A 121,896-nucleotide genomic window follows, 5' to 3' on the forward strand; every position below is an offset into this window, starting at 1 on the left:
CATTTATAGGTTGGATGCAGTGAGTAACACTGGGGAACAACACACCCTCGTTGTATTTAAAATATGTGGTGGTAAGGCAGAGGTCTAACTGTTGCTATGCTGCTACCAATGAGCCTGAGTGGGACTCCATCTTTGTGTATATATGGAAGTTCATATATACAGGGTGCAGCATCCACCGGGTAAAGGTGGTGGTATGCAGGGAGCTCAGTGGCTTTTTCAAGTTCTTGTTGCAGCTGATGACTTTCTTTTTGCTTCTGGGGTTTCACCTTGAAGCTTCATAGGTATTGTTGTCACTGAGTGTAGTAATGTTTATTTGCTCTGCTTCTTCTTGTCAGGGATAAAATACATATCTATACTTTTGTGTCCCAGCTGAGTAACAGGAGGAGAAGAGTCTGGTGGAGCAGCAGAGGAACAGTTTCAGCCATTTGGACTCAGCTCAGCCACTACAGAGGAAACAATGACTTCAACGCAGGAGGTGAGAAAAGTATCTCAGTTACACTGTTAATGAAACTGTGCACAGCTGGTTGTTAACAGCAGCTTTATCTTTTCCATCCTGGGCTCCTCCATAAATAGAAAATCTACATTCACAAACAAAAACCACAGAAGTTGCAAGAAAATACAACGATCATATTTTATCAGCACACATTAAAACAATATCATCAGTTGGACTGCCCATTTTTCATGAAGTAAAAGATTTTCTCCCGTGATCAGGGCTGGGCCATATCGCCAAAATTCATATCTCGATATTCTGTAGCTGGATGGCGATATACGATATACATCTCGATATTTGGTGATGGTCAGAGGGGCCGATGGTGCGATATGGCAGCCTCGCTTCTGTCAGCCTGCCCCAGGGCAGCTGTGGCTACAACTGTAGCTGCTTCCACCAGTGTGTGAATGTGAGAGTGAATGAATAGTGGCATTGTAAAGCGCTTTGGGCGCCTTGAAAAGCGCTATATAAATGCAATCCATTATTATTATTATTATTATTATTATTATTATTTATTTTAAGCCATAAAGTAAGAACAAAAAGAGTTCTTAGTAAAATCTGTGTCCCAGATTTCGCAGAGGCAGTTTTATTAACAGACAGCATAGATGTACATGAAAAAATTACTCAGAAATAAATTATCAGCATTTATTAAATAATAATGCTCAAGGTATAAAATAAAACAATGTTGTTTTTGCGCATAACAAAAAGCAACCGTGCAGTCAAAATGTAAACTAAAAGATGCTGAGCGTAATAACAAAGACAGATTTCGCAGCTGCTCTGTTCCCATGTTCTACTGTGTACCGTGTGACAGCCGTGTCTCTTAACACGTGCCATTTGTGGTCCTTATACACACAATAAGGTAATATTACGTTGAAGCATGGTACGTATTACTCCGCGACGCTTCTGATTACAGTAGCCGTAATGCCTAGACAAACCATGTGAGTGAAGTTGGCCCCTCACTAGGGGTGCAACGATACTCGTATCGATATTGAACCGTTCGGTAGAGTGCTTTCGGTTCGGTACGCATATGTATCGAACAATACACAATTTGTAATTTCTTTTATCAACTTTCCTTCTGACGATGCTGTCTGTGTTGAGCGCTCAGTGGATCTGCGCTCGGCAGTGCAGCCTAGGCGGAGCAGTCGAGTGCAGATTCACTGACCGCAGGGCAAGCTAGCAAGACAGAAGTTAAGCTCTCAGCAACATGGACCTCCCCCACCCTCATTCAGATCTGGCGTTTGGAATTATTTTGGTTTTCATGTGACGTATGACCCTGAAGGTAAGCGAGTCATGGACAAAAGTAAAACAGTATGTTGGATGTGCCACGCAATGCTCAATTACATGGGTGGGAACTAGTGTGTTAGCGCAGTTAGCTCGTTAACGTGTTGGCCGTCCAGCCCCACGCACGGACGATCCGCGGTAGCTCGTTAACGGAGATTTGCCGTGTTGTGGCGTTAACGTCATTTCAGATTAACGCTGACAGCACTAGTGGGAACACAACGAATATGACTGCACATTTACGCCGACATCATCCTCGTGCAAAGACAAATGGAAGCAGACAAAAACAACAAGCACGCATGCTACAAACTTTACCCGAGTCATTTAGACAGCCGTTAGCACAGGATTCTCCTTATGGGGACCTGATATGTTTAATATGCTGCTGAGAATATAGCCCAGAAGAAGCGTATAGTATAGCTTTTATTTTGGAAAGAGCCATTTCTCTGTAATAAACTCTCTTTTCCAAAGATTTCTCCATTAGATAGATTTATTTTTTTATCCCTTTGTTGTTTCAGCAACATTAAATTTAAAAACTGTACTTTTGAGTTAAAATATATATTTATAATTTTAATAAATGACAAATTAAAAAGGCATGAACATTGTTTTTGTATCGAAAAAATATCGAACCGTGAATTTTGTGTATCGCTACACCCCTACCACTCACCTTCTTCAAATCCAACAAAAGTGGTGTTAATCAACTGTGCTATGTTTGTGCTGCTTCTGTTTTAAAGATATTAATGAAAATGTAAGGGTCAAAATGTCAACCAGCGCCCCCACATTAACTAAATCAAACAAAATTGATGTCAAACATTTGTGTTATGTTTGTGTTGCAAATTTTTTTGTTTCTGCTGCTATCATTTTAAAAATATTAATAAAAATTTCTAGAGGTCAGAGGTCAACCAGCCACCCCACATTAATGGAATCAAACAAAACTGGTGTCAATCAATTGTGCTATGTTTGTGCTGCAAAATATTTTGTTTGTGCTGCTATCATTTTAAAAATGTTAACAAAATAAGGTCTTGATCCGTGCTTAATCATCCAGGTAAGTAAATCCCAAAAGGTTGATTCTGTTCACCTGGACGTAGCGGTTTTAGTGGGAGAAACGTTTCGTCACTCATCCAAGTGACTTCTTCAGTCTCAGCTGACTGCAGGTTTCCCCAATCATATACACTCTCCTTCAAGATGAAAACCAGATTTAAATTTTCTCCTCTTCTTTCCTCATGTACTCTGTATTTCCATTGTTTTGTTTTGTTTTTTCCGTACCTCTCTCACCTGACTTCCCAATGTTATGTTTGTGTATTCTATGTATGGTTGGAAGGGGTGCTCATGATGGTGCCGGATCGTCTGGCAGTCTTTAAAACATTTTTCCTCCGGATAAATAAAGTATTATCAGTTAATCAATCTTTGATTCCACTAATGGAGGGAGTTTCAGTTTGTTCCACGACTGCATTTCACTCACTGCCTCTGTTTGTATCTCTGTCACTGCAGGACCAACATGGAGCGAGAAGTCAGCGCTCTCAGGAGGCCGACAAACCTCACAGAAGAAAGGGGGAGAAGAAATACAGCTGTGACGATTGTGGGAAGGATTTTAATCGGACGTCTGACCTGATACGGCATCAACTCATCCACAGTGGAGTTAAAGCACACTACTGTGACTTGTGTGGAAAGTCTTTTACCCTGGCTGCGAACTTAAAAACACACCAACTCATCCACAGCGGACTTAAACCGTACAGCTGTGACTTGTGTGGAAAATCTTTCACCCAACTTGGACACTTAAAAAGACACCAACTCATCCACAGTGGACTTAAAGCACACAGCTGTGATCAGTGTGGTAAAGCTTTTGCTCGTAGTAGCAGCTTACGAAATCATCTAGTTACCCACTCTGAAAATAATCAGGCGTATAGCTGCGACATTTGTGGAAAAACATTCTGCTCGCTAGTCAAACGAAATATTCACCTGCGCATTCACACTGGACAGGATGTTTACTGGTGCGATCAGTGTGGGAAACTGTTTACAACAGCCACACACTTAAAAAACCACATGTTTATCCACACTGAGGAGAGACCTTATAAATGTGACTGGTGTGAAAAGGCTTTTAAAGAGCCACATTCCCTGAGAAAGCATCAACAGATTCACACCAGAAAAATACTCTACAAGTGCAGTTACTGTGAGGTATGTATTCATATTTTTTCAGTTGCAGTTATTTTGAAGTATTATGTGAATGAAGTTTAATTTCAAAGCTAAACGAGACGTTAAAACTAGCTAACCAGCGAGGAGTTAAAAGCGGCGAAAACAACACCCACAAACTTATCTCACTACAACATAGGGCCGAAAATATGACGTGATTCTAGTGTAATCAAACTCGGGGCTTGAGCTTTATTTCAGGCAATGTTCAGGATTAAAATGTTGAAGGAATTCCCTGACTCTCACTGTCTTTGTGTCTTTGTTTAGAAGCAGAGCGACACAGATGGATCCAGTTCTCAACCCTGTCGTCACTGTGGTGGTGGGAAAGAGTTTCTCTGTGACCTTTGTGGAAAAACTTTCAGTCATCAACAAAGCCTAAAAGTACATCAGCGTAGACACACTGGAGACAAAATGAACTTCTGCAAAGAATGTGGGAGAGGTTTCCCCAAACCAAGTGAATTAAAACGACATGAAGTCATTCACAGTGGGGTTAAAAAGCACGTGTGTGACCAGTGTGGGTCATCCTTCACCACTGCAGGTTACCTTAAAGTACATAAACGAGTCCACACAGGAGAGAAACCATACAACTGTAGACACTGTGACAGAAGTTTCTCATATTCAGGGACTCGTGATTGCCATGAACTTCGACATATTGAAGTGAACTTAATAACAGTGTGACAGGAGCTTTAAGAATCTCAGTTTATAATCCGAACATAAACAATCCCTCACTGTAAATAAACTGTTTCACTGTTACCAATGTGCAAAAACATTCACTTCATTATCTGCTCTGTGCAAACATCAGCGCGATCCTGCAGGACGGACTGCACTGGATCACAGTGAATCTGAAGAGACAGAAAGATCCTCTTCTGGTTTCAGGGTCAGACTTACAAACCAGATCAGGCTCCACAGAGTTCAGATGGAATCTCCTGTAAAGAGTGTCAGCTGATGTCACACTTGGATCTCATGAGGTAGCTCTGATGTTTGGACTTCAATTCAGGAAGAAATAACATTCGAAATGTTGTTGTTGGTTTTTTTTTTGTTGTTTTTTTTCCCATGACTGAGCTCGTAATGCCTATTAGTCGTATTAAACTAAATTGTTTTAATTTAAATTAATTCAAATTCTATTATTTCTTTTTGGACCCTCAGAAAACACCAAATTCTTTTTACATGTAGATAGATGCTGGATGCCGGTAGAGTTACGTATTCTGAATACTTTGGATTACTTAATATATTTTCATGCCTATTACAACTATATGAATGTACTATTGCTATGTGATTTATTACTATTATTGAAGGCCACTCGCCATACCAATACCAACTAATTTTTAAATCTTAATATAAAATGAGTAACAGTAGGGTGGACATTAGGTATGGATTTTTGCAGTGATCTTGCATAGAAAACAACTTCTGTATCAATAATATGTTTTCCTTTTGTCTACTTTGTGGCTCTGATTTCTGGACTTGCATCAATAATCCTGAATGTTACATTTGGGAAGCTGCAAGTCTTTTACTTTTTTATTTTATTTTTTTATTTATTTATTTTTTACGGATTTTGATTCTCCAAAATGTTATCGCTGTCACGTTTAAATGGTTTTCCCATTGGGACACCGTATTTAGTAGTAGTTGTTGTTATAGATATTGTTTTACCTTACAGTTAACTGATATTGTATAAATACTTGAACTTAACTATTGTTTTGATCTTCTGGCTGACTGGTGTTTTCACCCGTAATACGGTAGAGGTGGGGGGGGGGATCGATACAGCACAGCATCTTGATATTTTGCGTTGTGATGTTGTCTCAATACAGTGACACCAAACATCGATATTTATTAAAGAAAATAAAATACTCTGGGAATTACTCTGGGAATACAATGAATAAGGGAGCTCATCTTATAAGAGGCCAACTTTCTGCAAACAGTTGCGCTCTGACTTGAAGTGACTGCAATCACTTTGGGAGAGATTGTTGCAGGTTTTAAATAAATGCTGCCTTATTTATAAATGCAGACTAAATGCTGCCATGTTTTCATCAGTTTGGTGTTAGGCTTGGTCAGTGAGCACTGCTCGAGGGGACTCGACTCACCGGGTTGGTTAGTCAGTTGCCGTTAATAGACTTACATTAGTTTATGTTTGCTAACTAAAAGCAGAACTCACTGGAATATAAAGACACTAGAACTAGAAATCAGTCTAAGGGGGGGTCACTTTTATGCTGCCTCTGACTTCAATAATACCTTTAAAGTTAACCTGAGGGTATACAGTCTACTTTAACTCTCTATCTTTTAAGCAGTAAGTGGTTCTTCGTTGGGAAAATCTCCCGCTTACAGTGGCTTGCAAAATTATTCGGCCCCCTTGAACTTTTCCACATTTTGTCACATTACAGCCACAAACATGAATCAATTTTATTGAATGTATTAATGTACATTTATAATTCCACGTGAAAGACCAACACAAAGTGGTGCACACGTGAGAAGTGGAACAGAAATCCTACATGATTCCAAACATTTTTTACAAATAAATAACTGCAAAGTGGGCTGTGTGTAATTATTCAGCCCCCTGAGTCAATACTTTGTAGAACCAACTTTTGCTGCAATTCCAGCTGCCAGTCTTTTAGGGTCTGTCTCTACCAGCTTTGCACATCTAGAGACTGAAATCCTTGCCCATCCTTCTTTGCAAAACAGCTCCAGCTCAGTCAGAACCACTTCATAAAGTGGTTGTTCAGGTTTAAGCAGTGGGAGGCGAAAACCTAATATATCCATAAGTGATGGCTTAACATTCTGCATTCAAGTATAAGTTTGTCTAAGTCCGCCATTGTAGAAATTCATTGCACCGAAAGAAAAACGTGCACAGTGTGACGTCAAAATAGGCGCACACCTTTGACGCTGCGTTTTCTCAGTTTTCCTCATCCACACGTAAATGCAAAAACTTGAGTTTTCGAAAATATCCACCCTGGCAGGCGTTTTTTTAAATCTCCGTTTTCAGCGAACGAAAACGAGGTTTACGTGTGGACGAAAGGTGTAAACGCATAGAAAAATCTGCGTTTTCAAAAATACCCTGGTACGTGTGGACGTAGCCTTATTCATTATTCAAGGCACAAACGGAAAGTCATGTACGCGTGCAACGTAAAGGTGAGCGTGCAACGTAAAGGTGAGCGTGCAACGTAAAGTCACGTGGACATGCCGCGTGAGCATTCGAACTGAGTCTAAAGTTTTCGTGTGCGAATTGAAGCGGGTGCTCTCCAATCATCAAAAGTAACAAAGTCATTGAACACATTTATACAGTTACCTTTACATTTACCAATCATATATCACAGATTTACATTTTTTTTAGTACTATGCAAAAAGGCAAAGACAGAGCGACAGTCTGGGTCAATGGTGGCCGAGGCGACGGCAAGGCTAACAAAGGAACCCTCGAAGCGTTAGGCTAGCTTTGTAACAGAATATAACAGAAAAGTATGAAACTCCAGCTGAGTTGTAAGATGAAAAGTGGACACAATTTCGGGCTCCCACATTTTGTCAGAAACTGTACATTAACGAGTTTTTTACTGTTATTCAAATGCAACTGTGGAAATAACAAATAGAAGAAAATTCATTCATTCTTACCTTATACTAATCGTGGTGCAGGCCAGTGCAGTGCATGAACTGATGCCTTCTCCGGTCAATTCCGCTGAGAGTAAATCTAATGTCCCGCTCTACTGTACAAGACAATGGTTACCTGGAGGGATGTACCACTGTGAGAGGGGTGCTGCGGAATAGTCCAAGTGATCGCTGCTTTAATTTCCCGCTCAACTATACATAAATTGCAGGTCGACACGATTTTTCAAAGCTGGTGAACTAGACCAAAGTCATTGATAACAAAAGAACAATAAATCTACTTTCTCCGGTACTTTATACCCGCTCAGTTGCAATGCAATTTAATGCACTACTAGAAATCGATGGCTTTTTGATGGTGTCCGGCGCGGAGTGATGGTCAACTATAAATAGACGTTTTCTCGACGTTGTTGTTGTCACCTGGTCAACTACAAATAGATCAAATATCAATGACAAAAAAACAACGGTAAATCAACATCATTTCAACGTCCCTATAGTAAGACCATGGGTTTACCACAGTATTTCAATGTTGTTACAACAGTGACATTTCAACCCTGACCATAACGACGGATTGGATGAAAAATCAACATCGATTCAATGTCGTCTTGCTATCTGGAATCTTTTGATTGGTCGACATGGTACATTTTTTGACCATTAGGAAAGGGTGGGGTTTTTTGGTGTTGTCTTCGCTCACAGGTGGAAAGTGCTTTATGGCATTTTCCTTATGAAACACAGTTTTTACCGTTTCTTCCCGCAGTAAATATAAACAATGATAGTATTCAGGAAGAAAACCAAATATTTCATATATTTTTAACATAACTCTGGTTTTACGTGTAAACCCAGTGAAACAGAGTGCTAAAAGAGGAGCTAGCCTTAAACTAGCATGTTTTAAATGTTCTGCAGTGATGTGATCCAAACCAGAGGATTTATTATCAGACAACCTATGAATGGCTTCATATACTTCATGTGTCCTTACACTTATTGTGTCATTACTCATGTCAAGATTGTCCTCATATGGTTCACTTTTTATACAGTTAAACAACGCACTGTAATGCTGTCTCCATAATGCTGCAATGTTATCTGCCCCAGAAACACCTTCAACAGTTGATGGTAGAGATGGTTTACAGTTATTAAGAGCTTTCACCTCTTTCCAAAAATCTGCCATATTATTACACAGCATTTTCCTGGCCAAAGAATCTGCTCTCAGCATTTGCTCATTTTTAGTTATAAAGCGAACAGCGTACTTATATCTGGCATTCGCACATTTTTTCTGTTCAAATTCTGGGCCTTGTTTAGGTCTTCCAGCCATGGCCCAACATTTATAAGCTATGCGAGCTTCATCATGGTACATGGATACATGTTCTTTCCAGCCAGGTCTGATGTTAGGTTTCTTATGCTTATATTGTTTATCAAGCAGTGTACCACTTTCATGCAGAGCAGTCACTATATCATCATACATGGAGCAGAGTAAATGTTTATGCACAGCATTCTTACAGTTGACATCCTTGCACAAAATAGCTTCTTTCGGCAAAGAAATGTTGTTCAGATGTATATCGGTATTACTATGATAAGCTAAGAAATCATCTTCACTACAAGCTGACCAGTCTAATTTTACACTGGTAGCAATATTAGCAATATTGTTTCCAGTTGTTGCTGGCATTTGTTCCACATTCACAGTAAAACCAAAAGCCAAAAGAATTCTTAAACACCTATAAATTTCCAGCCACACCCAAAGAATATGCCATATTATTTGATGCAATACCTACGGGTATTATAATGCTGTTTAAAGGTATTCAACCTTGCATATCATCTGTTTCTCTCCCCAACCCTTTAGATTCACACATAGGAAGAATCTGTCTAACAAACCGTAGTAAAAGTAATAAGAATATCCGTGCTTTGTTCCAGACAGAATCTCTAACTATTCCACATGTGGTCTCTTATTGGAATTTCTTTGTCAGTGACATTAACTGGAAAAGAGTATGGACAATTCCTAACAAGTAACTGGTAACGAATAAAGTGAAGGAAGTCTCCTTTAAAATACTGCATAAATTTTATCCTGCTAATCATTAGGTGACAAAGTTCAAAAGGGACATAAATGTGAACTGTGGATTTTGTGGAAGCCATCCTGAGACTGTGCAACACCTTTTCTGGATCTGTTCATACGCTAGAACATTTTGGAAAGACTTCAGTAGATTCATTGCTGGACATCTCTATAATGACTTTACTGTGAAATGGGAAAATCTTGTATTTTGTTTCTTTCGAAGGCAAAAAAAAGAAGATGCTTACTTTATAATAAACTTGTTAGTTATCTTAGCTAAATTTTATTTTCACAAATGCAAATACAGTAACAAAAAACCTAATTTTAAACATTACTATAATGATGTTTTATGTTACATAAAATTGATTAGTGGATCACTCAACAAAAAGGCTATGAAAACTATTACTATTTGTAGTAATTACAAATTATTTGAATGTTTGTAATTCTTTGTATCACACCCTCTGGCATATATTAATTTTGTTCTGGTTGTATACATGTTCTGTATACTGTTTCTTAATAAAGTTTATTTAAAAAAAAAAAAAAGAGTGTGTGTGCCTACTGGGGTCAGCGGGGGAGCTGGCCCCAGGGAGGGGTCACTTGCCCCTCCCTTCCTTCCCTCCCCATCTCCAGCTGCCTCCCTCTTCCCGCTCCACCACAACCACCCACACATGCAGGACCTTGGAGTAGGGGTATGTCACCAGGGTGCAGAGGAGGCCCCCCCCCCCGGGTCCCCTTCTGGCTGCCTCTGCCTCAATTTTATCCCACAACTTAGACATTCACATTACTCACACTCTCATTACACATACATATAGGATCTTGGGGGTGGGCACGATACACGGAGTCCAAAGTACCATCAGGGTGTACACCCCACCCCTGGCGTCGTTGCCCACCTCTCAATTTTAAATACACGTAGACATTGAGGGCTAGCAGGAGGGACCATGCGCTTACCTGCTGCTCTCTGGCAGGTAGCTCCATGCCCTCCTGGGTTTTAAATGCACCTTAGAACACACATGCATCAACATTACAATGAGCGGGTGGAGGGAGGTTTGGAGTCTTCTCCCACCCCCGTTCTCTGCGACCTGCTGGAGTGGGGGGGCTAGGAGGAGGAGTTGGCCGTCCGACTGCGGTCTGGAGTGTGGGGCCTCCCTGCTGCTGCGGAGTCGGGGCGGTCTGCCTCCCCCCACCGCAGGGAAAAGGGTAACACCACCTGGGTCTGGGTGCAGTTCCCCCCCTCCAGGGGCAAGGGTACCTAGACCCGGGGCTTAGAGTACGCTTGGGGAGTGTGATTGTGTGTACAGCGTCTCTTTATGTCTGTCTCCACGTTGGTTGAGTGTGGAGTAAGTGCATATGAGAGCATGAGGGTGGGAATGGATGTTTGTATCTGTGTGTGCCTGTATTTCTGTGTCTATATGTCAGGTTGGGTGTCAGGCGCCACCCCTCTGGGGACATCTTAGGCCCTCCAAGGTATGGAGGCCTATCTCCCCCTACCACCACTTCCCCTGCCAGTGGCGGACTCCCTCAGACGTCGGTGCGTTGGTGGTTCTTTGTGTCCGGGGATGGGCGTCCAGGTACACACCGGCTCACTCCTTGGTGGCCGCTTATCGGGGCCTGGAGCCTGGGGCTTGCTCGGGCCACTTCGGAGGTGGGGTGCCCCCGGCCTCTCGGCCTGGGGCTCGGTCACTCAGGCGCAGCTGGCTGCCGGCGGAGCTCACGGGCGCGTCACTGCAACTCCCCCTGGCTTCTGCTCCGCGGCTGCTGAGTGAGCCCTCATCTGGGACTCTCCTCAGCTCTTACTGGGACAGTGGCGCAGCTGCCCCTCTGTTGGTCTTCCTTGGTGTCTTGTGTTCTGGGGGCCTCTGGATGTCTGGAGTTTTGATCTCCTCCATACCTGCTTCATGCCCTGGAGGACGGGGCTGTGGCCCCCCCACACCCTCTAGCAGATTATTACATGAAGGAACCTTTTAAAAAACAAAAAACAAGCGCGTCCATGCTCACAGGTGTACACCCACAAACTACACCCTTTTTGGCTCCTACCTCAAAGCACACTGTGTTCTGTTGATCTTATGTGCTGCACAATAATGTTTAATATTTAGTATTTACTGTCATATTCCCATATATCATTGTGATGTTGTTTATTCTATTACTCTTGTTCTCTTCTGCTTGTTTTCTTTTTTCTTTCTCAGCAGGTGACCCAGGTGATTGATATATGCATTTTTTTTCTTCTTTTTTTTCTTTTTCTGCTCATTCTGTTGGTTTTTGCCCTTCTCCCCCGTCCCTCTTCTCAGCTGTTTCCCTTTCCCTCTTTCTTTCTCCCCTTCTTTCCCCCAGTAAAGTCTGTCCCATATTCAGTAAGTGAAAATAAAATAAACAATAAAAGGTGAATCAAATGGACCATTACGGCAAGGCTGGGATGGTCAATTTGGTAAAGTAAATCCGTTGGGCATCTTTCTTTGCATTTAGACAACAATTCTGATGGCAAAAGAGCCAAACGGGACAGGCAAAAAAAAGAAAAAAAAAGAAAAAAAAAAGAGGACGCGGCTCATGAATTTGGACACCCCCCAAATGTAGCTTCTGAGTCACGTGACCGCACAGCAACGAATCACAGCAGAGCAGAAAATGGGGCGGAGCAAAGCACGTGTGCAAGAGAGGAGTCGAGCAGAGAGAGCTGCTTTTTCATGAAACGGGAGTAAAGTAGTGAACTTAGAGGAGAGAAACAAACTAAAGTATCGATCATAAACCACTACCAACGTCCTGATCGATATCTGCATCGATCTGCCCACCCTTGTCTCCTGGATCGTAGCTGAGATCAGCGTGAACCACGTGGGTCTCTGCTCCCTGATCTGTTTCCTGTGTTTGGAAAGAGTTGCAGCTTCATCGCGGAGTTTCTCTCGGTTTGTGGGCTCATCTAAAGGTAAGCACCGAGCTAACTTTACTGTGAGTTCAGTTCATGTTGAGTTTAGCTCCTGAATGAGGTCTTCTGCTGCTCTCCTCGGTGTCTGTTCACAGTTTATTGTGAACACGTTGAGAGAAGAGTGAGAGAGTGTTTGGAGAAAAACACCAACTAATCATTAGCTCAGCATGCTGGGAGAAGTTGGAGCAGAAAAGTCTTTTCATTGTCCCTGCAGCTGTTTTTCTGCCTGCACCAAACCTCTACAGCCTCATTTGTATTTACCGCGTTGACTACATCCACGATTAAAAGACCTTACGCCCCTACAGCGTTATGTACGGTTCAATGTGTGCTCGCTATTCATTGTGCCTTTAGGTGCAGCTGCCCGTACTCACAAAGAAAGTTTTGGTGTGATTCTCCTTTGCTGAGATCAACATGTCTGAAACAACTTTTTTTGTGTTTTTGATGCAGTGTTTTCTATAATTCCGTCATAATGGTTTGTATGAGCGGTGAAACGTGTTTTACCAAACTTAAAGAAGTCCAGCCGCTTTCTTGTAGAAATTGTTGAACAACATGACACTAACATTACATTTTCCATTTGTATTGTTGCGAGCCTTGTATACCGATAAGATAAACAGATAAGACGAGGCCAAAAAACTGTGATGCGCCCACATTTTGGGAGAGCTGCACGTGTTTTACTGAATCAGGAAACAGACACACACAGTGCAGTGCGGACTTAAATCCACATGTGGCAGCACTGAAAGTAAGAGAGACCTTTAACCTTTGAACCTGTCCCTTATAAAGAAGGAAAACAATCACAAAAGTACCCAGTAGGGCTGCACGATTAATCGTTAGAAAATCGCGATCTCGATTCATACTTATGTGCGATCTCATTTCTAAATGACAACGATTTAAAAAAAAAAAAAAAAAAGACAACGATGATTGTACCGCATTTTGATCCGGGACGTAATCTGCATGAAAACAAGCGCTCACTCTTCCTGCTCAACAAATGACAAGGGCGGAGCCTTATACCACGTGATACACAAGCTGTGCTGTGTGATGCTAAAATTAGCAGGAGAAAACAACGGAGAGCACGTCAGGGATGACGAGAAAGTGACAGGAGAAAATCCGTCCCGGTCAACCACCCAAACATCAATAACGGGAACCATATACAGCGCTTCCCTATACCCGTCGAACTCCCGCAGGCACAAAGAAATTACGGAGGCTATCACTTATCACCTGACCAAAGATATGGCTCCATCAACACTGTGCAAAACGAGGGATTTAGGAAAATGATCAACACCCTAGACAAACGCTACACAGTGCCGTCCCGCAACTATTTTTCTATTGTTGCACTACCTGCTCTGTACACGCAGTGTCGAGCAACGGTGGAGACGGAATTTCAAGCAGTACAACATTTTGTGGCAACAACAAAACGTGAGACATTTGTTGTTTTTATGTTTATTTATTGTTTTTATGTTCAGTCTCAACTGTTACGAAGTTGATGTGCAGTTAATAAGTGCAATAAATATTTATACTGGAAAAGAAAATCGTGAGAGAATCGTGATCTCAATTCTAAGCCAAAAAATTGTGATTCTCATTTTATGCAAAATCGTGCAGCCCAAGTACCCAGTGACTGTGCTGGTTGGGATTGTAAAAAAGTTAAATAAATAAAGACATAAAAATGTAAACATTTTAAAATGCCTGCCTCTACAAAAAGGAATGAGATGGTATTGTGATTTTGGGAGAAAATGTCACATTGTTAAAGCCATACAACTTGAAAATGATCACAAATGTACCTGAGAACACGTTTAATGTTTGCAGGTAACAAGGTGATTTTAATTATGTATTTTTGAATATCTGCTGATGCAGCCATGAATGTGGAAATTATGTGATTTCTGAATGTAATAATTTCCCATTTCTGAAGACTGCTTCAACAAAAATGCAGGTTTAAATTCAAATTCAAATTTTATTTGTCACGTACACAGTCATACACAGTACGATATGTAGTGAAATGCTTGGACAACTGCTCGTGACCTAAAGAAAACAAAAAAGGAAAAGGCTATGAATAAGATAGGAAATAAATATGAAAAATTAAAAAGGGTAAATTTAACTAGGAAGGAATAAAATATAAATTAAGGTTAAAAATGAAATAACTGTACAACACAAATTAGAATGAAGGGTAGGGCTGCTCGATTATGGCAAAAATGATAATCACGATTATTTTCACTGAAATTGAGATCACGATTATTTGACGATATTTATTTAACCCTTTAAGACCTACTATAGAACCAAGTCCACCAGAGCTTATATTATTATTATTTTTTTTTTTTTTACATGCTGTAGTGCCATTTGTCGGAGCATTTCAAGTTGCTATAAATCAATACAACTGTTATAGCCCATATTTTAATAATATGTATGCATTAAGTCCATAGTAATTACATAAATTGCAAAAAAGTGCAATAAACTACAAAAAAAATTGAAAATCGCTTTTGTTTTGTTTACATATATTTCTACTTGGAGAAGTTTAAGAGGTTTATCCCTCAAAACTTTAAATACAATAAAGTTGCAAAAAATAGTTTCCCACCACAGGAAATTTATTTTGAGTGTCTTCATAGTTTTATTTTGGAGATACAGCAATTTTTATATACTGCAGGAAAAACAAAAAACAATCCTATGATGCAAATTTGCAAAGAAAACAGCAGGTGCATCATTTCACTGTGGGAAGTGTTACGAACAGCTGATAGGAACGGCAAAGCGTGTTTCTGGAATATTATGTTTTTGTTCCTGCAAGCACTTTTTATGCAATTTTTGCAAAGCTATATGTGGAACGAAACCGTGACCGAGGACAAGCTGATGGCATAAGATGTAAGTACAACTCCTCCGGTTTCATATGCAAAACAAATTATTGCGCTAGCTTACGTGGTTTCAGTGCTACAGGGATTTAAAAATAGTTACGCAAAACGGAGCGTGCTGCTCTGGCCGGCTTTAAAGGGTTAACAATGACTTTAAAAAAATAATATAAAATAGTGTGCAACACCACTGAAGTTTTTTTTTTTTAAACTCTCTTTTCAACCAACAGCAGTCACTCTCCTCTCCAAATAACTTCTGCTTAGCTTTCCGAGCTTCCCTCGGGTCCTCTTAATCAGCGGTCTCCAACCTTTTTTGCGCCACGGACCGGTTTATGCCCGACAATATTTTCACAGACCGGCCTTTAAGGTGTCGCGGATAAATGAGGGAGGGGCTAATAATTGGCTCAGTCATTTTTAATGATCGTTGAAAGCCCAGATCGTAATCGTGATTAAAATTCGATTAATTGAGCAGCCCTAATGAAGGGTAAATTTAACTGGGAGAATAAGATAAAATATATAAATTAAAGTTGAAAATAAAATAACTGTACAACAAAATACACAATATAGAACTATATAAGAATGTATGAAGAAATATAAATAAATATATACACAATAACAGCAGCATATACACAATAACAGCAGCGTGATTTAAGTAATGAAGTGAAAACAATGTTCAGAATGTCCAGTGTGTGTGTAAGAACTGTATGTGTGGGTCAGTACTGTGTGGTGGTGTGATTGAGAGACCGTATCGCCTGCGGGAAGAAGCTCCTCCTCAGTCTCTCTGTGTTGGTCTTCAGGGAGCGGAATCGCTTTCCTGACCTCAACAGAGAGAACAGTCTGTTGTTGGGATGGCTGAGGTCCTTCACCATCTTCCTGGCCTTGGTCCAGCACCGCCTGCTGTAGATTGAGTGCAGGTCAGGGAGCTCGGAGCGGATGGTGCGCTCAGCTGATCGCACAACCCTCTGTAGAGCTCGTCTGTCCTGCATGGTGCTGTTCCCGAACCAGGTTAAGATGTTTCCCATCAGGATGCTCTCTATGGTGCAGGAGTAAAAGTTCCTGAGCACCTTGGAGGGCAGTTGGAAGTCTCTCAAGCGTCTGAGGTGGTAGAGACGCTGTCGGGCCTTTTTCACCACGGTGTTGATGTGACAGGACCATGACAGGTCCTGTGTGATGTGAACTCCGAGGTATTTGAAGCTGTCCACTCTCTCCACTGGGCACTCGTTGATGACGGGGGTCTGGTAGTTCCTCTCCTGCTTAGTGCTGAAGTCCACTATCAGCTCCTTTGTCTTACTGACGTTTAGAAGGAGGTTGTTCCTCTGGCACCAGTTCTCCAGATTCCTAATCTCCTTCAGGTAGGCCGTCTCGTTGTTATCAGAGATCAGGCCCACCACGACGGTGTCGTCAGCAAACTTGATGATGGTGGTGGAGCTGGTAGTGGCCACACAGTCATATGTGTACAAAGAGTACAGCAGGGGGCTCAGAACACACCCCTGGGGGGCTCCAGTGCTGAGAGTGGTGGAGGCTGAGACATGTCCGCCCATCCTTACTGCCTGTGGTCTGCCAGTTAGGAAGTTGGAGATCCACAGACACATAGATGAGCTGAGTCCCAGATGCTCCAGCTTGGTGGTGAGTGTGGAGGGAATTATGGTGTTAAATGCAGAGCTGTAGTCTATGAAGAGCATTTTAACATAATTCCCCCTTCTAGTGTCCAAGTGAGTGAGTGATGTGTGGAGGAGATGAGAGATGGCATCGTCTGTGGATCGATTTGGACGGTAAGCAAACTGTAGTGGGTCCAGTGTGTCTGGTAGTGAAGAAATGATGAAGTCTCTGACCAGGCGTTCAAAGCACTTCATCACTACTGAGGTGAGGGCTACAGGGCGATAGTCATTGAGAGAAGCAGGGTGGGGTTTCTTCGGGACAGGAACAATGATGGACTCTTTGAAGCATGTGGGGATCACCGACTGAGATAAAGAGATGTTGAATATCTCAGTGAACACAGGAGCTAGCTGGTATGCGCAGTCTCTTAAGATACGACCTGGGATGCCGTCTGGTCCTGCTGCTTTCCTGGTGTTCACTCTCTTGAAGGCTCTCCTTACTTCATGCTCGGAGATGACGAGCACGTTTCCAGTGCTGGCAGTATCTTCCTGTCTGCAGCCGTTAGCGCCGCTAACACTAGCATTGTTGGAGTCCTTAGCTGCAGCCTCGAAGCGAGCATAGAAAGTGTTCAGCTCGTCTGCCAGAGTCACGGCCGCGTTCGTCATACCGGTTGTTGGTGCTTTATAGTCCGTTATTGTCCTTAGTCCCCGCCACAGGCTCCTAGAGTCACTCTGTTGGAGTTGTGACTCTAGTTTCCTCCCGTAGCGCTGCTTCGCCTCTTTCACCGCCCTCCGCACGTTATATGACGCGGCTTTGTACGGGTCCATGTCCCCCGTCATGAGTCCCGTGTTGTAGGCAGCGGTGCGGGATCTCAGAGCGTCGCGGATGGTTTTATCCACCCACGGCTTCTGGTTGGGAAACGTTGTGATAGTCTTTGTCTCCACGGTATCATCCGCTAGTTTCCCGATGAATCCCACAACCGCTTCCGTAAACAATAGTTTAATAGTTAATGATGGTTGATAACAGCTTGGTTATTGTACACTATATTTAACTTATAAATTCGTATGTATGTAATATATCAGTGTGTATTTTCTGTATCCCTTTTAGTTGTTGTAAAACTTGAACGCTGTCACAGATGGTCTTGGTGATGTGTTAAATAAAGGAATTTTGTGTTATAATGGAGTACCACCTAATGTGTGTGGGATCGTTATAGGAATGTGGTCAATTGGGGTCCTTAGGGACTAGTAAAGCACTATACAAATACAGGCCATTTACCATTTTACCATTTTTATTACATTTTAATTACATTTGCAGATTGTTTCGGTGGAGTTTAATAAACTCAGCCGTCTACATCGGAGTATATTCTCGAGCATCTCACACTTCTGATAATCAGTTGTCTGCTTGACGTTTATTCAGCTGTGTAAAAACTATAACTTTAATCTCAGCCAAACCGATTTACTCAGGAACAAATAAAATACTAAAAAAAGCCAAACAATAACATTTCTAAGTTATCCAAGTGACTCATATATCATGTTTAACCTGAGTAGTGAAAGACAAAAAAGATGTTAAACGTTTATTTTGTGACCCAGAAAGAATGATAAGAGTAATATTAAAACTAACCGGCTGCCGCCATTGTAGGAAACTGAGCTTTTTTTTATTTTTTATTTTGAAATATATACAGGGTGTAGCATCCCCTGGGTAAAGGTGGTGGTATGCAGGGAGCTCAGTGGTAGGGGTGGGCGATATAAACGATATACGATAGAAACAATATAAATTTGACCAACGATAGAGATTTTGACTATATCGCTCTATCGCGATAGTGCATGTTGATGATGTCATCGAGCGGCGCCTGTTTTGGTCGAAAGCATCGCAGCGGCTAAAACCATTATCATCTGCAAATTATGGCGACAGTCATAGCAAAGAGATGAAGCACTTTTGAAATTTGGGGAAAGCCAAAAACTGCGCTTCCTCCACTTCCGTAACATTGATTCATTAATGTTGAATTCTCTCGCAGCTGCTCTATTCCCATGTTCAAGGTTCAAGGTTCTTTATTTGTCACATGCATAGTTATACAAGTATAACATACAGTGAAATGTAGCCTGACACGCTCCTCGACATGTGCAAAAATTGGGGGGGGTGTAGAGGAAGAACATTTTATTTATATATATATATATATATATATATATATATATATATATATATACACACACACACTGGGTGAATGTGCAGTAGTAGCAGCAGTAGTAGTTGTTGTCATATTAATGATAATAATTAAGATCTTTGCCCAATAAGATGGATGCGCTCACGTCGCTAACCTGGTCACAGAGGGAGTACCGGCAATGTAGCATCATGATGCTAACGGAGTCGTGGCTAACACCGCTAACTCCGGACACAAGCGTGACACTACCGGGATTTCAGATGCTGCGAGCGGACAGGACGAGAGAGAGCGGTAAGAGGAAAGGAGGGGGACTGGCAGTTTTTGTGAACGACAGATGGTGTAACCCTGGGCACATCACTGTGAAAGAACAACTCTGCAGCAGAGACATTGAGCTGTTAGCCGTTAGCATGCGTCCGTACTATCTGCCCCGGGAATTCTCGCATGTTATCGCAACAACAGCGTATGTCCCCCCCTCGGCCAACGCGGATGCAGCCTGTGACACTCTCCACTCAGTGGTCAGCAGACTGCAAACACAATCTCCGAGAGCCCTTCTCATAATATCAGGGGACTTCAATCATGCCTCTTTGGACTCCACACTGCCCACCTTCACCCAGTATGTGACCTGCTCAACCAGAGACAATAAAACACTGGACTTACTGTATGCCAATGCTGAAGAGGCATACAGTTCATCACCTCTCCCTCCACTGGGCAAATCTGACCACAACCTGGTGCACCTTGTCCCTGTGTATGAGCCCTTAGTGCGCAGGGTGCCACCAGCCACCCGCACAGTGCAGAGATGGTCAGAGGAGAGCGAGGAGGCTCTTAAGGACTGTTTTGAGTCGACTGTGTGGGAGGTGATCTGTGACGACCATGGAGAGGACATCGACAGCCTTACTACATGCATTACTGACTATATTAATTTCTGTGTGGATAACACCGTACCTACCAGGACTGTACGGTGTTTCTCCAACAACAAACCTTGGATTACCCCAGAAATTAAAGCTGTCCTCAAGCAGAAGAGGAGGGCCTTCAAATCCAAAGACAAAGAGGAGTTGAAAAGGGTGCAGAGAGAGTTGAGGGGACTGATAAGGAATGGGAAGGACAGCTACAGGCAGAAGATGGAGAACCAGCTTCAGCAAAACAACGTTGGTGAAGTCTGGAGAGGCCTCAGAACCATCTCAGGCCACAAACAGCAGAACTCTCTGCCTGGGAAGGATGTGAGATGGGCAAATGAACTGAATCATTTCTTCAACAGATTTGATTCAACCATGAGACAGTCTACAACATTGGCTGCAGACTCACCCACCCCCACTGCTGCTGTTCCACCTCAGACACTTCACACCTCCTCTATTCACCCTGCTCACTCCTCCCCACCCCCAACAACAGCATCCAATACACACTCAACACAAGGCTCCAGCCTGTCTCTCTCAACCACCCAGGTTAGGAGGGAACTGAGGAGGATTAATGGCAAGAAGGCAGCGGGCCCAGATGGCATCAGCTCGAGGGTCGTCAGGTCCTGCGCGGACCAACTGTGTGGGGTGATGGAGCACCTCTTCAACCTGAGCCTGAGGTTGGGAAGAGTCCCACAGCTCTGGAAAACCTCCTGTGTTGTACCAGTGCCAAAGACTTCACGCCCCAAGGACCTCAACAGCTACAGGCCGGTGGCTCTGACATCTCACCTGATGAAGACCCTGGAGCGGTTGGTCCTGGCTCAGCTTCGGCGCCTAACAAGCTCATCACTGGACCCACTTCAGTTTGCCTACCAGCCTGGCATTGGAGCGGATGATGCCGTCATTCACCTCCTACATCGTTCCCTCGCTCACCTGGAGACCGCTGGAAGCACTGTGAGAATCATGTTCTTTGATTTCTCCAGTGCCTTCAACACTATTCTTCCCTCGGTTCTGAAGGACAAGCTGGAGAACTCTGGAGTGGACCATCACCTCACTACCTGGATTTTGGACTACCTCACCGACCGACCACAGTATGTGAGGACTCAGGGCTGTGTGTCGGACATGGTCGTCTGCAGTACGGGGGCCCCACAGGGAACGGTTCTGGCTCCGTTCCTCTTCACCATCTACACTGCAGACTTCTCCCACAATTCCACCCAGTGCTTCCTGCAGAAGTTCTCTGATGACTCTGCAATAGTCGGCCTCATCACTGATGGGGACGACAAGGAGTACAGAGGACTGACTCAAGACTTTGTGGACTGGTGCCAGCTGAACTACCTCCAGATCAACGCCAGTAAAACCAAGGAGCTGGTGGTAGACTTCCGCAGGCACAAGCATTCTCCACTGCAACCACTGAACATCCAGGGTATGGACATTGAGGCTGTGGACAGCTACAGGTACCTTGGTGTTCATCTGAACAACAGACTGGACTGGACTCATAACTCAGACGCCCTCTACAGGAAAGGGCAGAGCAGGCTGTACCTGCTGCGGAGACTCAGGTCGTTTGGGGTGGAGGGCCCACTCCTGAAGACCTTCTATGACTCTGTGGTGGCTTCTGCTATCTTTTATGGTGTGGTCTGCTGGGGCGGCAGCATCTCTGCTGGGGACAGGAAGAGACTGAACAGGGTGATCCGAAGGGCCAGCTCTGTTCTAGGATGCCCTCTGGACCCAGTGGAGGTGGTGAGTGACAGGAGAATGGCGGCTAAGCTGTCATCCCTGTTAGACAACGTCTCCCACCCCATGCAGCAGACTGTGACAGCACTGAGCAGCTCCTTCAGTGGGAGACTGCGGCACCCACGGTGTGGGACGGAGAGATTTCGCAGGTCTTTCCTCCCCACTGCTGTCAGACTCCACAACAAAGACTTTTGCAGCTGATCAAACACACACATCCACACATATGCAATAATACTAAGTGCAATAATCTTTTCTGGCATCGTTGTATTTTTACTCAGTTGTATATAGCATTCGTATTCTATTTTTATCTTATTGTATATTTTTATTCTATTTTATTCTACTGTATATAGTATATTATTTTATTCTATTCTGTACAGCTGTGTACTGTATTTATTCTTATTGTATTCTAATTTTTGCGTCATAACTTTTGCACTGTCCACTTCCTGCTGTGACAAAACAAATTTCCCACGTGTGGGACTAATAAAGGTTATCTTATCTTATCTTATCTTATCTTATCTTATCTTATCTTAATAACTAACCTCGTATTGTGGATGAATGATCTCAGTTGTTCTCCTGACTGAAGTTTGCCCCGTGTACAGCATCCTGCTATACGATTGCATTTGTCCCTGACCACCAGAATCCCTCACGTTAACTTTTAATGAGTGGAAAAAAAGTTGGCGTTCATCCTCCAGCTTCATTGGGCTAATGTTATGCTAACATAGCTGTGTCGCTAGCAATCACGTAGCACAACATTATATATCAGGTAGTCAAACTTCAGTAACCCCTCAAAGGCCACTGCTGTTTAGTTTTCTGTCTTCATTTATGTTGGAAGTGATAGCAGAGCTGTACGTTTGAATTAGTTTCAAAAATCTCTTAGAACATGTCATGTTTAGGTGTAAACTAGCGAGCTAACTTCCTGTTAACTTCTATCTCTGTTAAATTTAATAAATTCTGTTTTCATGGATGCATCGATGTAAAACTTAATTGTTACACCCGATAAAGCAGCAACGCTGATGATTTAATTAAAGATGAAAGAATTTAGACCGTTTTTAACTCTTAGTATTCGTTTGACTTTGGGACCTGAAGTTGACGGAGTTTTGGACCCAGATTACTCCGCGAAGCTTTTCACTACGACAGCCATAATGCTCTGACAATCCATCAAGCTGTGCAGCTTACCAAAGTTGTACTAAAACATTTTTTAACAGATTTCTGCACGCAGAAATCGGTTCGAGGTCAGTAAGCACAACCAGAATTCATACATAAGGCACACTCTCGATTTTTGAGAAAATTAAAAGATTTTTAGTGTGGAAAATACGTTATACAGAAGAAAAGAATATATCACGATATATATCGTTACCGCACATGCTTCAAATTATATCACCTTATGAATTTTAGGCCATATCGCCCAGCCCTACTCAGTGGCCTTTTCCCTTTCAAGTTCTTGTAGGCAGCTGATGACTTTCTTTTTGTAGTTGCTCCTGGGATTTCACCTTGAAGCTTCATAGTAGAGATGTGCAAAGCAGCCAGTATCTGTATTTGTATTTATTGAGGGGGGAAAAGTATTTGTATTTGAGTAAAATTCAAGCTGGGCATAAAAATCAATTTTTTGTGTTACGCTTGTAATTAATGTTATAGTGTAAGTATTCTTTAATTGTATCCATTATAGCAACTATGGATAGGCAGTATTAGTTGATTTTTTCTTTCCATAAATCCAGCAATGAACATGTAACGTCACTGAAAAGAAAATAACATAACAGCCATTGCCTCAACCATGGTTAAACCAACAACTAAGGTTAACCTTAGCATAGGTTGAAATACCTAAGTAACCTAAATGTACTATATAGCTCGCACAAGTGCATACATTCGACACAATCATTGTTTTAACCTTTTTACCGAACTTTATCGTTACTCTGTCAACAGCCTGTTGTCTAAATTACCAAGCTAACAGAGCTACGTAAACAGAGTGAACATAAGAGCACCCGAATGCAGATGTCAATAGTGCAGCGTAATGAAATAATCTCCCGATCTTCGCGAAACCTATAAACTGCCTCCAGAACACAGTTAAGGTCCAAAAAATCTATTGAACAAAAATAGTGATGCAGTTCAGTGTTTTTTTTTTGCTCAGCCGAGCCGTCTCTGTCGCTGTGTGGAGCAGCCTGTGTCAGTCACCTCTTTCACACGTCACTCACTCATCCAGTACTGTTCTGCAGTCTCTCAAGGAAACTCAGCTGTTTCATATAAAGTTTTCCCTTGTTCCCAAATATAAATATTTTTTAAGTATTTGTTCGAAATAAATATTCGTAAAAAAATAATAATTATTATTTTTTGTTTGGTTTTTTTGTGTGCCTTTCCGAATACTGTATTCCGGTTCTGCTCCACCCCTCCTTCATAGGTATTGTTACTGATGAGTGTAGTAATGTTTATTTGCTCTGCTTCTTCTTGCCAGGGATAAAATACATATCTATACTTTTGTGTCCCAGCTGAGTAACAGGAGGAGAAGAGTCTGGTGGAGCAGCAGAGGAAAAGTTTCAGCCATTTGGACTCAGCTCAGCCACTAGAGAGGAAACAATGACTTCAACACAGGAGGTGAGAAAAGTATCTCAGTTACGCTGTTATTGAAACTGTGTGCACAGCTGGTTGTTAACAGCAGCTTTATCTTTTCCATCCTGGGCTCCTCCTCCACACATACAGAAGCTACATTCACAAACAAAAACCACAGAAGTTACAAGAAAATACAAAGATCATATTTTATCAGCACACATTGAAACAACATCATCATCAGTTGAACTCACAATATTTTTATGACATAAAAGATTTTCCCCTTTGACAAGTCTTATTGTAGCACATCATTGTAGTGTGAAACTATCACCAGAAGGTGGTGGTAACACACCTACAACGTGTTTCTTGACCTCTTTGATTCCACTAATGGAGGCAGTTTCAGTTTGTTCCACGACTGCATTTCACTCACTGCCTCTGTTTGTATCTCTGTCACTGCAGGACCAACATGGAGCGAGAAGTCAGCGCTCTCAGGAGGACGACAAACCTAAAAGAAGAAAGGGGGAGAAGAAATACAGCTGTGACGAGTGTGGGAAGGATTTTACCCGAGCTCAACACCTGAAAAGACACCAACTCATCCACAGTGGAATTAAACCGTACAGCTGTGACTTGTGTGGAAAATCTTTTATCCAGGCTCAACACCTGAAAACACACCAACTCATCCACAGTGGAATTAAAGCGTACAGCTGTGACTTGTGTGGAAAATCTTTTACCCTGGCTGGAACCTTAAAAAGACACCAACTCATCCACAGTGCAATTAAACCGTACAACTGTGATTTGTGTGGAAAATCTTTTGCTCAAAGTAAAAACTTAAAGCGTCATCAAGTTACCCACTCTGGAAGCAAAGCGTACCCCTGTTATTTTTGTGGAAAAACATTCCGCCGTATAGAGTCACGAAATATACACTTACGCAGTCACACTGGACATGATGTTTATTTCTGTGATCAGTGTGGAAAACTATTTACAAGGAATGTACATTTACAACAACACATGTTTACCCACAATGAGGAGAGACCTTATAAATGTGACCTGTGTGATAAGACTTTCAAATCTCCACATTCCCTGAGAAAACACCAAAAGATCCACACCAGAAAGTAACTCTACAAGTGCAGTACTGTGAGGTATGTATTTATATTATTATCTTCTTATTTTAGACTGAGTGTTTGGAACAAGTCAGATCAGTAAACTTATGGAGTTATATTGGATGAACTGATTGAAAAAATGTGTTATTTTCGTCCAGTAAGCTGAGTGTTATTAGTAGAAGCAAGTATCTTTTTTCTTTTTTTGCCTGTCCCGTTTGGCTCTTTTGCATCAGAATTGTTGTCTAAAGGCAAAGAAAGATGCCCAACGGATTTACTTTACCAAACTGACCATCCCAGCCTTGCCGTAATGGTCCATTTGATTCACCTTTTATTGTTTATTTTATTTTCACTTACTGAATACGGGACAGACTTGACTGGGGGAAAGAAGGGGAGAAAGAAAGAAGGAAAGAGAAACAGCTGAGAAGAGGGACGGGGGAGAAGGGCAAAAAACATAAACCAACAGAACAGGCAGAGAAAAAAAAATGCATCTATCAATCACCTGGATCACCTGTTGAGAAAGAAAAAAGAAAACAAGCAGAAGAGAACAAGAGTAATAGAATAAACAACATCACAATGATATATGGGAATATGACAGTAAATACTAAATGTTAAACATTATTGTGCAGCACATAAGATCAACAGAACACAGTGTGCTTTGAGGTAGGAGCCAAAAAGGGTGTAGTTTGTGGGTGTGATCACCCGTGTGTACACCTGTGAGCATGGACGCGCTTGTTTTTTGTTTTTTAAAAGGTTCCTTCATGTAATGATCTGCTAGAGGGTGTGGGGGGGCCACAGCCCCGTCCTCCAGGGCATGAAGCAGGTATGGAGGAGATCAAAACTCCAGACATCCAGAGGCCCCCAGAACACAAGAGACCAAGGAAGACCAACAGAGGGGCAGCTGCGCCACTGTCCCAGAAAGAGCTGAGGAGAGTCCCAGATGAGGGCTCACTCAGCAGCCGCGGAGCAGAAGCCAGGGGGAGTTGCAGTGACGCGCCCGTGAGCTCCGCCGGCAGCCAGCTGCGCCTGAGTGACCGAGCCCCAGGACGAGAGGCCGGGGGCACCCCACCTCCGAAGTGGCCCGAGCGAGCCCCAGGCTCCAGGCCCCGATAAGCGGCCGCCAAGGAGTGAGCCGGTGTGTACCTGGACGCCCATCCCCAGACACAAAGAACCACCAACGCACCGATGTCTGAGGGGGTCCGCCACTGGCAGGGGAAGTGGTGGTGGGTGGAGATAGGCCTCCAAACCTTGGAGGGCCTGAGATGTCCCCAGAGAGGTGGCGCCTGACACCCAACCTGACATATAGACACAGACATACAGGCACACACAGACACAAACATCCATTCCCACCCTCATGCTCTCATATGCACTTACTCCACACTCAACCAATGTGGAGACAGACATAAAGAGACGTTGTACACACGATCACACTCCCCAAGCGTACTCTACAAACCGGGTCTAGGTGCCCCCGCCCCTGGAGGGGGGAACTGCACCCAGACCCAGGTGGTGTTTCCCTTTTCCCTGCGGTGGGGGGAGGCAGACCGCCCCGACTCCGCAGCAGCAGGAAGGCTCCACACTCCAGACCGCAGTCGGACGGCCAACTCCTCCTCCTAGCCCCCCTGCTCCAGCAGGTCGCAGAGAATGGGGGTGAGAGAAGACTCCAAACCTCCCTCCACCCGCTCATTGTAGTGTTGATGCATGTGTGTTCTAAGGTGAGAGAGAAGTGATATTGATTCATCTGTTTTAGAAAGCATTCTGTATATTTTGGATAGTAATTTGGGGGGTTTAAGAGTAAGAAATTGAACCACACTTGGTGGTGTTTGTAGTTCAACTTGACCCGGTTTAAATTTCTTTTTTACTATGGATTTAATTTGTTGATATTCTAAAAATCTTTTCTTGTTGATCCCATATTTTGTAACTAGTCCGTCAAATGAAATAAATTCTGTTCCTTCTAGTATATGTTCTAAATATTTGATTCCTTTATCACTCCAATCTGAAAAGTTTATCATATTATTGTTTTGTAATATGTCAGGGTTCTTCCAGATAGGTGTACGTTTGCATGGGATTAATGAAGACGCCGTCAATTTTAGAAACTCCCACCATGCTGTCAGAGAAGAGCTGATGTTGATGCTTTTAAAGCATTCATGTCGTTGGATGTTTGAGCTGATAAATGGTAGGTCTGAGATCTCTAGATTATTGCAGAGTGCTTGTTCTACATCTAGCCAAGGTTCATCTAAGAGGGTATGTTTTAGCCATCCTGAGATAAACTGAAGCCTGTTGGCTAAGAAGTAGTGCTGAAAGTTAGGCAGTTCTAGTCCTCCTTTATCCTTGGTCTTTTGTAGTGTTTTTAAGCTTATACGTGGGGGTTTATTTTTCCAAAGGAATTTGGACATACATGAATCTAGAGATCTGAACCAATCTTGTGGCGGTTTAGTTGGGATCATTGAGAATAAATCATTTATTTTTGGTAAGACCATCATTTTTATAGCGGCAGCCCTTCCCATGAGTGATATGGGTAGACATTTCCATCTAGCCAGATCATCTTCTACCTTCTTTAAAAGTGGGATATGGTTTAATTTAGTTAGATCTGCAAGCTTGGGAGAAACATTAATACCTAAATATTTTATATTTCCCGATTGCAGTGGTGTAGAAGAGGAATTATGGAAGGAGCAATTAATCGGTAGGACTGTAGATTTTGACCAGTTAATTGAGTAATCTGATATTCTTGCAAAAGAGTTTATCAATTCAATCACCCCAGAGATATTGGTTTGTGAATTTTGGAGAAAGAGTAACACATCATCCGCATAAAGGCTGATTTTATGTTCCACGTTCTTGCATTTTATGCCCTTAATTACTGAATTCTGTCTAATTGCTGCTGCTAGTGGTTCAATAAAAATTGCAAATAGTGAAGGGGAGAGTGGGCATCCCTGCCTGGTGCCCCTCAAGAGACAGAAGCTTTAGGATGTCTGGTCATTTGTTCTAACACAAGCTGTTGGGGAATTATATAATATTTTTAACCAGTTTATGAAAGAGGATCCAAAACCAAATTTGTGTAAAGTTGCAAATAGAAATTTCCAGTTAACTCTGTCAAATGCTTTTTCTGCGTCTAAAGAGAATATTGTAGTTTCTAGGTTTTTACTGTATGAGTAGTCTATCAAATTAAGTAATCTACGTGTATTTGTTGATGAGTGCCTACCTTTTATGAAACCAGTTTGGTCAGGATGAATTAAGAGGGGGGTTATTTTCTCCAGTCTCTTTGAGAGAGCTTTGCAGATTATTTTAAGGTCTACATTTATAAGGGATATTGGACGATAGCTTGAGGGATATACAGGGTCTTTGCCTGGTTTTAGCAGGAGATTAATGTTTGCAGAATTCATATTTGATGGAAGTCTGCCCTTTTCTTTAATTTCCAACAACGTTCTGTAGAAAACTGGTGCTAGAATCGACCAGAATTCTTTGTAGAATTCTGCAGGAAAGCCATCTGGACTTGGAGCCTTATTATTGTGCATACTTATCAGGGCTTCCTGGAGTTCACCTGGTGTCAGTGGTGAATCCAGTGCCATTGCTTGAGTGTCCAATAATTTTGGAAGAGTTATGTTGTCCAAAAACTGATCAATTTCTTTTTTAGATGGGTTTATTTGTGGTGAATACAACGTTTTATAGAAATCCCTGAAAATGTTGTTTATTTGTATCGGTTCATATAATGTGTTCCCAGATGAATCTTGAACAGCACATATAGTTGTTTTTTCTTTATTTATTTTTAGCTGGTTTGCTAGAAATTGACCTGATTTATTACCATGTTCATAATTTTGTAGGCGTAGTCTTTGTACTAAGAATTTTGTTTTTTTATCAATTATCTCATTTAATTCTAGTTTTGTTTTGCGTATTTTGTTCAATGTTTCCTGATCTTGGTGGGACGCGTAGGCTTCTTCTAGTGATTTGATGTTTTTTTCTAATTCCTGAATATTTGTGTTTTCTTTTTTCTTTTTATGTGATGAGAAAGAAATTATTTTACCTCTCATCACAGCTTTCCCTGCTTCCCATAGAACAGAAGCTGATGTTTCGGGAGTGTCATTATAGTTCAAATATGAAGTCCACTCTTTTTTAAAATATTTAATAAAGTCTTCATCTTTAAGTAGTGATATATTAAATCTCCAGTTTTTTCTTGGCGTAGTATTATTCTTGTGCATTAGTGTTAAAGATACAGGACCATGATCGCTGACAGCTATAGGGTGAATCTCAGTATCTGAAATGTCGTTCAGCAGTGAGCTGCTGACCAAAAAATAATCCAGACTAGAGTAAGAGTGATGGACATGTGAGAAAAAAGTATATTCCTTACTGGTGGGGTGAAGGGAGCGCCATGCATCGCAAAGACCAAAGTCGCTCATATACTGTTTGATTATATTTGTGGACTGCCAATTACGCTGAGTTCCCGCTGTATTGAGCCTATCCATGTCTTCATTTAGTCCAAGGTTGAGGTCACCTCCAAGAACAAGTGTGCCATCTAAGTGTTCAGAGAGTGCACTGAAAAAACCGTGAAAGAATGAGGGATCATCAACATTTGGACCATATACACTTGCAATACATAGCTTTTTATCAAGTATAGATAGTTTAATGATTAAGAATCTGCCCTCTGGATCTATAACTGTATCGAGTACTGTGAAATTAATATTTTTATGTATTAAAATTGCTGCTCCCCTTTGTCTAGAATTATAACAAGCTGAGAACACATTAGGAAACTCAGGTGTTTTAAGTTCATTCGAACCTCTAAGAGGTCTGTGGGTCTCTTGTAATAGGACAACATCCGCCTGTAGTTTTTTGAGTTGGTTAAATATTTTTAACCTCTTTTCTCTGGAGCCAGCTCCATTTATATTCCATGTAATGAACCTCAGTGTACCCATAGATGTTTGTGTATAACTAGGGATGTATGCTGTGTGCGTCGCTTAGACAGGTGGAGAGAATACGTCACTTGTTCATAAATAAAGAGAAGGAGAGAGAGAAAAAATGTGTGGCGAGATGCTCCCTGAGTCGGACTTTGTGTATGCATAGTTACTAATATGAGTAGGCTTGGCTTAAGTGTGTGTGTATCCTAAACGACTGTGTGCGCTGTCTGACTGATGTAAATGTGCTGCCGTTGAGCGCATGGTGCGTATGTGTCGAAATAAAGGATGTTTGTGGATGAGTGTCGAAGCAGGTGATCGAGGCAGTGAAAGGAATAAAGAAAGAAACCAAGGACAGGGGTGAGCAGCATAAAACCAAGAGGGGGAAAAGAGAGGGGAAAAAAAAAAAAAAAAAAACGAGAAGAAAAAAAAAAACAGAAACAAAGCGTAAACATTCCAATTAAATCACTGACGGAGAGTGACGGTGTTAATTCTGCTATGAAATCACACTTTAAGATGCGATTTGATGCTGGTAAGTTAAACAGATGTTAATGCAAGTTAGTGTGAGTGGATAGGGAAATGGTGCAGCTGATTCTTATCTGGTGTGAGGTTAATACAGCCACGGAGTGATGTTGGGGTCGCGGTGGAGCTGTCCGTCCACGTACAGCCGGTCCACAGCGATGACAGCGCGGGAGCCCTTCTGGATGAAGCCGCGTCGGATTGGGAAGAGGACCCTGCGTCGTTCCAAGATCTCTTTGGGGAACTGGTCGTTCACGCTGAAGTCTGTTCCTTTTAATTCCCTGCCGCGGCTTTTCACATGTTGCTTTTGTTTGAAGTGGCCGAATTTGGCCACGATAGGACGTGGTCTCCCGGCCGTAGCCCGAATGGGGCCGAGGCGATGTACCCGATCGAAGACGATGTTCTTCACAGTGTCCTCCGGCAGCTTCAGGTGGGTTTTGATGAAGCTTTTTACCGTGGTCTCCGCGTCCTCTCCAGCGGCTTCTGGAATACCAGAAAATACCAGATTATCACGCATGCTACGAGCTTGTAGATCGATAACTGTTTCTTTTATTTTTTTATTTTCTCTATTGAGCTGGGTAACATTATCTGTGAGACATTTCACCGACTCCCTTAGCGTGGCATTTTCAGCAGCAAGCGTTTCCACCTGCTGCTGGCTGTACTCCAGGGATTCTCGCAAGCATTTAAATTCTCGGTGAAGAATCTCCACCAAGGACAGCCTTGCGTCGAAACTGGACAATCGCTTGTCGATTGACTCCAATATGTCGGCAATATCTTTGCCGGCTGGCGATGTTGAGCCAGGGGAATCTGCCGGGCGTTGTCTTTTCGACGGCGTCTCAGCTGCACACGGGGTCTTCTTCATCACGAGATCCTGAAAGCACTGATCAATATAATCTTGGAGAGTCTCTAAACTCTCCTCATTGTTCTCCAGGGTGTTGGAGATTATTTAGACAAATAGTGTTAGTTATAAGACAATTGATAAGTGTATTTGGTAATGCTGAAGCTTAAATGAATTTGTTCAAATCTAAACTACCATTTGCTTTAATTTTCCGCCAAAATCTCCGGTGTCTGACGTCAGTTACAACATGAGTCGCTTACCTTGTCCGTCACTTACTCACTTCTAAAAAAAAAAAAAAAAAAGTAGAAGCAAGTATCACAGTTGTTATAGGTTAAAAAGACTTAGGCTCACCTTTTCTCTAATCAAAATAAAAAAGTAAACAGAAAACAAAGACACAAAAACATAAGAAGAAGAACTTTATTTATGAAGCGCTTTCAGACAAAGTTCTGTACAGCTATTTAAAAATAAAGAAATAAATGAAAGTGATGCATAGCAATAAAAGTTAAAAACAATAATTAAGATGTGTAGGATAGGGTGAACTAGTGGGTCTTCAACTTAGCTGTAAAAACCTGCACAGAGGCTCCACTAATATCTTGAGGGAGGTTGTTCCACAAAAACGGGGCAGGAAAAGAAAAAGCACGCTCCCCCAATAGTTATTTTTCTGGCTCTAGGAACTTTTGAATGACCAGAATCCTGGGATCGGAGAGCATGGGATGGAACATAAGGGTTCAAAAGATCAGAGAGGTATGAAGGTGCCAAACCATTTAAAGCCTTGTAGGTGAGCAGCAGGACCTTAAAATCTGTCGAACCTCACAAGGTAGCCAATGAAGTGATTTCAATGCAGGGGTATTGTGCTCAAATGTTCCAGTTTTAGTTCAAATGTGAGCAGCTGCATTTTTCACCATCTGTAAACCTCTAAAACCTTTCTTTGGTAGCCCAGAAAGGAGAGATTTACCATAATCGATACGTGAAGACACAAATGCGTGGAGAAGAACCTCTGCAGTGTAGTTTGATAAAACTTGTCTGATTTTAGCTATGTTCCTCAAATGACAAAAGGCGGTCTTTGTTGTCTCTTTTACATGAGACTCGAAGGAGAGCGCCATGTTGAACCACACGCCCAAGTTTTTAACCTTGTCCCTGCAATTTATGACATAGTCATGAATTTTCAAGATTCAATTCAATCTTATTTATATAACACCAAATCACAACAACAGTCGCGTCAAGGTGTTTTATATTGTACAGTAGATTCTACAATAATAGATACAGAGAAAATCCCAACAATCATATGACCCCCTATGAGCAAGCACTTTGGTGACAGTGGGAAGCAAAAACTGGTACTGTAGAAAACTTATACAGTACCAGTGCTTGTTGCTGTTCCTCTACATTAAATTGGGAGATGCTCTTTGTTTCAGGCGATGTTCAGGATTAAAATGTTGAAGGAATTCCCTGACTTACTGTGTTTGTGTCTTTGTTTAGAAGCAGAGCGACACAGATGGATCCAATTCTCAACCCTGTCGTCACTGTGGTGGTGGGAAAGAGTTTCACTGTGACCTTTGTGGAAAAACTTTCAATTACCAGAAAGCCTGAAAATACATCAGCGTAGACACACTGGAGACAAAATGAACTTCTGCAAAGAATGTGGGAGAGGCTTCTCCAAACCAAGTGAATTAAAACGACATGAAGTCATTCACAGTGGGGTTAAAAAGCACGTGTGTGTGACCAGTGTGGGTCATCCTTCACCACTGCAGGTTACCTGCATAATGAGTCCACACAGGAGAGAAACCATACAACTGTAGACACTGTGACAGACGTTTCTCATATTCAGGGACTCGTGATTGCCATGAACTTCGACATATTGAAGTGAACTTAATAACAGTGTGGCAAGAGCTTTAAGAATCTCAGTTTATAATCCGAACATAAACAATCCCTCACTGTAAATAAACTGTTTCACTGTTACCAATGTGCAAAAACATTCACTTCATTATCTGCTCTGTGCAAACATCAGCGCGATCCTGCAGGATGGACTGCACTGGATCACAGTGAATCTGAAGAGACAGAAAGATCCTCTTCTGGTTTCAGGGTCAGACTTACAAACCAGATCAGGCTCCACAGAGTTCAGATGGAATCTCCTGTAAAGAGTGTCAGCTGATGTCACACTTGGATCTCACGAGGTAGCTCTGATGTTTGGATTTCAATTCAGGAAGAAATAACATTCGAAATGTTGTTGTTGGTTTTTTTTGTTGTTTTTTTTCCCATGACTGAGCTCGTAATGCCTATTAGTCGTATTAAACTAAATTGTTTTAATTTAAATTAATTCAAATTCTATTATTTCTTTTTGGACCCTCAGAAAACACCAAATTCTTTTTACATGTAGATAGATGCTGGATGCCGGTAGAGTTACGTATTCTGAATACTTTGGATTACTTAATATATTTTCATGCCTATTACAACTATATGAATGTACTATTGCTATGTGATTTATTACTATTATTGAAGGCCACTCGCCATACCAATACCAACTAATTTTTAAATCTTAATATAAAATGAGTAACAGTAGGGTGGACATTAGGTATGGCTTTTTGCAGTGATCTTGCATAGAAAACAACTTCTGTATCAATAATATGTTTTCCTTTTGTCTACTTTGTGGCTCTGATTTCTGGACTTGCATCAATAATCCTGAATGTTACATTTGGGAAGCTGCAAGTCTTTTACTTTTTTATTTTATTTTTTTATTTATTTATTTTTTACGGATTTTGATTCTCCAAAATGTTATCGCTGTTACGTTTAAATGGTTTTCCCATTGGGACACCGTATTTAGTAGTAGTTGTTGTTATAGATATTGTTTTACCTTACAGTTAACTGATATTGTATAAATACTTGAACTTAACTATTGTTTTGATCTTCTGGCTGACTGGTGTTTTCACCCGTAATACGGTAGAGGTGGGGGGGGGATCGATACAGCACAGCATCTTGATATTTTGCGTTGTGATGTTGTCTCAATACAGTGACACCAAACATCGATATTTATTAAAGAAAATAAAATACTCTGGGAATACAATGAATAAGGGAGCTCATCTTATAAGAGGCCAACTTTCTGCAAACAGTTGCGCTCTGACTTGAAGTGACTGCAATCACTTTGGGAGAGATTGTTGCAGGTTTTAAATAAATGCTGCCTTATTTATAAATGCAGACTAAATGCTGCCATGTTTTCATCAGTTTGGTGTTAGGCTTGGTCAGTGAGCACTGCTCGAGGGGACTCGACTCACCAGGTTGGTTAGTCAGTTGCCGTTAATAGACTTACATTAGTTTATGTTTGCTAACTAAAAGCAGAACTCACTGGAATATAAAGACACTAGAACTAGAAATCAGTCTAAGGGGGGGTCACTTTTATGCTGCCTCTGACTTCAACAATACCTTTAAAGTTAACCTGAGGGTATACAGTCTACTTTAACTCTCTATCTTTTAAGCAGTAAGTGGTTCTTCGTTGGGAAAATCTCCCGCTTACAGTGGCTTGCAAAATTATTCGGCCCCCTTGAACTTTCCCACATTTTGTCACATTACAGCCACAAACATGAATCAATTTTATTGAATGTATTAATGTACATTTATAATTCCAGGTGAAAGACCAACACAAAGTGGTGCACACGTGAGAAGTGGAACAGAAATCCTACATGATTCCAAACATTTTTTACAAATAACTGCAAAGTGGGCTGTGTGTAATTATTCAGCCCCCTGAGTCAATACTTTGTAGAACCAGCTTTTGCTGCAATTCCAGCTGCCAGTCTTTTAGGGTCTGTCTCTACCAGCTTTGCACATCTAGAGACTGAAATCCTTGCCCATCCTTCTTTGCAAAACAGCTCCAGCTCAGTCAGAACCACTTCATAAAGTGGTTGTTCAGGTTTAAGCAGTGGGAGGCGAAAACCTAATATATCCATAAGTGATGGCTTAACATTCTGCATTCAAGTATAAGTTTGTCTAAGTCCGCCATTGTAGAAATTCATTGCACCGAACGAAAAACGTGCACAGTGTGACGTCAAAATAGGCGCACACCTTTGACGCTGCGTTTTCTCAGTTTTCCTCATCCACACGTAAATGCAAAAACTTGAGTTTTCGAAAATATCCACCCTGGCAGGCGTTTTTTAAAATCTCCGTTTTCAGCGAACGAAAACGAGGTTTACGTGTGGACGAAAGGTGTAAACGCATAGAAAAATCTGCATTTTCAAAAATACCCTGGTACGTGTGGACGTAGCCTTATTCATTATTCAAGGCACAAACGGAAAGTCATGTACGCGTGCAACGTAAAGTTAGGTGAGTGTGCAACGTAAAGGTGAGCGTGCAACGTAAAGGTGAGCGTGCAACGTAAAGTCACGTGGACATGCCGCGTGAGCATTCGAACTGAGTCTAAAGTTTTCGTGTGCGAATTGAAGCGGGTGCTCTCCAATCATCAAAAGTAACAAAGTCATTGAACACATTTATACAGTTACCTTTACATTTACCAATCATATATCACAGATTTACACTATTTTTTTTTTAGTACTATGCAAAAAGGCAAAGACAGAGCGACAGTCTGGGTCAATGGTGGCCGAGGCGACGGCAAGGCTAACAAAGGAACCCTCGAAGCGTTAGGCTAGCTTTGTAACAGAATATAACAGAAAAGTATGAAACTCCAGCTGAGTTTTAAGATGAAAAGTGGACACAATTTCGGGCTCCCACATTTTGTCAGAAACTGTACATTAACGAGTTTTTTACTGTTATTCAAATGCAACTGTGGAAATAACAAATAGAAGAAAATTCATTCATTCTTACCTTATACTAATCGTGGTGCAGGCCAGTGCAGTGCATGAACTGCTGCCTTCTCCGGTCAATTCCGCTGAGAGTAAATCTAATGTCCCGCTCTACTGTACAAGACAATGGTTACCTGGAGGGATGTACCACTGTGAGAGGGGTGCTGCGGAATAGTCCAAGTGATCGCTGCTTTAATTTCCCGCTCAACTATACATAAATTGCAGGTCGACACGATTTTTCAACGCTGGTGAACTAGACCAAAGTCATTGATAACAAAAGAACAATAAATAGATCAAATATCAATGACAAAAAAACAACGGTAAATCAACATCATTTCAACGTCCCTATAGTAAGACCATGGGTTTACCACAGTATTTCAATGTTGTTACAACAGTGACATTTCAACCCTGACCATAACGACGGATTGGATGAAAAATCAACATCGATTCAATGTCGTCTTGCTATCTGGAATCTTTTGATTGGTCGACATGGTACATTTTTTGACCATTAGGAAAGGGTGGGGTTTTTTGGTTTTGTCTTCGCTCACAGGTGGAAAGTGCTTTATGGCATTTTCCTTATGAAACACAGTTTTTACCGTTTCTTCCCGCAGTAAATATAAACAATGATAGTATTCAGGAAGAAAACCAAATATTTCATATATTTTTAACATAACTCTGGTTTTACGTGGCCGATCAACACAATTTAAAAACTCCATCAACGCTGTCATAGCCTGATACCACAATTTTTCTTAAAAATGCCAGCCAAGTGCCAATTGCTTTACACGTAATAGAGGATTTCTCAAAAGGGTCTGGATTGGTCCTAAACTTAAATAAATGTCAATTATTGCCTGTCAAAGAGTGTAGTGTTCAGAGTATTTGTAATATAACAGTTAAAAATGAAGCAACATATTTAGATCTGATTATCTGCAAAGATCCAAAAGACAGAATTTTACTAAATTGTCCCCCAATTATTAAAAAATCTCAAACCAAATTAAATCAATGGTTGCAGAGAGATTTAAGTTTAAGAGGAAGGGTATTGCTCTCAAAAGCAGAAGGTCTGTGTCGAGTGACTTATGCAGCAATTTCTCCGCATGTGGACGGCAAAACTTGTAAGGATATCGACCGAATGCTCTTCAACTTCCTCTGGAAAAACAGGACACATTACATTACATCAGAAAAAGTGTATTGATGAATGACTATGAACACAGTGGTCTCAATGTTTTGGATTTTACTACTCTAAACAATACATTTAAGATTAATTGGGCTAAACATTTTCTTAAAAATCCGGTATCCATTTGGAAGTTTGGTGGTCTAAGTTATCTTAGGTTGTGATTATAATATAGATAAGCTTCCAGAAAACCTTTCGATGCTTCACAAACAAGTTCTATTAGCTTGGTCCCTTATATATAAAGACAACTTTACACCCCATACGTATTCAATTTGGAATAATAGGAACATAGTGTATGAAAATAAATCATTATTTTTTTCTAGGTGGGTTGAGAAACGGATTGTTTTAGTGAATCAGCTGTTTAATCCTGATTGGCAGCTTATGTCCTATTCAGAATTCTTAAACACCTATAAATTTCCAGCCACACCCAAAGAATATGCCATATTATTTGATGCAATACCTACGGGTATTATAATGCTTTTTAAAGGTATTCAACCTTGCATATCATCTGTTTCTCTCCCCAACCCTTTAGATTCACACATAGGAAGAATCTGTCTAACAAACCGTAGTAAAAGTAATAAGAATATCCGTGCTTTGTTCCAGACAGAATCTCTAACTATTCCACATGTGGTCTCTTATTGGAATTTCTTTGTCAGTGACATTAACTGGAAAAGAGTATGGACAATTCCTAACAAGTAACTGGTAACAAATAAAGTGAAGGAAGTCTCATTTAAAATACTGCATAAATTTTATCCTGCTAATCATTAGGTGACAAAGTTCAAAAGGGACATAAATGTGAACTGTGGATTTTGTGGAAGCCATCCTGAGACTGTGCAACACCTTTTCTGGATCTGTTCATACGCTAGAACATTTTGGAAAGACTTCAGTAGATTCATTGTTGGACATCTCTATAATGACTTTACTGTGAAATGGGAAAATCTTGTATTTTGTTTCTTTCGAAGGCAAAAATAGAAGATGCTTACTTTATAATAAACTTGTTAGTTATCTTAGCTAAATTTTATTTTCACAAATGCAAATACAGTAACAAAAAACCTAATTTTAAACATTACTATAATGATGTTTTATGTTACATAAAATTGATTAGTGGATCACTCAACAAAAAGGCTATGAAAACTATTACTATTTGTAGTAATTACAAATTATTTGAATGTTTGTAATTCTTTGTATCACACCCTCTGGCATATATTAATTTTGTTCTGGTTGTATACATGTTCAGTATACTGTTTCTTAATAAAGTTTATTTAAAAAAAAAAAATGAGGACGTGGCTCATGAATTTGGACACCCCCCAAATGTAGCTTCTGAGTCACGTGACCGCACAGCAACGAATCACAGCAGAGCAGAAAATGGGGCGGAGCAAAGCATGTGTGCAAGAGAGGAGTCGAGCAGAGAGAGCTGCTTTTTCATGAAACGGGAGTAAAGTAGTGAACTTAGAGGAGAGAAACAAACTAAAGTATCGATCATAAACCACTACCAACGTCCTGATCGATATCTGCATCGATCTGCCCACCCTTGTCTCCTGGATCGTAGCTGAGATCAGCGTGAGCCACGTGGGTCTCTGCTCCCTGATCTGTTTCCTGTGTTTGGAAAGAGTTGCAGCTTCATCGCGGAGTTTCTCTCGGTTTGTGGGCTCATCTAAAGGTAAGCACCGAGCTAACTTTACTGTGAGTTCAGTTCATGTTGAGTTTAGCTCCTGAATGAGGTCTTCTGCTGCTCTCCTCGGTGTCTGTTCACAGTTTATTGTGAACACGTTGAGAGAAGAGTGAGAGAGTGTTTGGAGAAAAACACCAACTAATCATTAGCTCAGCATGCTGGGAGAAGTTGGAGCAGAAAAGTCTTTTCATTGTCCCTGCAGCTGTTTTTCTGCCTGCACCAAACCTCTACAGCCTCATTTGTATTTACCGCGTTGACTACATCCACGATTAAAAGACCTTACGCCCCTACAGCGTTATGTACGGTTCAATGTGTGCTCGCTATTCATTGTGCCTTTAGGTGCAGCTGCCCGTACTCACAAAGAAAGTTTTGGTGTGATTCTCCTTTGCTGAGATCAACATGTCTGAAACAACTTTTTTTGTGTTTTTGATGCAGTGTTTTCTATAATTCCGTCATAATGGTTTGTATGAAACGTGTTTTACCAAACTTAAAGAAGTCCAGCCGCTTTCTTGTAGAAATTGTTGAACAACATGACACTAACATTACATTTTCCATTTGTATTGTTGCGAGCCTTGTATACCGATAAGATAAACAGATAAGACGAGGCCAAAAAACTGTGGTGCGCACACATTTTGGGAGAGCTGCACGTGTTTTACTGAATCAGGGAACAGACACACACAGTGCAGTGCGGACTTAAATCCACATGTGGCAGCACTGAAAGTAAGAGAGACCTTTAACCTTTGAACCTGTCCCTTATAGAGAAGGAAAACAATCACAAAAGTACCCAGTGACTGTGCTGGTTTGGATTGTAAAAAAGTTAAATAAATAAAGACCTAAAAATGTAAACATTTTAAAATGCCTGCCTCTACAAAAAGGAATGAGATGGTATTGTGATTTTGGGAGAAAATGTCACATTGTTAAAGCCATACAACTTGAAAATGATCACAAATGTACCTGAGAACACGTTTAATGTTTGCAGGTAACAAGGTGATTTTAATTATGTATTTTTGAATATCTGCTGATGCAGCCATGAATGTGGAAATTATGTGATTTCTGAATGTAATAATTTCCCATTTCTGAAGACTGCTTCAACAAAAATGCAGGTTCAATAGTTAATGATGGTTGATAACAGCTTGGTTATTGTACTGTATATTTAACTTATAAATTCGTAAGTATGTAATATATCAGTGTGTATTTTCTGTTTCCCTTTTAGTTGTTGTAAAACTTGAACGCTGTCACAGATGGTCTTGGTGATGTGTTAAATACAGGAATTTTGTGTTATAATGGAGTACCACCTAATGTGTGTGGGATCGTTATAGGAATGTGGTCAATTGGGGTCCTTAGGGACTAGTAAAGCACTATACAAATACAGGCCATTTACCATTTTACCATTTTTATTACATTTTAATTACATTTGCAGATTGTTTCGGTGGAGTTTAATAAACTCAGCCGTCTACATCGGAGTATATTCTCGAGCATCTCACACTTCTGATAATCAGCTGTCTGCTTGACGTTTATTCAGCTGTGTAAAAACTATAACTTTAATCTCAGCCAAACCGATTTACTCAGGAACAAATAAAATACTAAAAAAAGCCAAACAATAACATTTCTAAGTTATCCAAGTGACTCATATATCATGTTTAACCTGAGTAGTGAAAGACAAAAAAGATGTTAAACGTTTATTTTGTGACCCAGAAAGAATAATAAGAGTAATATTAAAACTAACTGGCTGCCGCCATTGTTGGAAACTGAGCTATTTTTTATTTTGAAATATATACAGGGTGTAGCATCCCCTGGGTAAAGGTGGTGGTATGCAGGGAGCTCAGTGGTAGGGGTGGGCGATATAAACGATATACGATAGAAACAATATAAATTTGACCAACGATAGAGATTTTGACTATATCGCTCTATCGCGATAGCGCATGTTGATGATGTCATCAAGCTGCGCCTGTTTTGGTCGAAAGCATCGCAGCGGCTAAAACCATTATCATCTGCAAATTATGCCAAGCGACAGTCACAGCAAAGAGATGAAGCACTTTTGAAATTTGGGGAAAGCCAAAAACTGCGCTTCCTCCACTTCCGTAACATTGATTCATTAATGTTGAATTCTCTCGCAGCTGCTCTATTCCCATGTTGTTGCAGTATATTAATAACTAACCTCGTATTGTGGATGAATAATCTCAGTTGTTCTCCTGACTGAAGTTTGGCCCGTGTACAGCATCCTGCTATACGATTGCATTTGTCCCTGACCACCAGAATCCCTCACGTTAACTTTTAATGAGTGGAAAAAAAGTTGGCGTTCATCCTCCGGCTTCATTGTGCTAATGTTATGCTAACATAGCTGTGTCGCTAGCAATCACGTAGCACAACATTATATATCAGGTAGTCAAACTTCAGTAACCCCTCAAAGGCCACTGCTGTTTAGTTTTCTGTCTTCATTTATGTTGGAAGTGATAGCAGAGCTGTACGTTTGAATTAGTTTCAAAAATCTCTTAGAACATGTCATGTTTAGGTGTAAACTAGCAAGCTAACTTCCTGTTAACTTCTATCTCTGTTAAATTTAATAAATTCTGTTTTCATGGATGCATCGATGTAAAACTTAATTGTTACACCCGATAAAGCAGCAACGCTGATGATTTAATTAAAGATGAAAGAATTTAGACCATTTTTAACTCTTAGTATTCGTTTGACTTTGGGACCTGAAGTTGACGGAGTTTTGGATCCAGATTACTCCGCGAAGCTTTTCACTATGGCAGCCATAATGCTCTGACAATCCATCAAGCTGTGCGGCTTACCAAAGTTGTACTAAAACATTTTTTTTTTTGTCATCAACAATTTTTATTTATTTCATTTTAAACTTCAATAACAGAACTTAAGAATAACTACATAAATAAATAGTTTAAAAAACAAACAAACAAAAACAAACAACAACAAAACACAACAACAGAAACAAAAAAAAAAACAACCAAAGGAAAGTTATCCTATTCTTTCTTCGCACACCAATCCCCACACCACCACTCTATCATTACTCTTCTGTTCTTCAAGTTACAGAAAGCCAGCTTGTAAAGGGGGACCAAATACAATCATATTGATGCAATTTATCTAATAAACCATAAGTCACTTTTTCACAAGACGCCAACTTAGCCATTGTCTTTAGCCACTCTTCATAGGGAGGGGGGTTCTTTTTCCGCCAATGTCTTAGTAGGACCCGTTTGGCCGTAGTAAGAGCCAGAATAATCCATCTTTTTGTATAACTAGAAAAATCTCCATCAGAAAGTTCTGTGGTTATACCAAGTATGGACAGTTTTGGTGAGATACCAAATCTCCTTTTTAAAACACTGAAAATTACCTCCATTATATTTTCCCACCAATCTCGAAGTGCCGAACAGCTCCATAAGATATGTAAAATCGAGGCATTTTGACCATCACATCTCCAACATTCGTCCGTAGAGGCCAGGTTCCATTTATACAATTGTTGCGGTGTTCGATGCCACCTATGGATTATCTTAAGTTGAATAAATCTACTGCCTGTTTCTTTATACATAGTATTAACACTTTGAAAACATGAATCCCATTCAACTGAAGATATGTCCAATGCCATGTCCTGGGCCCAGTAGCCCTTAACTTTAAGGAGAGGGTCAGCTGACCGTTCTTGCAATAAGTGATAAATCTTAGAGGTAATGCCTTTACCCAAGGGTGATCTTGAGAGCAGGACTTCCACAGGGCTGCCCACAGGACAACTCAAGGGGGTTCCCAGCCACTTCGATAATGAACTGTATTTGGACATATCTCCAGAATTGATTACGCTTCAACTTATATAACTCCACAATTTTATCAAAGCTTAAAAAACATTTAGTCCCACAGTCAAATAAATCTGATACATTAAGGATGCCTGCTTTACGCCACTGTAGCCAGTCAACCGATGTCCCTCCAATTAAAATTCTTTTATTCCCCCATAAGGTTGCCGAAGGTGATTTAATAAAGTCCCAGCGACCCACCCTATGTAATTTACACCACAATGTCTTCGCGTTTGCAATTATAGGATGGGTAGTTTTATGACTGGTATCAAACAGCTCCCTCCAAGGAGAAATACCGCCATTAACTTCCGTCTCTATATGGGACCAGATGGGTTTAACTGGTGCAGTAGGTAACCAAGCTCTAAGTTGTTTCACGTTCATCACCCAATAATACCATTGGAAATTAGGCAATGAAAAACCTCCTTGTTTTACACTCGCTTGAAGTTTCCTAATACTTAAACGATGTGGTGAACTACCCCAAAGAAACTGCCGGATCAAAAAGTCTAGATCTTTGAAATACTTATCTGGAATGTGTAATGGAATATTAGATAAAATATAAAAGATCATGGGTGCAGTCATCATCTTAATACAACTAATTTTACCCCATATTGTGAGACGCACTCTGGACCATCTACCAAATTCCATTTTTATTCTTTCAATCATTGGCTCCATATTTGCTTGAACCATCTTAGTGTAATCCGAGGTAATTTGTATCCCCAAATACCTCAAACCATTCACGGACCACCGAAACTCCCACTGTTTAAATAAAGTATGGGGGCAGTGTCCTGACATAGGCATTGCCTCTGATTTATCCCAGTTGACACGATACCCTGAAAGCAGCGTAAAGCTTTCTATATGTTCTAATAGGGCTTGAATTGACTTCCCAGGCTGGGTCATAAGTAACAACATATCATCTGCATATAATAGAAGCTTATGTTGACTATTACCCATCGAAATTCCAAATATATTTACATTATTTCTCAGTTTTTGTGCCAGAGGCTCTATAGCAATTACAAAGAGACCGGGGCTAAGGGGACAACCCTGTCTTGTGGATCTCTGTAAAAGGAATAGGTCTGATATGAGCCCATTCGTCAATACTCGCGCTGAAGGCGAATCTTATAATATCTTTATCCACCTAATAAAATTATCACCAAAACCGAACTTTTCTAATGTCTTAAACAGATAATCCCACTCAACACAATCAAAAGCTTTTGCAGCATCCAGCGATAGGGCCACTGTTGGATATACTGAATCATATACATAATTTTGCAAATTAACCAACCGTCTAATATTATCTGAACCATAGCGGTTTGGAACAAAACCAGATTGGTCTGCATGAATTATTTTTGCCATTACTGCTTTTAATCGGCCCGCTAAGACCTTTGCCAAGATTTTTTGGTCAGAATTCAGCAAAGATATAGGGCGGTAACCACTTGGGTCTAAAGGGTCTTTCCCAGTTTTAAGAATAAATGTTATAAGTCCAGAGTGCATTGACTGAGGTAATGAGCCTACTTTGAACGCCTCATTATAAACATCGAGCAACAGGGGACTTAACATATCTTCAAATGCTCTATAGAAATCCAATGGTAACCCATCTAATCCTGGAGCTTTATTAAGTGGCATACTGTTAATTGCATGGGTAATCTCCTCCACTGTAATTGGAGCATCTATAATCAGCTGGTCAGTAGTAGAAAGCTGTGGCAGGTTTAAATCAGTAAAAAATGCTTCGAATTTCTGTTCATCTAAACTACCTTGTGTAGAATAAAGATTATTGTAAAAGGCCCTGAATCCATCATTTATATGTCTAATAGAAGTTGAAATAACCCCATCTGATTGTCGTATGCCTGGGATATGGTTCATACTGTCTTTCTGTTTAAGACGGTATACTAATAAACGACTCGGCTTTTCTCCCATTTCCCAATATGCTTGATTAATGCGAAATAAAGCGTATTCTGCCTTTCTGTTGTACAGTACATTCAACTCATATTTAACTTTAACGATTTTATTCAACGTAACTCTGTCTTTTGTATGGGAATGTACTGCCTCAAGTGCCTTTAATTTGGCTTCTAACGTAATGATATTCTTGTTAGCTGCCTTCTTTTTAAAGGAAGCGTAAGAAATTATTCTCCCCCTTAAGTATGCCTTCATAGCATCCCACCAAGTAGCCAATGTAGTGTCCTCTCGATTATTTGTCTGTTTGTAAAATTGTATTTCATCTCTTATCAATTTAATAAAACCAGAGTCTTTAATTAAGGACACATTTAAACGCCATCTGCGGCTTGGAGGAATCTGTAAAATATTTCCAAGACATAGAAAAATTGGCGCATGGTCCGAAATTACTATATTACCAATACTTGAATCTATAGAATTATTCACTAAGGCTTCAGAAATAAGAAAGTAGTGAGGCGGAGAGTAAAATGAATATTCCCTGCCTTCTGGATGCATTGTCCGCCAAATATCATTCAGACCCAAATCTGAGGTCATCTGCCTTATGGCAACTACAGATTTACTCTCTGTGCCTCTCCTAGGAAGTGATCTATCTAGGTCTTGATCCAGTATTTGATTAAAATCTCCTCCTACCACTATTTGTGCACCTTCTAATTCCAAAAGATACTGTGACAGGTTATGAAAAAAGGCGGGTATGTCCGCATTAGGTGCATAGATATTACATAAAAACATAAAATTATTGGTGTGTCCAGTAATTGTCCATAAACCAATATAAATCTACCTTCCTTATCTGGTATTACTTTTGTTTCAGTAAAGCTAACTGCTTTATGAATCAGAACCGACACTCCCCTGCTTTTACCAGTTCCAGGACTGGAAAAGACTTTACCTACCCAGGAACATTTAAGTTTTAAAGTTTCTGACTTACACATGTGTGTTTCTTGAATAAAGGCTATATCAACTCTTGATAACTTTAAATATGTTAATATTTTCTTCCTCTTAATCCCGTTATTCAACCCCTTAACATTCCAGCTGGCTATTTTGAAATCTGTCTGTCTATCCATGTTACAATGTGGAATTCCATATAATACTCCAATTCATAAATATATCCATTATAGAGGGTGGTTTTATGTGAAGATAAACCAATTTATAAATACAAGGACTCAAAATAAATAGAAACAAACTGAAAACAGCTCCAGCAAAACTCCAGCCAGAAAAAAGGAAAAAACAAAAGGCAAGACTAATTCTTGCTAACACTGGAAAACCCAGGGTTGGTGGTCACCGGTGCCCGGCTAGCAACCCAGCACATAACTAGTAGTTTATAGGGATATTTAAATTAATCGAGTAAAAGGGAAAAAAAAAAAAGAAAATCCCTGCACCAAACCCATCTAACAACACGTTAAACGCACTTACATATGGTAAAGTACTTCACCATCCCCGATCACAAAACAAAACAAAAAAAAGGCAGAAAGTGTCACTTATCTTAAGGGAACATATTCTTAATAAATTTTGCAGCCTCCTCCGGTGAAGAAAATCTGTGCCTTGCTCCATTGCGTTTTATTTCTAGAGTAGCGGGGAAAAGCAGCGAGTATTCCACTCCTTTTTCTCTCAACTCCAACTTAATTTGTTTGAAAGACATGCGCCGGTCCATGGTTCGTCGGGAGTAATCCGGAAAAAACATTATCTTCGCCCCACGCCATAGAATCTGGCCTTTCTCTCTGGCCGCCCGAAGGATGTCTTCCTTATCCCGATAACGGAGTAAGTTAACCATAACAGGCCGCGGTCGTTCTCCCTCTCTCCTACTCCGTTTCGGTGGACCCATAGGAACACGATGCGCTCGCTGTATATCTAGCGTACGGGGCTCCAAAGTTAAATCCAACATTATGGGGATCTCCCGCTGTAAGAACTTGATCATATCCTCTCCTTCTATAAACTCAGGTATACCAATTATCCTGATATTACAGCGCCGTCCTCTGTTGTCCAGATCTTCAATATGGTTCCGTAAGTTCTTAATTTCTTCTTGAATAGTGGGTAATTGTTGCTCTGACGCATGGGTTGCCTCCTCAAGAGTTGCAACCCGACTTTCCACTTCTTCCATGCGGGCACTCAACGCATTGATTTTACCTTCGATCTCCTGAACAGTCGTTTTTATCTGTTTCGTGTCCTTTTCAATATTATTTGTCGATGTCCGAATGATTCTTAACTCCGCAACCAACTCGTTTAGTGTTAATTCTCCTCCCGAGGCTACACACGTCGCAGCGGCTGGGTCTTCCTGAGGCCTGCTGACGTAGGCATCCATTTTCTTAGTAGTTTTAGCTTGTTGTTCAGTCGGAGGGTCTTTAGCACGCTGCGCCCTTCTGGTTTGCCGTTTCCGCATTAGTTCACAAAGGCTAGTTATTTAAGGGCATTTCACATACATGTGCCAATACACAATGTTCCAAAAAAGACGGTGCATGCTATTACTGTATCTATTTTCAGTGTGCAAGTTGCAGAGCAACTCTTTTCAGACTGCCATCTTGTCGGGAACCACCGTACTAAAACATTTTTTTAACAGATTTCTGCACGCAGAAATCGGTTCGAGGTCAGTAAGCACAACCAGAATTCATACATAAGGCACACTCTCGATTTTTGAGAAAATTAAAGGATTTTTAGTGTGGAAAATACGTTATACAGAAGAAAAGAATATATCACGATATATATCGTTACCGCACATGCTTCAAATTATATCACCTTATGAATTTTAGGCCATATCGCCCAGCCCTACTCAGTGGCCTTTTCCCTTTCAAGTTCTTGTAGGCAGCTGATGACTTTCTTTTTGTAGTTGCTCCTGGGATTTCACCTTGAAGCTTCATAGTAGAGATGTGCAAAGCAGCCAGTATCTGTATTTGTATTTATTGAGGGGGGAAAAGTATTTGTATTTGAGTAAAATTCAAGCTGGGCATAAAAATCAATTTTTTGTGTTACGCTTGTAATTAATGTTATAGTGTAAGTATTCTTTAATTGTATCCATTATAGCAACTATGGATAGGCAGTATTAGTTGATTTTTTCTTTCCATAAATCCAGCAATGAACATGTAACGTCACTGAAAAGAAAATAACATAACAGCCATTGCCTCAACCATGGTTAAACCAACAACTAAGGTTAACCTTAGCATAGGTTAAAATACCTAAGTAACCTAAATGTACTATATAGCTCGCACAAGTGCATACATTCGACACAATCATTGTTTTAACCTTTTTACCGAACTTTATCGTTACTCTGTCAACAGCCTGTTGTCTAAATTACCAAGCTAACAGAGCTACGTAAACAGAGTGAACATAAGAGCACCCGAATGCAGATGTCAATAGTGCAGCGTAATGAAATAATCTCCCGATCTTCGCGAAACCTATAAACTGCCTCCAGAACACAGTTAAGGTCCAAAAAATCTATTGAACAAAAATAGTGATGCAGTTCAGTGTTTTTTTCGCTCAGCCGAGCCGTCTCTGTCGCTGTGTGGAGCAGCCTGTGTCAGTCACCTCTTTCACACGTCACTCACTCATCCAGTACTGTTCTGCAGTCTCTCAAGGAAACTCAGCTGTTTCATATAAAGTTTTCCCTTGTTCCCAAATAAAAATATTTTTTAAGTATTTGTTCGAAATAAATATTCGTAAAGAAATTAATTGTTTTGTTTTTTTGTTTGTTTTTTTTGTGTGCCTTTCCGAATACTGTATTCCGGTCCTGCTCCACTCCTCCTTCATAGGTATTGTTACTGATGAGTGTCGTAATGTTTATTTGCTCTGCTTCTTCTTGCCAGGGATAAAATACATATCTATACTTTTGTGTCCCAGCTGAGTAACAGGAGGAGAAGAGTCTGGTGGAGCAGCAGAGGAAAAGTTTCAGCCATTTGGACTCAGCTCAGCCACTACAGAGGAAACAATGACTTCAACACAGGAGGTGAGAAAAGTATCTCAGTTACACTGTTATTGAAACTGTGTGCACAGCTGGTTGTTAACAGCAGCTTTATCTTTTCCATCCTGGGCTCCTCCTCCATACATACAGAAGCTACATTCACAAACAAAAACCACAGAAGTTACAAGAAAATACAAAGATCATATTTTATCAGCACACATTGAAACAACATCATCATCAGTTGAACTCACAATATTTTTATGACATAAAAGATTTTCCCCTTTGACAAGTCTTATTGTAGCACATCATTGTAGTGGGAAACTATCACCAGAAGGTGGTGGTAACACACCTACAACGTGTTTCTTGACCTCTTTGATTCCACTAATGGAGGCAGTTTCAGTTTGTTCCACGACTGCATTTCACTCACTGCCTCTGTTTGTATCTCTGTCACTGCAGGACCAACATGGAGCGAGAAGTCAGCCCTCTCAGGAGGCCGACAAACCTCACAGAAGAAAGGGAGAGAAAAAATACAGTTGTGACGAGTGTGGGAAGAATTTTACCCGAGCTCAACACCTGAAAACACACCAACTCATCCACAGTGGAATTAAAGCGTACAGCTGTGACTTGTGTGGAAAATCTTTTTCCCGGGCTCCATACCTGAAAGCACACCAACTTATCCACAGTGGAGTTAAACCCTACAACTGTGATTTGTGTGGAAAATCTTTTACCCGGCCTCAACACCTGAAAACACACCAACTCCTCCACAGAGGAATTAAAGCGTACCCCTGTGACTTGTGTGGAAAATCTTTTTCCCGGGCTCAATACCTGAAAGCACACCAACTTATCCACAGTGCAGTTAAACCCTACAACTGTGAATTGTGTGGAAAATTTTTTACCCAGCCTGGAAGCTTAAAAACACACCAACTCATCCACAGTGGAATTAAACCGTACAGCTGTGACTTGTGTGGAAAATCTTTTACCTGGGCTAAAACCTTAAAAACACACCAACTCATCCACAGTGGAATTACAGCGTACAGCTGTGACTTGTGTGGAAAATCTTTTATCCAGGCTGAACACCTGAAAACACACCAACTCATCCACAGTGGAATTAAACCGTACAGCTGTGAGTTGTGTGGAAAATCTTTTACCCAGCCTGGAGGCTTAAAAAGACACCAACTCGTCCACATTGGAGTTAAAGCGTACAGCTGTGATCAGTGTGGTAAAGCTTTTGCTCACAGTACGTACTTACAGCGTCATCAAGTTACCCACTCTGGAAGCAAAGCGTACCCATGTGATTTTTGTGGAAAAACATTCCGCCGTATAGAGTCACGAAATCTACACTTACGCAGTCACACTGGACATAATGTTTATTTCTGTGATCAGTGTGGAAAACTATTTACAACAGCTGGAGAGTTAAAACAACACATGTTTACCCACAATGAGGAGAGACCTTATAAATGTGACCTGTGTGATAAGACTTTCAAATCTCCAAAGTCCCTGAGAAGACACCAAAAGATCCACACCAGAAAGTAACTCTACAAGTGCAGTTACTGTGAGGTATGTATTTATATTATTATCTTCTTATATTAGACTGAGTGTTTGGAACAAGTCAGATCAGTAAACTTATGGAGTTATATTGGATGAACTGATTGAAAAAATGTGTTATTTTCGTCCAGTAAGCTGAGTGTTATTAGTAGAAGCAAGTATCACAGTTGTTATAGGTTAAAAAGACTTAGGCTCACCTTTTCTCTAATCAAAATAAAAAAGTAAACAGAAAACAAAGAAACAAAAACATAAGAAGAAGAACTTTATTTATGAAGCGCTTTCAGACAAAGTTCTGTACAGCTATTTAAAAATAAAGAAATAAATGAAAGTGATGCATAGCAATAAAAGTTAAAAACAATAATTAAGATGTGTAGGATAGGGTGAACTAGTGGGTCTTCAACTTAGCTGTAAAAACCTCCACAGAGGCTCCACTAATATCTTGAGGGAGGTTGTTCCACAAAAACGGGGCAGGAAAAGGAAAAAGCACGCTCCCCCAATAGTTATTTTTCTGGCTCTAGGAACTTTTGAATGACCAGAATCCTGGGATCGGAGAGCATGGGATGGAACATAAGGGTTCAAAAGATCAGAGAGGTATGAAGGTGCCAAACCATTTAAAGCCTTGTAGGTGAGCAGCAGGACCTTAAAATCTGTCGAACCTCACAAGGTAGCCAATGAAGTGATTTCAATGCAGGGGTATTGTGCTCAAATGTTCCAGTTTTAGTTCAAATGTGAGCAGCTGCATTTTGCACCATCTGTAAACCTCTAAAACCTTTCTTTGGTAGCCCAGAAAGGAGAGCGTTACCATAATCGATACGCGAAGACACAAATGCGTGGAGAAGAACCTCTGCAGTGTAGTTTGATAAAACTTGTCTGATTTTAGCTATGTTCCTCAAATGACAAAAGGCGGTCTTTGTTGTCTCTTTTACATGAGACTCGAAGGAGAGCGCCATGTTGAACCACACGCCCAAGTTTTTAACCTTGTCCCTGCAATTTATGACATAGTCATGAATTTTCAAGATTCAATTCAATCTTATTTATATAACACCAAATCACAACAACAGTCGCCTCAAGGTGTTTTATATTGTACAGTAGATTCTACAATAATAGATACAGAGAAAATCCCAACAATCATATGACCCCCTATGAGCAAGCACTTTGGTGACAGTGGGAAGCAAAAACTGGTACTGTAGAAAACTTATACAGTACCAGTGCTTGTTGCTGTTCCTCTACATCAAATACATTAAATTGGGAGATGCTCTTTGTTTCAGGCGATGTTCAGGATTAAAATGTTGAAGGAATTCCCTGACTTACTGTGTTTGTGTCTTTGTTTAGAAGCAGAGCGACACAGATGGATCCAATTCTCAAACCTGTCGTCACTGTGGTGGTGGGAAAGAGTTTCACTGTGACCTTTGTGGAAAAACTTTCAATTACCAGAAAGCCTGAAAATACATCAGCGTAGACACACTGGAGATAAAATGAACTACTGCAAAGAGTGTGAGAGAGGCTTTCCCACACTGAGTGAATTACAAAAAACATGAACTCTGTAACAGTGGGGTTAAAAAGCACGTGTGTGACCAATGTGGGTCATCCTTCACCACTATCAGCCAGCTTAAGAGACATGAACAAATCCACACAGGAGAGAAACCATACAACTGTAGACACTGTGACAGAAGCTTCTCACATTCAGCTCATCGTAACACCAAGAGCTACATCTGTGTCCAGTGTGACAAAATCCTCAGGAATCTCCGTTCATATTCCAAATACAAACGATCCCACGCTGCAAATAAACTGTTTCACTGTTACCAGTGTGCAAAAAACATGTACTTACATAAACATCTCTTTTTGGCAAATACTGGACATCTGTTTTTGGCAGACCATAACTTTGGCACAACACCAGCGCCCTGGACTTGTGATGTCAAGTTAAATTAATGCATCACGTTGGTACCTGGTAATGTTTATGTGAGCTTCCCTGTCAGAAACACCCCAGGATCATGCTTGCTAAGCGAATAGCTTTTCAGTCTTGTTAGCCAATGAGTGAAATGCGACAGCAAACTATAAAACAAGAGAAGCGACATCGTCTCTTAGTTTGTTTGTCCACCCCCCATCCCCCAAATTTGCGTGTTGGACCACATAAGTATTTAACTATATACCGTATTTTCACGACCATAAGACGCACTGTACTAAAAGGCACAGTCTCAGTTATGTGTGCCATTACTGTATTTAACACACACATAAGGCGCACTGGATCATAGGGCGCATACAAGTACCGTATGCGTATTTAAAAATAAAGCGGGAGCAAACCTGAGTTTGGTACTCACATTTTTATCATCAATCAAACCCATCGAAGTCCTCATCCTCTGTGTCTGAATTGAACAGCTGCGCTAAATCTCCATCAAACATGCCAAGTTCACTTTCTTCACTGTCAGAGTCACTTTCCGTGCCGTGCGGCTCCTCGGAAATGATGCCGGCTTTTGCGAAAGCTCGAACAACAGTGCCAGCAGACATGTTAGCCCAAGCATCTACAATCCATTGGCAAATTGTGGCGTAACTCGCCCGGCGCTGCCTTCCACTCTTGGTGAAACTGTGGTCTCCATCGGTCATCCATCGCTCCCAGGCCGCTCGCAGCCTTACTTTGAATGGGCGGTTCACACCGATGTCCAGCGGCTGGAGTTCCTTTGTCAGGCCTCCCAGAATGACAGCAAGCTCACAGTTCCTTTGTTTCACTAGTTTTTTCACATCGGCTGTGAGATGGGCACGCATAGAGTCACAGATTAAGAGCGATGGTGATGCGTGGAAAAAACCACCTGGTCTCCTTACATACACCTCCCTCAGCCACTTTTTCATCATTTCCTCATCCATCCAGCCCTTTTCATTTGCCTTAATGATGATTCCTGCTGGAAACTTCTCTTTAGGCAAAGTCTTTTGCTTAAAAATCACCATAGGCGGCAGTTTCTGTCCATTAGCATGGCAGCCAAGCACAACAGTAAAAGAAGACTTTTCATACCCCGTTGTGCGTATCGCTACCGTGCTGGTCCCCTTCTTCTCCACAGTGTGACTCACTGGGATGTCAAAAGTGAGCGGGACCTCGTCCATGTTAGTGATGTGGCTGGGCTGGATGTTTTTGTCGCCGACGTGTTTGCTGCAGTAGGAGCGGAAGATGGCCAGCTTTTCCTTATAATCCGCTGGAAGTTGCTGCGCTACCGTAGTCCTGGTCCTGATGGAAAAATGGCACCGTTTCATAAAAAGTGAAAGTGAAACTGCTTTTAGCCGAATGGTGACCGTCGAAACGCTTCTCCTGCTCGTTCTTTGCTCGATGATCCACCGCTCGAGTCTTTCCTCCAACTCGGCCACACTTCACCCTTTAGCGTTCTCATGGTGTTCTCTACTACCTCCTCATTACAACACACAGGGCGCACTGCGCTATAGGGCGCGCTGTACTTTTTGAAGAAAATCTAAGACTTTTAAGTGCGCCTTATGGTCGTGAAAATACGGTATGTAATCAGTTAAACTGTGTAATTGACATAAAGACCTCATGATATACAACAATTCTGTTTTGTTCAGTTTTACTGTAATTAAGCACAGTTGTATATATGATCCTGTAAAGAGCCTCATGCACGTCTCACATGGCTGTAGTCGTGACAGAGCTTTAGCATGGTTATCAGCAGCTAGGAACATCATCCTAAAGATGAGACCAGCTCCAGGGCGACATGCAATTGTGAATTTATGAACTGAATCATCTGTAAACGTTGGGAACTTGCTTTGGACTGGAAAATAAAATATTTTTGATTTAATTTGAATCTTTATTTAAACGTACGCCAGAGACCATTTTTAATTTCCTGTTTTCAAACTTTTTTTTGTTTAAATACTACTGGAACTTTAATCTGTATTACTTAATATTCTTATTTATTTCATCTTTATTCGGACAATAAGTAATGTTAAAAATACATTTGATTTATTTTCAAATTCAATTCCTAGGTCATTATTTTAATCTGCTGTGGGACGAGACAACAGGCTGATATTGGGTGTTGTTTTTGATTAAGCTTTTACTTTGAAGCGAAATTTAAATAAGACAGTAAGAACCCGCTTTGTTCATTTAAGGAACATCTCAAAACCTAGATTAATGGTGTCAATGAGTGAACTTGAGATGATATCCATGCTTTTGTCTACAAGACTCAACTATTGCAATAGTCTGTTTAGTTGTCTCAACAGGAAAGGGCTGGCTCATCTTCGGGTTGTGCAAAACTCTGCAATGAGACAATTGGAGCCCATATAACTCCCGTTTTAAAGTCACTACACTGGCTTCATTTTAAAATTCTAGTTTTAAACTTTAGAGCCCTTTCCTTTATTGCTGATTTGATTTGTATACACAACTCTTCTCATAACCTGAGGTCATGGAATCAAAACCTTTTAGTGGTCCCCCACACTTGTGTCAGAACTCGAAGGGACAAATCTTTCCAATCTGTTGCACAGAGACTGTGGAATGCCCTTCCTCTATTTCTACAGTATCTGAAGACCTTCAAAAAGCAGCTAAAGACATTTTTATTTCAAAAAGCAAAAACAAATTTTCCTTCTCAAGCCATTTCCAGGCCTGAAGATCCTCTTCTTTTCAGTCTGGGGATCTGACCAGGGTGTACCCTATCTCTTGCCCTCTTACAGCTTTAATAGACTCCAAAATTGCAACATGTATTTATGGTCATGAGCAGTGATGGGAATAATGGCATTAAAATAAACAGTGGTACTAACACCAGTACTTGTTTTCAGTGATTAGTAACTTAACTAATTGCTTTTTCTGCCATTACAACACCGTTACTAGCAAGAAAAAGCGGTGAAGGTGTGTTCCAGTTTGTCAACACACAGACGGTTGAAGCTGTCTTCTTCTTACCGTGAGCTAAGGGAGCAAACAATCACACGAATGCTGCCACAGTTTTCTACCAAGTCCTCAGAGAGCTGTGTGGACCTCAAGTCTGGATCATCCTGAGACAACAAATCTGAACCCAAACTCCAGTTATCTATGTATGTGCATGTATCCAGTTCAGAGCTGTGGGGTGGTGGAGTCTGCAGCTGTCACAGGTATAGGCTATGAAAGTGAATGAAGATGTTGTCCTAGATACCAGCTCATTTTGGTGGAAATTGAATAATTTTGCGAGAAGGCTTAAGCAGGTCAACAGCAAGGGGAGGAAGATGGTTTTTCAGGATTCAAAGCAATGCAGGAGAAACTGGAGGAGAGGAGACACTCACATGAAGACACACTGGATTAAAGAAAGAAGCACAAAAGCTCAGATATCTGAAACCGATTCAAAACCCCAGAGAGCTCAAACTTTAACCACCACCTGTTGGTGGCGATAATGCACCTAGTGGTTGTTGAAGACAGTCTGTACAGTAGTTGTCACTGTCACTACCCGATCCGTACCGGAAACCCGATCGGTACTCCGCATGCGCGAAAGGTGTCTACGTCCAGTCGAAGCGTTTTACGATAGTTGCGGGTCAGAGTATCTGTTAAGATGTTAAGAATACTAAGAAGACTGCCAAACCAATTCACCGGACAATTATATCCACGCTCTTTGGTTCTGTCCACCAGTTCAGAAGTTTTGGCGCGAGATATGTGAAGACTTATCAAAGTGTCTGAAATGTAACATTCCAACTTCCCCCTTAGTGTGTTTGTTGGGCAGCTTAGATAATGTCACTTCAGAAAAGAATATAGTCCATATGGTTTTCACTGCCCTATGCATAGCCAAGAAAACAGTCCTCATGAACTGGAAAAATAAAAACAATCTTAATTCTAACCAATATAGAAATTATCTATTAGATTACATTAGTCTTGATACAGCCTCTGCCACCACATCAGATCAATTGCTCTGGGCTCCTTTGATCAGCTCCATCACCTAGTGGGGGTGGGGGGTCATAGTTTGGTCCCGCCTTCACTGTTGTGATTGGTGTGGGGGTAGGGACAGGCTTAGGGTGTCGGGGGGTTCCCCGGAGGCATCTTCCGTGGGGGGCTCAACCTGGGGTAGCGGTCATGTCCGGTTAGGGGCTCTGTTGGCTCTCAGGTGACTGTTTCCTCGCGGCTGCGTGTAGTGGGGCTTGGGGAGGGTCTGTGCTGACGGACGTGGGTTACTGACCTGGTAGCCTGGCTGCCCCTGGGTGGGTCCGGGATGGGCGTGAGGTTCTGGGGGCGCTCCGTCTCTGGGCTGGGGCCTGGGCTGGGCCTCGGGGGCTTGGGTCCTGGTTGGTGTGTTGTCGGGGTTGTGGGCGGGTGGGTGTATGGGGGCCCAGTCCTGGCGCAGGGTGCCGCCGGTGCGTCGAGCCACCTGGGGGGCTCTTCAACTGGTGGGGGAGATTGTCACATCTTGCAGGAGCTTTCCTCTCTTCAGGAACTCTCTCTGCAGGAGGGGGAGATACAGGAGAGGTTGAGGAAGATCTTAGCCTGGACGTTTATTGTCTTTTGTAGTCTGGAAGATGAGTGGATGGTGGGGTGGGTGCAGTTTTCTCTGTGGTGGGGTTGGGTGGACTGTCCCGGGCTCTGTGGGGCCGGGAGGCGCTGCTGCACTGGGTCCCGGTCTGGATGGGCCTGGGCCCCCTTTCCCTGGCGGGCCGCGGAGCATGGGGGTGCCTACTGGGGTCAGCGGGGGAGCTGGCCCCAGGGAGGGGTCACTTGCCCCTCCCTTCCTTCCCTCCCCATCTCCAGCTGCCTCCCTCTTCCCGCTCCACCACAACCACCCACACATGCAGGACCTTGGAGTAGGGGTATGTCACCAGGGTGCAGAGGAGGCTACCCCCCCCCCCCCCCCCCCGTCCCCCCCGTCCCCTTCTGGCTGCCTCTGCCTCAATTTTATCCCACAACTTAGACATTCACATTACTCACACTCTCATTACACATACATATAGGATCTTGGGGGTGGGCACGATACACGGAATCCAAATTACCATCAGGGTGTATACCTCACCCCTGGCATCGTTGCCCACCTCTCAATTTTAAATACACAGACATTGAGGGCTAGCAGGAGGGACCATGCGCTTACCTACTGCTCTCTGGCAGGTAGCTCCATGCCCTCCTGGGTTTTAAATGCACCTTAGAACACACATGCATCAACACTACAATGAGCGGGTGGAGGGAGGTTTGGAGTCTTCTCTCACCCCCGTTCTCTGCGACCTGCTGGAGCGGGGGGGCTAGGAGGAGGAGTTGGCCGTCCGACTGCGGTCTGGAGTGTGGGGCTTCCCTGCTGCTGCGGAGTCGGGGCGGTCTGCCTCCCCCCACCGCAGGGAAAAGGGTAACACCACCTGGGTCTGGGTGCAGTTCCCCCCTCCAGGGGCAAGGGTACCTAGACCCGGTTCGTAGAGTACGCTTGGGGAGTGTGATCGTGTGTACAGCGTCTCTTTATGTCTGTCTCCACGTTGGTTGAGTGTGGAGTAAGTGCATATGAGAGCATGAGGGTGGGAATGGATGTTTGTATCTGTGTGTGCCTGTATGTCTGTGTCTATATGTCAGGTTGGGTGTCAGACGCCACCTCTCTGGGGACATCTCAGGCCCTCCAAGGTTTGGAGGCCTGTCTTCCCCCACCACCACTTCCCCTGCCAGTGGCGGACTCCCTCAGACATCGGTGCGTTGGTGGTTCTTTGTGTCTGGGGATGGGCATCCAGGTACACACCGGCTCACTCCTTGGCGGCCGCTTATCGGGGCCTGGAGCCTGGGGCTCGCTCGGGCCACTACGTGCTGCACAATAATGTTTAATATTTAGTATTTACTGTCATATTCCCATATATCATTGTGATGTTGTTTATTCTATTACTCTTGTTCTCTTCTGCTTGTTTTCTTTTTTCTTTCTCAGCAGGTGATCCAGGTGATTGATATATGCATTTTTTTTCTTTTTCTTTTTTTTCTGCCCGTTCTGTTGGTTTATGTTTTTAGCCCTTCTCCCCCGTCCCTCTTCTCAGCTGTTTCTCTTTCCCTCTTTCTTTCTCTCCTTCTTTCCCCCAGTCAAGTCTGTCCCGTATTCAGTAAGTGAAAATAAAATAAACAATAAAAGGTGAATCAAATGGACCATTACGGCAAGGCTGGGATGGTCAATTTGGTAAAGTAAATCCGTTGGGCATCTTTCTTTGCCTTTAGACAACAATTCTGATGCAAAAGAGCCAAACGGGACAGGCAAAAAAAAAAAAAAAAAAAAAGATGTTAAGAATAATAAGTATCTCTTAAAATGTTTCCAATAATGAAACATTTCAATACAATATAGACAAAACGAAAGATAAAAAGATAGTTACGGATCAGGACTCCCCGATCCTCACTGTCGGACCGTACAAATCGGGTCTACCCGATCTGTACCACGCATGTGCAGGGGTTTTCTTCTTCTTCTGTTGGTTTAATGGCAGTTTACTCCCCAGTGTACGAGGATACTGCCACCTGCTGACTGAGCGAATGAACCCTATTGTAAACTGAATTAGCGTGATTACAAACGTGTGTTAAATTTGATTTAGTGAGAGTCGAGTGTGTGGAGGATTGATTGGAATAGTGATGGTGATGTCCGCTATCACTGTCAATTGTCAGTAAACACTTCATCTGGCTGATGAATCTTCACGTGACATATTACAAAGTCTGTATTATTAACTCTGTAATTAGGCGCCATTCTTCTTATTTTACGGTGCTGTTGTTCAATTGGGGGACGCTCTCTGTTGAGGAGAAAAGCAAAAATTTGTTGCAGATACGGATTATCCATTGTTTAAATGTCCCGGTAGTCGAAAAGGAGGCAGAGCTGTTGAGAGATGCAAGGAGCTAACTGGGCACTAACCGTGTAATTCAAATATATTGGTCATGTCCAAATTCATGGGCTGCATCCTCCTGAGGCCGCATTTGTAGACCGATTACATCACAGCGACGCGCCGAAGGCTGTCCAAATTCGTAGACTCCTTCGAATGCAGCCGACAAATGCGTCCTCCTTTTCCCCAAATTTGAAGGATGGGTCGGGTGTGTCCTTCGTGGCCTACCATATCCCAGAATTCATAGCGCGGCCCAGCCAAACTCCAGTTTCCAACAATGGCGGCCGCTACTAAGTTTTAAAATTACTCCTACTAATCTTTCTGGGTCAGAAAATAAACTTTTAACATATTTTCAGGCGAGAAAGTAGTTTTGTAAACATCAAATATCAGCTCGGTTTGTCAAGATATCGCATATTTGCAAAAGTGCTTCGACGTTTTCAGAGACGTCTGTTACCCACCAGCTCGATAGCTCGCCGGGAGCTCGAGGGTTACTGATGCAGCCGAGAACGGCACAACTCCCGGCACATCATTTTCAGATCACCGCGGAGTTTCGCTGCTCGGGTTAAACGTAATATATAAGTCACTTAGACAACCTAAAAATGTTATTGTTGGGCTTTTTTCAGTGTTTTGTTTGTTCGTGAGTAAATCGGTTTTGCTGAGATTAAAGTTATTAGATTAGATTAGATAAAATAAAACTTTATTAATCCCCCGGGTGGGTTCCTCCTTGGTCTTTACAGAGCTGACTAAACGTCAAACAGAAAACTGATTAAACAGAAGTGTGAGACGGTCGAGAGTTTCCTCCAGTGTCCTGTAATATTTTAGATAGCAAGGAGCAGACGGCTGAGTTTATTAAACTCCACCGAGACAGCGGTGACGCTAATTAGAAGGCTAGACCGTCCAATTTCACGGCCGTTTACTTTCGGCCTACCCGACCTTCTGAGGACCCGGCCCACATAGACCGCGAAGGCCGGGTCCTCAGGAGGATGCAGCCCATGAATTTGGACACGACCATAGAATGTCGCAATGCTGGCAAAGAGAGGAAGTGACGTAAGATTTGCGCATGCGGGGTACCGATCGGGTTTCCAGTATGAATCGGGTAGCAACAGTAGTGACTGGATTTGCTCCTTCTCAGAGAAGGGTCTGGCTGCAGCAACTGGGGAGCACCATATTGGGACCTCCACAGTAACCGGAAACACGTGACCTCCATAGTAGGCAGAAATACGTTCTTGTCTCGTTTCTGCATGGATCCTTAACCTTGCAAGTGGATCGTAAAGGTTGGTACAGAGTCTTCCATGTATAAATTCACCGTTAATAATTATATAATTCTAGGAATCATCTAGTTTACTTACACTGATTACGTTGGCACTTTGTTAGCGTTACAACAACGGTCATACCCCCGAGGTTGTAGTGGCAATTCCTTTTGTTTGACCAACCAAACATCCCACAATTAAAAGTTCACAAGCCACTGCTGCACTGAGATAATATTTCGTACGCAGGCAAAAGAAGTCCATTGTCCAAACTTGAAAGTTGCGTTTTTATGGTTTATTTATCCAGTTTGGCAAGCAATAACAAGATCCATTTTTTGTTACTTCCTGCTGCTTCTCCTGCTCTGGTAAAAAACCAATAGGCCCACCCCAGTGCATGCTGGTCCTATACCAGTCTCTTTATTTATAGAAACAAAATGGCCCTACAGCTTTTACTGACTAATTTAACAAGGTAACACCAAACAAACAAAACATTGAAACAAAATTTTAACTGACAAATAAACTTGTAAATAAACCCCAAAATTTAAGTAAACTAACAACAAACTTTAACTAATTTCAAAATAATAATAATAATAATAAAGAACAAATAGCTCCAACCCTATCTAAACTTTAGTAAGGAATGTGCACTTTTGACACCTCTGGTTAGCATTTAGTGGTCAGTTTCAAACGTATTTGATTTTTGCTTGTTATGAACAAATTCACTTCACTGCTTTTCACTATTTGTAACATCAATGCACGTTGTTCCGTTTACTGCATATTGCACTTTATTCATGTCTCTCATTCCATCTGCATCAACATTGTAAAGGTCGTCACAAAGGGGTTTACATATTTATAAATACTAATATTCTCTATTCCATTCTGTTAAAAATGCTTTGCCTTTCAAAGGTATGTTGGTATTAAATATACCTCATAGTTAAAGTTATAAATATGCACTTCTTTTCAGCACTTCTGCAGTCTCTTTGTTGACTTTAAAGTTGCTTTTCACATTGTACAGTTCAGTTCATTCATCAGTGAGAGAAAAAAGCGTGTTTTCATTAAATGTTTTTTTCCTGTTCACCACATTTCCTGACAGCTCTTGTGATCCACACCATTTTGCTTTCATTATTGAGGATGGCTTGGATGTTTTTGTTAATATGTACAATCTGATTGTTAGATAAACTGATTGCATTCTATACAACTACATTTAAATTACATGTTGTTTTTCTCTCTCTTACAGACAAAATGATATGCCGGTGCACTTTTACTGCCCTGTCTGTAACATGACAGTCATACAGCGTGGGGATATGGCAAGGCAATTATTGTCATGTCAGCATTCAGGACTGCTCCCCACTGAACTCTCCGTGGAGCCCCATCTCCCTCTCGATGTCTTGTCTCCAGCATCAAAACCATTTTCTGAATCTTCGGTAGAACATTCATGTGCTCCCTCTGTGCTGAATGAAACTGTGGCTTGTGGAAAGTCCATGAAAATAGTCTTTTTTTTAAAAAAAAACTTCAAGGCTCACATGATGAGGAGGCATTCAAACAGATCAATAGGTGTTTTCCTGGCCTGTCATCTGCAGTGTTTTTGTGTAGAGGGACTTCTTCCTCTTTGTTTTTCAGTTTGCAGAGGACATGGAGCTCTTTTTAAATGTGCTGACGAGCAGGGACTACGGGTCAATGTGATGTTTGACATTTAATGGACAGATGAAGTCACTGGCTGTTTGTTTGTGTTTTTATGTGTTGTTGCTTTTTTTTCAGTGTACAGAATTCCAATTAAGCTTATTATAAAATGTTGCTCACTTGTTTCCATGTCCATGCTTAAAGTAAAAAATTTAACTGTAACATTTTCACACTTTTCTCTTTTGTTTAAACACTCCTAAAGTTCAACCCATCATAGAAACATAATTCCATGATAAAATGAAACCGTGCAAAACGTTTTGTCAGCAGATTTATATAAATTCGACAAGCTAAAAGCATTCTGTACTGTACAGCAGCGGTCCCCAACCTTTTTTGCACCACGGACCAGTTAGACAATATTTTTACGGACCGGCCTTTAAGGTGTTGCAGATAAATACAACAGAATAAAATGATACAGACAAAGACGAAAACTGTGGTATTTTGTAAATATAATAATAAACACAAATTCGGCTGTGTAATTGTTTAACTTTATTAGCAGCGTCCTCCTGAAATGTGCCAACAACATTGAGAGTAACAACCTCCTCTCAGCTTCTTGATGCTCTCTGGTCGCTATGGTAACGCGTAAATAGTTCTTTCAATATAAGACACAGACCACAACAGGGGAAAAGCCCCAGGGAAACCGACCCAAAGGAAAAAAAATCAGTGAAAGATGAACCGCGTGAGGGACCACTGTTTTCCAGTAGCACTGCTGATATATGAAATGGTGAGTTTTTAGGTTGTCTTCAAACAAGTGCATTGTACTAGAAAAAGGTGTTTGAATGATTAAAAATGTAAGTAATGTAAGTAATGACTAGTTTATATTTATGAAAAAACCTTTATGCAGAAAAAGTAGCAAAGAAACAAAAACAACACATGGACACTTTTAGCCACAAACAATCTGAAGGAATGGTGATTTTTTTTTTTAACAAACCCAGAGTGTTAAAAACCCCCCACTTAGAACCAAATGTATTTATTAGCAGCATGAGTTACGTGTTTCCGGTTACTGTGGAGGTCACGTGTTTCTGTTTATGTGGAGGTCGCTCCTCAGTGGCTGCAGATGCTCTTGTGTGTGTGCCCTTGATAGTAGTGATGGGCAGATGAAGCTTCATGAAGCACTGAAGCTTTTCATCCAATTGGACGTAAAAAATAATAGCTGGCATGAATTTGAAGAGTGTGGCCTTTTGCACACAGCCTGTAAATGTCAACAACAAAAGGAGTGTGTAAAACATGTATATTGTAGTGATGCAGTATACTGTGTATATTTATAGTGGCAGTATGGAAAATGATTATTTGGAAATGCTTGAAATGGAAACGATCATTTACTGTGAGGTGAGGTGTGGTTGGGGTGTGGACAGTGGTTGTGCTTTTGTAACGTTGAGGTATGGACAGCTACACACTGAGGCCTCAGTCCTGCCTGTTCATATTTTATTCAGTAAAAACTAAATTTTCACTGCTTTTATGACCTTTTTAGTGGGGAGAACATAGCTGGGATTTAATGATTTAACAAATCTTTTGAATCCTTTGTCCTCCACAATGCTAAATGGCTGGGAGTCCTCAATCACCATGCTGACCAGGTCTTCATCTATTTGAGATTGTTCTCTGAGGAAAGACAATAAAGACAAAGCACAAATATAAATATCACACACGTAACTTATTGCATTGTATAATATTGTTATATCATTTAGTAACATTACTGCATGCTATATTATCATTGCATTTGATGGCTCACCTGGTCTTGCTCCACAATCGGTGTTCCCCTTATTCTCATGCAAAGCTCTGTAGTGCCTAAGCATGGATGAGGTGTAGTTGTTATATCCCAGCTCCCTGGCACATAGCAAACACTTCACCTTGTACAAAAGTACAGACAGCTTAACATAAATTGTATTGCACCATCAGTATCATGACAATACATCTTCTGTAGAAATTTACATACCTTGTTGGGAGGAATAAGATCAAAATGTTCCCACACAGGGGAGGACATCCTCCTCTTCTTAGCTGGCTCCATTCTCTCCTGAGTTTCTCTCCTCACTCTCATAAACCTCCAAACGGTCTCCAAACTCTCACTAACCGCAACTCTCCATCAAACACCCACATTTTGATTGAAGTCTGAGGGCTTTATATCGCTGTCATATCTCGCGGCGAAATTCGAACCACTTCCTGAACCAGTCACGTGGTACAGCCGGGCAGCGAGGCTTCGGACGTCATCATTTTCAGCTCCTCCCATAAATGAAGCAAGCCGCGCATCGCGGAAACGCCCCCTCAATTACTCGACACAAGCTTTGAAGCCTCGATACAGAACGTCACATCACTACTTGATAGCGCATTATTTGCTGATGTGTTTACTGCGCCTAACGACTCGTTAAACTAAGGTAAATACCACGTCGGCACAATTAAAAGGCACGCACTATAACATCTTGGAGTTTTATACAACATCACTCTGTAGCTTCTGTTGTTAAGTCGTTGGCTAGGCTAGCTGTTAGCATACGCACTGTGTAAGAGGCTTGTTGCTCGCTAGTTGGCGATGCTACACATCTGTGTTACTGTCTAGATCGTTTCTGAACACTCAAGTACGCAAGTCCGCACTTCGCAAGTTGACTGAGGATTCCGGACCTCCTTGAGAACCGGATAACAATCATTATATCATTTGAACGACTTGATGACATCACAGTTTAGCTCAGCTAAGCTTCACTGTTTTTACTGCCATCCTTACTTCATTTTAACCAGAGCCGTACATGGATCAGAGTTTAAAAAGGGGCACATAGAACCAGGCTGAATAACAACAACACACATTCATCAAGAATCTAATTTGGAGTAACATCATACTATATCACTGTCATCAGGTGGGGACAATAAAAAGCTAACGTAGCCCACGTTTTACCTGATGGGAACAATGTTGCTGTTGGGGTGTTGCTGCTGCTCCTGCTGCTGATAGTCATGGAGAACAGGGCTGTGTTGATCTGGGACTGTAGACATTAAAAAGTCCATAGGAGAGATGGTAGCTGATTAAACAAAATTAATCCATAATAAAATAATAATAGAAAAATATAGAATAGAATAGAATGGAATAATCCTTTAATTGTCCCACAAGGGGAAATTTGGTTGTTACAGTAAATTTTCTGTGTTGGCAGAAAGCTTATTAAATATTTAAACTGTAGAGATACAATATTGTTGCTACTGTAAAATCCACATTTTGTCATATTTGATCTAATATAATCATTTTGTTGCGATTTGGCGATGTATAAACAACATTAATTTGAACTTTGCCCTTCAGCGAGTCTGAGTGAGACTCCCTCTTTGTGTATCTGTGGAAGTCCATATATACAGGGTGTAGCATCCCCTGGGTAAAGGTGGTTGTATGCAGGGCGGTTAGTGGCTTTTCCCCTTTCAATTTCTTTTAGGCAACTGATAACTGTCTTTTTGTAGCTGCTTCTGGGGTTTCACCTTGAAGCTTCATAGGTATTGTTGTCACTGAGTGTAGTAATGTTAATTTGCTCTGCTTCTTCTTGTCAGGGATAAAATACATATCTATACTTTTGTGTCCCAGCTGAGTAACAGGAGGAGAAGAGTCTGGTGGAGCAGCAGAGGAACAGTTTCAGCCATTTGGATTCACCTCAGCCACTACAGAGGAAACAATGACTTCAACACAGGAGGTGAGAAAAATATCTCGGTTACTGTTATTGAAACTGTGTGCACAGCTGGTTGTTAAAAGCAGCTTTATCTTTTCCATCCCGGGCGCCTCCATACATACAGAATGTGACCAAGGTGGTGTGCTGCTTGTGCAGATGTATAGTTTGAGCAAAGTACTTGTTGCCTCCCTAAGATGATGACCAGAGGGGCAACTGGTTTCCTGTTCAACAACGTGTGGTGCTGTGATAAAGAATAGAAAAAGGGACACACTTTGAGCTGATGTCAGTTTCACAACAGGAAGGTTTATTCTTCACAACAGCTTAGAACAGCTTCAGGTATCACCACACTAACTGCAAAGAAATGGCATTATGCTTCAGTCCAGTTTACCATACATGGCCACAGCTCCCTGAGCTCGAGACTGTATAAATCTCTCAATACAACTTTGACAAAAAATAAACAAAATGTTGATATGTCAGATCCACAATGTATCACAATAACCACACTTATTTCACAAAGATAAAAAAACACAATAGTGTACTCTGTACTTCATTTTTAACTACATTTACAAACATCATAAAATTAACTCATTTTTAAACATTTTAATTCTTGTTCAGCACTAAATTATTCATGTGAAATTCCACTGTACTGACAATGTAACTTCTGTTGTTTTAAATATAGCTATTTTACTCTTTACAAGAAAATAATGTCTTTGACATAAAACAAACATATTTACTGTTCTTATACAACCTACAACTATATAGAGTGCAATGCTCCTTTAACAGCGTTCACTACTACTGTGCAGTCAGCATTGATCAAACAGTTTCCTTATAACACTCTATAAATGTCTTTGTATTAAACCACAAACTTGTTCTTGTAACCACAACATCAACCAGAAGAGTAAAACATAGTATAAAACCCATTTATCAGAGTGCATAATACATTAAGAGTTCACAGTCCAGAAGTCTCTCACAGGTCAGATTAGCTTCCCCACACACACTCAGGCTGTCTCCCAATTCAGGGTCTGCAGCCTTAAAGTACGGACTTCAAGGCCAATTACGTCACAGCGGCGCGCCGAAGGCTGTCCCAATTCAAAGGCTGCTCGAAATGCGTCCTTCATTTCCCTGAATTTTAAGGCTGTGGCAGTGTAGACTTCGTGGCCCAACATATCCCAGAATGCATAGCGCGGCGATGGGTGTGGATAAATTTGCAGAAAAAAACGGCGGCCGAAGAGTGAACTTTAAGTACTGAATATTATGTCACTTATTTATGTGCAAATTTTTGATAACAAAGAACATTAAACATTCCTGTTGGCCACATGTCGGCAAAGTTATGTGACATTAGTGACGTTTGTACTAACTTGGTTTTAAAGCCTTTACTTTAAAATATACGCCGTTCAGTAGCTGAGCTTAATCTTACAGAGAATGATCAAAGCTCATGTAGAAAGAAACAAATAAACAAAAGATTTTCTCCTTCATTTCTGTCAAACACAGCTGTATGACACGTTTCCAGTGGTTAGTATCATGGTTGCTAGGCAACCTGGGCAGTGCAACAGAGGCTTCTTTTTTTTTTTTTAACTTTATTGACAAACAACAGTATTAGCGCAACGGAGGCTAGACCGTCCCATTTCACAAGCCTCGCACTTCCGGCCTTAGCGGTCTTTGAGTACGCGGCCCTTGAGGATTGTTGAGGCTGCGTACTTTAAGGCTGCAGACCCTGAATTGGGGTACAGCCTCAGTATCCCACATTAGCCAAGTCCGCTAGCATTAGCATCACTTAGCCTCCAGCCTTAACCCACAATTCAGACACAACTCAGAACGAATCCATTTCTTTAGCAAGTTGCGCTCATTACCCACATAAACAACATCCTCTGTCTGGTGTCTGCAGTACACATTCATTTAAATGCATTTACTAACCTGTGATAAAGAATAGAAAAAGGGACACACATGATGAGCTGATGTCAGTTTCACAACAGGAAGGTTTATTCTCTCTCTGTGCCCCAAAACGCTACTCGATACCACTGCGCGTAATGCGCCCTCTAGCGGCTGGATGTAGGATAGCATTTTAAATGACTGGTACAAAAATACAATCACAACAGAAACCCTTGGGGGGGGGGGCTGTTTTCCCCAGTTTATTTCTGATACCAGATTTTACTAGAAAGCTATTTTCAACTCTCTACATACTCAAACATGATTAACTTGCACAAGCATGTAGATGTTCACCATCCGGCTGAGTATGCTAGGCTATCACCAGCTTTTGCAGCTCCATCAAAAAGCATTTGGGTGCACTCTGGGGATGGTTCATTTGCTCGCAGATGAAAAAGGGTGCTTTGAAAACAGTGCTATTTTTTTTTTTTTTTTTTATGTTTACTGCTTCTATTAGCTCCATCATTATTATCAAACTTACTCATGGGAAATAAATAAATAATATATTCGTCCAATCTCCCTCTTGGACAAATATATCACACACAGAAGTTACAAGAAAATACAAAGATCATATTTTATCAGCACACATTGAAAAAAAATATATAATCAGTTACACTCACAATTTTTATGAAGTAAAAGATTTTTTCCCATGATCAATATTTCTTCAATAATGTCATTTGCATTCCAACTCTCATTGTAGTACATCATTGTAATGTGATACTGTCACCAGAAGGTGGTGGTAACACGCCTTCCCACAGTGCTTTTGTTTTCTTTGATTCCACTAATGGAGTCAGTTTCAGTTTGTTCCACGACTGCATTTCACTCACTGCCTCTGTTTGTATCTCTGTCACTGCAGGACCAACATGGAGCGAGAAGTCAGCGCTCTCAGGAGGCTGACAAACCTCACAGAAGAAAGGGAGAGAAAAAATACAGCTGTGATGAGTGTGGGAAGGATTTTACCCAGGCTGAACACCTAAAAAGACACCAACTCATCCACAGTGGAATTAAACCTTACAGCTGTGACTTGTGTGGAAAATCTTTTACTCGGGCTGAACACCTGAAGAGACACCAACTCATCCACAGTGGAGTTAAACTGTACAACTGTGGGTTGTGTGGAAAGTCTTTTACCTCGGCTGGACACTTAAAAAGACATCAGCTCATGCACAGTGCAATTAAACCTTACAGCTGTGACTTCTGTGGAAAGTTTTTCACTCGGCCGCGAAGCTTAAAAAACCACCAACTCATCCACATTGGAGTTAAACTGTACACCTGTGATCAGTGTGGGAAGGATTTTACCCAGCCTGGACACTTAAAAACACACAAACTTACCCACAGTGGGGTTAAACCATACAGCTGTGATCAGTGTGACAAGTCTTTTACCCGTCCCGCACAATTAAAGAGACACCAATTTATCCATAATGGAGTTAAACCATACAGATGTGATCAGTGTGAAAAGTCTTTTACTGAGCCTGGACAATTAAAGAGACACCAACTCATCCATAGTGGAGTTAAACCATACAGCTGTGATCAGTGTGGAAAGTCCTTTAATCAGTCTGGACACTTAAAAACACACCAACTCATCCACAGTGGAGTTAAAGCGTACAGCTGTCAATTGTGTGGAAAGTGTTTTAGCGAGCCTGGAAGCTTAAAAAGACACCATCTTTCCCACACTCAAGTTAAACCGTACCGTTGTGACTTGTGTGGAAAGTCTTTTATTCAGCGTGGACAATTAAAAACCCATCAGTTCATCCACATTGGAGTTAAATCGTACAATTGTGACTTGTGTGGAAAGTCTTTTTTTGAGCCTAGACACTTAAAAAGGCACCAGGTCATCCACAGTGGAGTTAAAGCATACAGCTGTTATCAGTGTGACAAGGCTTTTTCTTATCGTAGCAAGTTAAAGAAGCATCAAATTATCCACTCTGGGATTAAGGCATATAGCTGTGACATTTGTGGTAAAACCTTTAGTCTTAAAAGTTACCTAAATAGACACCTGCGCATTCACACTGGACATGATGTTTACTGCTGTGATCAGTGTGGCAAAACTTTTAAAACAGCCACACACTTAAAATACCACATGTTTAGCCACACTGAGGAGAGACTTTATAAATGTGACCTGTGTGATAAAACCTTTAAAGCTCCACGTTACTTGAGAGTCCACCAACAGATTCACACCAGAGAGAAACGCTACAAGTGCAGTTACTGTGAGGTATGTATTTATATTTTCTTATTTTGTGTTTTTATTTTAGTCTGCCTGTTTGGAACAACTTTGCTCATTAAATTGTGTTAGCATGTTAGTAATTCTAATGGATGGAAAGGTAATGCTGAGAGGTTCATCAGACTTCAGTTATTATTTTTGTCTTTCATGATCATAAAAAAAACAACTAAATAACTGCTTTTCTAGTCACAATACTCTTGTAATTGTAGCCCAGTAAGCTGAATGTTGCAAGGTAAACAGTAAAATGTAATTGGACTTTGGCAGAGATGCTCCTTATATCAGGCGATGTTCAGGAGAAAAATGTTGAAGGACTGACTTACACTGTCTCTGTGTCTTTGTTTTGAAGCAGAGCGACACAGATGGATCCAGTTCTCAACCTTGTCGTCACTGTGGTGGTGGGAAAATGTTTCGCTGTGAACTTTGTGGAAAAACTTTCAATCATCAAGAGTGCCTAACAAGACATCAACGTAGACACACTGGAGACAAAATGAACTACTGCAAAGAATGTGGGAAAGGCTTCCCCACACCAAGTACATTAAAAAAACATGAACTCATTCACAGTGGGGTTAAAGACCACCTCTGTGACCAATGTGGGTCATCCTTTACTAGTGCAGGTCAGCTTAAAGGGCATATACGAATCCACACAGGAGAGAAACCATACAAGTGCAGACACTGTGACAAAAGCTTCTCACATTCAAATAGTCGTAACCTTCATGAACGTACACACATTAGAGGGAACTTCAGCTGTGACCAGTGTGACAAGAACTTCAGGAATGTCAGTTCATACTCTGAACACAAACGATCCCACGCTGTAAATAAATCGTTTCACTGTTACCAATGTGCAAAAACATTCACTTCATTATCTGCTCTTTGCAAACATCAGTGTGAGCATGCAGAACTGAAATCCCCGGATCACAATGAATCTGCAGAGACAGAAAGATCCTCTCCTGGTTTCAGGGTCAGACTTAAAAAACTTGAGATCAGGCTCCACAGAGTTCAGGTGGAGTCTCCTGTAAAGAGTGTCAGCTGATGTCACCCTTGGATCTGATGAGCTAGCTCTGATTTCTGGGCCTACAGTGAATAATCCCGAATGTTAAATTTAACTGCTGCAAGTATAGATATGTAGATCAAGATTTTTTCTGAAATGAATTTCGATGCTCTAAAAATGTTTAAATTTTTTAGTTTTTAAAAAAAAAATATTTTCCTCTTTAGGACACAGTAGTGTTTAGTAGTAGTAGTTGTATTATTAATATATATTTATTAACTGTCTTTTATATCCAACTGATATTACAAAACTTGTTTAAAAAGCAGATGGAAAAGCATCTTGAGAAAATTGGGGTAAAGCAGCAAAGAACCGTTAGAAGTTAAAGTCTGCAGTTGAATCTGTTGTTGTTCTTCAGTGAGACCAGCCATAGCCCAGTCTTCTGGAGTTTTCTTAAATGATGTTTATTCTTTAGTTCTTTGGTTTAATCTAATGGACCATAATCGATGTCTCTATTTGTAAGGAGGATGTAAATCTGATAATTTCAAATCCTCTTTCGTAGGCTGTGAGACAGAAGTGAACACACAGACCAACTTTGGCTTTTTAAGTAAAAGTTTTCAGAGCTGGTTACAGGTACACCACATCACCAAGAGTGCACTCAGCAGTGTTATGAGTATAGTCAAGTGTGTATTTAGGCCTGTTTTGTGTCTATGTGAGTTTAGTGATCTCTTTTATTTATGGGGCGATGGTGGCTCAAAGAGTTGGCAGTTCGTTTGTAACCGGAAGGTTGTCGGTTCGAGCCCCGGCTCGGACAGGCTCGGTCGTTGTGTCCTTGGGCAAGACACTTCACCTGCCGCCTACTGGTGATGGCGCGATATGGCAACCTCACTTCTGTCAGTCTTCCCCCAGGGCAGCTGTGGCTACAACTGCAGCTGCTTCCACCAGTGTGTGTGAATGAATAGTGGAATTGTAAAGAGCTTTGAGGGCCCCGAAAAGCGCTATATAAATGCAATCCATTATTATTATTAGTAGTAAGTGATTCCCACTAGATCCATGTTGTCCAAAGGAATGATGTCCAAATGATATGGGAAACACCTCTTTTTATTTGAATGTGGTGGGAAATCTGTGTTTCATCTGATTTAGCTTCTAACATCATCTAGTGTGTGTGGAGATGGAAAAAACAACAACAACAAAAAACCCCAATGCAGATAACTGTCAGATGTTTTCATGGTCATTAGGCACTTTGTCTGTCTTTGTTATGCCTAGTGACTGTGAGAAGAAAACTCCCCACCATTACAACAGACAAAGATTGTATCCACATGGAGATAAAAGAGGCGATATTTTCCCTTTTTGGTATCAATGCTGTGTGAAAACTCGCTGTTGTGTTGGTCAATATGCAAATATCTATTTTAATAAATCTCACTTTCAGTCTTGGTTTCAACACTGTTTTTTCCCCCCCCACAATAATGGATGAAGTGCCAGAGACAGACACACACAGCAGGCTCAGTGCTCCATGGCCAGGCATATTATATTAACCATAGTATCATATTATACACCATTAAAGTGTGTGCAGATCACAAGTTCAAACTCCAGTTACCTTGTCTTGTTCTCACGGTCTCGGTCTTGCCGTCTCCGATCAGCATAGTGGTCAGGAGATTTGGAGTCAACAGTATCCATGACACACAACGTAACGTTGGATAATGTGTCAAGCACAAAACGGCTCTAAGAGCCGTGCTTAGAGAGTGCTTTATAGTGAATTAGAAGAGTCGACTCCCATTGAGCGAGAGCCGGCTCCTCACTTAATTTCCTTTCGCTAGGATAACATCATTATGTGAAAAACAGAGGGTGAGAGATGCGACAGTCAAGTGGTGCGTGCGTCTGTCCACTCAGTGAGTGAGACAGTAGACAGAGGTGAGGAGGGCTGTGCGAGTGCATCGCAAAAACACATAAATATGCCTGACATGCGTAAACGAAGCAGCATCTGGCTGCAGTTTAAACACTTTTTTGTCTCAGTCTTGATCTCATCCCGACTTTGTCTTGGTGTCGATACCCTCTGGTCTTGGTATTGTCTTGGTCTTGGTTTAGGCGGTCTTGACTACAAGTCTAATATATGCACAGTGAAGCTGGAGGATGAAAGCTATTTTTGTTGTTGTTGTAAACGAACCAAACTTCAGTCAGGAGAACAACCGAGATAATCCACCCACAATACAAGGTTAGTCATTAATATACTGCTCAATGGGCTGGGCTGTAGTTAATGGTAAGGTTTTAAAAAGTGAGCTTGAAAATGATTAGCGGTATAAAAAACAAGAGAGGCAGACGGTGATCACAGACTGTTTTAGGGGCTTGTTCAGATTAAATAGAACAAGATACAAAGCATTAAAACATGATAAACCACAGAAGCAGAGTAGTTTTGGAAGCAGGGTTCATACGTCATCACTTAAACATTGGATGTCCCACCTTCTGTGAATGTTTTACTGCAGTTCAGTTGTTATTATGATCACTTGTCACATCTTGTTTATGACAGTTAAAATAAATAACATTCATATAAGAAATACAATTGTCTTGTCTGAACTGTATATGGTGTTAAATAGGCCTATACTACTGTACTTTAATGTCGGTAATAAGGTGGGTACTGGTGTGTGTGTGTATGTATATATATATATATCTATATATATATATATATATATATATATATATATATATATATATATATATATATATATATATCTCACTGGTTTAATGAGAGCATAAAATGGGCCATACACAGAACGTATACTCAGTAAGTAAGAAATTAAAACAAGCAAGTGCTAAATGTAATGTTTAAATATTTAGGTAGAGGTGATTGTGGAGAAGATGGGCAGGCAGACATCGATCAGCACTAATGTTCATATTTATACAAATCCATCAAAGAGTCAATGAAATCAGAGTCATTTATTGTAGCTTAGGGCAGAGAAAAAGCTCAGTGATAGTTATTGTCTGTAAGGAGAAGGGATCTCATTCAGAATACAGAACAGACATTTAAACAGAGATAGAACATGATGTTCTCCTGGATACTGGCTCATTAACTCTGGAAGAGACGGCTTAAACAGGTCAACAGCGAGGGGGGGGGAAGATGGTTTAAAGAAAGTTTACTTTATTGATCCCTCTCTGCATTTTAACCCATTCACTCAGTGAAGCAGTGGGCAGCCATTGGGCACCCGGGGGGCAGTGTGTAGGGATGGTACCTTGCTCAGGGGTACCTCAGGGTAGCTGTTCAGGGGAATTGAACCCGCGATTATCCGATCGTGGGGCCACCACTCTACCTACTGAGCAATCCCTGCCTGCAGGGAGGTTTTTTTCAGGATTCAAAACAATGCAGGATAAATTGGAAGAGAGGAGACTCTCACACACTCAAAAAAATGAATGAGGTGGATTGTTCAGTGTATATTAATTATTTATTTTCATTTTACTTAAAATATATGTTTTTGTTAAGTTAACATATGTTTTTCTAATCAAGTCTACGTAATTGTGTCTATTATTCAACGTACATAATACTAATGTGTTACTTGATCGCATAACATTTAAGTTAAGTCAATTAGGATCGATATACCTTGTATATCCACAAGGTGGCAGTAATGCAAAAACAGTTGTAATGAAACCGCGCAGAACAAGAAGGTTTCACGGCTTGTGCCTGCTCATGCGCAAGACTTCAAATTTAACTGAAAAAGGCTGTTTTGGCGCCAAGCTGCTGTTTCTTTGAGAGGTAAGACCACTTTTTTCTTTGACTATGTTGTGTAGTATCTATATGTCCAGCATGGTTATATTTTGCGTTTGTCTTACAAGACATGTTATATCGTTTGCGTGTGCTTGTTTTACATTAGTTTTACTGGGTCCTGGACATGCTTATTTTGTGGACTGTGTAAGAAACATTTTTATTGTTTTTTGTTTTATTAAGGGATTAGCTACAGGGGTTCATGGGGTTATTCTTTCAAGGGGTTATTTTTCCATTTGCTTTCTTGGGATTCCTTTTCTGTAATCCGAGAGTCGGAAATATCGAATAGGATAGCAAGGATAGCATAAAGTGACATTTAAAATCCAAAAAGTCAAGGGCGAAAGCCACTGTGACACCATTGTTCTGCTCTATCAGTAATCTGTATTATGTAAAAATGGTCTGTAAATACAGCATGTTTCCTAGCGGAGTTATACATATCAATGTAGTTATAAATTACAGTTTGTGAAAGTACACACTTAATTTTTTTAATAAAATTATTCAAGACATATGAGTGGACAGACAATGGAGGTCGACAGACCTGGTGATAATTGCTTCTATAGAAAGTTAGCACATGGCAGTGTCAATCTCTTGCTTTTCTTCTGAGTAGTATTTTATTTAGTTGTAATTCAAACAATAATTTGCTTCTTGAAATTAAGTAATGAATTTCTTGTTTTACTTTATAAATCTCAGATCCTGCCTTTACCTGCTCCCTCCTATACTGATGTGGTGTATGTGGTATTGTTGAGCTTGTATGTGGTATGTGAACTGTTATACTTTTAAAAACAAAACTGTTTTATAAGTTAAGTTTTCTTTTGTGACCCATCCCATGCCCCTGTTATTTCTTCTCCACATCTGAACCATGGTAAAGGTTGCAGTTCAAGGGCCTGAGGCATGAAATTCTTTTCAGATCAGCTGTGATCAATATTTTTTGGAACTTGATAAATAACAATAAAAGCTGTAATGGCTCCATTAGCATTTTGTGTAAATGTTTGTGTTAAAATTATAGCTTTAATGAGGTCTTACTACATTAGTTTTAGTTTGTATATGTGTACATATAGTATGTATATTTACAGTACAGTATGTTGTGTTTGTTGACATATTTTCAGGTGGAAGCAGAATATGTGAGGATTACTACTGCATGTTCCAAGGCTTTTTACACAACTTGACCAATACACTGACCAGCTCATAAAAGTCTTCAAGAAAAAAGGAGGCGTTGCAGGGAAGAAAATTAGACAAACTTTGGCCCCAGCCACACAGGTGCGTTATTCTGTTGGTAGCAAAATATTATGGCTAATAAGATCATTTTCAAATTTAAACAGCTAGTGTATGGTAGCTGCACAGTGCACTTACATTTATATTAAGCAAGACAAAGTTTGGTACTCAAAACGTTGGAAAATTTAAATTACCTAAACATATGTAAAATCTGATCCCTTGATTTAGGTTAAACCAGAAGTGAATGTTTTTATGTTATGTTTTGAATGCAAAAAAGATGATGTATTAGTTTGTCTTTACCTCCATTATGGACATATATAATGTGGTGGAAACCCTGCCCAACAGGTTAACTATTCATGTCCATGTGATGATTAGTTGGTCTTGTGTACATGTCTATCTGTGCAGTGGATATGTCATTCATTTTGCGTATAATGTGAGTTTCTGTCATCCTAAAGTATATCTGTTTTCTCTTCCTGTATCTCTGCCACTCTCTACAGAAGGAAACCATTGAAAAGGGGAGGGAGTGTGTCCTCAGGGCACTACCTTTTTACCTGAATGAAGACCCAAGCATCCTCTTCAAAGAATAATTGGTTGGTAATTTTAGTTTAGTTTTTTATCTGTATTAAACCAAATTTTGAATAACTAATGTTGTAATGTTGTTGTTGTTGTAATTTGCATGGAACCTGTTTAAATGTTTTGGGAAATCTTCTTGTATACCCAAACTATTTATATTTATCGTTGAATCTGTAGTCTAAAATAGTGGCGCACTGGGGTGCATGTTCCTAATATTGTGTTTACGTCATTAAAGGGTAGCTTTGGCCCTTTTTCTTTCTTTTTTTAAAACTGGATGCCATTTTTCTATGTTTTTGTGTCTAAGCTTCAGCTGTTCAGAGGGAGCTGGAACAAATTACCCTTGCTATCTTTACCATCGAAAGAGCTGATGCCAGCACTCCTCCAGCCGATGTGGGTGTAAGCGCCAGACGTCTGCTTTATATTTTTATTTACGATTGAGTTCATGTTTGTTTTATAATTCATAGATTCATTACATAAGTCATCTTTTCAGGATTAATAAATGTGAAAATATATGTGTTTACATAAAGTAATTTTAAGTCACTGTTTTGGGATTGGAACCTAAAAGGGGGTACCTCTCACTTTAATTATGTAAGTGCAATAGTAGCATGAAACCCTGTGTGAGAGGGAAGGGGAGGAGCATGGACAGAGAGGTTAGGAGTCTCACGGTTTTCTGACCGTGTGTACAGCTAGTTCTGGATAACTGCTATTTTTTGGAACTTTCATGCTTTTTAGGAAGGAGTTCATTGTTACATCTTCCGTTTGTAATAAATAAACAGTCTTCAAATCATAATGCAACTGGAAGCATTTCTTTTGGAAACCAGGAACACGCGTCAGCCATAGACTCTTCTTTTTTGAACTTGGTTTATTGGAAATTACCCTACAGTGGGTATAACCATCTAGTGTGTCCTGCATGACCTGGAAGACCTGGCCTCTGCATGTGCACTCTTAATGGGTGGGATATATGCACTGAATCTCAGTTAACCTCAAGACTGAAAGCTAAGAGACAATCAAAAGTATTGAGATTTAAAGGATTTAATTGAGAGATGATACTGCACCAGAAATGTTGAAGGGTGGTGTGTATATTAGCGTTCAAGGCATATTGTTATGAGGTGGAAATATGTTCATATTCAGTTTGTGTTACATTGTGTGCATTGTAAAGGTAATTGCAATACATACTAAAATTAAGGGTAAGTTAGGAGGTTGATCTGATATCCTCGTGTTGGTGTTGTTCCCAGATCATCATACTAAATGTTGTTCCAGGATCAACATTGCAAGTGACCAATCAGAATGTTGTGACGTCATACTTTTGCGACTTCGGGAAAAACCGGCGTAAAACAAAAAACTGTACTTAAGCTGCGTGAAACCGCCTCTGTCCGCCGATCAACTGACCCTAACCCTAACCGTAACCCTTTAATAAACAGTAAGCAGAATTGATATTGTCCTTGCAACATTGGAATTTCATAAATGCACGAATGGCTTGGAATAGAATAACGTCACAACAATGTGATTGGTCACTTGCAATGTTGAACCTGGAACAACATTTTCATGATGGTCTGGGAACAACACCAACACGAGGATATCAGATCATCCAAGTTGGGAATGCAGGATGAATGTATATTTTGTGGACTTTTAAAGACGAACAATTGTTTCCATGTTAAAATGTTTCCATCTGAAGTTTTTTGCCCAAACACTGGTAAAATAAATGTTGACAGTGGCGAGTGTTAAATGGTTACTGCTGTGCTGTTGCAAAAAAACTGAACGCTGACAAGCTGTTTTATTGTTAGACCATAATGTTGGCATGTTTTGTTAAAGTTTTATTTGGGATGGTGATGTAATTTTCTTTGATTGCTAATATCAGTGGACTATTTATTATTATTATTATTGTTGTTGTTGTTGTTGTTGTTGTTGTTACTTTTTTTTTTTTTTTTTTTAATTGTGGCTGTTGAGGTGGACACTTCACTTTGCATTGTTAAAGGAAAGCACTTCATTGGCATTGTGTTACTGGACTGACCCTAAGCAATCATTGCAAATAGCAACTTTGCTATCCATTTTAGACACTAAAAGAAAAAAACACTCACAGACCTTACTAGCATCACATGTGCATAACTCAAGTGTCATCTTATCAATGTGTTATGTGATCTTCAATGCGTTTTTTTTTTCTTCTATTTCTGGTAGATACAGACATTTAATTTAAAGTCTTGATGTTGCATCTGTCTACATACTGTTAATTACTAACCCTAATGAGCTGTTGTGTTTTATTTTGGACTGGGTTTACACAAATGCTCACTGAATGTGTTGGCAATAAAATAAATTTTAAAAAATAAGTTGGATGTACTTAATTCATTTGTGTGGAACCTGTTGACAAAATAGATTTATGTAAAACTAATTAATAAAGCACAAGGTGGCTGAAAATATAACATTTGAATTAATCTAACTTAAATTTAACATTTTACTGCCACAAATAAGAAATGTGTTGAAGTAACTAATCTAAACTATCTAACCTGAAAATATATCATCTATGTTCATACAACATAACTTGATTTAGTTAGTCTTAAATATGTCTTGTTAATCTTAAGTAGTTTTTTTTAATTAGATGAACTAAAGATTTTTGCTTTAAACTAACATAATTCAATTTCGTGGAACCTGTTGACAAAATAATTTTAATTAAAGTCAACGTTTCATTTTTTTGAGTGCATGACGCACCGGATTAAAGAGAACAGTTTAAAACAGAAAAGGTCAGAAATCTGAAAATGAGTAAAAACCTCACATAGATCAAACTTCAATCACATTAGTTTCTCCACACCAGTTGGTGGCGATAATGCACCTATTCATTGTTTGTAAACTGCATGTAAAGAGGAACAGGAAGAGGCGGAGAAGAGCTGCAGCTGGATCACAAACCGAGTTTCTCTCATCTAAAGGTAAGCACCGAGCTAACTTTACTGTGAGTTCAGTTCATGTTGAGTTTAGCTCCTGAATGAGGTCTTCTGCTGCTCTCCTCGGTGTCTGTTCACAGTTTATTGTGAACACGTTGAGAGAAGAGTGAGAGAGTGTTTGGAGAAAAACACCAGCTAACCATTAGCTCAGCATGCTGCAGCTGTTTGGTGCACCAAACGGGCTGGGCCTGACTTTGATGCTACCGCTGCTGTTTGTGACAGGCGGGCACACTCGGGCGTGTACACGGTCATTGTTGCGTTTGTTGTTTGTTGTACAGACTAACATAGAAGATCCGTTCACTGAGGCTGATGGGTAAGAGACACTGACTCATACCAGCAGAGAGAGAGAGAATCCGCCTCTGCTTCCAACGAGAGCAGGCCCGTCTGTTGTTCCGCTACTTTCTACAGACCGAGTGTTTGCTACAAGTCAGCTCATCCTCCCTCTGTTAGCCGCTGATCATATGCGACAATGCTTTCAGGTGTTTCTGTGAGTTTTTATGTCTAATATCTTTACTTCTATCTGTAAGTAGACTTTAATGAACAGGGCTTCTATATAAAATAAAGAAATCACCTGGTTTGCAAGTGCTTTTAAGGCTCTGTGTTATTACACCTACATTGTAATCAATCCAGTCCTTTTGGTCATTGAAGCATGTTTATAGAGCTGTGATGCTGTATTTTTGCTGCCCTCCTCTTCAGATTATCCGAGATTTTTCATGTCAGCGAGACTTCTTACAGATACATAAAGGATGCACAACACTGACTGGTTGCTTCTTCTTTTAATAGGAATTTTCTGTCTGGCTTAGTCACAACAGGTCTGTTTGACATATTGGTGACAGATTTATAACAGTTTAAGTTCCTGCAGTCGTTTTTGGCAAATCCTGGAAATCCCATTTTTGCCAAAAGAGACTAAATTAAAAGTTCATCTGCAGCTTTTCATGGAGCAGCTGCAAAGATCACTTTCCTTCACATTCCAGTTTTTGATCAGGAGCTTTGATTAACACCCCCTCCTGGTTTTTCCGACCAAAGATTTTCATGGTGATTACAGGAAGAAGCGATGCTGCTGCTTTGGGCACCATTGGAGTCACTTGAGGCATATCGTATATCACCTGTGAATGTCATGCAGCTGCTCTTTAATGCATAATGGCAGCAGAATGGACAGCAGGTTTAGCAAATCATTCTATCATAGCTGTGCATTATTGTGCATGTCCAATTATGTTTGCAAAGGAGTTCACAGCTAAAAGGGCGTCAGTGTGAGTGGAAATGGCTGTCTGTCTCTGTGTTAGCCCTGCGACAGGCTGGGGAGCTGTCCAGGGTGTACCACGTCTCTCGCCCCATCATAGCTGGGATAGGAAACCGCTGTGACAAAAGATAATTGTATTTATTAGTGAAATAATAAATGATAAACCAACATCTTTATAGGTTCTGCTTTGTGTTTAATGTCTCTCTCACTGAGCGTACTGGGAGTAAGCCTGAGAGAGGGAGGCTCTGTTCAGTCACGTCAGCTCAATGAAGGTCACTCTTACTCTGCTCCTGTTTCTCATCGTTGCAGCTGAGCGTGCTTTGAATCTGGATGCTGGTGCTGGCTGTGAAAGGACTCCCTGTCCAAGGCTTTAGACTGGTTTGGTGTCTGATTCATTCAAAAACGTGTCTATTGGTCTGTGATGGTGTCTTGAACATGATTCACTCAAAATTGTCTGATGAAAAATGAAATATTTCACAGTACTGGGCACCTGTCAAGTTTCTCCTGAAGTTACCTGATATCACAACTCTCAGGTGTCACACGAATTCCACTCTGTGTTGTCTGATGAACATGTGGGACACTCTGAGCTTTCATTGGAGTCTAACAAAGATCTGTTTTGTGTCCCAGCTGATCAGCAGGAGGAGAAGAGTCTGACGGAGCAGCAGAGGAACATTTTCAGCCATTTGGATTCAGCTCAGCCACTACAGAGGAAATGATGAGCTCAACAGTGATGGTGAGGAAAATATTGCAGTTACTGTAACTGTGTCCACTTCATCAGCTGCTGGGTTAATAAAGAAAGCAGTCAGCAGCAGCTTTAGCCTATTTTTGTCCTGTGCTCCTTCAGAATCTACATTCACACTAAGAAATCACTGAAGACAAGATTGTAAAAAATGAAAGTATCACATTTGCATATGCATATCTGCATACTGAAACAAAATTCATATCGAAACCACATTTTTTTAAGTACAATAAATAATTTTTCCAACGAACGGGACAGCTTTCTTCTACAGCCGTCTTTGTTCTTCTCTGTCTTATCTTCTGTTCTAAAGATAAAATAAGATAAGTCTTTGCTGCCATTAGGGCTGCCACGATTAGTCGACTAGTCACGATTATGTCGACTATCAAAATCGTCGACGACTGATTTAATAGTCGACGCGTCATTTGAAGCTTTGTAAGATCACAAAAGACGCAGGAATAAGTAGTAGGGTTTAAGAGTGTAATAACGAACTGAAACAGAAGATGGCAGCACTGCATGTACAAGGATGCCAGCTGCCGTTAAACCCCAAAGAAGAAGCTGTGTCCCAGAATTCATAGCGCGGCCCAGCTCAGTTTCCAACAATGGCAGCAGCTAGTTAGTTTTAGTATTACTCTTATTATTCTTTCTGGGTCACAAAATAAACGTTTAACATGTTTTCAGGCGAGAATGTAGCTGTGTAAACCTCAAATATCTGCTCAGTTTATCAGGACACCACATATTTTCAAAAGCGCTCCGACGTTTTCAGAGACTTTCGCTACTCAGGTTAAACATACATAAGTCACTTAGATAACTTAAAAATATTATTATTTGGCTTTTTTCAGTATTTTATTTGTTCCTGAGTAAATCGGTTTGGCTGAGATTAAAGTTACAGTGGGGCAAAAAAGTATTTAGTCAGCCACCGATTGTGCAAGTTCCCCCACTTAAAATGATGACAGAGGTCAGTAATTTGCACCAGAGGTACACTTCAACTGTGAGAGACAGAATGTGAAAAAAAAATCCATGAATCCACATGGTAGGATTTGTAAAGAATTTATTCGTAAATCAGGGTGGAAAATAAGTATTTGGTCACCTCAAACAAGGAAAATCTCTGGCTCTCACAGACCTGTAACGTCTTCTGTAAGAAGCTTTTCTGTCCCCCACTCGTTACCTGTATGAATGGCACCTGTTTGAACTCATCATCTGTATAAAAGACACCTGTCCACAGCCTCAAACAGTCAGACTCCAAACTCCGCCATGGCCAAGACCAAAGAGCTTTCGAAGGACACCAGGAAAAGTATTGTAGACCTGCACCAGACTGGGAAGAGTGAATCTACAATAGGCAAGCAGCTTGGTGTGAAAAAATCAACTGTGGGAGCAATCATCAGAAAATGGAAGACATACAAGACCACTGATAATCTCCCTCGATCTGGGGCTCCACGCAAGATCTCATCCCGTAGGGTCAAAATGATCATGAGAACGGTGAGCAAAGATCCCAGAACCACACGGGGGGACCTGGTGAATGACCTGCAGAGAGCTGGGACCAAAGTAACAAAGGTCACCATCAGTAACACACTACAACGGCAGGGAATCAAATCCCGCAGTGCCAGACGTGTTCCGCTGCTGAAGCCAGTGCATGTCCAGGCCCGTCTGAAGTTTGCCAGAGAGCACATGGATGATACAGCAGAGGATTGGGAGAATGTCATGTGGTCAGATGAAACCAAAGTAGAACTTTTTGGTATAAACTCAACTCGTCGTCTTTGGAGGAAGAAGAATACTGAGTTGCATCCCAAGAACACCATACCTACTGTGAAGCATGGGGGTGGAAACATCATGCTATGGGGCTGTTTTTCTGCCAAGGGGACAGGACGACTGATCCGTGTTAAGGACAGAATGAATGGGCCCATGTATCGTGAGATTTTGAGCCAAAACCTCCTTCCATCAGTGAGAACTTTGAAGATGAAACGAGGCTGGGTCTTCCAACATGACAATGATCCAAAACACACCGCCCGGGCAACAAAGGAGTGGCTCCGTAAGAAGCATTTGAAAGTCCTGGAGTGGCCTAGCCAGTCTCCAGACCTCAACCCCATAGAAAATCTGTGGCGGGAGTTGAAAGTCCGTGTTGCTCGGCGACAGCCCCAAAACATCACTGCTCTCGAGAAGATCTGCATGGAGGAATGGGCCAAAATACCAGCTACTGTGTGTGCAAACCTGGTAAAGACCTATAGTAAACGTTTGACCTCTGTTATTGCCAACAAAGGTTACTGTATAGTTTTTACACGGCTGAATAAACGTCAAGCAGACAGCTGATTATCAGAAGTGTGAGATGCTCGAGAATTTACTCCGGTGTCCCGTTATATTTTAGATAGCAAGGAGTTTATTAAACTTCACCGAAACAATCTGTAAATTTCATTAAAATTCAATAAACTATCATCTTGTCTTTATTTTTAGTTAGCACAGACCTTAAACACTTAAAGCTGTAAGCTAATGATAGTTATATAAGAGCAGATGCTACTGGTGCAATAAGTTGTATGTACAATGGATGCATGATCTGATTAGTCGACTATCAAAATAATCGTTTGTGGCAGCCCGAGCTGCCACTGTTACCAGAAGAATGAAACACAGTTTGGCATCTCTTCATATCGCGCCATCGGCCCCTCTGGCCATCACCAGTAGGTGGTAGGTGAAGTGTCTTGCCCAAGGACACAACGACTGAGACTGTCTGAGCCGGGGCTTGAACCGGCAACCTTCCAGTTACGAGACGAACACCCAACTCTTTGAGCCACGATCGCCCTTTGTGTTGTGTTGTGCCATCCGTTTCACCAGAGGTTGTTTGGTTTCCCTGATGTATAAATCCTGTCAATCCTCCTGGCACTTAACAGCGCACACCAAGGGTGTAGATTTGGTTTTAGCATTGGTGGGGACGGATGATTCAACCTCCCAACCCTACCATGTTTCTTGTTTTTTCCTTTTTGTCTTTGCTTCTTGATAAAAAAGGAGAAATATACTTGCCTACATATGCTATTCTACATGCTTTTAAACCATTTAAAATTACAATACACATACATATATATATATGTACAAAAAACTTGAATTTTACAATGTTTATTCATCGAATAAAATAAGTTAAATGTCACCGTCATTATTGTCCGGCCGGAAACAGCGGGGGTGTCCAAATTCAGAGGTTGCGTCCACCTGAGGACCCAGCCTTCGTGGTCCTCTGAAAGCCGGGTAGACCGGAAATGAGCGACTGTGACGATCTAGCCTTCAGAATTACGTCACGAGCTTTCTCGGTGGAGTGAAACTCAGCTGTCTGCTCCTTGCTATCTAAAATATAACCGGACGTTTTTTTTTCGACCATCTCACACTTCTTTTTAATCAGTTTTCTATTTGATGTTTATTCGGCTGTGAGAAAACCCCGGAGGAACCCTCCCGAGGGATTAATAAAGTTTTATTTAATCTAATCCAATCTAATAAAAGACCTAGCAGGTCTTTGAGGTCATCTGATCAGGGCTTACTTGCTTTAAAAAATACTAAGAGGAGGACTAAGGGTGATAGTGCCACTGTGGCCCCCAGACTGTGGAACTCTCTCCCCGAAACATTAAGAACTGTGGACTCAGTAGCTGTTTTTAAAAAAACAACTCAAAACTCACCTTTTTAAAACTGATTTTGGTTAATTTTTTGCCTGTTTTATTTTCTCTTTTTAAATCTTTTTATGACTTGTAATCTTATGTGCAGCACTTTGTGATTCTGTCTTGAAAGGTGCTATATAAATAAACATTTATTTATTATTATTTATTTAATAATTTTAATCTCAGCCAAACCGATTTACTCACGAACAAATAAAACACTGAAAAATGCCAAACAATAACATGTTTGAGTTATTTAAGTGACTTATATATCATGTTTAACCTGAGTAGCGAAAGACCACGGGGGTTTGAAAACAATGTGCCAGGAGTTTGCTGTTCTCCCCTACTCAGATACTTAAAGTTTACACAGCTACACTCTCGCCTGAAAATATGTTAAAACTTTATTTTGCGACCCTGAAAGGGTAATAAGAGTAATATTAAAACTAAGTAGCTGCAGTAGTAGTAGCCATTGTTGGAAACTGGCTGAGGCAATCTGGGATATGGTTTTTCAATTTTGTTGGCTCCGGGAGATTTTCGGGAGGGGCACTGAAATTCGGGATTCACCCAGAACAATCAGGAGGGTTGGCATGTATGTCCTAGCATAGCCTGTAACGTTATTATGACGGACACATTTTATGAGTGAACTTGACTTTAAGTGATTTACAGGTTTCTTTGAAAAATACTTTCTTATATCCAGCTTTTTCCTTTTTGCTGCCATCCTCCTCTCCTCCTTGCAGGTCCTCGCAGCGCAGGCTTACCGCTGCTAAAACTAAACAGAGCTCCCCGAAAGGCACAGCCAATCACATTGGCCATATTTGTCACATGAGGTAGGACTCCAATAGAGAACGTAATTTAACTCTTTCTGCACCGCTGGGTGAAGAAGACGTTGACAGATTGTTGTTGTTTTTTTGGGGTTTTTTCTATCGGTTTTGTTTTTCTTTTCTGGAAGAGATCAAATTATTGGTGGGTACAAGTCAATAATCGCTGGATATTGGTGGGGACGTGTCCCTTCTGTCCATGCCAAATCTACGCCTTTGGCATACACTATGTTACTCTGTTTGTGTCGGGGGACCCGATCCTTGGGGTGGACCAGTTTTTGGCGCAGCGTTTTGAGGTTTAAAAGCCACAGAGACCTGATGTTTAGAAAAATTGTGTCTCAACTGCTCCAATACTCCTGACACATATGGGATCACTACAGGTTTTCGCTTAGGCAGCGGTTGTCCTTCTCTCCTGGATCAGCTGGAGCTTTCTTTAGGTGCCTTTCCTGCTTTGACAAAAGTCCAGCTGGGATAACCACATTTACTCAAGGCCTTCTTGATGTGCCGTTCTTCTGCCTCCCTGGCTGCTGTGTCTGTGGGGATGGTGTTCGCTTTGTGTTGTAGCGTCCTGATGACACCCAGTTTGTGCTCCAGTGGATGATGAGAGTCAAACCTTAAATACTGATCCGTATGTGTAGGTTTACGGTACACGTCAGCTTTTAGATGTCCCCCATTACTGATGGAAATCTCACAGTCTAAGAAGGCTAACCTGCCACTTTTCATATCCTCCCTAGTTAATTTGATGTGTCGGTCCACCGAGTTAATGTGATCCGTGAAATGTAGTACGTCCTGAGATTTGATTTTCACCCAGGTGCATCCCACTTGCATCCCAGTCACGGAAGCGTTGGAGGTAGTCCGTAAGAGATTACAGGATAACCCCAACCTCAGCAACAGGACCACTCTCAGCATCGACCAAGTGTTTGCTTTTGGAACTGTGTCTTCATTCCACCTACTTCACATACAAGGGTCAGTTCTACAGGCAGAAACATGGGTGTGCCATGGGTTCCCCAGTTTCACCCATTGTGGCCAATTTGTACATGGAAGAAGTGGAAAAGAGGGCTTTGCTATCCTACCCTGGAACACCACCAAGCCATTGGTTCAGATATGTGGATGACACCATAAAGACTGAGTCTTTGACTCTCGGAGGAGGCGGATGCACTTTTTCTCCTCTCCTCTCCTCTCCCTTATCTTCCCTGCTTAGCTCTTATGTCCTTGTGTAGTCTCATGTTTTTTGTATTATTTTCCCTGGAACACTCACAGTCTGTTTCTAAAACCTAAAAGAGAATTATGGATTTGATCAATCTCTGAATGCTATTGACACCCTTTTCTCAATGAGAAGTCTGGGCTCGGGAGAGCCTGAGTGTCCTGGAGGGACTTTCCCTGCCGGATACACGATGGACGGGTGGCAGACATGGAGGATCGTGTGCCTGGCGGGACTGTCGATCGAGGACGCTGAAGATTCAGAACCATGATAACAGGGTTCTTGCTGATCGGAGCTGGCTTGGCCCTGACTTATCAGAGAATTAAGAGAGCGGAACCGGCTGTTCAAAAATTTTTATATAACTTTAATTCACATAAAAAACAGCTGCTTGTTTGAGTGAAAATACATTGATGGGTTTTATTTCACACTAATAATGTTGTATAGTTGTAAAGTATTTTGTCTAGTGTCAATTATATTGTCAATTATATCATAATCGCTCATTTTCAAATGTATATCATGATAAATATTTTTGGTCACATCACCCTGCTCTATGTCCAGGGTATGAGGGGTCCATGATGATGATTCTGCCTTTCTGCTGAAGTCTGCCTGTATAAATGTCTCTGAGGGGAGTTAATGAAATGCCAACTGCCCGCTCTGCCGCCCACACCACCTGCTGCAAGTTCCCCTTGTCCTCCATAGTACAGCAGCTGGACCAGAGTTTACAGCAGTAAGTCAGAAGGCTCTCGATGGTGCAGCGGTAGAACTTACTTAGCAGTATTTCGGGTATTTGGGCTTGACACAGCTTACTGAGGAAGTACAGCATTTGCTGTGCTTTGTACCTGGTGGGAAATGTTTGTGGACCAGGTAACGTATGTTAAGATGTGAACTCTAAGAAACTTAAAGCTTTCTAACCTTTCTACCTCCTCTCCATCAATGTAGAGCACAGGTGTTGAACTCCAGGCCTCGAGGGCCGGTGTCCTGCAGATTTTACATGTGTCCTTGATTCAACACAGCTGATTTTAAATGGCTAAATTACCTCCCAACATGTCTTGCAGTTCTACAGAAGCCTGGTAATTAACTAATCATTTGATTCAGGTGTGTTGACCCAGGGCAAGATCTAAAACCTGCAGGACACCGGCCCTCGAGGCCTGGAGTTCGTCACCCCTGATGTAGAGGGTAGAGTGCTCAGCTCGCTTTCTTCATCTGAAGTCGATTTCCATCTCCTTGGTCTTGGTCTCGTCCACTGGAAGAGATGGTGGCTGACTTAAAGCAGGATGGTATTACAGACTGTAGCAGTGAGAGGTGGAAGATGGTGGTGAAAACCTCTGCTTGTTGGTCTGCACGTTGCTTTAAGCACTCTACCTGCTACACGGTCTGGACCATCTGCTTTCCTTGCGTTGACTCTGTGCAGTGTGGCTCTGACCTGATGCTGCTCCAGCTGGATAGGGGTGTCGTCCCTCTCTGAAACAGCAGGAAGGGTGATGGTGTCCCTGTTCTGTTGGTCAAAGTGGGCAAAGAACTGGTTTAGGGTGTCAGGAAATCACATGACAGAGTGGGGCTAGGAGTCACAATGAGCTCACTCGAAACCCTGGCTGATTGTGACCCACACCCGTTTTCACATCTTGGCTCATGTGATTAGGTGGAGGATCATCAGGGGGTCCTTTTGTCCCTCTTTAGGGGGATACTCCCACTGGGTTTAAATCTGAGACTCTCCACCAGTTGACCCTAGAACTGAAGAAGCTTCTCTGATGACCGGTGAAACATCTTCAGGCAAACTAAAGAAGTCCAGACGTTTTCCTTCCAAGCTCCTTAGACTAGGATGACCTGGATGACTGAGAACCTTCACAGACAATAAACATTAAATAAATGTAAACTATTAAAATATGGGTTATTTTAAAAATGCATCCTACAAGGTGTTTGGTGACTGCCATGCTCCAATCTCATGTTTAAAACTAGTATTAATGGACGAAGTTTAAAGTTTATGTTTGACTGGATTTCACTCAATGTTTGTATCTCTGTCACTGCAGGACCAACATGGAGCGAGAAGTCAGCGATCTCAGGAGACCAACACACCTCACAGAAGAAAGGGAGAGAAAACATACAGCTGTGATGAGTGTGGGATGACTTTTACTCGGAAGTATTTTCTAGAAAGACATGAAGTCATCCACACGGGAGAGAGACCGTTCAGATGTGACTTGTGTGGGAATTCTTTTACCCAGCCTGGAAACTTAAAAGCACACCAGGTCATTCACAGTGGAGTTAAAGCGTACAGCTGTGATGAATGTGGAAAGGGTTTCACCAGGAAAGAAGGCTTGGTAAGGCATAAGCTCATCCACAGAGGAGTTAAACCTTACAGCTGTGATCAGTGTAGCAGAGCTTTTACTCAAAGTAGTAGCTTAAGGAAACATCAGGTTTCCCACTCTGGTATTAAGGCTTACAGCTGTGACATCTGTGAAAAAACTTTCAGCCACATAGAAAATCGAAATAAACACCAGCGTATTCACACCGGACAGGATGTTTATTGCTGTGAACAGTGCGGCAAACTGTTTGTAAGATACAAACAATTACAAATCCACAGGTTTACCCACACCGAGGAGAGACCTTATAAATGTGACCTGTGTGAAAAGACTTTTAAAGCACAGAGTTCTGTAAAAGTCCACCAACAGATTCACACTAGACAGAAACTCTACAAGTGCAGTTACTGTGAGGTATGTATTATAATGTTTTTCTTGTAATTTTAGCCTTTTTGGATCAACACTCCTCATGAAAGTGCATGTGAGCAATTAGTTCAATTTCAGTTATGACTTTTAACTTGAGTTTGTTATACTTTTGTAATGCCAAAGTTTATACTACACTGCAGAAGTCTCATGTCTCCCCTTAATTTCTTTATAGTTTGCTTCAAAGAAAACTTTCTTGTAGGTTGTTTTGTTTTGGGTTTTTTTTTGTCTCGAGCAATAGCTCGCCAGCTTTCCGAAGGTCTGTAGTTTTCCTTTGGACACTGGCTGCTTTTACACTCTGTTTCAGTCTGGTCACTGTACCCTGACCATTTTTACTGGATTTATTTTATTATTATCATCATTATCATTTTATTATTACTATTTAAGCTACATTACACTGACCTCCAGATTACTGAATCATCAGAAAGGCACCTAACTCACCAGTGTCGTCTAGACATAACAGGCGTCTTGGCAAAGAACCACATTTACATTCTGTCTTCATACATTTTGTTACTACCAGCCTTAAACAAGTCTTTATTATTATTTATTTAGTTGTATCTGTGAAACATACCAACAACATCACAGCATATCTCTGTGTTTTATATTTGAGCTGTGTTTATCTTAGAAAATAATCTCTTCTTCCTCTCATGTCCTCTTTCTTACATTGTTCTCCATGTCACAGTAAAATGACCCCACAAAATAATTTTTCTTTGGTTACTGTAAATGTTACCTTTGAAATTATCTGCCATTTTTTTAAAGGACCCACTGTCTTTTAAAAACTCATCCAGGTTATTCTTACGCCACTCAGTGAAGTAGCACAAATGCAGTTTCACATCAGAACCATGCACACAGATCATGTGATGTCTTGGCTGTCTGTGTGACATCATCTAAAAAACAGTAAACAGCTCATAAAAACTGAAGTCAAATGATAGTGTTTTGCATTCAACTACCAATCATATTTAATTAACTGAACATATTTTAACTCCTGATGAGGACCTCTATAAAAGCAGAGTTTCACAGTTTGCTGATCTGGAGCATTCAGGTGTGTGTTCTGATTTTAGAGAAAGAACTGTTGCCAGTAAGGTCAGACTGTGCAACGTGCTGAGAAACCGCATGTGGGATTAAAACAGATTTGGTTTCATGTGATTATCTTCTATTATTAAAACTTAAAAAAGGGATTAAATTAAAAAAAATAGACTCACCCCATGCACTTTCAGGGATTGTTTGAGGGTACAGTTTTGCATGACTTCATTTTTTTTAAAGTAAAGGTATAAAAGATATCTGGTACTTTGATGGGTTAACTTTTTTCAGATATAATAAAATGTAATTCGATGTTGGCAGAGATGCTCTTTATTTCAAGCCTGGTTCAGGATTAAAATGTTGAAGGAATTCCCTGACTTACACTGTCTTTGTTTAGAAGCAGAGCAGCACAGATGGATCCAGTTCTCAACCCTGTCATCACTGTGGTGGTGGGAAACCGTTTCGTTGTGACCTGTGTGGAAAAACTTTCAACTGGCAAACAAACCTAATGATGCACCATCGGCGACATACTGGACACAAATTGCATTATTGCGAAGAATGCGGGAAAGGCTTCCCCACACCAGATAAACTAAAACGTCATGAACTCATCCACAGTGGGGTTAAAGAGCACCTCTGTGACCAGTGTGGGTCATCCTTCACCACTGCAGATCAGCTTAAAGTGCATAAACGTGTCCACACAGGAGAGAAACCATACAAGTGCCGACACTGTAACAAAAGGTTTTCCCGGTCAGATAAACGTAACCGTCATGAACGTACGCACGCCAACAAGAACTGCAGCAGGAATCCCAGTTTGTAGTCCAAATGTAGTCCACTCTGGAAATAAACTGTTGCACCAAAAAGTTGATTCTGTTCATCTAGACGCAGCGTTTTCAGTAGGAGGCGCGTTTTATCACTCATCCGTCATGTCCTCTTCAGTCTAGGATGGCTGCAGGTTTCCCAAGCCTTAAAAAGGCAGTTGTGTAATGACTCTAATTTGCACCAGGACCTGACAGTAAGCTGTGGAAACAGTTTCATGATCATTAATATGCAAATTGTTATGACAGTTGTTCAGTCTGTAGCAGCTGACTGGTGAACTGGCATTTATTTGCATCATAGCTGGAGTGGTTAGCTGGTTCCAGTTTGACTTGGGGACCACAACTTTGGCCTTAAACATAAACTTTGAATAAGGAGAGCTTCCTGTATTTTAGTGTATTTAGCACTCTTAGCTAATTATAGGCCAATCTCCAACCTTCCTTTCATATCAAAAATCCTTGAAAGAGTAGCTGTCAAACAGCTAACAGATCATCTGCAGAGGCTTATTTGAAGAGTTTCAGTCAGGTTTCAGAGCTCATCACAGCACAGAAACAGCTTTAGTGAAGGTTACAAATGATCATCTTATGGCCTCTGACAGTGGACTCATCTCTGTGCTTGTCCTGCTAGACCTCAGTGCAGCGTTCGATACTGTCGACCATAATATCCTATTAGAGCGATTAGAACATGCTGTAGGTATTACAGGTACATAGCATACATTTTCACTGCTATGCAGTTGACACCCAGCTCTATCTGTCCATGAAGCCAGATAACACACACCAATTAGTTAAACTGCAGGAATGTCCTAAAGACATAAAGACCTGGATGGCCGCTAACTTTCTGCTTCCTAATTCAGATCAAACTGAGGTTATTGTACTCGGCCCTGAAAATCTTAGAAATATGGCATCTAACCGGATTCTTACTCTGGATGGCATTACCTTGGCCACCAGTAACGCTGTGAGGAACCTTGGAGTCATTTTTGACCAAGACATGTCCTTCAACGCACATATTAAACAAATATGTAAGACTGCTTTCTTCCATTTGTGCAATATCTCTAAAGTTAGAAATATCCTGTCTCAGAGTGACACTGAAAAACTAGTTCATGCATTTATTACTTCCAGGCTGGACGACTGTAATTCATTATTATCAGGATGTCCAAAAAACTCCCTGAAAAGCCTTCAGCTAATCCAAAATGCTGCAGCAAGAGTCCTGACAGGGACTAGAAAGAGAGAGCAGATTTCTTCTGTATTTGTGTCTTTGAAGGTTCTCCTGTTTTGGCTTCCCTTCATTGGCTTCCTGTTAAATCCAGAATTCAAAATCCTGCTCCTCACATACAAGGTCTTAAATAATCAGGCCCCATCTTATCTTAATGACCTTGTAGTACCATATCACCCTATTAGAGCACTTCGCTCTCGCTCTGCAGGCCTACTTGTTGTTCCTAGAGTATTTAAAAGTAGAATGGGAGGGAGAGCCTTCAGTTTTCAGGCCCCTCTTCTGTGGAACCAGCTTCCAGTTTGGATTCAGGAGACAGACACTATCTCTACTTTCAAGATTAGGCTTCAAACTTTCCTTTTTGCTAAAGCATATAGTTAGGGCTGGACCAGGTGACCCTGAATCCTCCCTTAGTTATGCTGCAATAGACGTAGGCTGCCGGGGATTCCCATGATTAGGGATGGGTATCGTTTAGGTTTTATCCGATACCGGTGCCAAATCGGTACTTTTAAAACGGTGCCGGTGCTCAAACCGGTGCTTAAAGAATGGAGAACACAAAATTGGTCCAAAAACCTCTCATGTTCAGCTGTTTTTTGTAAAAATATAACAATGTTAGCCTTTTCTGCAGCTATGGGGCATATATGGTATCACTCTTGGCTGGAAGCAGTGCTTAAACAACGGAAAAAACACAAACTTTGTCCAAAAACCTCTCATGTTTAACTGTTTTCCACTTTTTCTTTGGTCATTTTAGCCTTTTTAGCCAGGGTGAAGGGAGTATCTGCCATCAAACAAGAAGACAGCCGCATGTAGCTATGATGATGTTTGCTAGTTCACCTTACATGCATTAATGTAATAACGTGGTTAGCCTACTCAACGTAAATTAGCTACTCACGCAGAGAAGAACGGCTGCTGCCACCATCATCCGTCATCATTTCTGCTACACTGGCAGGGCTAGGGGCCAGGACTCTCCTCTTCGTGTTTTTGGGGGATGTTGCATAACAGGCAACCCACCCGCAGTAGATGTGCTCGGTATGAGGTCTCGCAGCAAGCTATCAAATACGGCGCATTTCTGGGCTTTTAAAAAAAACGCTATGCGTCGCCAGGTGTTTCATCGGATTTGAGGTGTTACCTCCTTTGACAGTATCACAGTATCAGCTTAAAGCACTTGTTGCTGCTGAGTTTGCATATTTTGCTATGAAGTACAGCCAGACTTTTGACCGCTTCGCCTTGGACATTTTTAATCTGTAGCTCTGCTCTAACAGAACGTACGTACCTGGCCCCGCCTACAATCCTCGGAAACGTAAAATGATTGGCTAGAATCTAAAGTGTATCACAGCTCAGGAAAAAAAAAAGCACCGAAATAAAGCACCGAAATGTGCACTGCTTTTCGGTCTGGTTACTACCGTTTATGTCAGAACCGGTGCCATCATGGCACCGGACACCGGTACCCATCCCTACCCATGATGCATTGAGTTTTTCCTTTCCAGTCACCTTTCTCACTCACTATGTATTAATAGACCTCTCTGCATTGAATCATATCTGTTATTAATCTCTGTCTCTCTTCCACGGCATGTCTTTATCCTGTCTTCCTTCTCTCACCCCAACCGGTTGCAGCAGATGGCCCCGCCCCTCCCTGAGCCTGGTTCTGCCGGAGGTTTCTTCCTGTTAAAAGGGAGTTTTTCCTTCCCACTGTCGCCAAAGTGCTTGCTCATAGGGGGTCATATGATTGTTGGGTTTTCTCTGTATCTATTATTGTGCGATCTACTGTACAATATAAAGCACCTTGAGGCGGCTTTTGTTGTGATTTGGCGCTATATAAATAAAATTGAATTGAATTGAACTTAATTAAGCAGTGTCTGTGGGATGGGAAAAGGGCAAGAATCAAGCTAAGTAAATTATATGCTTAAATTATATGAGAGAAGGGAGAAGGGTGGTTTAAGTTTACCCGATCCAAGATTATATTCAGTCTCATTCGAGATGGCAAAATTGGTTATTTACTGGGGAATAAATCAAGCTGGACAGGAATGGCTAAGTATAGAGTCTGAGATTTATACTCCTTTTGATCCAAAAGGTATGTTGTCTCAAAGCTGCACTTCACTGAACCCAATTTTGTTTCATTCTAGCCAGGTTTGGCTCAATATACATAGAATTCTTAAAATATCACCTCATGTGCAGTTTTACTCATCTCTTTAGAACAATCCAGCTATTCATATAGGAAAAAAACGTGTTTTGGAAATTGTGGCAGTCTCATGGCATAATTGTTATTAGCGACTTATCTAAAGATGGAAAATTTATGTCCTATAGAGACCTTGTTCAAACATACAAATTGGAAGGGAAGGAAAATTTCTGGAGATATTTGCAAATTAGACATTGTGTGACATCGAAGTTCAGAAGGGGACATGAAAATCTTGTTCTAAATTTTATAAATATGCCTCAGGAGCACCACACAGCAACGTGTTTTTATAGGCTGGTAAACGATAATAGAAGTGGGGAATGTTCGAACATTAAAACTTTGTGGCAGAAAGATTTAAATGCACCAATTCCAAACGAAAAATGGATGGGCATTTTGGCGGGAAATAGGCTTTATGTTAAGGAGGCGACGAGCAAATGCATACATTATTAAATTCTGCATAGATATTATCATACTCCAACAAGATTACATCGTATGAAGCTTATGCCTGACTATCTCTGTTGGAAATGTACAATTGAGGCGGGGACTTTCCTACATTGTTTTTGGGAATGTTCCTTTATAGCTCCTTTTTGGAAGGAAGTCATCACACTCTTAGAAGGTTGTTCAGGATCAGAAGTGCCCTTGACTCCTGAATTGTGCTTGTTAGGAGACCGTTCTCATATTCCAAGAACTCTCAATAATATTTTTACGGTTGTTATGGTTGGACTGGTAACTGCATCGAGGATTATCCTTAGGCACTGGAAGACTGCAGTATGTCCTGAACTGAGACTGCTTCCTATGAGTCCATGCTGAATAAACTTAAAAATGACACAGAAGTCAAAGATGAACATTGGGACTACTTTTGGAGCTATTTGAAGCAAACAGGATTTTGACCGTATTATTGTAATTTGAAGGACTATTAACTGTGACCACCGGTCCAAATGTTACCTAACGGTCAATTTTATTTGCCCATTTCTGTGTTTCTTCTCTTGGAACCCATTGTTAGTTACTCTTTTCTTTCTTTTAGACTTGTAAGGGCAGAGGTGTACAACAGCAGTTTTCTTGTGGGTGTTTTTTTCTGTTTTTTGGGGGGGTTTTCCCCCTCTTATACAGGTTTAAGTATATGTTGCAAAATCAATAAAAAACTTAAATGCTAAAAGAGTGAAGTGAGAAATGGAAACATGTTTACAGTCAAAGTGACTGTTTTCAGTGGCACTGATGGAGGTTTATCAGACGGGGACACCTGGCTGTTCTCCACTCACACAGCATTCCTGCAGCTTATTAGAAGCTCTGACATTAAATTTGACAAATAAATAAATAAGCATTAAAAAGATGAATTTTCATTCAAAAAAACAAAGAATGTCTGTGTTAATGTTTTAAATGACCACAAGGGTGTACAACATAGCCAAACTTTCCCATCCCACTCAGCAATATCTGCCGTTTGATTATCGGTGCTTAATAAAGTCAACCACTGAGCACGCTCAAAGAAAGGTGAGGCATCTCACTCTTCTTTTGCACAAACAGGTGAGGACTGTTGACTTGACTCAGACATGTGATCAGAGGAATGGTTACCAGACTATAAAAAGAGAGGAAGAGATCCTACTTCATTTTATAATGTAATTGTTGAAAACGTGTCACCAGGAAATTTCCCACAGTAGTCAAATATCCAGCCAAGAGTTAGTGATGGCTACCAAAAACATCTGGTCGAAGTGCAACTTGCTAACAGACATTAAATCAAATACTAGATATATGTGTATATCTGAGGCCATACGCATACTTTTGAATCTGTGTCAACTAGAGGAAATACAAAATACATGGATTCTTGTTTGTTCATTAAAGATATCTGCTGTACAGTCCATTCTACAAAAAGAACAGTTAAAGAAGTCAGAGCCCAAAACTACCATGAAACTCGTGCTCATGATGAGTGGATGTGAACTTCTGATCACAACTGTGAATTCAGAATCGGCTTTTCACATGAACAACCAGAGTGCTCATTAGGAGTATATTTTCGTGTTGTCTGGCTGCTCAATATGATGAAGGAAACTGGCTGCAGCTGTTTAAGCAGAGACAGATGTGGAGCGGTGTTATATAAAGTTTGCCTTTGTTCTCCTCACGTGAAACCCACATGCCTGTAAACAGCATCTCAAACTGACTGTATTGTTGATTCAAGGATACAATAAACTCACATTACAAAACATTTATAGATTCATTTGTTCATCCACAGCAGCTGGAAGCTTATTGTAACCCTGATAAAGACTTTTCTGCTCCAACTTCTCCCAGCATGCTGAGCTAATGGTTAGTTGGTGTTTTTCTCCAAACACTCTCTCACTCTTCTCTCAACGTGTTCACAATAAACTGTGAACAGACACCGAGGAGAGCAGCAGAAGACCTCATTCAGGAGCTAAACTCAACATGAACTGAACTCACAGTAAAGTTAGCTCGGTGCTTACCTTTAGATGAGCCCACAAACCGAGAGAAACTCCGCGATGAAGCTGCAACTCTTTCCAAACACAGGAAACAGATCAGGGAGCAGAGACCCACGTGGTTCATGGTAGAAAATCGCAGTTAATCACCTGGGAAGAAGCAAAGATGTCAAAGTGGCGCTTTATATTGTAAGGTAAACCCTGCAATAACACAGGAGTTAGGAAATGAAAAGTCAGTGCTCAGAGAGTCAGACCGATTAATAATGTTAAGCTGCTGTGTGAAAACTACAAAGTTCTGAAGATGGACTACAAAGCGTACATCCCAGGTAGAAAATCAAGTTTGAATTAGATCCTGTTGCTATGCTCTTCTGCGTGCAAAAAACACCCAAGTTTAAGCAGTTTATATCCGGGATGTGAGAACTCTGCAGAGATATTTCCTGACCTTGTACCTGTACAGGTAGATCAGCACTGTTGATCCTCTCTCCTGTCCTGCATCGTGGCTGATGTGCACGGGACAGACTGGGTTCTCCGAAAGTCCACTGTACAGGTCATATAAGAGTGGAGAACCACCGGGTGAGCTGTCACCTCATTAATGAGGCTGTCATTTGAACAGAACAGCTATGAAGTGAGATTAAATGTTTGTGAGAAGCTGCTCATTCTGCAATGCAGGAACAGAACTAAACCGAAATACAGTGAACATTAACCTCCTACCTAGGCCCTCCTGTCCACATATGTGGACATCAAATTTTGGGTCAAAATACTAAATTTTGCTCTACAAGGGCCTGATATCCACTTACGAGGACATACTGCCACTGTTTTTATCAAAAAATTTTAATGAATATCCTCATATGTGGCTCTGATTTTTCTTAGAAACAAAAATCAGGTAAAAAAAAAAAGTCAATCTGGTGATTCTTTGTTTTTACATTCATCGGGTTCCAATCAGCCCCAATATTAAAGAGAAATCAAAAATGCATGCCATTGAAGAGTTCGGGTCTTAGGAGGTTAAACTTAATTTGATTATTTAAATATAGTTTTTTTATGAGCATTGATCTTTAGAAAAAAAATATTAGTGTAACACTAAAGTTGTTCTGCGTGAAAGGATTCGTGTCTCCAGCTGGAATCAAACGTTCCACTCGTGCAAAACACTGCTTACTGAAGAGTGTCAGAGCAGACAGAGGCACATTCATGGGTTTAAGGTGTTTATTGTCATTCCAGCACATGCATTTACATCGAGTGAGCTCTGCACTCAACTTCCACATAGAGTATTTACAGTATAAGAAGAAGCATGTTTACAGTGTAGGAAGAACAGTCGGTGTGCGTGTCTGCTGTGGCGGGGACACTGCTGCCAACGACGCTCTGGGAAGCCTTCACCGCCCTCAGTGGAGCCCTCTTCTCTGCCATAGAGCACTTAATAACAATAACAATACAGAGGAAATATCCTTAGTTTTAGTATTAGTTAGTTTGGTGAACATGAGGCATTCGTGGACATCTTCACTGAGACCCACAAGCAACAGAAATAGAATAAAGTACAGACAGTAGTGTCTGGATGCATGCTCAATCATTGAGTATATTCTGTTCTTCTGGATATGCCGTTTTCAGCTGAAATTTAATTTAAGATTCAGGGTTCAGAGCTAGCTCATCAGATCCAAGTGTGACATCAGCTGACACTCTTTACAGGAGACTCCATCTGAACTCTGTGGAGCCTGATCTCAAGGTTTTTAAGTCCAACCCTGAAACCAGAAGAGGATCTTTCTGTCTCTTCAGAGTCATTGTGATCCAGTGATTTCAGTTCTGCAAGATCATGCTGATAAACCATGTAGTTGTCTTCCTCATGTGCACGTTCGTGAATGTTACGATTACTTGAGTGTGAGAAGCTTTTGTTACAGTGGCTGCATTTGTATGGTTTCTCTCCTGTGTGGACGCGTTTATGCACTTTAAGGTCACCTGTAGTGATGAAGGATGACCCACACTGGTCACAAACGTGCTCTCTCACACCATTGTGGAAGAGTTCATGTTGCTTTAATGCACTTGGAGTGGGGAAGCCTTTCCCACACTGTTTGCAGTAGTTCAGTCTTTGTCCAGTGTGTCTACGCTGATGCCATATCAGGCCTTTTTTCTTCTTGTAAGCTTTTCCACAAAGGTCACAACAAAACGGTTTCACAGCACCACAGTGACAACAGGGCTGAGAACTGGATCCATCTGTGTCGCTCTGCCTCTAAACAAAGACACAAAGACAGTGTAAGTCAGGGAATCCCTCAACATTTGTATCCTGAACGTCGCCTAAAATGAAAAGCATCTCTGTCCCACAACACTGTAACAACACTAATTTAATACTATATAGGGAGTGCAGAATTATTAGGCAAATGAGTATTTTGTCCACATCATCCTCTTCATGCATGTTGTCTAACTCCAAGCTGTATAGGCTCGAAAGCCTACTACCAATTAAGCATATTAGGTGATGTGCATCTCTGTAATGAGAAGGGGTGTGGTCTAATGACATCAACACCCTATATCAGGTGTGCATAATTATTAGGCAACTTCCTTTCCTTTGGCAAAATGGGTCAAAAGAAGGACTTGACAGGCTCAGAAAAGTCAAAAATAGTGAGATATCTTGCAGAGGGATGCAGCAGTCTCAAAATTGCAAAGCTTCTTAGGCGTGATCATCGAACAATCAAGCGTTTCATTCAAAATAGTCAACAGGGTCGCAAGAAGCGTGTGGAAAAACCAAGGAGCAAAATAACTGCCCATGAACTGAGAAAAGTCAAGCGTGCAGCTGCCAAGATGCCACTTGCCACCAGTTTGGCCATATTTCAGAGCTGCAACATCACTGGAGTGCCCAAAAGCACAAGGTGTGCAATACTCAGAGACATGGCCAAGGTAAGAAAGGCTGAAAGACGACCACCACTGAACAAGACACACAAGCTGAAACGTCAAGACTGGGCCAAGAAATATCTCAAGACTGGTTTTTCTAAGGTTTTATGGACTGATGAAATGAGAGTGAGTCTTGATGGGCCAGATGGATGGGCCCGTGGCTGGATTGGTAAAGGGCAGAGAGCTCCAGTCCCACTCAGACGCCAGCAAGGTGGAGGTGGAGTACTGGTTTGGGCTGGTATCATCAAAGATGAGCTTGTGGGGCCTTTTCGGGTTGAGGATGGAGTCAAGCTCAACTCCCAGTCCTACTGCCAGTTTCTGGAAGACACCTTCTTCAAGCAGTGGTACAGGAAGAAGTCTGCATCCTTCAAGAAAAACATGATTTTCATGCAGGACAATGCTCCATCACACGCGTCCAAGTACTCCACAGCGTGGCTGGCAAGAAAGGGTATAAAAGAAGAAAACTAATGACATGGCCTCCTTGTTCACCTGATCTGAACCCCATTGAGAACCTGTGGTCCATCATCAAATGTGAGATTTACAAGGAGGGAAAACAGTACACCTCTCTGAACAGTGTCTGGGAGGGTGTGGTTGCTGCTGCACGCAATGTTGATGGTGAACAGATCAAAACACTGACAGAATCCATGGATGGCAGGCTTTTGAGTGTCCTTGCAAAGAAAGGTGGCTATATTGGTCGCTGATTTGTTTTTGTTTTGTTTTTGAATGTCAGAAATGTATATTTGTGAATGTGGAGATGTTATATTGGTTTCACTGGTAAAAATAAATTATTGAAATCAGAATCAGAATCAGAATCAGAATACTTTATTGATCCCTGGGGGAAATTATTTAAAATTATTATTTAAATGGGTATATATTTGTTTTTTGTTAAGTTGCCTAATAATTATGCACAGTAATAGTCACCTGCACACACAGATATCCCCCTAAAATAGCTAAAACTAAAAACAAACTAAAAACTACTTCCACAAACATTCAGCTTTGATATTAATGAGTTTTTTGGGTTCATTGAGAACATGGTTGTTGTTCAATAATAACATTATTCCTCAAAAATACAACTTGCCTAATAATTCTGCACTCCCTGTAGTACCTGCACATAATATTACAATAATACCACAACACTACTACAGTACCACTGTACCGTACTACCACCAAATATCACTGCAACACAGTACTAATGTAATTTACAGTCCTGCCACGCCAGTGCTTCAATACTAGGAACAGTATCTCTCCTTCTGTGTCTCTCTTGTCTGCTCCAACTCAAGCTAGGCCTGTAATTTTAGAAAGATTTTTACCTGTGTCCTTACCTGAGCTGGTCAAGTTGGTTAATTCAATGAAAGCATCCTCCTGCTCTCTTGATATTTTACCTGGATCTTTGTTTAAAAATGTCTTTCAGTCTATTGGTCCCTGTGTGCTCACAATTATTAATACCTCACTGGTTTCTGGTCAGGTCCCTGTTTACTGTAAGAATGCTGTTATTCACCCACTGTTAAAAAAAAACCTAAGCTTGATGCTTCTCTTCTCAGTAGCTACAGACCGATTTCAAAATTACCGTTCATTTCTAAGATTTTAGAAAAGGTTGTGGCTAAGCAGCTTATAGCTGTTCTAGATGAATACAGCATTCTGGATAAATTCAAATCTGGCTTTCGTAGAGCTCACTCTACTGAAACTACACTTCTTAGAGTCTCCAACGACATTTTAATGAGATGTGATGCAGGAGAATGCTCCGTTCTGTTGATGTTGGACCTGACCTCCGCCTTTGATACTGTGGACCATCATATTCTGCTAGATAGGCTGAGAGACTGGGTGGGTATATCAGGGGCTGCTTTGGACTGGTTTGAATCCTATTTGCATGAACGATCCTTTTCTGTGGCTACCTCTAAGTACAGTTCCTCTTCTACTTTTCTTGCCTATGGTGTGCCACAAGGTTCAGTTTTGGGGCCTTTATTGTTCTTACTGTATTTACTTCCTCTTCAACACTTTTGAGCACTTTTAAGGACATTTCGTATCACTGCTATGCAGATGATATTCAGGTATATATCTCCTTTAAGCCCCATGATGTTTCCAAGCTACAGATTTTGCACAAGTGCATAGACTCCATTAGATGTTGGATGGCTGGAAACTTTCTTCAACTAAATGAGGAGAAGACTGAAGTTCTTGTTTGTGCTCCTAAAACTTTTGTACCTAGTGTTATGGAAAACTTGGGTCCACTTGCTACATTTGCAAAACCGTCTACCAGGAGCCTTGGTGTTAGTATTGACTCAGCTCTGACTTTGGATGCCCATGTAAAATCTTTGGTTCGCTCCTGTTTTTATCATTTGAGAAACATTGCTAAGCTGAGTCCCATTGTATCACGCTCCGAATTAGAAATTGTCATTCATGCATTTGTTTCATCTCGTCTGGACTACTGTAATTCTTTGTTTACTTGTTTATGTAAAGCCTCTTTGGATCGTCTGCAAGTTGTTCAGAATGCTGCTGCAAAGCTTCTGACCAAGTCCTCCAAGTTTTCCCATGTCACACCCCTGCTGATTCAGCTGCACTGGCTCCCCGTTAAATTCAGGATCCAGTTTAAGGTTTTGACCTTGACTTTCAGGGCCCTGCATGGACAAGCACCAACATATATAAGTGAACTTTTGCATCCATACATTCCCAGCAGGTCCCTGAGGTCATGTGACCAGGGCTTGCTTGCTGTCCAGCACACGAGGCTGAAAACAAAAGGCGACAAAGCTTTTGGAACTGTGGCCCCCAGATTGTGGAACTCTCTCCCTTTGAGCCTGAGATCTGTGGACTCAGTGGTCGCTTTTAAAAAAACAGCTAAAAACCCATCTTTTTAAACTTGCTTTTAGTTGATTTTTATTTTTAGGTTTTAGCTTCTGTGAAGCACTTTGTGATTTTTATCTTGAAAGGTGCTATATAAATAAAGTTTTTACTTACTTACTACCACCAAAATACTTGAAGTCCAATCAGTTACTACAATAGTAATACAATAGTATAATACTAATAATCCAACAATACTGATGAATATCAATCTAATACAACTACAATATTACACTAACACTAACATATTAGTCCAAATACTTTAACAGTTCTGATATTACACTGCAAATCATACAATCATACAATCCTATCAGCAGCGCTTTATCTAAAATAACACTGTGGCCTAAACTTTATTTCATGATACTTAAATAATGTGTATTGCATATACACCTGAGCAGAAATAATAATACTGAAACCAACACAACCTTAAATACTGCAATATCAACTTTAGCACTACGAATGAGCGACCATTGATTTCTATAATGACTGTGAAAACAACAATGTCCGAATTGCCCAGTGCTGCATTTACATGCATTACATAATACAGTTTACTGAGCGGTCGTCCAAACAACCAGCCTAAAACAACAAGATTAAAAAAACCCAACAACTTACGTCACAGTAACTGCACTTGTACAGTCTCTTTCTGGTGTGACTCTTCTGGTGCACTTTCAGGGAATTTGGAGCTTTGTAAGCCTTATCACACAGCTCACATTTATAAGGTCTCTCCTCAGTGTGGGTAAGTTTGTGGATTTGTAAGTTGCTGTATGTAACAAAGCGTTTGCCACACAGATCACAGCAGCACACATCCTGCCCGGTGTGAATGCGCAGATGTTTATTTCGGCTCCCCAGATGACTAAACGTTTTTCCACAAACGTCACAGCTGTATAGCTTTATTCCAGAGTGGGTAATTTGATGAATCCATAAATTTTTCCTGCAAGTAAAAGCTCTGCCACACTGATCACAGCTGTATGGTTTAAGTCCGCTGTGGATGAGCTTGTGATTTTCCAAGCCTTCTTTGCGGGTGAAACACTTCCCACACTGATCACAGCTGAATGGTTTAGCTCCGGTGTGGAAGACTTCGTGTCGTTTTAGGCTCTTCATCTCAGTGAAAGACTTTCCACACAAGTCACACCTGAATGGTTTCACTCCACTGTGGATGACTTTGTGATTTTTTAAATGTCCAGCTTGAGTATAAGACTTTCCACACAAGTCACACTTGAATGGTTTCACTCCACTGTGGATGACTTGATGACTTTTTAAATGTCCAGATCGAGTATAAGACCTTCCACACACGTCGCACCTGTATGGTTTAATGCTGTGGATGAATTTATGCATGCTCAAGCTGCTTTTCTGGTTGAAACTCTTCCCACACTGATCACAGCTGTATGGTTTAATGTCACTGTGGAAGACAAGGTGTCTTTTTAGGCTACTCATGTGTATGAAAGACTTCCCACAGTCATCACAGCTGTATTTTCTCTCTCCCTTTCTTCTGTGAGGTTTGTCGGCCTCCTGAGAGCGCTGACTTCCTGATCCATGTTGGTCCTGCAGTGACAAGAGATTCAAAATGAGGTAATGAGTGAAACGCAATTATGGAACATCCATCCATCCGCCAATTATCAACAACAGGGTTGTGGTGGAGAATTAAGGGTTATATTGTGGAAACGCCACTAATCTACTGCAGGGCTAACACATACAAACAGACAACCTTTCATGCTGACGGCCAGTTAAAGGTCACTGATTCAACCTAAGATAACCTTCTGACTGTTTCTAATAATAGATCCTTGTACACCTGATGCTGAAACAAGAATGTGCATTTGGCAGCAATGCTAATTACAATATGGGCAATGAGTACCGACTGCCGTCACCACTCGGTACCAGACTTATTAGTCACTTAATCTTAGGGCTGCTCGATTATGGCAAAAATGATAATCACGATTATTTTCACTGAAATTGAGATCTCGATTATTTGACGATATTTATTTAACAATAACAATGTATTGAATAATGACTTTAAAGATTGTCAAAACATAATATAAAATAGTGCAAATACTGATAACAGTGCAAATGTTTGCAATATAAGAAATCAATGAAAAATGTAAACATCTATGTTTAGTGAACTTTGCAGTGTTGCTCTGTGGTACAGCTACGACACCGTAGCAAAGTTTACACACTGTGTCTACTTGACCCACGTCTGACTCCACCTACCCATAATGTTTCCACACCACTGAAGTTTTTGACCTCTCTTTTCAACCAACGGCAGTCACTCTCCTCTCCAAATAACTTCTGCTTAGCTTTCCGAGCTTCCCTCGGGTCCTCTTAATCAGCGGCCCCCCACCCCCGGGCCTCGGACCGGTACCGGTCTGTGAGTCGTTTGGTACCGGGCCGCGAGAGTTGAGGCTCAGGTGTGAAATGTATGGTTTTCAGGGTTTTTATCGGTTTTCAGCGTTATTTTGTTATCGATTTTATCGTTTACTCTGTTTTCCTGGGTCTGTTCACGTGTGTTATGAATAAATCTTCTTTTTTCGGTACCGGTACTAGTTTTATTTTGTTGTATTTATCCGCGACACCTTAAAGGCCGGTCCATGAAAATATTGTCGGGCATAAACCGGTCCGTGGCGCAAAAAAGGTTGGAGACCGCTGCTCTTAATTGTTGTGACACGTGTTCGAAATGCAGAGAGGTGCGCTTGATTTGCCACACGGAGCAGCGCGACAGTAAAGCACGAGGGAGGGGCTAATAATCGGCTCAGTTCGTAAGCCCAGATCGTAATCGAGATTAAAATTCGATTAATTGAGCAGCCCTACTTAATCTAATCTGTTTAATCTAAGTCTCATCCTTTTTTTAACACTATCAGAATGAGATCACAGATACAAGCGGCAGAAATGAGTTTTATCCAGAAGGTGGGTGTGAGTTCAGTGATCCAGGAGCAGTTCAGAGTAGAGCCGTGACTCCTCCACATTGAAAGGTGTTCCAGCTGGGCACATCTGGGAGGAGGCCACCTACTGGCCAACCTGGGAATGGTTCCATGTTTGAATCGATAAGCTGGAGGAGTATTAATCGTTTTGTTATTTTAGATTTTAATTTTTATCAAAGTGGTCATCATAAACTTTGAAACCAGGTCCATCATTCATAACGTGTGGCACAATGCGCTGTACTTTTCAGTCTCAGTTTATTCATTTTTCGGATATTAGTTTGTCGTGTTTTAGTGATACGTGAACATCTTTGGCAGTAATGTGTTTTCACATCATATCTAACATCGGTATGTCGTTGTCTGTCTGGAGTATAATGTGTAATAGTCATAATGAATGATGCGAGGTGCGGCACAGTTAAACTGCTGGATTTATTGTTGAAGAATGTGATCGATGGCTTGTCATTAGTTTTTGACTTTAAACTTTTTTAAATTTAACTTAATATCTAAATGTTTCTTAGTTTTAGATTAGTCAGTCTAATATTTTTTCCTTGTTTAGTCGACTAAGAAATGACTCTACTGGACTGTCCCTAGTAATAAGGGATGAGAATTTCAGGGAAAAATATTGCTCTGATCTAACTGGGAACTATTCTAATGTTCTTCAATCATCCTCCAGCTGAACTTTATCTCAAATGACAATGCATAGTTGTAGCAGACTTGTGACCGCCTAGCTTTCCTCACTGGAGTCTGCATTGGACCACTTTTCTGTTATGTTTTAATTTACGTTTTAAGGACATGGCTTTCAGATATTGCACAAAATGCTCAAGATCACAATAAAACTACAAGAATGTCTGGGTGCTTGGAAGCAAAATATGAAGAAATGAGGCTGTAGACTTGCGCACAGTACTGTGATATACTGAGATATTTTTCTCACGTTTTGTGTCGAGCTCATTGTTTCCTCTGTAGCGACTGAGTTCAGTCCTAACGGCTAAAAATGTTCCTCGGCTTCTCCGTCAGACTCTTCTCCTGCTGGGACACAAAAACAGAACTTTAAGGATTAGGACATCATTTTGATCCCTGACAAAAAGAAGCAGAGAAAATAAAAATTATCTTCTAAATAGAAAACATTAAAAGGAGTGATTTGTTCCAGCAGCTGCAGGATGGTTTCTACAGGATGAAGAACAACAGTCACTGCAGGAATCAACATCTGCACATTGATTTTCTGTTAGAGGAACAAAGTGAATGCAGACACACACAGACTCTCTCCAAACCTTTAGAACAAAAGCTGTCCAACTTTGTCACAAAGTTACTCCATTTTGACCCCACCCTCATCATCACTGGACTCAAATAGGAAGAAGCATTTATGTCTGAATGCTATTTGTTCATTACAGCTCATTAGAATACCACCTTCTCCTCTAAGCTGACCATCAATCAACTCTATACTGACCAGCAACTGGATGCTTCACTTTCTGACTAACAGACCCCAAAGTGCAGGGCTGGGGAACCAACACCCTCCACCTTCAGCCTGAGCACAGGTGTGCCTCGGTTTTTAAAATGATTGTATTCCACCACGGTTACAGAGGGGAAAAGGGCACAGAAGTGTGTTTCTGTACCACTGTTACGTATTCTATTTTGTCTCGTCTCTCCTGCCGCTTGTGCTCGGTTGCTGCGTTGTGCCAAAAAATGATCGTCTGCCAAACTCTGATTTCCGGTATTTGCCAAAAACTGATTGCTTGTATTTAAACTGCTATCAATAACTACTTATGTGTGTTATGTGACATATGTGAAACATATGCTAAATGTATCCCTCATAAATGATATGCAAGTACAACAACAAAGAGTTATAAAGATACTTGAAAAACAGGTCATTTTAAAAATTTATATAGAACCCCTTTGTAAACCCTGTTCACTGAAGTCTATTTAACAACATAGGTAAAGATATTGCACATAAAAACACACAGAAACATTGGAAATCGCTTTTTGGCACTACAGTAGTGTAACCAAGCTCCTCTTAAACCTCCAGCTGGTCTGTGCAGATAGCAGGCCCCGGGTTCTGTCTCTTTAGGTGCGGAGCTGACCATCGTCAAATGATAAACGCGTGTGTGGGAAGAACAAGAATACTGGGAAGAACCGACCAGTTTATGGACACTGGCTAATTTCTAAACAGGCATCTGCGCGGACACCTACATCGGGCTGTAGCTTTGCGGCTCGAAAGAGACTTTTCTGAGAAAAACAGCGCGACGGCGGACTGTTGTGTGGCGTTAAAAACGAAAAGCAAAGAAATGCATTTTAAAGACGAAATATTCGGTGTTTTCTTTAATTATTATTTGTATTGTTCTGCTTTGTGGGCACCTCCCACACGTCAGTCTGACCATCAGCAGATAATGCAGAACAGCGGCAGCACCGAGGAGAGCAGCAGAAGACCTCTTCAGGAGCTAAACTCGGGATTAACTGAGCTCAGGCTAAATTTAGGTCGGTGCTTACCTTTAGATGAGCCACAAAACGAGAGAAAACTCCTGCTGGATGAAGCCGGACCGCTCGTTCCTCCTGTTTTCTGGCGTTGACAAATATCAATAGGTGGTTTACCGCCACCTGCTGGTGTGGAGGAACTGAAATACGACTCCATATTGAACGTCGATTTTGAATAAGTTTGCTTCCTCCAGCGTCAGAAAATGCTCGGTGGATTCACAGCATGGATCACAGTTTGCTGCCGAGCTTCTCTGTTATGATCGGTGACTTGTTTAATCAGTGTGTCTACTCACGAGACTCAGCTCTCATGTTTTCCTGTGAATCCTGCAAAAACAACTTCTTCCCCTCGCTGTTTCCCTTCAGTTTCTGCATCATTAAGCTCTGGATTTCTAAACCCTGACACCGGAGATCATTTGTGGCCTTTTCTCTGCTACAATAAATGATCCTCCGATTTGATTCACTGGACTCTTTCATGCATTTGTATAACTGTTTGCAAACAGACACGCTATCCTTGGTCTTCTTGTCAGTAAAGCCTGCTGTGATGTCAGAGAGGATCCATGGCTGTATTGATGTTGTTCTCTCTGATTCAGTTTCATAGACATAGACAAACTTCATTTTCTTTTTCAGCAGATGGACCCAAACTGTCAAGGCTCAGAAATGTTGAAGGCAATAAACCTCAGTCCTTCACAGATATGTCTGTCTTCTGATGACATCAGGATTAGAGCCTGATTTGGTCACACTGATCACAGATAACAGAAACAGTGACATCTCTCCAAGAACCAGACTAAGCTCACACACTGAATGATTTGAAAAACAAAGCATCACAAAACTAGACTACCTGCACATAACGGAGCATGAATGCTGCCCAGACATTTCTATCTTGGACTGAACCGATCTCAGATTTTGGCCCTAACTGTGGACCGCTATGACAGGTGGTGTAGTACTGATTTACATTAAAGATTCTCCTCTGGCTTCCTTCACTGCAGTGTGTCTGCCAAAAATATTGAATATATTTTTATTGATCAGTCCTGGAGGCAATGAACACTTTGCTATTTATTGTACCTCTTCTACAGACAGAGATGTCCCGGTTGCCAAGTTAAAATCCTTATTAGCCAGTTCTGGCGTGACGTTAGATCAGCTCTATAAAAACTAATAAAAGCTGGATGTATTTTGTGTTTGGTTTCCCTCAATCATTACTAGAGACAAAGAAATGGTAAATGGCCTGTATTTATATAGCGCTTTACTAGTCCCTAAGGACCCCAAAGCGCTTTACATATCCAGTCATCCACCCATTCACGCACACATTCACACACTGGTGATGGCAGCTACATTGTAGCCACAGCCACCCTGGGGCGCACTGACAGAGGTGAGGCTGCCGGACACTGGCGCCACCGGGCCCTCTGACCACCACCAGCAGGCAACGGGTGAAGTGTCTTGCCCAAGGACACAACGACCGAGACTGTCCAAGCCGGGGCTCGAACCGGCAACCTTCCGATTACAAGGCGAACTCCCAACTCTTGAGCCACAATCGCCCTCTGAAGCTGATAAAAGCTCAGTTTTTTTTTCTCACGCGCATCTAAACAACATGTATTGAGCAGGACTGGGGACAGACTGATGAGAGGTGCCGACCTGTGAGTGGACCATCAGCTTAGATTAAATTGAGCCATAAATCCATCCATATTACTGTACTGTGTTTTCATAAAAAGGTTAGATGACACCAAATTATTGTTTTTCAAATATCAGGTTCTTAAAATGATTTCTTAATGTGAAGCAGTGATCAGCAATGCATTCAGTCCGGCAGTTTTGTAGTGTCCTCTCCTCTTGCAGTTCCTCTACCGTCCAGCAAGTGGCAGTGTGGCCCCATGGAAGGAATATCAAGCTCATTTATTAACTCTCCTCCTCTGTTGTTTCTTTTAACAAACTCCAGAAGAGAAAGTGACTGAAGAGGAACCTAAAGTAAGCTTTATGGGCAGCAGAGCGGTCTCCTTTATCTCCACCTTTCTTTTATGGTTTTATGTTTACACTTCAGAAAAATTCAGGTTCTAATATTTTTTTATAATATTATATAATATTTATTTATAATAACAAATAATTTTATAATATAATATAATATAAGAAAGCTGTGTTTTACATATAAGCAGAGGGAACCTTCGGGCTTAGCATGAATAAACAGTCCCTCTCATTTGCCACAGGATCTCTGCATGTTTGAAAACTTGAAGTCAGATTCACTCTTTGTGTTTTAGTCCTCTTGGTAACATTTTTTTTTTAGAAGTTTAAGGGTCAGCTGCGTTTCAACATATACTCTAGTCTACACTGAGTGTAAGTGGTTCAGATGTTCTTATTTTAATTTCATTTATAAAATATTTCTTTATTATTCCACTTTTTGTTGGTGTCAGTCCTGCAGTGTCTTTGTCCTCCTGCAGGAGGCAGTGTAAATCTGCAGAAAGGCCGATACAGCTGCAGCTTTTTGCAAACAAAAGCACCTTTTTTTCTTTTTCCTTTTTGCCTTTCACTGTTCTGCCTCCTCGTCTCTCTCCTTTTCTTCAGCTTTTTTCCTTTCTCCTCCTTCCTTTCTTTCCCTTTCCTTTATTATCTGCGTGTTTATTGAAGCTGATAATTTTCTGAAGATCAGGACGGGTCGACTGATGCAAAAGACAATCAGAATTTACATTTAATTACATCACGATATGTGTGTGAATGTTATCGTTGTGTCTGTGTGTCTGTAAGTGTGTGAGTGTGCGTCTGTGTGTACGATCTCTCTCTCTCTGTCTGTGCGTGTTATCAGTGAGCGTCAGCTGGCTCCTTGCTTTGTTTTTAGGTCACTTTTGCACCAACTTCCTTAAATCAGTCTGAAAGCAGCTCAGTTCTTTAAAATAGAAACAATTAGTGTGGGCTTGACATTCAACTCTTTCTCTCTTTCGTTCTTTCTTTCTTTTCATCTTTTCCTTTCTCTTCTGTCCTCTATGGTTTGCTTTTCTTTGGAGAGGGGGAAGTAGGCCGTCTGTCTCTGACTGGGCAGCACACATCAGCTCTGTCTTGTTGTGATGACGAAGCTGATCTGATAGTGACAGCTCTGCCCCTCATTGTTTTACACCTGGACCGTGAAACACGTGACAGGGATTGATCTTCTGATTCAACGGGGTCTTTGGATGGTAAAAGGTGTTCAGAGTTGTGAAATATAAAAATCATCAAAACAAATTGGATGTAGCAAATGGGAAGCTGCTATGATTCTGAGATGAGCATGTTTGGCACCATCAGGTCTCCAAAGACCTGAAAAGGTCCCAAAACATCGTTTGTTTTAATGATCTTTACAGGAGAAATGTTTGCACAGAGCCACAGTATCTGCTGTAGCCAGACTATCCATATCTGGGCTTCAGTGCTGCACAGGTGAATTTCCCCAAATGTTGCTTTACTGATGCGCTTCATAAAGCCGGGTTTGCCTCTGCTTCATAAAGCAATTTTGAGCTTAAATAACCAAAGTATTTTTAATGAAATTAACTTCTCGAGGAGAAATGTAGGCGGGCTGCACTGTGTAAATTTGACATTATTCAATAATGATCCACCCACTTTATCTACCTTCAGTGTTGCACTTTGAGCCTGTTTCACTTTCAGCCTTGGTGTCCTTGATAATTTAAAGCCAACTCATTTAAATCAGACATCATTCCCTTGAATTCAATTTGAGAAATGTACGGGTGTTTGTGGTTCTGCCTTAACTGGATGAAATCTTACCTAACAGGTCATTTATCTGCCAGCATTGGTAACCATTCTTCTAACACTGTTAGCTTAACTTGTGGCTCAATTCTGTATAGATCCGCTTTCGTCTATATTTAAGAAAACATAATATTGTCATCTACTTCTATGCTGACGATGTCCTGATATATCTTTCATTGTACACGAATCATATTTCACTCATTCTTAAATATTTGCAGTGGCACTGCTGCACTGCAGGAGGAAAGCTGGCAGTGGAGAATCGACCTCAGCAAGGAGAAAACACAAATAAAGAAGGAAAGCTCAGTTTGATTTCTCATTAAACTTTGGGCGGCAGCAGCAGAAGACTTTTTTTTTTTTTTAAATAAATGTGGGACCGACTGTATTAGACAGTCTGGTTGTAGCCACATTTGAGCTCCCGTCAAAGACACAAATGGTTCATGAGTTGCTGTTTACAACCTTCCTTGTTTTCCACATAGCAACAAACACCTGGACGGTGTTCTTGTAGCTGAGGGATTCAGTGACAAGATCCTCTTGAGGTTTCCTTCCAGGCATGTGGTGCACTCTCTGATCTCCGGGGGTATCCAGGGATCCAGCTGATCTGGTATCAATGGTAACCATTTTTCTAAGAAGGAAACATACTTGTTACCTTTCAGTCCCTCTGGGAATCATGCTGTTCTCAGAGCTTTCTGTCTCTGTGTGTTTTTCCCACCAGGTTTTTCACAGGCTTGCTGTAGCTTGGTCGATCACTGCTGTTGTTCATTGTACTGTATTTTTGCCCCAGTTGTGCTTCTCAGAGATATATTACAGCTGTCTTTACAGCATCTGCTGAATGCAGATGCTTTCTTCATCATGTTTATTTGAATTTTGTGCTGTTCTCAGTCCCGATGCATCAAATAATAGTGAAGTTCACGCATGTCTCTGTTACCCTAAATGTGTGCTTTTGTGGTTGACTGTCATGATCCAGGCTTTGATATCAGTGTGAAGGAGATGTCACACCCAACCTGACACTTTTCACTGTGAGACAGAACAAAGCAGAATCCTTTGCTAATCCTAAAAAGCAAGTAAAACAACAAAAACAAACCAAGTGCACAGCATCGAGGTCCACACAGGACACTCCCACGGTCTCCGGGGACACTTTAGATTTCCTGCCTTGTGGAAGGTTGCACCATAATCCTGTCATGTAGCAAGAGCTCTGGCATGTGCTGATGTTTGTTCTGACATTGTAACAAAAAAAATGTGGTTATTATTTAGACAATCTGCACGAATTGTTGGCTCTTCAACATGAGGTACAAATAAAGCTTCAAAAATAAAACCAAATTACAGCTGAATGATAAATCAATGAGTTCAGCTTTAAATAGAGAGAGAGAGTGAGTGTGTGTGTGTGTGTGTGTGTGTGTGTGTGTGTGTGTGTGTGTGTGTGTGTGTGTGTGTGTGTGTGTGAGAGAGAGAGAGAGATACCCCTCAGGAGACTGAGGTCGGGGAACACACTCTTCCCCCCGTCTGCCATCGCGGGACCTCATCAACACCTCGCTGCCATGCCAATGGAGGACACACACTGCATGTCTCCCGTGGGACCCCCAACACTTATTACAAAAGATGTGAAGGACAGAGGAGGGGAGTGGGGGGGAGGGCAAGATGACAGTTGGAGGGTTAAAGGACGTTTCCTTCCACAGAGTATACGGCGCCGCACACTCTCTTTGTGTGTTTTACGACTAAGAAGCGTATGACATCACAGGATTGGCTCCTTCATGCTGCATCGGCAACTGTCCTGCATATACTGAGTGTGCGCGTGTGTGTGTATTCATAACGCAGTGTGTTTGCCTGGTGTCGCGCTTTGATCCTAACAAGTGCAGAGAGGCAAAGTCACAGTGAACAACGATGAAGAAGAGAAAATGGCTGTAGAAAAAAAAAACTAAATATGATTTTCCGTTAATAGAGTTTAAAAGTGACGCTAATGTCAAAGATGATGCTTCTAGTGTTAAATATGGAGACCCGTGAGCTGCTCTGTGGAGCTCAGCAGCTTCTTACAGCTCCCTGTCTTTGTTTTACAGCATCAAAACTGAAATGTGCCATTTTCAAGTCCACCGACGACACAAATTTAGGTGTGTTTTGGTGCGATGTTCAAGTGCAGATTCAGAGTTCACCTTAGTTAAGCTTTGCCATGTTCTGGCTGGACCAACAGCAAGGATGTTGCTGTGCGGGAAAATGCAGGAAGAATTATCTTAGCTGGTTCAATCCCTATATTCACCACATTTATTACACTAACAGACAAGAAAAGAAGAAAAACATGTCGTTATTACTCTCATGACCCCAAATCCTTTTTTTCACTTTGAGAACTTGCACAACAGGCTTATGTCATCTTTAAAACACCTCCAGGCACTTATTTAGTTTAGATGTCATTACTGGGACATCCATTAGACGGAGAAATCGCTTCTCAGACATTTGCACGTCTTTCAGTTTGATGTCACATTTAGATGTGAGAAAAGACGAGAAGCCGACAGTTCTTCACCACTGAAGGTCTGCTGGAATTGGCTAATTATTTTCTCCATTATTGTTCATTTTTAATGACAAAAAGAAAATAATTTTCAGTTTAAAAAAAGATTCAGTTTTTGTAGATTATGAAAATCAGCAGAGGGGAATGAAACCCCTGCGTTTCTATCAGGCTGAAAGATGGCAAAGTGCTCCTCTAAATGAATCTGTTATAATGTCGTTTGCATCGATTGGTTGCAGTAAACTATAAAACCCATATCTGCTATTATTCACTTAGTGATGAATAATTACTGATACACTAAATTTGCGATTCCCTAATGAACACACTCATATTGATGCAGGAGCAAACATTTGGCTGACATCTTTGACTTACAGTAAAACTTTCCAGAGACTTCCGTCTTAAACCACGTCTTCATTCATACATCGATTTACATTACGGGGACAAAATGGAAACACGTCCCTGCAGTTAAAGCAGCTTTTTGTCATCAAAGCATCTTCTGCTCATCTTTGGCCTTCAGTTCTTCTGGGCGCCCTCAGTATGCACCACAGGGAAGGAAAACACCCACAATCCCACAGGAGAGACTGACCTTGCGCAGTGTAAGGTGTGCTCATCGCTGGGTAACCAGTTTCATTACATGTTAATATTTTAAGTTTTCTGTAATTTGAACATTTTTAGAAAGAAAAACCTTTGGAAAAGAGCACCAACGTAACGCTTATGATGTGGACGGACAGAAACGAACATGATACCTGGAATGTTTCTGTTTTTGAAAATGCACAGAGGAAAACTTTAAAACATGCTTTCTGGGTAAAACTTCAATGTGCCACAAAGGGAAGATCTCCTTTTAATCTGCGTGCTACCTGCAGCCACGATTCCTTCTGAAGAGAATCAGCCATAGAAAGTATGACATATCTCAGAAATCGCTGTGAACAAAAATCAAGTTTGAATTTTTTATGAATAGTGTCCTGCACTCGTGGAGAAACAACGTGTACAAAGAAGCAGTCTGAACCCACTTCGAGGGCCTGTATACACACACACACACACACACACACGCTTTATTATCGACCCACAGCAATGTCCCTTTTGGGTTGGCACACACTTCTGACCGCTCTCTCTCTCTCAGCGTTGTGCAAACTGTCTGATGGAAGAACCTTCCCTCCTTACTGCTCGCGTCACTAAAAGCAGTACAGAGCTTGTTTGTGCCATCACCACCACCTGTCCACTCACCTGCCTGGCACCACCCCTTCCCTGCAGCTGAGCCAGGGACCACACCTCCGCCACAATATACAAGCTCAACACAGAGACTCTGGAAGTCAAAATGTCATTCATGATCTCTGGAGGTTTGAGTACGAGCCAGTATGAGCTGTGATGCTCCTGTAGAAACCACCACTTTATAAGGTAAAAAATGATTGACAAAGACTCATCCCACATGTTTGATGTGGCAGATTGTTGTGCTGGGCGTCCTTCTTGATGCCACAGGGATTAGTGCCTCTTCCTGCTCCCAGAATCAAAGCTGATAGTTTTTGCTCCTTAGGTGAACGTGCAAACCATCACACGACGACATCGACCTCATTTTAACAACAAGTCTGTTTTTTGCAGTGTCACTGAAGAAGCGACACTACACACGATCCAAAAATCACAACTGAAACCTCTCTGATTGGTTGATTGGCTGTTACCATGGAGAAACACACAAACACAAACACGTTCAAGCTAATATCGTGCAAGGCTGTGATAATAAACAGGATAACGTCTGGAAGTCACTGGATATGGAATCTGGGATTTGCAGTGCATTATGGGATGAGTAGTTCACTGTAAACAGTAATCATTCACACAGTCTTATTTTTGTTAGTTTGTTTTCCTTTATTTTTTGATCCAAATCAAATCGCTCATGTTTGACTTTGTTTTAAGGCTTCAAACTCTTCATATAGAAGAAGAGTTATAAATCCACCTGAGAAACAGGAGCTGTTGGAAAAAGTACTATAGTTTGAAGGTAACCTTTGTGTGGTTTCATTAAATATACCAAAGTTAATATACAGAAAAGAATCAGCTAAAAAAAAACCCATTTATTCCTGTATTCCTGCTGTCACACACCCTCCAGAGGTAGATTTGGGTGCAGCGGCACGGAGATCCCAACTAACGTTCATATTTGTGTTTTTTATGCTTTTTTATTGTCTTCCTGATCTCCACTAATCTCGCCTGGACCCACAACACCATCGCCCTAGTGAGGGAGCGCCTCTGTGTCCTAAAGAAGAATAACCTGGAGCAGAAGCTGCTGCTGGCCCTCTGTCGCTCCTCAGTGGAGCGCGTCATCTCCTGCTGCCCGGTGTTTGGTAGGCAGGGGCCACAGGAAGGCTGCACAGACCGTAATTAACAGCACCCAAAAAATCACTGGCTGCCCTCTGCCACCCCTGGAGGCCATCGCCAGATCCTTCTGCCTCAGGTAAGCCAGGCCCATCACATGTTTGACCTATTGCCCTCCGGTCGGTGCCTCAGGTTAATATTTTTAACCTGTCCTCTAATCTGCGCCTTTCTCTTATTTTGTGCATATTTCTCCTCTTTGTTATTATTCCTGCTTTCTACTATTTATATTTCATTCCACACAGTTGATGTGGAGCACCCAGGGCTATTCTGTTCTATTACATATGTTGTTGGAGTTACTTTTCCAGTAATTACATCGTTGGAAAACTGTGTTTGGACATCACGTCATGAATTGAAAAGATAGTAAGAATGAACCGGAGCCCCGGGATGGTCCCTCCTCACTAACTTAAAGCCGGATTGAGGATCTCAGGCATCAAATAGCTGTTTTACTCACAGCTGGTAGAGGGTGCTGTTCTGGTGGGTATTCAGATGCCATACATTAACTGGGTAGTGGGTTCATATTATGAAATGAGAAGTAGCTGCTGATGATTTAACAACAAATATAAACAACATAAGGAGGGCTTTATTGAGAAGAACTATTCTTAAAGGTGGTCAGAAACGTACGACGTTTAAAGCGAACTGTTCCTTTAAGATTGGAGCTTTTTGGCAGGCAGACAGATGGGGAAGCTCCTTTTAACATATGCTGAGGAACTCTGGCACCCTCTCTGCGTTTCAGGGCTAGAGATGAGGTTATGTAACTACGTAAACAAGTCAGCACACACGCTTTTTATTTCTCTCTCTCAGTTCAGTGCCTTGCTCAAGGGCAACAACAAGGCAGTTCACTGAGTTCAGTCTGTATTCACGTGTGCTTGAGGGCATTGGCGGAGCTGAAGCAAGTCTATTAAGTGACAGAAGGTAAATGAGAACTGTTTAAGCTATTTAACCAACAGCAGTTTCCAGCCTCTGACACGCGAGGACGTTCCTGCAGGTTCATTTCACTGAAATCAGAACGTCTTCGTGTTTTAGACCGGATGAAGCAAACAATTTAAACGCAGTCATCTATGTCATCAAACAACAACTCAGTGAGTGGAAAAGCTGCTGGTGGGCTTTAAACAGAAGTTTCAGCCTTTCAAAAAGACAGAGAAGCTTTGTTCACGAGTGCGCCGGCTCCTCAGTCAAACCGCTCACAGCATGACGGCTAAACCCAGCAAATACTCTGACCTTGAATAACTGACACCTGATCGCTTTGTGTCTGGTTTTGGTTGAAAAATTGTTCCAAAATGAAAATTGTGCCCACATCAGAGGATTTACATGCAGATACATGTTAGTAGCTTAAACATGATCCATGCATTCATCCTCTGCTGCACATTGGGGTTCGTGTGGTTGCTGGGCCAGCGTTCTCAGCTGCCCCGGGGCATATCGAGGCATTCCCGAGCCAGCTGAGAGACGTAATCTCTCCAGTGTGTCCTTGGATCCAGAGAGGACCCAGGATGTGTAACTGTTAGCCGGAGCCCTTAGCCCGTAGAATGCCAGAAACTGTCATATCTTATAAAAACAAAGCTTCAAATCAAACCAGACAGAGATGAAAGCACCACTGTTGACAAAGAGAGGAAATCTCGCTAAAACTCAGCTTAAAAAAGGACATGAAAAGACCTAAATCAGTTGTGAATGCATGTCTCATTACTTGTGTCTATAACTCCCAGCTCCCTGCCCTTTGGTGCAAAACATCTGTGTTTTTTTGTAATTTCCTAAAACACTTGGAAGTAGGCACTCTCCTGGGAACTGTTTTCCCCTGCAGATTAATCCACCTTTGTGCGGTGGTCTAAGGCTCCTGAATGAAACAATACCTCATAACACTGTTGAAGCAGGGTCATCACGAGGGAGGTGAAACAGGAGGGCCACAAAGAGGCAGAGGGTAACACAGCAGACGGGTTTCCAACAGCAGCTTCAAGTGTCATCCTCAATCTGCTCTGACACACACACACAGCATTAGATCACGAGTTCAGCTTCATGACAAAAGTGGGCAGCGTAAGCAGGCATGACGTGCAGAGGCGAACTGGCGCCAAAGCCGACATGGAGGGAGGAAGCGCAGGGAGACGGATGCACACAGTAGTGTGCAAAAACAGTCCGCTGTGAGGACGGAGAGCTACCCGACGCCATAAACCTGCACGTCCGCCCACCCGTCTGTCCAACCTGGAAATGAAGCCGGGATGCTCCACTCATCTGCTCACAAACAATGTGGAGGTGACGTTATTTTAGGAAAATGAAGACAGAGTAACATTACCAACAATTAAAACCTTGATGTTGAGAGGCTGTGCGGCCTTCTGTATACCTGACTCTGTCTCTACTGACTTTAGCTCATTACATAGTGAACTGAAGTTGGTAATGCCTCCTCCACTCAGCATCAGCCTCCAGGGCTGAAACATGAAGCTCCCTGGTGTCCTCTTCAGGGCTAGCTCCAAAAGCAACTCAGTCCCCACCAATGTTCCCTCTAAGCTGTGCGTGTGCGTGTGCGCAAATGCGCAAAAAATGTACCATGTGGACCAATCAAAAAATGACATGGCAACATGGCATTTAAATGTTTAGGGAGGGGGAAGTTTTAGGAGTGACGACGTGTTTGAGATGTGAGAGATTTGCTACGTTTAGCGCAAATCTTGTGTAGTTAGTGTGTAGTTAGTGTGTAGTGTAGTCAGTAGTGTTGTTGTGTGTGTCAGAACAATGAGGCGACTGCTGAGTGTTACAGGTGTTACAGCAGTGACACATCTGCTGCTGTCAGGCCTGCAGGTATCAGGCTGTTGTTCTCCTTCATCTCATAGTGGACAGAAATTATTTTTGGAGTGACACAAATAATTTGTGTGGCATCAGATTTGATGCAGAACAGCTGATTTTTCTGTAAATAGTTTGAAATGTTTATTTAAAAAAACGCCTTGGCTGCATTTTTAGGTAAACAGCTGCAAAACACTTAGTTTGCATAACTCAGTAACTTTTTTGAAGAAGTAACTATGTAATTAATTGCCCAACATTGGTCATTATTTACTGTTACAGACTCTCTCCCAGACCACAGACTCATAATACAAGTCAGAGCTTTATAAAAAAAAAAAGAAAGTTGTGTTTTCAAAATTGGAGTTATTTTTCCTTCCAATAGTGTTAACATGCTACAGGTCATGAACAAGATTTCTTTTCATTGTAAGTGGGCTGAAGCAGTTAATTAAAAGTAGTCTAACATAAATGCTGTAATTTGATTATTTTAATAAACATGTAACTTGGATGGATTCAATGCTGGCGTGACCACAGTGCACACGTAATGCAAGTACTTCCAATACTTAATGAACACTGTTAATGTGTCTGACATTAAATGTGGTAACTTCTGCAGGACCCCACAACTACAGAGACTTCGACAGCTGTGACAGGTGTGTTTGGTAGTAATATAAGGTACTCTAAAGACATTATATTGGTTAGTTTAAGGATAAGACCGAAACACAGGCTTTCATTGTGTCTTCCTGCTTCTGCAGTAATATGTATTCTACCAGTTTAAGCTGTTCTTTTCTTTATATTTTTATCGTGCTGATAGTCTGTGTATAGACTGAGTCAGCTCTGAAGTCTTCTCTGCTTTCTGTGTTTTAGTGAAAGCAGCTGTTGTTAAAGATTTAGTAGTTCCAGGTCCAAGGTCTGTGAAGGTTCTCAGTCATCCAGGTCCTCGTAGTCTAAGGAGCTTGCAAAGAAAAGCGTCTGGACTTCTTTGGGTTGCTTGAAGACGTTTCACCTCTCATCCGAGAAGCTTCTTCAGTTCTAAGGTCAAATGGTGGAGAGTCCCAGATTTAAACCCCGTGGGAGTTTCCCCCCAAAGAGGGACAAAAGGACCCCCTGAAGATTCTCTACCTAATCACATGAGCCGAGGTGTGAAAACAGGCGTGGGTCACAATCAGCCAGGGTTTCGAGTGAGCTCATTGTGAAACCTAGCCCCACCCTATCATGTGATTTCCTGATCTCTCCAGCGTGTCCTTGGTCTACCCTGGGGTCTCCTTCCAGTATGGCTTGCCAAAAACACCTCACCTAGGAAGCGTCCAGGAGGCACCTTGGTTAGATGCTGAACCCCCTCCACCAGCTCTGTGTGGGGTGGAGGAGCGGCAGCTCTACTCTGAGCACCTCCTGAATATACAAGCTCCTCATCCTATCATTAAGGCTGTGTCCAGACACCAGCAAGCACCAGAGGAAGCTCATTTACTCTGCTGGCATCCATAAACTCACCGTTTCCGTCGTTACTCACAGCTCGTGGCCATTAGAGGGCGTGGCCTACCCGCCAGGAAGTAGGCTGACCCTTTGCTGCCAAATCGTACACCTACCTATAGATGGGTTACTAGTCCCCTGGTGGTGGACCTGGATCACACATATATCCATTTTTCACACAGCACACAAAATAAAACCACCACAACAGATTCAGTATTAAATTTTTTCTTGTTTATTACAGGAGGCTTTTCTTTTATATACAGAGACATGTATTTGCAAAATACTAAAAAGTATTTCAACTCAAAGTACTAAAAAGTATATATATATTTATATATATTCATATTATAATTATAATTGTAAATATTATTGTCTCTAAAACACCAGGGTGGGGTCACTGAGGCACGGCTTTCGCCTCCTTTACACCGAGGTTTCACCGGCGAGTACCACTGAAGTCAGAGGAAAACGTTGTAACTTATTATGTTTTTGGGTTTTGTGTTTTTAGAAAATGACACAACTGTGATGGACACTGTTCCAATTTGGACTTTAAAAGTTGTGCTCATTACGTTGCTATTTCTTAATTTCCGTATATATTCAAGCCTTAAATTTCAGGAGTTACAAGGTTTTAACCCTCCAGCTATAAAGTTTAATGTTTTCCAGCGAAAGCACTAAAACTACTTGTATCATGAAACCTCTTATCGTCAACTTAGTGAAGCATATTTTCCAACTTCTACTATTTGTGGCCTCATTTTATCCCAAAGGTGGCAATAAGAGAAATGTTCCTGTTTTTCTCGTGTGGAATAAAAGAGGATTCGAGAGG

At 41.2% G+C, this 121,896-nt stretch overlaps 6 protein-coding genes across 13 annotated transcripts in view; 5 read left to right on the plus strand and 1 right to left on the minus strand.

Moving 5' to 3' along the window:
* Window positions 1–6,009, plus strand: part of LOC146702335 (uncharacterized) — an 8,456-nt gene extending 2,447 nt beyond the window's left edge. Inside the window, exons 2-4 of the mRNA XM_085468802.1 lie at window positions 370–475; window positions 3,254–3,937; window positions 4,217–6,009. Of these exons, the coding sequence (XP_085324928.1) occupies window positions 458–475; window positions 3,254–3,937; window positions 4,217–4,627 (1,113 nt within the window). The 5' untranslated portion in view covers window positions 370–457 and the 3' untranslated portion in view covers window positions 4,628–6,009. The remainder of the gene's footprint in view (window positions 1–369; window positions 476–3,253; window positions 3,938–4,216) is intronic.
* Window positions 6,010–24,145: 18,136 nt separating this feature from the next.
* On the plus strand, window positions 24,146–33,175 carry LOC146702336 (uncharacterized). Its single transcript, XM_085468804.1, has 3 exons — window positions 24,146–24,269; window positions 24,681–25,360; window positions 33,032–33,175. The coding sequence occupies exons 1-2, from the start codon at window positions 24,252–24,254 to the stop codon at window positions 25,335–25,337; spliced, it is 675 nt and encodes a 224-aa protein (XP_085324930.1). The 5' UTR covers window positions 24,146–24,251; the 3' UTR covers window positions 25,338–25,360; window positions 33,032–33,175.
* A 5,713-nt stretch (window positions 33,176–38,888) lies between these two features.
* On the plus strand, window positions 38,889–96,993 carry LOC146702337 (uncharacterized). 3 transcript variants are annotated; one of them, XM_085468801.1, is made up of 5 exons: window positions 79,168–79,229; window positions 81,112–81,217; window positions 85,584–85,673; window positions 88,893–89,573; window positions 91,000–96,993. In XM_085468801.1, the coding sequence occupies exons 4-5, from the start codon at window positions 88,986–88,988 to the stop codon at window positions 91,417–91,419; spliced, it is 1,008 nt and encodes a 335-aa protein (XP_085324927.1). In that variant the 5' UTR covers window positions 79,168–79,229; window positions 81,112–81,217; window positions 85,584–85,673; window positions 88,893–88,985; the 3' UTR covers window positions 91,420–96,993. The 3 variants fall into 3 exon arrangements, with proteins under 3 accessions (XP_085324926.1, XP_085324927.1, XP_085324924.1); XM_085468800.1 differs by lacking the exons at window positions 79,168–79,229; window positions 85,584–85,673 and adding an exon at window positions 38,889–39,167; XM_085468798.1 differs by lacking the exon at window positions 85,584–85,673.
* Window positions 48,733–53,212, plus strand: LOC146702338 (uncharacterized). Its single transcript, XM_085468803.1, has 3 exons — window positions 48,733–48,854; window positions 49,266–50,366; window positions 51,687–53,212. Exons 1-2 carry the CDS (start codon window positions 48,837–48,839, stop codon window positions 50,340–50,342), a joined length of 1,095 nt encoding a protein of 364 aa, XP_085324929.1. The 5' UTR covers window positions 48,733–48,836; the 3' UTR covers window positions 50,343–50,366; window positions 51,687–53,212.
* LOC146702339 (uncharacterized) lies at window positions 62,637–72,209 on the plus strand. Of its 5 annotated transcripts, none has more exons than XM_085468795.1 (4): window positions 62,637–62,750; window positions 65,537–65,676; window positions 68,432–69,784; window positions 70,140–72,209. In XM_085468795.1, the coding sequence occupies exons 2-4, from the start codon at window positions 65,659–65,661 to the stop codon at window positions 70,821–70,823; spliced, it is 2,055 nt and encodes a 684-aa protein (XP_085324921.1). In that variant the 5' UTR covers window positions 62,637–62,750; window positions 65,537–65,658; the 3' UTR covers window positions 70,824–72,209. The 5 variants fall into 5 exon arrangements, with proteins under 5 accessions (XP_085324921.1, XP_085324922.1, XP_085324919.1 ...); XM_085468796.1 differs by having other exon boundaries at window positions 65,571–65,676; XM_085468793.1 differs by lacking the exon at window positions 62,637–62,750 and adding an exon at window positions 64,185–64,395.
* A 1,412-nt stretch (window positions 96,994–98,405) lies between the features above and the next one.
* Window positions 98,406–108,444, minus strand: LOC146702340 (uncharacterized). 2 transcript variants are annotated; one of them, XM_085468817.1, is made up of 4 exons: window positions 108,311–108,444; window positions 106,761–106,852; window positions 103,533–104,462; window positions 98,406–99,432 (listed from the first exon to the last, which is right to left on the minus strand). In XM_085468817.1, the coding sequence occupies exons 2-4, from the start codon at window positions 106,776–106,778 to the stop codon at window positions 98,875–98,877; spliced, it is 1,506 nt and encodes a 501-aa protein (XP_085324943.1). In that variant the 5' UTR covers window positions 106,779–106,852; window positions 108,311–108,444; the 3' UTR covers window positions 98,406–98,874. The 2 variants fall into 2 exon arrangements, with proteins under 2 accessions (XP_085324943.1, XP_085324942.1); XM_085468816.1 differs by having other exon boundaries at window positions 106,761–106,855.
* Between the last annotated feature and the right edge of the window lie 13,452 nt (window positions 108,445–121,896).

Source organism: Copadichromis virginalis, linkage group LG9 (assembly GCF_057382275.1).
Source record: "Copadichromis virginalis isolate Kocher_CV1m ecotype Utaka linkage group LG9, C_Virginalis_male_GT1.1, whole genome shotgun sequence".
NCBI classification, from domain to species: domain Eukaryota; kingdom Metazoa; phylum Chordata; class Actinopteri; order Cichliformes; family Cichlidae; genus Copadichromis; species Copadichromis virginalis.

Bases quoted from the DNA above. Each gene is read 5' to 3' on its own strand.
- LOC146702339 (XM_085468795.1), top strand. The intron at 69,785-70,139 runs GTATGTATTTAT...TTTGTTTTGAAG, and splicing joins ACAAGTGCAGTTACTGTGAG to CAGAGCGACACAGATGGATC.
- LOC146702337 (XM_085468800.1), top strand. From the start codon at position 81,197: ATGATGAGCTCAACAGTGATG. The intron at 81,218-88,892 runs GTGAGGAAAATA...CTGTCACTGCAG, and splicing joins TGATGAGCTCAACAGTGATG to GACCAACATGGAGCGAGAAG. The intron at 89,574-90,999 runs GTATGTATTATA...GTCTTTGTTTAG, and splicing joins ACAAGTGCAGTTACTGTGAG to AAGCAGAGCAGCACAGATGG.
- LOC146702340 (XM_085468817.1), bottom strand. The intron at 99,433-103,532 runs GTAAGTTGTTGG...GTCTTTGTTTAG, and splicing joins ACAAGTGCAGTTACTGTGAC to AGGCAGAGCGACACAGATGG.